At 42.4% G+C, this 132986-nt stretch overlaps 4 protein-coding genes and 1 long non-coding RNA gene across 8 annotated transcripts; 1 reads left to right on the forward strand and 4 right to left on the reverse strand.

Moving 5' to 3' along the window:
• Nucleotides 1-1386: 1386 nt before the first annotated feature.
• Nucleotides 1387-36334, reverse strand: LOC129705393 (beta,beta-carotene 15,15'-dioxygenase-like). Its single transcript, XM_055648946.1, has 11 exons — nt 36076-36334; nt 31974-32102; nt 29357-29486; nt 26011-26158; nt 25088-25235; nt 21672-21886; nt 16208-16474; nt 12772-12877; nt 9743-9837; nt 6369-6480; nt 1387-3056 (listed from the first exon to the last, which is right to left on the reverse strand). The coding sequence occupies exons 1-11, from the start codon at nt 36137-36139 to the stop codon at nt 2887-2889; spliced, it is 1584 nt and encodes a 527-aa protein (XP_055504921.1). The 5' UTR covers nt 36140-36334; the 3' UTR covers nt 1387-2886.
• Nucleotides 36335-40996: 4662 nt separating this feature from the next.
• chmp1a (charged multivesicular body protein 1A) lies at nt 40997-61598 on the reverse strand. Its single transcript, XM_055648948.1, has 7 exons — nt 61456-61598; nt 55823-55842; nt 49998-50075; nt 49399-49545; nt 47068-47196; nt 46658-46851; nt 40997-43316 (listed from the first exon to the last, which is right to left on the reverse strand). The coding sequence occupies exons 1-7, from the start codon at nt 61460-61462 to the stop codon at nt 43295-43297; spliced, it is 597 nt and encodes a 198-aa protein (XP_055504923.1). The 5' UTR covers nt 61463-61598; the 3' UTR covers nt 40997-43294.
• A 3529-nt stretch (nt 61599-65127) lies between these two features.
• Nucleotides 65128-71485, reverse strand: LOC129705396 (uncharacterized). Its single transcript, XR_008724901.1, has 3 exons — nt 71414-71485; nt 68392-68455; nt 65128-66925 (listed from the first exon to the last, which is right to left on the reverse strand). It is a non-coding gene; the product is annotated as an uncharacterized LOC129705396 (long non-coding RNA).
• Nucleotides 71486-78596: 7111 nt separating this feature from the next.
• cdk10 (cyclin-dependent kinase 10) lies at nt 78597-96302 on the forward strand. The gene is made up of 13 exons (XM_055648947.1): nt 78597-78763; nt 79931-80003; nt 81230-81301; nt 82599-82701; nt 84110-84191; nt 84415-84482; nt 86568-86620; nt 87087-87156; nt 88212-88271; nt 88364-88487; nt 90411-90550; nt 94015-94067; nt 95854-96302. The coding sequence occupies exons 1-13, from the start codon at nt 78605-78607 to the stop codon at nt 95946-95948; spliced, it is 1152 nt and encodes a 383-aa protein (XP_055504922.1). The 5' UTR covers nt 78597-78604; the 3' UTR covers nt 95949-96302.
• Nucleotides 96303-99293: 2991 nt separating this feature from the next.
• spata2l (spermatogenesis associated 2-like) lies at nt 99294-106113 on the reverse strand. Of its 4 annotated transcripts, none has more exons than XM_055648953.1 (3): nt 105578-106113; nt 101982-102288; nt 99294-100832 (listed from the first exon to the last, which is right to left on the reverse strand). In XM_055648953.1, the coding sequence occupies exons 2-3, from the start codon at nt 102285-102287 to the stop codon at nt 99792-99794; spliced, it is 1347 nt and encodes a 448-aa protein (XP_055504928.1). In that variant the 5' UTR covers nt 102288; nt 105578-106113; the 3' UTR covers nt 99294-99791. The 4 variants fall into 4 exon arrangements, with proteins under 4 accessions (XP_055504928.1, XP_055504925.1, XP_055504927.1 ...); XM_055648950.1 differs by having other exon boundaries at nt 101982-102300; nt 105578-106111; XM_055648952.1 differs by lacking the exon at nt 105578-106113 and adding an exon at nt 105455-105571 and having other exon boundaries at nt 101982-102300.
• Nucleotides 106114-132986: the final 26873 nt, after the last annotated feature.

Raw genomic sequence — 132986 nt, forward strand, 5'->3', positions numbered from 1 at the left:
GAGGGATGTGGGCCAGACGCAGGCAGGTGCAACTTGTGTAGATGGGGCACATTGGTCAGCAAGTTGGGCTGAAGGCCCTGTTTGTACACTGTATGACTATTACTCTATGACAGTAAGCACAGAGACCCGGGTTCAATCCTGACTATGGGTGCTGTCTGTATGGAGTTTGTACTTTCTCCCTGTGACCACGTGGGTTTTCTCTGGATGCTCTGGTTTCCTCCCACACGCAAGAGACGTACAGGTTTGTGAGAGTGAGAGTGCTAGGATGGATCTATGTATGGGGTGATCGCTGGTCGGCACGGACTGGGTGGGCCGAAGGGCCTGCTTGCACACTGTGTCTTTAAAATCAACGGTCTAAAGGATGGATCTATAGGATATCCTCGAGCTGCTCTGTCCTTTGGTGCCCGACACCCAGCCACACCATCTATCCTAGAGTGTTGAAGTTCCATCAGAGCATTGAAATGAATAGTTTCTACACTCTTGAGGAGATGCTGATCAGACGTTAGAGGGAAAAGGGAATGATTGGATAAGTTGATTGATTTGGAAAGGCTGGAATGGGACTGAGTGAAGTATAAATGCTAGCATGGATTGTTTGGGCTGAATAGCCTGCTTCCAGGCTGTGTATCCCACATAATCAACAAAAAGTGACTGCACTTTTCAAGCACCGCATTGAATACAAAGGATTTGGGAATTCCTGTAAAGAACCTGAAGGTCACCTTATAAATGCTCCAAAAACACATTTATTTTCTTCTTATTGACAAAACACATGGGAATAAATATGTTTGAAATCAAAATAAAAGAAGAACAGCGTTAATTCAGACTGAAGGAGGGTTCCGACCAGAAACAAGATCTATCTGTATCTTCCAGAGATGGTACCCGACCCGTTAAGTTACTCCAGCACTTTGTGTTCTATGAGGAATTCCAGCATCTGCAGTTTATTGTGTCAGCATTGATTCTAGGTCAGCAATGGAAATGTTAATGATAAAGGTGACAGCATGGATTACACAACTTGAAGTAGTATGAAAGCTAACCCAAATTTGTTTCATTGGATTAGTACGTTTGGTGTTCTTTGTTTTCTTACGATGATTGGTGCCATCAATTCTCTTCAGCTGCAGGAAGTTATTCAAAATTGAACTTCAGTATGGCACAATTGTTTAAGGGAGCAGAATTGAAGGATAGAGTTGCACTAAACTTGAGCTATTGGTCTTACACTTGCATGAGAAGACATTTGATTCCCCACCGGTGTAATGCAGAGTATGGGCAGGATTAATACGACACTCCAGCTTTGTAAATAAATGATATTTTATTGCTCATTTGGTGCAGATATCTTTAAAATTCCTCAAATTTCAAAACATACACGTTCTTTATAGAAAATAAAACGTGGCAAGTGATTTCTGATTTAATAACCCAGAAGCAGCAAGAACATATCATTGCAATGGATTATTGATCCACTTAACCTATCATTTTACAATTGCTCAGTGATAATGAATAATAAAGTGTCAATTACTTTGATAAAATCTGGTCTGCTGTTATGTATGATTGGTTGACACTGGTTGACAGTGACCGACTCAGACAGCAACATGACAATACAAGAAGATTATTGATGTTACTCTCCCTTAGTTTACTTACCAGAGGAAATTCTTCCATCAGATTGAAATAGCAGGACCCTGTACACTTTCCCAATGCTTGTCCTATCACAGACCGTTTACACACTTCACCCAACATTTGGGCAACAATATATATTAATCTAGAACATAGCCATCTTCGTATTGTCATTCCAAATGCAACTTTAACAACACATGCCATGCATTTAAGCGCTGAGTTAGAATTCCATTCCAGTTGACTTTTTGCACACGCTACAAGCTATGACTTTGATCCATGTTGGTTTCTCAGGAGCCACTCTTTCAGAGGTTCACAACCTTCTGTGAAACAACACTGAGCATTGAGCAGCTCTGTTATACATGAGGCTATTGAGGAACTTGATCATAAATCTAGTTGTGAACCTGATCATCAGTTTGGCAATTAGATTTCAATGTGACTGGGAAATATAACGATTCAATGATATAATTAAAATAATAAATATTTAATTGGTCTACTTAGCTATCCATTTTACATTCCATTTATGTCCTTTTACACATTTCATGGCTTCAAAACCTTTCTTTATTTCCATACCCTGTGATGCTATTTTCCCTGACACTGTCTTCCCTTAAATAGTAACAATATGTATATTGTTGTAGTTTCACCTTCTTGTTTAAACATACGCAGGTTGGTTCAATTCCATAACTATGTACAACCTCAATTATTTTGAAAGCATTGATTATACTTATATAATGTATAATGGAAATATCTTCAAAAATTGACATTTTTCTGTTGATCACAATTGAAAATGTCAGTGATTAGACATTTTAGCTCAAACACAAACCATCAAAGCCTTTGCTAAATTATCTTACAGTAGACTTTCATGTTGACTACTTATCTTATAGCAAAAAAAAATCATTTAGAAAGTAGGGCAATGCTTTAATATCTGTAACCTTAAATCATGTCTTAGTACATATAAATCCATTTAAAATATACTAATTAACTTCCAGTCAACCGTAATTCTATTTTATGTCCCTGATCACTGAATGCTCACATTGGCGTTCTCCTTATTTGTACATTTATTGCATCTTGGTTGCGAAATGACTTGATTGACTGAAAACATTTCTCACAACAGTTTCACCCAACAGGATTGAATCTGAATTGCCATTAATTTTTTGTTACTCACAGGAAGTTTGCCAACGCAAGACACAAGAGTTTTCTGCCCTTTTTTTTCTGTCCAACAATTTGCTAGTGTGGTAGTTCAATAGAGTGGCCATCCAATTGTTCTCCTTCACAGGCAGCACACTTTTAAATGTTTGCGCTTAGCTCCGTCTCGGGAATAAATATACCATGAAGATCCAGATGCATATCAGCGCTAACAGAAGCTCGGCCCACTTCTTTGAACGTTTTAGCATCAAGCACAAGTAAAAATGAAGATTTCTTGGCATCAGTAGACACAATGCAAGATAACAGGATACCTGAAAACATATACAGAGGAAAACTTAAACCTAAGGTATACTTAATGATTTTTTTTAAATGTACAGTATTTACTTTGATTTAGGTGGTGCCAGCAAGTGGCTGCCTCGCCAACAGTCTGTCTGTCCTTCTTTTTTTGTTATTTTAAGTACGTGTTAAAGAGGATGGTTTAGTGTTCCTTGGTTTGTTTTATTTGGGGGGGTTGGGGGGACTTGGGGAAACTTTTCAATCTCTTACCTCGACGGAGATGCGATTTTCTTTCCGTATCGTATCTCCGTCCCCACTGCAGCCTAACATCGTGGAGTGGCGCGGCCATTCCTAGAGACCGATCTGACTTTTTGGTTAGTGATGAATGAATGACTGAATGAATAACTTCATTGTCACCGTGAAATTCTTTGCTTGCAAGCCTTAACATAACAATTTATTTGTATACTGTATACAATACACAATCTACACTGTTATACAATCTATACTGTATATGGACTCCACCTTCCTTAGGTCATCTGTTGCCGACCCTGTTTTGTTCTGGCCTTCTCTGTCTTTCAGTCCGACCCGAGTCGTCACCTATTTCTTTTCTCCAGAGATGCTACCTGACCCTGCTGAGTTATTCCAGCATTTTGTGTCTATCTATACTGTATTAATGGGATCCTGAAGTGCATGCAGACCACAAAGTAACCTACTACTTAATCTGTTGCTTAAAATTAGCTCTAAAGTTGGATTCATACTGCATTTATTTTGAAACTGCAGTAAATCACTGCATATTCTACGCAACCGGTTGCATCCTGGCTTGGTTCGGCAATTTGAGCGCCCTGGAGAGGAAAAGACTACAAAAAGTAGTAAACACTGCCCAGTCCTTCATCGGCTCTGACCTTCCTTCCATCGAGGGTTTATCGCAGTCGCTGCCTCAAAAAGGCTGGCAGTATCATCAAAGACCCACACCATCCTGGCCACACACTCATCTCCCTGCTATCTTCAGGTAGAAGGTACAGGAGCCTCGGAAATGTTTTGCTGTTGCCATTTACACCTCCTTTTTATTAGCTTCATGGAACTATTAATATCAGAGTACCATTATATAGCAGGAATCTACACACTTCGTGAAAGCCCATAAAACTTTGACCTCGATCTGTATAATCCATTCTTCTACTTTATACATAGAGCATTGCACAATTCTCCAGTTAATGCATTCTTTATTCCTAGTCCACCCACCACTGTATCTGTTTCAATGATAGGAGATTAGGAACTGTGGCTGGTGGAAGAGATAAAGGCACCCGTGAGTACGTCACTAAAACATAGTAAACAGGTACAAAATGTAACCAAAGGTCAGTGGAATGTTGACAAAAACCCACAGGTTAGGAGTTCCCAATTGAGGAAGTGACAGTTCAGTTGCACAGAGACATGATCGAACCTCATCTGGAACATTGTGTTCAAGTTTGAGCATGAAAGGTCACAAGAAACATGCATTGGATGTGTTACATCCCAGATTCACCAGAAAGATACCATGGGGTAAAAGCTTAAATCAAGAGGTCAGATTGCATAAATTAGCCTTGCATTCTTTGAGGCTAAGATCGATGGCTTGAATTAATCAGGCAACTAAAATAATGGAGAAATGCCTGTGCTACAGTATCCAGAACAAATGGGGTACTTTCTTAGATCTTTCAGAAGTCAAATTGGTAAGGACTCAATCATCAAAGATGGAAAGCATCTCTCTCGAAAAATCGTGCATGTTTGGATCAGAAAAATGACAATTAGGGACACGTTTATCAGACCCAAGTTTGCCTCTCTCAAACTGCATTTGATGTTTACCATACTATGGACATTTTCTTCCTTTAGGATCCTTTACATTGAGATCATCAATTAATCCTGTCTCATTAAACAAAGCTAGATTTTAAAAGTTTACTCCATTTTTGATTTCTGATGTATTGCTCTAAGAGATGGTCCCAAAAGCTTTCCATGAATTTGCCCTCAGACAACTTGATTTGTCCAATCCATCTGGGAATTAAAATCCACCATGAAACTGCATACTTCCCCAGCAAATCTTCATTATTTCATAAAATATATTGTCCTACTATAACGAGTTCTACATACAGTAATACTCCCACCTGATACTTCTTACCCTTACCATTTCTTATTTCCAACCAAAGTGATTCTACATCTTCAGCTTCCAATTTTAAAACATTTTTCAATTTCAAGGAGCTGACAGGAACAGCTGAAGAAGGGTCTCGGCCTGAAACGTCACCCATTCCTTCTATCCAGAGATGATTCCTGTCCCGCTGAGTTAAGGCCCTATCCCACTTTCACGAGTTACTCACAAATTCTCCCGAGTTTTCCCCTCGATTCGAACTCGGGGAATGTCGGGTAATGTCAGTAGCGAGCTCGTAAGAACCCGTAGGTGTCCGTAGATGTTAGCTAAGACCACCTTGGAGATCACTGAAGTATTTTCAGGTGAGGGTCCCGCTGAAGAGTGTTTTTGGTTGTGTGGCTGGCTCCAACAAGCAATCAGCTGAAGCTTTTGTTTGTCAGGGAAAGCCTGCTGGGGTTGTGGCTCAAAAAATACCTTTAGAACCAACTTTGGAAGTGTTATTGTTCAAGAAGGAACTGCAGATGCTGCAAGTTTCTCCAGCAATTTTGTGTACCTTGGAAGTGTTATTGCTTGGACATCCAAGTGCCAGGGAATGTTGGCTTGCTAAAACATTACATATTCCTTTGTGAATGGTACACTCAGTCTCCTATCACAGCCTATGTGAATTGCTCAGCAGGTTACTCACTATTTGAGGTGCTAGATGCTCTTGTGTGGAGCAGAATTGTGCCATTCTGCCATTCAATCATGGCTCATCTATCTTTCCCTGTCAAACCCATCCTCCTGCCTTCTCCCCATAAACCCCGACAACCGTACTATTCAAGAATCTGTCAATCTCCGCAATAAAAATATCCATTCACTTTGCCTCCACAGCCTTCTGTGGTAATGAATCCCACAGATTCACCACGCTCTGACTAAAGAAATTCCTCCTCATCTCCTTTCTAAAGGTACGTCCTTTTAGGCCGCTGGTCCTAGACTCTCCCACTAGTGGAAACATCCTCTCCTCATCCACTCTATTCTGGCTTTTCACTATTCGGTAAGTTTCAATGAGATCCTCCCTCATCCTTCTAAATTCCAGCAAGTACAGGCCCAGTGCCGTCAAACACTCATCGTATGTTAATCCATTTTCCCATTTCATTTCCTTTCTGGAGGATGATACAGAAACTAATCTTTTATTTACTTCTACAACCAGAGCTTTGTACGCTGCTCGCATCGGTTTTAGCCAAGAAATCCTCACCATCATCCTCATCTTTGGCATCCGGAGCTTTGACAAACACTGGCTCAGCGGGCCAGCAATGTTCTTCCTCCCACTCCAGGCAACTCCTGGTCAGAATGTCACATTTAATTATCTGGAAGAATAAAGGATTTTTAGACATAATTACAACAGCATGCAGTGGAACTACGTCAAGCGAGTCAGTTTCCATTAATTGCATTTAAATGCTGAAAATAAATAAACTTCGGAATAGGAAAGGAAATCCAGGCTCCCACCACCATCTGGCACAGAGCTACTGTCCTGCACCGACTCACGCACTTTGTATTTCCTCCCAGACAGAGTGGGGCAGTGCAGATTAACGGTTAGCTCCCAAAGATATAACAAACACACTAGAAATGCAATTGCACAAGGGGACGATTGTTCCTTGCCGAGGGAGGGAAACAAAGGAGGAATCAGGGGGGGGGGGGGGGGGGGGGGGGGTGGGGGGGAAGGGGACAAAGGAGGACCCGGCTTGGGGGGGGGGGGGAGGGAACACTGTGAGGGGGGGTGGAGTGGGGAAAGGGGGAGAGAACAAGAGGGGATCTGGCGTTGATACTGTGTATACTTTGTCAGCCCCCACACGTGGCGACTTTTGCTTACCTTGGGTACGTACGCAAGCAAAGAATTTCACTGTGACTTGACAAGTGATAATATAGCATCAATCCACTAATTAATTAATTAGTTGATTTGTTCGATGTGAGCATCTAAAGGCAAGTTCTTAATACAAATTTAAAAGCTTGTGTCAGACGAGGTTACAGACTAAGTGTTTGTACAAATGTGGGTTTAAGCCTAGGTTAAGTTTAAAGATACAGCATGGAAACAGGCCCTTCCGCCCAGCCACTGGCACAGGTTCCATGTTTTTCAACTTCCTCATCTGCTCCCTAAACATGAGAGGCAATTTACAGAGGGGGGGCCAACAAAACTACAAACCCGCACATCTTTGGGATGTGGGAGGAAATCGGAGGACCTGGAGATGACCTACACCATCACAGGGAGGACGTGCAAACTCCGCACGGACAGCACCGGAGGTCGGTCTAGTTTAGAGATGGCAGCATGGAAAGAGGGTCCTCATTCCATCGAGTCCACGCTGACGAGTGATCACCTGTGCACTGGCTCTACCCTACACACTAAGGATAATTTACAGAAGTCCATTAATCGACATACCCACACATCTTTGGTGAAGTGGGAGTAAACTGGAGCTTCCCCAAGTAACCCGTGGAGTCACAGGGAGAATGTGCAAACTTCACACAGACAGGGCTGAACCAGGGTCACTGCACTGTGAGACAGCAGCTTCAACAGCTGCGTCACGGGGCCACCAACAGGTGAAGAGACTTGACTGGTAAAAGAGCCATGGAGTGCAGGTGGTCTGGCTGGTTGGGTGGACTGGACAAGATGCGAGTGACTATTTTAACCAACATATGTCACTCTCATTGCCACTGATCTATGACTCGTTCTGCGCAGGAAGAAGCTTGCCGTTCCCTGCGGAGCTTAGAGATGTATTCATTCTACCCGTTTCCTTGAGTTTTAACTTGCGTCCAATCTCTGTCGCGCAAGTATGTAAATTCGGGACAAAGCGCCCGGAGGAACTCAACGGGCCAGGCAGCATCTGCGGAGGGAAATGGACAGACTTCACGTTGGTTCAAAACTCTTCCTCGGGCAATGTGTCTCCATGTAAGGGGAGTTGTATAGGAAAGAACTGTAGATGCTGGTTTAAATCAAAGATAAGACACAAAATGTTGGAGTAACTCAGCGCAAATCCTCACTGAGTTACTACTGTGTCTGTCTCTATGTAAAGTCAGGCCTTGTAGTTGTGCATTGTTCAGCGCACAGAATAGATGCAGAAGACTGCATTGGAGCTTGTGATTCTGGTGCTGCTTTGTGAACTAGGTGGAATAGAAATTATTTTACTCAAGTCAGAATCAGAATCCATTCCCCACTTATTACAGCAGCCAGTAAAGATGAAAGGCCGTACCATCTGGCTGCAAAATTACAATACTAGGAAATTATACTTTAATGTGCCAACATTCAGATATTGTGGATGCTTAAGTACTTTTGTATGTGTGCCTGCGGTAAAACACATGCCTACCAAAGGTCGTGCCAGAAATACAACATAGATTTGTTTCGCACTGCAAGGCCAACTTGCACCAACATTCATTCTGGATGGAAGGTAAACCTGTGCAAATACATACAGTTTCTGTGAAGGCAAATGGTACTGCCAAATAAATCAAATGGACCTCCCTTTTCCACCTTTCCTGCTCATATGACTTAAGGGCCTGTCCCACCAGCATGCGACGAGCGCGACCTAACGTGGTCTCTTGAGCCGTATGGCCTCACGGGGCCGGTCCCACTTCAATCGCCGGAGCCGTATGGAGTTGCGCGGGGCTGGTCCTGACATCGCGCGGGGCTCTGAAAAACTGACACTGTCCAAAAGTTCAGTGCGGCAACGGCCTGTCGGCCCGCAGCCGCATTGAGGCCGTACGCAGTATCTTGACGGCGTATGCCTAGCGCGTGGCGTTGCGTGATGACGTCACCGCCCGGCGTGCCGTTGCGTGATGACGTACTGCCAAATAAATAACCGCCCGACGCCGTGAGACGTCCAAATTCAGTCGGCTCGCCTCCTGCCCAGCTGATTGGTGAGCATGATGTCGGGACCAGCTCCGCACAACTCCAGACGGCTCCGCGGTTGGAAGTGGGACCGGCCCCGCGAGGTCGTACGCCTCAAGCCACCACGTTTGGTCACGCTAGACGCATGCAATCGCATGCTGTTGGGACAGGCCCGTTATGAACTTTCTCCCCCCTTCTCTAATCAGTCTGAACAAGGGTCCTGATGGAAATATCACCTGATCATTCCTTCCACAGATGCTGCCTGACCTGCTGAGTTCCACCAGCAGTTTGTGTTTCACTCGAGATTCCATCATCTGCAGTCTCTCGAGTCTCAAAATCAAATGCATGTGTAGGTCCTCTAAGGTCTTGCTGAAACAAGCCAGTCTATGATGCAGACCTTGCATGGTTGCAAGGGCTTTCAATGATACTTTATTCTTACATGTGCCTAGGTACAGTGACATTCTTTGTTTTTGCATACAATCCAGTAAATTCCTACGGCAGACCACACCCAGGCAGTACAGAAAGAGTCACCACGTTTCTTGGGCCAACAAAGTTACAAAAGTTTAATCGAGTGGTCTATCTCGACTGCAGAGGTACAGGAATTGAGGAGTAAAATCACCACCCGTTTGAAAGATGCAAATGATTCGATTCAGTTCATAAAAAGCAATGACCACTCAATGCTGAAGAATCCCACGGCATGGAACACTATCCCCAGTGTTACATTTTATTTGTATCGTATATATTTATAATTTTACCTTTGTTGGGATTGGTTGCCACAGAACTTTGGATGCGTAAATGTATCTGTACATCTTGCCATTGTAATCGTAGTTTATCCGAGGAAGCTCTATTCCTGGACAAAAATAATAGGTGGTGCAATTAATTTGCATTACTGTGCATCTACTGCAATTCTAAAGGATTTATCTTACCAAATAAGTATAAATCTTCAATTTACACCTGAAATGTTAAGACTTTATTTTCTGTTTAACACAGTCATTCATATTTCTTCTGGATCAATACAGTTGGAAAACTGATAACTGATTCATGCCTTCAATGCAGCAGCACAATTTTAAACATGTTAACTACCTACCCATTTTCCATGCCCCTGCCTTTCCCATTCATAGTTTACCTAAGATTGGGAATGCTCTTAGGCCTGAACAGGGAACAAACTTCCATTGTGTTCCCTTTATCATGTATCTGTACACTTGGAATGGCTCGATTGTAATCAAATATAGCCTTTCCGCCGACTGGTTACCACGCAACAAAAGCTTTTCACTGTACCTCGATATGCACGTGACAATAAACTAAACTCAATTTAATTTGACTCAACATTGGCTTCACAATCTAGGACTTCATTCTTTGGGATGCAGAAAGCTTCTACACATCTTACACGCATCTAGATTAAAAATGTCTTATAAAAGGGGTGTAAAAGAACCAAGGATCAAAAACCAGAGGACAGGTTTACAGTGAGAGGTGCAAAATTTACTAGGTACTTGAGGGGCAAACTTTTTACTCAGAGGGTGGTGGTAAATGGAACGAGGTGCCAGAGGAGGTAGTTGAGGCATCTGAATGACACTTGGACAGGTATATGGATAGGAAATGTTTTGAGAAAATATTGTCGAAATTCAGGGAAATGGTACTAGCTTAGAAAGGGCCTTAGTTGCACGGATGAGTTGGGCCAAATGGCCTATTTCCATGCTGCATGATTCCATGATTCTCTCTGCATAGAATCTCAAACTTCCAAGTTCTTGAAAGGCAGCAAATAACTACCAAGTTCTAATCCCTACCGCGATCTTAAGAGCATGCCATGAACCCTACTTTACTAACTAATCTATTTATTGGAGGTGATGGCTAAAATGTGGGCATCACAGTGGTACATCTAATCAAGCTGCTCCATCATAGCTGCAGCAACCCAGGTTCAATCTACATCATTGGCTGTCTTTGTGGAGTTTGCACATTCTCCGTGGATCTTGCTGGCTTCCTCCAGCAACCATGACCATCTCCCACTTCTAAAAACATGCAGGTTGGTAGATGAGCTGTCCACTGTAAAAAAACCCTTGTGTGTAGGTGAGCAGTATTAGAAGAGAATGCAGCAAGGATAAAATGGGCTAGGGTAGATCAGATTAGATTAGAGCGTACAGCGCGGAAACAGGCCCTGCGGCCCACCGAGTCCGCACCGACCAGCGATCCCCGCACACTAACACTATCCTACACAAACTTGGAACTATTTACATTTATACCAAGCAAATTAACTTACAAACCTGTACGTCTTTGGTGTGTGGGAGGAAACCAAAGATCTCAGAGAAAACCCACGCAGTCATGGGGAGAACGCACAAACTCCACACAGACAGCAGCACACAAGGTTGAGATCGAACCCGGGTCTCCGGTGTTGTAAGCGCTGTAAGGCAGCCACTCCACCGCTGCCCCACCGTCCCGCCCACAGAATTAGAGTAATGGATATAATTGTATAGGGACATTTGATAATGGCAGAGAGTCAATGGGCCGAAGGGCCTGCTTCCCAACTTGTTTCTCTATGACGGTAGATGGAAATAATAGCCATGATGCTGGAAGGGCTAGTTATCCCTCACTGATTTATGCTAATGGGACCATCAGAGCAAAAGAAACGTGTCCCCAAATGCCAGGTTAGATAACTCACTGAATGCTTCTCCCAGAGATTCATTCATTGAAATTTGACCGCAATCTCCCACTGTGCTTGGTGAGTGTGTAGTATTTCTCCTGCCAGCCTCTTAATCTGGACTCTAATCAGCAGGCCAAGAAGCTTATGAGTTCCCGCCTAATTATCCCTTATTTGTTGTTGTTTCCTTTTCTATGACTTCCATTGATGTTTAATTCTGATACCAAGGTTTCATTATAACGTGACGTTAATCTGTTGACTATTAAAAGAGAAATAAACGAGTATTAATACAAAAATAAAACATGCCGACCCACTGAATATTTCCCACATCATGTCTTTTTAGATTGCTCTTAATTATAACGTCCTTACCATTTTGAGCTCTTAAAATGTGTTAGTTGCCACAAAACCTGGGCTACTTTCAACGTGCCTGCAGTCGTTAACTGTACAACTCCTCCCCCTTCTATTGCGGGGTAGACTGACCCTCGTCCCCCTCCCCAATCTTTGCACATCCCCAATCCTTTCCACTCGCCGCTTTAATTTAATTTCTTGTATTTGTTGTTTTATGACTGTTGGCAGATCAATTTCCCACTTGGGATCAATAAAGGGAGAGTTGCTGCCTCACAGCACTTGCAGCGCCAGAGACCCGGGTTCGATCCCGACTATGGAGGCTGCTGAATGGAGTTTGTACATTCTCCCCATGACATGCGTGGATTTTCTCAGAGATCTTCGGTTTCTTCCCACACTCCAAAGAATTACAGGTTTGTAGGTTAATTGGCGGGTTTGTACACTTGGTATAAGTGTAAATTGTCCCTAGTGTCACTGGATGGATTTGAGAGAGAGTTAGATAGAACTCTAGGGGCTAGTGGAGTCAAGGGATATGGGGAGAAGGCAGGCACGGGTTATTGATAGGGGACAATCAGCCATGATCACAATGAATGGCGGTGCTGGCTCAAAGGGCCGAATGGCCTCCTCCTGCACCTATTTTCTATGTTTTTATGTGTGTGGGCTTGTGTTAATGTGTGGGGATCGCTGGTCGGTGTGGACTCGAGGGGCCTGTTTCCGCGCTATGTCTCGAAACTAAAATAAATATTATTTCACTTTATTCAGCATAAATGGCCTTCCTGTCAACGCCGCAACATAAGTACTTGTTACCTTCAAATAACACTTCAGGTGTGCAGTACACATATCCGTCTTGCTGCTTTAGTGCCCGTGCCGTAGTTCCATGGAGTCTGACAATGTTTGTGTCCAAGTCTATGTTCTAAGAAAGCAACAATTAATTAATGTACGCCTTCCATTTTATATCTCCTTAAACCCCGAATCTGTCGAGAAGCAGCATATTCCCATGGTGCTATTGCACACAGTAGACTACATCTGCAAGCTTCCAACGGGATTACTTAAAGTTGGCAGATGATCAATTTCCCCATTTGGATTTCAATCTCCTCCCTATTATGACAAGATGCCCAGGCCAGTCTTGCAACACTACATTGGCCCAAGCTGGGACTGACCAACCCCAGTGGAGATCAATTTGAAACCTTCTCTATTTGAAAAACCCTACAGAGCAGTGAAAGCACTTTTGAAATTTGTTGCAGCTGGCTATTTTACAACAGTTTGTATAACTGAGGTCATTTTTTTTCATTATGCTACATGACAGTATCAATAAATTGCCATACAAGGTGAACTTCCGGGCACCTCAATGTGACTTCGACATTTGTGTTTTACATAAGATGTATTCGCAAAATAAAGATTAACTATTAACAATATCAATGGAGTTCTAATTTCCGTTTTCTGCCAACACTCAAATGAAACTCTGCAAAAATTTCACACAGAATTTAACATCTCTGCTAAAGTCCCTAATTGTGCAATAATCAGACAAGTTCACAAATTATAGTAGAATTAGGCCATTCGGCCCATCAAGTCTACTATGCCATTCAATCATGACTGCCTCTTAATCGCATTTTCCTGCCTTCTCCCCATAACACTTGACACCCGTTCTAATCAAGAATTTGTCTATCTCAGTCTTAAAAATATTCACTGACTTGGCCTCCACAGCACTCTTGTGGCAATAGGTTCCGCAGATTAACTACCCTCTCACTGTCCCACTTAAGCGACTTTTTCGGCAACTGCCGGCACCCGTCATAGGTCGCCGAAAATGTTCAATGTTAAAAATTCAGCGGCGACCAGAAAGACGTTACGACTCTTTCGGTGACTAGGAGACCTCTCATGACCATGCAGGTGACTCCCTGCCGACATGAGTTTTCAGAACCAAGGATAACCCACCGGTAATGTTAAACACCCGCCAAACTTCACAGCTGTGTATCTCTGGCTTATTAAAAGTTGTCTGGTTTCTAAAAAGTGGCTCCACCCCTTCTCCCCCCCCCCCCTCTTTTAAAGGGCTTACCGTACGTACACTGTGCTAGCCGTCTTAACCTTCCTGTTCAGCACGGTGCGTGTGTGCGTCACTTTGGCTTTGTACCGTGTGAATTTCAGACAACGCTCCCCCCGCTTTCCTGGCACCCGCCTTTGGGATGTGTGCGTGCGTGCGTGTGTGTGTGTGCGCGTGCATGCGTGCGTGCGTGTGTGTCTGTGTGCGTGTTTCACTCTGACAGTTGCCGTTCCAGTTCCCGGATTTTCAGGCGAGTGCCGCGAACTTGACAATCGCCGGCAATCCGCTGAAAAATTGCCTAAGTGGGCCTGGCCCTTTAAGAAGTTCTTCCTCTGCTGTGGTTGCCAACTGTCCTGTATTAGCCGGGCAAAATTGGTTTGTCCTGCATTTGACTGCCACTACTCGTGTGGAGGGGACTATCGGGTCGGAGTGCAGCATCCGGCCCCGCCTCACCCATCCCGACATAGTTCAGCCCATGGAATGCAGCAGCAGCGACTCGCCCGTGGCCGCATTGGTCGGCAGCCCGGCCAGCTGTCCGACCTTCGGACATTCGCTTACCGCCGACACCACCACCCCTCCTTCTCATGGCCGATCATCGGTTCATGAGCTGAATGGGGTGCCGGATTTTGTGCGCAACATCGCGCGGACCAAAACTCCACAGCTGACCCGCCGGCTGGGCTTTGTGTGAAGTCCAGCACCCGGGCCAACTCATCATTCACCCAGCCACGGCCGAGTCGGTCAACAAATTGCCGCGGGGAATTTGACCTTTTGTCCCTTATTTGGGCGTGAGAAAGTTGGCAACCCTATCCTCACCTCCTTTCTAAAAGAGCGCCCTTTAATTCAGGGGCTATGACCTCTGGTCCTAGATTCTCCCACCAGTGGAAACATCAACAGGCAAGAAATCATAATTTCAAAAAATATCTCCTGCAACTTACAGCTTATTCATATTTACTGCTGGCAAAGACCAACGCATCTGTGATAGAGCCTCTCCCACAGTATTTTGATTTCATCCAAATTCAGGGAATTGTTTATTAAGCATCCTGGCAAAAACAAGCTCTACCCCTTCAGTATGTAATCGTCAAGTTCTATTGTTCTCAAAGGATTTATTTCAGAAAATAATCACTTAAGACTGCTGTAAGCACTGGAATTGTGTAACATTGGAATTATGTGCAGATACTGAGAATTGTTATTCGTTTTTCTTAGCGCATCATTAACGAGGTCAGTATTTACATTTTACTAGACTTTAGAGATACAGCGCGGAAACAGGCCCTTTGGCCCACGCCGAACAGCAATCACCCCGTACACTAGCACTATCCTAAACACAAATTTACAATTTACAGAAGCCAAACCTGTCCACCTTTGGAATGTGGAAGAAAACCGGAGCACGCAGAGAAAACCCATGCAGGTCACAGGGAGAACGTACAAACTGTGTACAGGCAGCTCCCATAGTCAGGGTCTTCTTCTTGTGTCTGGCATGCACAGCCTAAAGTTGCGGGACAACTTGTTCTATTTGATCTTATTTGATTGTGCGTGCCAGGCTGATTGCATTCGTCGAAACAGGGCAGACCACGTGAAGGTTGCAATCTCCCATCCCCATAGTCAGGGTGGAACCGGGGTGTGTGGCGCTGTAAGGCAGCAACTCTGCCGCTGTGCCACCATGCCACCCCGTATTGCTCATCCCTAACTGCCCCTTGAGAAAAATTAGTACGCCATTTCAGAAGGCATTTTAACAGTCAAGACATATTTGGATGGGTCAGAGTCATTGTGTTATACGGTGTGGAAACAGGCTTTTCAGTCCAACTTGCCCACACTGACCAACATGTCATATCTACACTAGTCCCACCCGCCTGCATTTGGCCCATATCCCTCTAAACCTATCCTATCCATGTTGCTGTCCAAATGGTTTTTAAACATTGTGATAACACCTGCCACCGCTACTGTACCTTGTCCGGCAACTTGTTCCATATACCTACCACCCCTCAGGTTCCTGTTAAATATTTTTTCCCTCACCTTAAACCTATGTCCTCTGGTTCTTGATCCCCAACTCTGGGTAAAAAACACTGTATCTCGTAAAAGACATGGTCCTGGACTCTCCCACTGGTGGAAACATCCTCTCCACATCCACCCTATCCAGGCCTCTCACTATTCGACAATATACATTGTTAACAGTCACAACCTATTGCAGAAATGTAGTTGAACGCTTACCTCATCGACGTCCAAGGGAATTACAAATCTTTTGCAATATGGAAGAGTGAAGATTTTGCCTTTCATTTCAAATTCATTATCAACCAACTTCATATTTGCCAAGTAGAACATTTCATACAAGCTGTTGTCTTCATATGCGATGATGTCAAAAATTAAATGGTTGTTCTCTTCATATGCATTGACATGATGATAAACCACTAGTGCATCTGTGTAGAACTTTGTGGGTAGAGCCTTCTTCGTTCTTTTGTCTATGATATGAATATAGGTCTGAAAATCATAAATGGGAATTAATTTAAGTACAAAGTACTGTTCCACATTTCATTCAAAAAGATCCCGATCTGGACTTTTTACGTAAAACTAGAGTTATAAATCTATTGCAGTATAATGGTATGTTTGTCAGAAGAATGGATGGGGACTAAAGCGAGTCCAAATAGCCAAATTCCCTTATCATGTACCTGTATACAATGAATGGCCTGATTGGAATCATGTGTTGTCTTTCCGCTAACTGGTTAGCACACAACACTGTACCTCGGTACTTGACAATAAACTAAACTAAACAAATCTAATCTGTCTGTGATGGATGGTAAAGACCAACAAACTATGATTCTTTTATGGATGACTATTATGCTGGTCCTGGTATGCCTCTGCCTAATGTTTGCCCGGCAAATGGCTAACACGGAATATGGCCGGTGAAACTCTTTGCATCAGCCAATCGAGAGGTCCAACATGAAACACAGTTTGGAGACCCAGTCTACTGTTTTATTGTTAATCACCTCTCCTAGAAAGGAGGCATCACAGGAATGTGCAGCTGCTTTTGTAGCACCTTCCACAAAGGTGGAATAAAAAGACTCGCTCTGAGCCTGGGAGATTAGGCAGTGACCTTGGAGGGTCCAGTGGCTTACACTTACACTGGGAGGCAGCCAACAATGCTTCCCTACCCCCTGAAGGAAAAGGGGCTGGTGAAATACTCTGGGCAATCAGGAGTAATTCAAATAAGGGTGTCCATTTTAAGAAGTACATATTTGTTGTACATCTATTGTTTACATTCACAAATGTACCATAAGTTCCAATTTTACATTTATGCCAATGTGGTTGGTTAGCACTCAATCATCTAGGTCAAAGGTTATGGGTTTAAGTCCTACCCTAGATATTGAACAGTAATGAGAGAATGCTACAGTTAGAGATAGCATCTTCCTATTGCGAAGATAAATCAAGACAAAAGAAGATGTTGACCCACCTGCTCTCTTAAGTGGAATTGAAAGACACCATAACAAAATATGAAAAAAAAACCCACCTGATTTCTTCCTGACATTCTGGTCAATATTTATTCCTTGGTCACAAAATAAATCATGTCTTATACTATTGTGGTTTATTGTTGTTGGCTAGACAGGCGAGTTGCTGTGATTCTATGTTAAAAAAACAGTGTCTACAATGAAGAGGAATATCAGGTCTTGTAATTTGCCACGTCCTTACTTGGTGAAAGATGCTACATGCAATTGAATCTTTTATCTTTGGCCACATTACATCCATTGAGGAATTTCCGATTTTGATACATGCCCCACAGCTGAAATATTGAGAGAGATTTAAGGGGAGCATGAAGTAGATTCAAGTCAATGTAAAATTATACGGCTTCACTGCTCGACTGAGCGAGAGGGCTCACCTCTGTTAATGGTGAACCTCATGTCAATATTCAAAATGCAAACACAAGAATTCCAAATGTGTCCACATTTTAAAGGGACGATGTCAGGAATATGTGAATATGTTACATAAACTGATTTATGAAAAACAGGGCTTATGGCACATCCAAAAAATCATGATGAATTTAGTGGCATAGAATGAGAGAGATCCAGCATAGATGCAGATTGTTCTGACCGCTGGCAATGCGCTGACTATTCATTTATATGAATCCTTTACTAACCCATTTTACTCTCCCCACTTTCCCATCAACTCCACCCAGAATCTACCTCTCACCTACAGACCGGGGGAAAATAATCTACCCATTCTGCATATATTTTTTGAGATGTGGGGAAGAACAGGAGCATCTGGAGGAGACACATGAAGGGGGAACATGGAAGTTACACACAACACGCAGATCAAGATTGAACCCAGATCACTAGAAGTGTGAGGTAGCAGCTCTACTAGCTGCAACACTGTGCCACCTTGCCTCCATAAGTAATTGTTTTCACGCAAAGCACTTGATGAAATGCTCGAGGAACAACATGCAGCAGCTTCAGGGCTGGGCACACAAGTGCCTGCCAGACAATGACCACTCCCGACGAACGACGGTAAAACCTGCTCCCTTCAACATTCAATGTCATTGCCATCACCCGATTCATCCACCCTCAACATACTAGGCTCACCCCTGGTCAGAAATCCAACTGAACCAGCTGCGTAAAAAGAGCAGCAATAAGAGCAGATCATGAGGTGAACCATCTGAACATAGTACAGTACAGCCCACAATGTGGCCAAACATGATACTAAGTTAAACTCATCTCTGCTGCCTGCATATGATCCTTCATTTTATCCTTGTAATATCATTGCTGAGGTGAGGTCTTGTCAAACACATTTCATTGTACCATTGACCCCGTGTTAACCTACATGTGACAAATAAAACTGAACTGATATCGCTCCATTTCCTGCATATCCACATGCCTATCTAAAAGCCTATTAAATGTCACTACCCTGTATTATATTTGCCTCCGCCACCACATTCCAGAGATGCATCACATTCTGTGTAAAAATCTTGCCCCGCACATCTCCTTTAAACCGCCCCTCTCACCTTCAAGCTTTACACCCTAGTCTTTGACATTTTCACCCTGGGAAAAATGGTTCTGACTGGCTGCCCTATCGACGCCTTTCATAATTTTATATCTGCATGAGAGATTCACCTCCTGCCATCCTAAACATTTCCCACCAGCTACATGTCACGAGTCTGATGGAATAATTCAACACCTTCACCACAGCTTTCGTGTTATCATCCATAAGATGAATTGCAATAATTCCAAGACTGATTCTACTGGTGTTTTGAAGGATAAGGGCAGCTATCATAGGGAACGCCACCATCTGCATATTCCCTTCCAAGGCACGCCCAGGGTTTACAAATATTTTACTTTTGCTTCATCTTTGCTGGACTAAATGCTAAAATTCCACTCCACACCCTTCCAGATCCAAAACAGGAGTACTATCAGCAATAGGTTAGTACTGTGTAGAAAGGAACTGCAGATGATGGTTTACACCGAAGATAGACACAAAATGCTGGAGTAACTCAGCAGGACAGGCAGAATCTCTGGGGAGAAGGAAAGGGTGACATTTCGCATCGACACCCTTCTTCAGACTGAAGCATTCACTCTAGCACTTTGTGCCTATATTAGGTTAGTATTTTTCCCTTAGAACTAGGTGTAGTTTTAATCAAACTCTGGAAATATGAGCACAGGAATATGAACCGACTCAAATGCAGTTCTGCGGCATTATCAGTAATAGCATGCGTTGGGGCTACTGTTTAAACACAAATTACAGCAGTGTTTAGTCCCCCCATTTCAGGGCACCATAATGTTTGAGACGCAGCAATGTCATGTAAATGAAAGGAGTCATGTTTAGTATTTTGTTCATTTTCTTTGCATGCAATGACTGCTTGAAGTCTGCAATTCATGGACATCACCAGTTGCTGGGTGTCTTCTCAGGTGATGCTCTGCCAGGCCTGTATTGCAGCCATCTTTAGCTTATGCATATTTTGGGTACTAGTCCCCTTCAGTTTTCTCTTCAGCATATAAAAGGCACACTCAATTGGGTTCAGATCGGGTGATTGACTTGGCCACGCAAGAATTGACCATTTTTTTCACTTTGAAAAACTCCTTTGTTGCATTAGCAGTATGTTTGGGATCATCGTCTTGCTGTAGAATGAACTGCCGACCAATGAGTTTTGAGGCATTTGTTTGAGCTTGAACAGATAGGATGTGTGTATACACTTCACAATTCATTATGCTACTACCTTCAGCAGTTGTATCATCAATGAAGATAAGTGAGCTAGTACTTTCAGCAGCCGTACATGCCCAGGCCATAACATTCCCACCACCATGTTTCACAGATGAGGTGGTATGCTTGGGATCTTGGGCAGTTCCTTCTCTCCTCCATCCTTTGCTCATGCCATCACTCTGATGTAAGTTAATCTTCATCTCATCTGTCCACAAGACCTTTTTCCAGAACTGTGGTTGCTCTTTAAGTACTTCTTGGCAAACTGTAACCTGGCCATCCTATTTTTGCAGCTAACCAGTGGTTTGCATCCTGCAGTGTAGCCTCTGTATTTCTGTTCACAAAGTCTTCTGCGGACACTGGTCATTGACAAATCCACACCCGACTCCTGAAGAGTGTTTCTGATCTGTTGGACAAGTGTTTGGGGATTTTTCTTTATTATAGAGGGAATTCTCCTGTCATCAGCTATGGAGGTCTTCCTTGGCCTACCAGGCCCTTTGCAATTAGTAAGCTCACCAGTGCTCTCTTTCTTCTTAATGATGTTCAAACAGTTGATTTTGGTAAGCCTAAGGTTTGGCTGATGTCTCTAACAGTTTTATTCTTGTTTCTCAGTCTCATAATGGCTTCTTTGACTTTCATTGGCACAATTGGTGCCCTGAAATGGTGAAACCAAAATGTATAAAAATGGCCTTTAATAAAATGGCCTTTAATAAAACCTGACAATGTGTACTTTAACCACATACGATTTTTTAATTGCAAATCACAAATTGTGGTGTACAGTGGCAAATAAATAAATGATGGGTCTTTGTCCCAAACTTTATGGAGGGCACTGTAATCGGAGGACAATGCCAGCTTCTCTCACCTACAGTTCTTCCCCACCCTACGTTCAGTCTGAAGAAAGGTTTCAACTTGAAACGTCACCTATCCTTTTTCTCCAGAGATGCTGCCTGACCCGCTGAATTACTCCAGCACTTTGTGTCTATCGTTAGTATAAACCAGCATCTGCAATTCCTTCATATTACATGCAAGCGTTTAGTATTTACATTTAATTGGCCTCTAACTCAAGAGATTATTAACTAAACTATAATGGTGGGCCAGAAGTCACATACTGTAAAGCCCAGACCGGATAGAATAGGCACAATTTTTATCCAGGTGGATACAGGTGAACCAGTTATTGAATTTTATGGTGATGGAGTACTTTGTCGCCTTGAAGGGAATGAAAGGTGAAGGGGAACTGGCACTGGAGAGGGAATGAGGGCTGGGGTAGATCAGCCAGGGATATAATGAATAGTGGGACTAGCTCAGGAGGCCAACAGACCTATTCCTGCACCACTTATTAATGATTTTGATTGCAGTTTTATTTAGTTACTTAAATTTAAATTCTCCAGTTGCCAAGTGAGATTCAGTCACTTGCTTCTGGATCAAAGCTCCAGGTCACTGGATGCCAAATCAGCAACTTAGCCACAAGGTCAATGGAAAACAAACAACAACCTACCTTCTCCTTTGGATGCCAGCCCAAGCAGCTGGACCAGTTTGCTCCTTTGAAGTAAGCTGTTGCCATTTTGAGTATATCCAGTTTAAATGGCTGTTCTAAGAGAATGATATAGTTCTCGGACATTCCAAAACTGTGGTAGTAACTGGGACTGAGGAGTGAGCGACAAGGAATGGAGCAAAATATTTCACAATTCTTAAAGCACGCATTCTTGTCACCTGTACGATTCAAAAGAGACGAAACACTGGTCACAAAACAGCAGAAATTTTTAATTTTAAAAACTTACTGTATTTTGAAATTATGCAAAATAATATTAAGAATGTTGCATAATTAAATAACATGGAACATTGAATAATATGTAGAATATTGAAAATAGAATCGTACTCCCTTCCCCATTCCCCTCCCTCCATTCAGTCTGAAGAAGTGCCCCCGACCCAAAACATCACCTCTGAGTTACTCCAGCAGTTTGTGTCTATCCTTGGTATAAACCAGCATCTGCAGTTCTTTGCTTCCACGTACAATACGTGGCAGGAACTGACTCTTCAGACAACTGCGCTGAGCTTCATGCCAGGTTAAACTAACCTTTTCTGCTTGCGATTCATATCACTCAATTCCCTGCTTATCCATGTGTCTATCTAAAAGCTCCTTAAATGCCACCATAATATCTGCCCCAACCACCGTCCCTGGCAGCATGTTCCAGACACTCATTGCTCTCTGTGTAGAAAAAAAACCAAAGATCAAATCATTTCTTGATAATGGTGGTTTTAATTCTCTTCTTCAGGTGCCATTTTGTTGAAGAAGGGTTTCGACCCAAAACGTCACCCACTCCTTTTCTTCAGAGATGTTGCCTGATCTGTTGAGTATTACTCCAGCTTTATGTGTCCATCTGCCATTATGTTGAAGTTGTGCAAATGTTATGATGGCTGCTCAAGTGCTTATTGGGTTTGGTTAGTGAGTCACGGTGGCGCAGTGATATAGTTGCTGCCTTACAGCGAATGCAGCGCCGGAGACCCGGCTTCGATCCCGATTACGGGAGCTGTCTGTACGGAGTTTGTAAGTTCACCCCCGTGACCTGTGTGAGTTTTCTCCGAGATCTTCCTTTTCTTCCCACATTCCAATGATGTACAGGTTTGTAGATTAATTGGCTTGGTAAATGTATGAAAAATGTCCTTAGTGGGTGTAGGATAGTGTTAATGTGCAGGGAATGCTGGTTGGCGTGGACCCGGTAGGCCGAAGGGCCTGTTTCCGTGCTGTATCTCTAAACTAAACTAAACTAAACTAAACTACGGAAACCTGAACGTTTCTAGGCTAGATTTGTTGGCACGTCCTTATATGACTGTTCACATCTGGGGCAAACTTAAATATAGTTGAATGGATTTCCTTGGTTGGGGGGTTGTGCACAATAATCCACAAAGCCTCATGTCCAACAGTCAAAATCACCATCAGGTCCCACAGAGACATAGACCAGAAAGAAGAGGGAATTATATAAGGGGTTGGGTTTTGTACAAAGTTTCTGCTTCAACATTGTGTGTGGTCAGCTGATAATAGAAAAAGCAACAAAAATGACAAAACAACATCAGAAAATCTAATGGCTAAAGAACTTTAAAATATAATTTTTTTTTTTTTGTTGATCCCTTGCTGAAGTAACTGTATGGCACCAATACTAACACACGGTACCAGTCTTACTGTTCGAGATACTATTATTTCCTGCCTCTGATGAAGATTTTTAATTGGCCTCGAAGCAGAACTCACCCCACCACACACTACCTGTAACCAATATGCTCACACTGGTGCCACAAATAATACCATCAGCTCACAGGCAGTGGTCCCATCATTCCCTTGGACACAGTTCATTGCAGTGCATATATAAATGTAGATAGCATTCTTTAATTATCAGTCTCTAATTCAACATGGTGTGAAGACAACCTCTCCCTCAATGTCAGCAAGATGAAGCAGCTGGTTAGGGACTAAAGCAAGCATGGTGGAGCACATGTCCCAATCAGCAACAACGATCCCAAAGTGGAAACAGTTGAAAACTTCAAATTCCTAGATGTAAATATTATAGGAACAATCTGCTGTGGATTAGCCACACTTAAGTGACAGACAAAAATGCACACCAACACTTCTACTTCTTAATGAGACAGAGGAAATTTGGCTTGTCTCCAATGACTCATGCAAACTTCTACAGATACAACTTAAAAAGCATACTGTCGGATGTCTGAAGAAGGGTCTCAACACGAAACGTCACCTATTCTTGTCTAACCCGTTGAATTACTCCAGTTTTTTGTGCCTATCTTTGGATGGCATCACATCTCAGTGTGGGGAAACAGCTCTGCCCAAGATGGCAAGAAATTGCAGAGAGTTGTGGGTGTAGCCCAGTCCATCACACAGACCAGACTCCCCACTATTGACTTCATACTACCTAGGGAAAGCTGTCAACATAATCAAGGACATTTCCCACCTGGTCATTCGTTCTTCTTCCTGCTTCTGTCGAGCAGAGAATACAGATGCCTGAGAGCGTATCCCGCCAGATTCAGGAACAGTCTCTTCCCCCGTTATCAGACTTCTGAATGGTCCATCCATAAGTCAACGTACTGTCCCAACACTCAAACCTATTTCATTGGAAATTTTCTCTGCAACTATTACCCTACATTGCTGAGTAACTATATTCTGTACTATTGAACTTGAACTTGCATGTGGCTTCATGTGGAGTATTATCGAATTTAACTAGAAAGCATACAAACAAAACCTTATCACTGTACCTTTGCACATGTGACAATACTAAATACTAAAGTGTTGAATTTTGAGAAAGCCCGATCAACAAATGAATTACAAGGAGCGAAAATAAGCTGGAATGATTTCAAGTCTGAGCTCCAGCTTGCCCTGTTACAGCACAGTGGAATCCATCAAACCTGTTTCCGTAGCTCTAAGTTGTAATGAAAGGTGTTGTAGAAGGAATGTGCAGCACGAGGCAAATAAAGTAATGAAATGTCCCTGAGCCATGATATCAATCGACCTCAACAATTCAGGCATGAATTCTTCAAGGAATAATTCACCTTTTCAAAAACCAAGGTAATTATAGAAAAACGCTTAAAAAGAAACATTAGTCACACTGAACCATGCCTTCAATCAAAAACTGAAAAGGACCTTTTTGACTTCTGGGGATCATAAATTGGGCCGGCTGTGCTACCCAGCTGTCTATGTGAACAGAAAATGCTGGAAATACCCAACAAGTCAGGCCGCATATGTGGAAAGAGAAAGAGAGTTAACATTTCAAGTCGAGGACCGTTCAATCCATTGTCATAAAAAAAGATCCAGGGATCTTCAACCTGAAACAATAACTCTGCAGATGCTGCTAAGTTTTTCCAATATTTTCTGTATTTGTTTCTTATTTCCACTAAGTTTATATTTTCATTTACCTGGCTTTACATTTGCTACTTTCACAATCAAGTACTTTGTTTTGCCTTTCTCCACAATGGAAGTGCCAATGTTGTAGGTGTTTCTATTTTCATCATAATGTGGGTGGGCTGTGGCCAGGTTGAGAGGGACATAGTCCGCTTGGTCAACCTATGTAAACATGCAAAAGAGAAATAAGTTACCCTTTGCCTTTGACATCCAATATCATTTATTCCTTTATAATTTTTCACTTAGAATAACTGATCAACAAAAATGCAACTGATCTGTGTTGGAACGAACAAATACATTAGAAACTATTTCATGTACAAAATCATGCTGCAACTGGGCATTGTGCAATGAAGCCCATTTTCCTTCTTAAGCTGTCCAGTGATTCTAAAATGGTCATTTGTGCTTGGCTTAGGCATAATTCCAAAGGTTCTTTTAATTTTCCACCACCCCTGTGTGTTAGTTAAGATGTTCTTAGCATTGTAAAGTCGATAGCATAAAACCTCGATACTTATCATTCCAGAGAATGAGATAAGCAAAGATATGATTCTTATTAATCAGCAAAGCATGGATCTTTACACATTCAAATGGAATTGATACTAATCAAGGAGTACGCTGCTAAAGGCCTTGACTTCTGCCCTTTCAGGCAAGGTCATATAGAGTCAGTAGGCCAATAAACATTAAACTTTAACACACATCCATTCCTAGCCATTGTTGAAAACCTGGGAAAGTAATTTGTTCGGTGAAGTTTACACCAAACAGTGAACATTGTAACTCCACTTCTGAAACTTAACGCCATGCCAACTTGCACAACACTCATAAAGTACCTTGGCACTTTCGTTTAATGCATATATAGAGGTCACTTCAAACTTTGGGATGCAAAGTTCAAGTTCAACAATTGTAATGAAATGTCATGTAGTTCACAAGCCAAATGCTTCACCTTTTCCAATGTCTCCAGTGTTCTTGGATCTATTCTTCTGATGTAGTTGACTTCTGATGATGCATAGTAATTCTCACCATATTTGACTATGTTAATCAAACAATTATCAGTGAAATCAGGAATAACGTGCGTAAGATAGGAAAATGCTCTGAAAATAATAACAAACAGGAGCACTTTTTTATTTTTATTCATTTATTTTTCTATTTTAAGTCAGACTGCAATGAAACAATTTATTCAACCATACGAATAAATTGGTTTTGAAAAAAAGTGGAGATGAAGAGGGATACATTATTCATTCTAATCATCATCCATTTAGTGTAGAGATACAGCGTGGAAACAGGCCCTTCAGTCCACCGCTCCAACCATTGATCACCCCATACACTAGTTCTATCCTATGCGCTTGGGACAATTTCCAGAAGCCAATTAACCTACCAACCTGCACATCTTTGGAATGTGGGAAGAAACCGGAGCTCCCGGAGAAAACCCATGCGGTTAACCTACCAACCTGCACATCTTTGGAATGTGGGAAGAAACCGGAGCTCCCGGAGAAAACCCATGCGGTCACAGGGAGAACGTACTAATTCCATACAAACAGCACTGTAGTCAGGGTTGAACCAGGGTCTCTGGCGCTGCAACACAGTAACTCTACCATTGCTGCACTATGCCGACCTGTTAGTTTGTTGTAATTAGTGATGATATTAGGAAAAGGGGAGTTGCAATGAGACCTGCGTGTCCTTGTACATCAGTCACTGAAAGTAAGCATGCATGTATAGCAAGCAGTGAAGAACGCAAATGGTATGTTGGCCTTCATAGATAGATATAATTTAGATATAATTTATTGCCACACAACCAGGGTCGGTGGAAATTTGGGTTGGCAGCAGCAGTACAATAATAAAGAACACACAACCACAATAAAACTGTAACACAAACATCCACCACAGCAATCATCACTGTGGTGGAAGGCACAAAATTTGGCCAGTCCTCCTCCATTTCTCCCCCGTGGACAGGACCAGAGTCTAGAGAGAGGATTTGAGCATAGGAGCAAGGAGGTCCTACTGCAGTTGCACTGGGCCCCAGTGAAACTATACCTGGAGTATTGTGTGTAGTTTTGGTCTCCTAATTTGAAGAAGGACATCCTTGCTATTGAGTGGTGCAGCATTGGTTCACCAGGTCAATTCCCAGGATGGCGGGACTGACGTATAATGAAAGAATGGATCGACTGGGCTTATATTCACTGGAATTTAGAAGGATGAGAGGACACATTATAGAAACATATAAAATTCTTAAGGGATTGGACAGGCGAGATGCAGGAAATGTTCCAGATGTTGGGGGAGTCCAGAACCAGAGGTCACAGTTTAAGAATATTAAGTAGACCATTTAGGACTGAGATGAAGAAAAACGTGTAGTGGCCATTTGGCCTGTTTTGCATGTCATTGTGGATGGCATGTTCCTTTAAATTTTAGACTGCCCGTTATAATGTGGGTGGGATTTATGACGTGTCTTTGGGCGTGTTTATGCAGCTTAACTGCTTGCGTGGTAGTTTAGTTGGTTAGATTCGTTTTGGAGTGAAGAGGGAGAAGGTTAATCCTTCGACCATGTCAAGCCACATGTCAAGATCATGTGAAGCATGGAGACACGAGGAGTTTCCTAGTATCTGAAGTAATGAGCTGGAGTTCGAAGAAGATTGCCGGACGGAACAAGTCGGAAAACCTTGGATGTATCTTACTGTTTTATATCTACAATAAAGAAAATATTCATTAAAAGACTGTGTGCTGAAGCTTTATGAAAGGAGAAGCTCTGAAGGTCTCTGAGGCAGCTTGCATGCGTACCGAAGATATTCCCCTTATCCCCTCTCACCCAATTAGTGGCTAGGGAGTTAATTTCCTGAAAGATTTGAAAAATCTGCCGCTACAATGTTTTCACCCAGAGAATTGTGAATCTGTGGAATTCTCAGGCACAGAAGGTAGTGGAGGCCAATTCACTGGATGTTATTAAGAGAGAGTTAGATTATAGCTCTTAGGGCTAACAGAATCAAGGGATATGGGGAGAAAGCAGGAACGGGTATTGATTTTGTATGATCAGCCATTATCATATTGAATGGCAGTACAGGCTCGAAGGGCCGAATGGCCTACTCCTGCACCTATTTTCTATGTTTCCTATACTTTCGGCAGCTATAATGATAATTTTCAAGTGTATTTTAGCTGAGTTTAGATCTTTTTTTTTTAATATTCACACATTTCGATGAGTGAATAAATATTCAGCTGATGCAACAAATTTGTTTAAAATGAATGAGAAGAGAAAACTAGTGAACAGCTGATCAGAAGGTTTAATGTCTGTTGTAGGCAATATAGAGGAAATATGAATGGGATAAAGTTAGAAAATCAAAGGGCTGGCAAGAGCAGCCAGCTTAGAATTTTGATGGCAAGCCAGTGTGATTTAACATTAGTGAGGGTACTTTTAAGAAACAATTGATTGCAAAGGTCTCTGCAATTCAGCAGACGATTACCTTAAGATGATCCAAAGAATGATTCAAGGGCCTGTCCCACTTTCACGACCTAATTCATGACCTCTGCCGAGTTTGCCCTTGACTCATACTCGCAGCATGGTCGTAGGAGGTCGTAGGTAGGTCGTAGCAGGTCGTGATGCTAGTCGTAGGTACTCGTGACATCAAGTAGGTCGGGGCGTTTTTTCTGGCATGATGTAAAATGTCCACAAGTAAAAATGGTCATGAATTAGATGGTGAAAGTAGGACAGGCCCGTCAGGTGAATGGCTCAAGGGAAGCTATGAGAGTATGAACAGACAGACTACAGTTGAAAAACAAAATTAGGTTTAACGGATATCACTCGATCTACAGAAAGTTAACATCACAACTTTTGCTCTTGCTTTAAATCATTTATTATAATCTGGATAAATTTAGCTTAATGTTTGGAAAACAAGGAGGATAAGTCTTATCTCTCGTTCATTTTACCCCTCAGCAAACAGTTAAACAAAAACGCTTACATTCTGATGATTCTGAGCTACACAGCTTAGAACATTAGAGACCGGAAAAATAATTTAAAATCAACACCAAGGAAGCAAAAGGTTGGGGGGAAATGCTTTGATGGAGGGCAGCCATCTACCATCGAAGATTTCATTCTGTTGGCTTGCAAGAGAGAATGGAAGAAATGTTTGAAGCAGATAAAGTCACAAGGCTACATGGAGAGATGGGTCAATGGGATTGATTTTCATTCCAGTCATGGTTCTTTTGAGCTGCAGATCTCTATTTAGGTGGTATCAATGGAATTGAACATCCAAGCATCAACATTTCATTACTTTTCTTACTTGGAAATTTACAACATTTCTTACTTGGAAAAAATATTCTTGCATGGGTCTGGATAGGCCATTGTGCCAAACTCCGACACGACAATCCTATTGGCTTCTATATTCTTCTTGTAAGTATCACTTTGGAGATATTTGCTTCTGTAGAGCACCTCACCTGGATTTAAGAATATAAAAGCTAGTAACCATTGTGGTTTGTAGAAAAGATGATTCAATTCTCCAATCTTGGCTTGGACATTTAGTTTACAACATAACACTTTTGAGCCTGTGACCTGCTTCACTTGTACGGCTTCATCGAGCTACAAGTTGTTCTACATCCAATGTTGCCTTATGTAGGACGGAACTGTAGATGCTGGTTTCCACTGAAGGTAGACACAAATGCTGGAGTAACTCAGCGGGTCAGGCAGCATCACTGGAGAGAAGGAATGGGGGATGTTTCTGATTGAGACCCTTCTTCAGACTGAGAGTCAGGGGAGAGGGAAACTAGAGGTATCTCCTATATATCAGCGAGAATAAGTGCAGACAGAGATTGTTTTGCTAAACACCTACCCTCAATCTGCCTTCGCCATTTCCCGGTGACCAAACATTTTTGCTTTGCTTGGGCAGCTTACAACCTGTGGTATGAATATTATTTTTTATATTATATATATTATTCAAGTAACCCTTGCATTCCCTCTCTCCCTCCCCCTCCCCAGTTGTTCTGTTAGTTCCACTGTTCGTATCCCTTTGTTATCACCTCTTCCACAGCTAACAATGGACCATTGTGGGCTCCACCTTTCCTTGATCATCTATGCTGGCTCCGATTTGTTCTGTACCATTTCATACCTCCAGTTTCCCTCTTCTCCGACTGCCTGAAGAAGGGTCTCGACCCAAGACTTCACCTATTCTTTTCCTCCAGAGACATCACCTGATCTGCTGAGTTACTGCAGCACTTTGTGTGTATCTCCAATGTTACAATGTTCAACGTATTTGGACTGACTCTTACTCATCTCAATACAAGGTTGAATGCTGACAAACATATAAATAATGTGGAAAATGTCCTTTTGCTTGTACCCTCCTTGCACCAATTCTGTTTGTTCCTCCATTCTCCCTTTAGAGGAAGTAATTGACTTTCATTTTCTTGGAGTTTTAGAGTTGGTGTCAATTTGAAAATAGTGCTCTCACATATTGGGTTACTGAAGAATAAATTCAATTTATATGTATATCGATCAGCCATGATCACAATGAATGGTGGTGCTGGCTCGAAGGGCTGAATGGCCTCCTCCTGCACCTATTTTTTATATGCATAGAAAACTTGCTTTAAGGCTATTGGACACATTTGCTCCTTGCAAAGGTCACCTTTTCAATTTTTAAATTATTGCCAATTTTGCAGTCCTTCCATCCTCACATTAACTTTAGTTTAGTTTAGTGATACAGCGTGGAAACAGGCCCTTCGGCCCACCGTGACCACGCCAACCAGCCATCCCCGCACATTAACACTATCCTACACACACTAGGGACAATTTATACATACACCAAACAAATTAACCTACATACTTGTACGTTTTTGGAGTGTGGGAGGAAACCGAAGATCTCGGAGAAATCCCACGCGGTCACGGGGAGAAGTACAAACTCCGTACAGACAGCGCCCGTAGTCAGGATAGAACCCGGATCTTCAGCGTTGCAAGCGCTATAAGGCAGCAACTCTACCGCTGCTCTACCGTGGCCACCCTCTTAATCCAAGGTTAAAATCCACTGCTTCTTCCTGATGAGGGGGGTGAGACTCATTTGATGGCGTTACCAGGGAACTGGTACAGGCACGATGGGCCAAGAAGCATCCAACTATATTTCTCTATTGACTGTGGCACATCAATTGGCAAAAGGAACAAAGGTGGACACAGTGGAACAAGGGAATCTAACTCAAGGGCCATTATCACTTATGATCACTCTTCTGCATTTCTCTTCATAGGACAGATCACATTTCCTCTCATAGAGTCATAGAGTGACGGTGTGGAAACAGGCCCTTCAACCTACCAAGTCTGCACCGACCAGCGATCCCCACCTGCCTGTGTTTGGTCCATATCCCTCCAAATGTCCTACCCATGTACCTGTCTGTTTCTTAAACATTGGGATAACCCCAACCTCAACTACCTCCTCTGACAGCTTGTTTCATGCACCCACCATCCTTTGTGAAAAAGTTACCCCTCAGATTCCCATTAAATTGTTTCCCCTTCACGTTAAACCTATATCCTCTGGTCCTCCCATGTGCTGCTTGCCACCAAAGCAAACTATAAGTATCAGAAGATAGACACAAAAAGCTGGAGTAACTCAGCAGCATCTCTGGAGAGAAGGAATGGGTGACGTTTCGGGTCGAGACCCTTCCTCAGACAGATCAGAACATGCATTCAAAACATGAAGCTCAGACAACGTTCCTTTAACTACTGTGACAGTTCCCATTACTATAACAATTCATATTGCACAACCATTTTGCGTTGTGCCACATTTGTACTTCATGGGCAAACATCGACAATCCTTTAATTGGATCTCTGCAGAAGTTATAGTTTTTGCATACAGTTCATTACCTTGATTAGCACTTTACTAAACACATGGATAGAGAAGAAAATCTATAAAGGCCCTGCTATATATTAATTCTATTTTAACATACCATTTTGAAAGGTGAAACTATGCAGCAATGATAACCCATCAAACCAATGGTTGTAGATAGTTTCTCCAACTTTATGCATGCCTGGTCCATTTCGGATTAGTATCCCGTGCAGCCATTTTGGAATTTCACCTATTTATTGTTAAAATAAAATTAGTTAAGTGGTATCTTATTTTAGATTTATCAGTCATACTTTTAAGAAGAATCATAGGAAGTAAATGCAATGCACCTTGACTAACAGGGCATGTAAATTGAGACAAATGAAGAATTTAGTGACAAAACCACAACATTTATTCACAATGAGCATTCTCCGTTTATTCTTTTTAAAATGCACCCAAGTGACTCAGGATATGGAAATCACAGCCATGCCTCCCAAGAAAAGCAAGGCGGTTACTCTTGAAAATGCACTGAATGGAGGATTTCTCTGAGGAAATGACCACGGTTTTACTGACAGAAGCTGCTGGCACTTCTGTTTTCTTGATACTTCATTAACTGTTACAGTTAGCATGCAATAAGAAGCTATTTACTGCACCTCGGTACACATGACAATAATCGAAACTGAACTGAAATTGAGCTGAACTATTTGACTTTTTATATTGCTTTCCAAAATAGGCAGACATTTCTCTTAATATCTCCCATCGACGACTGCACGTGCTTTATTTCACACACTGCAGTTCTCATTTTGATTCCCTTTCAAAGAATGAAACGTTCCCATTTTTGGCTGATCTTTTGAAAACTAGAAAGTCACTGCCCCTCATCTTCCTTCTCTGGGTGGTTTCCAGTGCATGCAGCTCAGCCATTACAGTGCTTAGCCTTTAGCGCACCATGGTCCGGTGCAGTGAGATGACATTGGTACATCCAATCCAAAGACAACATTATGCAATTAGTCTTCAGACTCTGTCAATTGGCTCCACACTGTAACACAGTCGTTCCTCTAAACACCCAGCTCAATCTGAGCCAGTAGCAGGCCACTAAACAGCTCTATAAGCCACACATCCTCTTCCAAGATCTGTGCAGTCTCTTCCACTGGCCACTGATTTCCACTCTTATAGACATGGATTTACTGAAACATCCAGCATTGAGATTCTCATTTTCCACCTCTCCAGATGATTCTAACAATGGTCAGGGTACCGCAAGGTGGCAGTTTTAGCAAAGCCATTTCAACCAAGTGGAAATGGAATGCTACAGCTGTGAATCATACAGATGCTGTACATCACAACCACTGAGTTCTGGTGGCAAAGGGAATGATTGCTTAGGATGGTGGATGATTGTTTGCAAAAATACAATGTCCAGTTTCTAGAGAATTATCGTAGCTGCACTCACGAGAGACAGTACATGATCATGCTGCTGATTTCTGCCTTGGAGTTGCCAAAAGAGCTGTGAAGTGTTTAGTTTAGTTTAGTTTATTGTCACGTGTACCGAGATACAGTGAAAAGCTTTTGTTGCGTGCTATCCAGTCAACAGAAAGACAATATGTGATTACAATCGAGCCATAAATGCGGCTATGGCAGCATCTCTGGAGAATATGGATAGGTGACGTCTCAGGTCGGGACTCTTCTTCAGACCCAAAATGTCACCGATCAATATTCTCCATAGATGTTGCTGAACTCACTGAGTTACTCCAGCACTTTGTCCCTTTTTTTTTTTTAAACCAACGACTGCAGATCCTTGTTTCTACATTCTGCTCCTGTAGCTGATATATTTATCTGGCTGGTCCACTATCTGTTCAATGGCATATTGATGATAGGGATTTGACAATGTGAGTGCCATTGAATATCCAGACAAGGGTCTTGATTCCTTCTTGGAGAAATGGCCATTGTGGCGTGATAGTAATGCCCCTGTCCCACTTAGGAAACCTGAACGGAAACCTCTGGAGACTTTGCACCCCACCCAAGGTTTCCGTGTGGTTCCCGGAGGTTCCCGGAGGTTTTTGTCAGACTCCCTACCTGCTTCCACTACCGGCAACCTCCGGCAACCACCTGCAACCTCCGGGAACCGTACGGAAACCTTGGGTGGGGCACAAAGTCTCCAGAGGTTCCCGTTCAGGTTTCCTAAGTGGGACAGGGGCATTACATGTTACTTATGTCTCAATGGTGTCCAGTCGTGTTGCATGAGGGCATGATTTCCTCATTTGTAAAGACTTATGAATGAAAATGAAAAATGACAGAAAGATGATCATAGATGAAGCAGCTGAACATGGCTGGGGCTGGATCATGATCCTGCTGAACTACTGAAGTGATGTTGTGGGCTTTAGATGATTGTCCACAGCCATGTTTCTTTGGACAAGGTGCAATTCTAACCACTGGATTGCTTTCCCCTTGATTAGTTTAGTTTATTGTTCTTATTGTCACACATACTGCAATACAGTGAAACGTTTGTTTTACCTGCTATCCCTTCAACTAATACTATACATGGAGACAACCATGGACAAGTAAAAGAGTCAAACAGACAGAGGTAGGCCCTCTTCTGCAGCAGAATGCAAAGAATGGCCACATTCTAGCACCATCTTACAAGTCTCAAGTCTCTGAAGAGTTTGACCTTGATCTAAGGAGATATGCAATTTCTTCTTTTCTCAATTTAAGGCCCAGTGCCTTGGCAGCACTGGGTTGATGATATATGAGGGGGGGGTCCGGCCCAATGCGATGCTATCAATCCCGATCACTGCCCTCAACTTTATCTTGCACTAAACGTTATTCCCTCTATCATGTATTTATACACTGCGGATGTCTCGATTGTAATCATGTACTGTCTTTCCGTAGACTGATTAGCACGCAACAAAGGCTTTTCACTGTACCTCGGTACACGTGACAATAAACTAAACTCAAAACTCAACAATCACACTTTCTCTCAGGAACATCTCCATCACCAACATCACTGCCACACGGCCATCATGACCAACATCTGCAGAGAAAATTAGCCTAGTTTTCCTTGCAATTGGCTATTGTCTTTCTGCTTCACAATCATCATTAAATCAGCGATGCCCAAGTCCCCCTCGACATTGTGACAAAGAACTGTAGATGCTGGTTTAAACCAAAGATTGACACAAAAAGCTGGAGTAAAGAGTCTGACCCGCTGAGTTACTCCAGCTTTTTGTGTCTATTCTCCTCTGCATTGTTGTCCAGGAAAGTATGCAACTTCTATCTAAACATAAGGTAGACACAATATGCTGAGTAACTCAGCGGGTGAGGCAAGCATCTCTGGAGAGAAGGAATGGGTGACGTTTCGTCAGGGGAGGGGGCCGGACAAAGCTAGAATGTAGTCGGAGACAGTGAGACTAGTGGGAGAACTGGGAATGGGAAGGGATGGAGAGAGAAAAAGCAAGGGCCAACTAAACATCCTCTGTTGATAACAATTAACACTTAAAAGTGCCAAATGCATGGATACACCGAACGTCACAGCACATGGTAAATAAATGGCATATGAATATCCAAATAGGTTCTTTCAATTCAAATTCCACAAATGCCTTCATTTCCAAGCAACATTATTATTCGGTAAAACTTATGAAAATAACTGGCATGAGTTATAAATGCAATGCAATGATAAGAATGTGTGGTGCCGTCGAGGTAAATTTGGAGGTCAGAATTCACTATGCTGTGAATCTAATATTTGTGTTTAAAGTAAACTGAGAAAACATTGCAAGTTCAATAGATTTTATGGAGGCGACGTGTACGTGTTTTGCTTTCGATTTTATACAACCATTGAATGGATACGAACTTTAAAACATATATATATATATATTTTTTTTTTCAGAGATAAATCATACCATCGCCGGAGGGAGAAGAATTCGCTACACCTGCCCAAGAAGATTAATTCCTATGTAGATTCGAGCAAGTGCTGGCCGCTAGTTTATAGTTTCTGGTTTTGGGAGGAGAATAATTACAGGACGTAGCACAGACTTAAGGTGACGGGGAATATTTTGACATATTGTGGCTTTCAAGTCAAACTCAATAGTTAAGGATTTTCGCACAGTCCCTGCATTTTTTTAGCGGTATGACTGTAAAGTGCCTCTGCCAGTATACTTCAAATAACATATATGCCACACACAAACGTTTAAACTGCGCCATAGAACAGTTCTGTCTATTCTGGAATCAACTGTATTCCTCACCTTGAATTTCTGCTTTGATTGCTTCTGGTGTTTCCCGTTTATTTTCACCAAACAGCGACTGCATGATGTCGACAAAACACAAGGCAGTCGCTGCACTCAATGTCAGGACTGCCCCAGACCTTTGGCTTTTTATACCTCAGCTGTGCGCCACCAAGCTGTAGTCGTTGATACACTCAACCCTGGAGTCAGGCCAGCCCACATCACAATGGCAGTTTTGCTTTTCATCTTTCCCTCTGCAACTTCAACGTCGAACGCTCAGATCCTTTCCTTTGCCGTTCGTTTAAACCATCAGTTTTAAAGTTGCTTGTCCTATGGGAGTGTTTGGATAGATGTTTCTTTCACTATATGTCTTTCTGGTCAGATGCCATCAACATTTTAGCAGGATATTTCAGAACCTGATAACTTTTCAAATACAGTTACGACTTATAATATTCTTATTTTGATCCCGTTATTTAACTAAAGATTCCTTTATAATCAAGGCGAATCAGATTGTAAAAATTCTTAGAAACAAAGAACTGCAGGTGCTGGTTAATACACAGATGGACACAAAGTGCTGGAGTACAGCAGGCCAGGCAGCTTCTCTGGAGAAGGGTCTCGACCTGAAATGTCACCTGTCCATGTTCTCCAGAGATGCTGCCCGACCTGCTCTGTCAAAACATTTGTTCTGAAAAGGCCATCTCCAATATGAATCCAGCAAAAAATAAATTATTGATTAAAAGTCCTGACATAATTTGTCCATTTCCCTCCACAGATGGCCTGTCCCACTTGGGCAACTTTTTAGGCGACTACAGGAGACTATGCGGTGGCCACATGGTCGCAGGTGGTCTCCAGGGTGTTGCCTGTATGGTCCCGACTCTTCTCCTCAGTCGCCCAAAGAGTCGTAGCGTTTTTCTGGTCGCCGAAAAATTTTCAAACATGGTGAACATTTTTCTGCGACAGTGGCGACCTTGGGTTTGACGCCAAATGAGCGTAGCTTGACGTAGGTCCTGTCATAGGTTGTCGGCAGCTTAATCTAGGCAGTCGCCAGGATGTAGAAGGGTATGGCCAGGATGTCGTCGGTTGTCGACAGGTGACGTAGGTTGTCGCCGATGCTGACTTCCGTGAATTTCAATGTCATATTCGCCAGCAGTCGCCCAAAAAATCACCTAAGTGGGACTGGCACAATAGTCCGGTCGCAGGTTTTTCAGCGACCTGCTACGACTATGACAGTCACTGGCAGTCAGCGAAAAAAAAAATCGCCTAGTGGGACAGGCCCATATCCTTTATCCATAACTATTTTAAAGCTAATAGAACTGTGGTCGCTGATCCCAAAGGCACGCACAATGGCACTTCAGTCACTTACCCGTCCTAATTTCCCCAAGAGTAGATCAATCATTGCCTTTTCCCTTGTGGGGGCCTGCGGAAACATTCCTGAACACATTTGACGAGTTCCACCGTCTAAGCCCTTGGCACTATAACTGTCCCAGACCATTTGCAGAAAGTTACAATCCCCTGGTATCTTTATTAGTCTTACAAAATGAGTCCTGCAAAATTGTAGCATATTTATTGTTCTAATTCCTGTTGAGTATTTGGGGACCCATAGTACATTCCCAAATAAGGCGATCATCCCCATTTTATCTCTCGGCTCCACCTATATAGCCTCATTGGATGAACCATCAGTAATGTCATCCCGGACAACTGCCGCGACATTCCCCTTAATCAAAAAAGCAACACCCCCTCCTCTTTTACTCCCATCGCTATCTTTCCTGTAGCATTTGTATCCTGGACCATTAAGCCATCAGTCCTATCCCTCTTAGTAATGGTTACAACGTCCCAGTTGCACGTACCTATCCATGCCCCAAGTTCATCCACCTTGCAGCCAAGCCTCTCGTACTAATACAAGTCCAATTCAATCCATCAGCCCTTCTTCACTCCCTGCTCTGCTCCTGTCTTTCCTGTCCACTGAACTTACTTTCATCACCTCCCATACCAACTTCCAGCCTCTCACCTACATTGGATCCCACCTCCCTGCCAAACTAATTGAAAACTACCCAAGTAGCACTGGCAAACCTGCTGCCAGGAGATTAATAGATTTCAGGATATTAAAAGAATCTAGAGATTCATAAATAGGGCAGAAAATTGTCATTTGTAGTAGATCAGCTGTGGTATGTTTGAATGCTGGTGCAAGCTTGAAGCCAAAAGGTCTACACCGAGACTGTTTATTTTGAGGAATGAATCGTCTCAATATGATTGTATAAATATTCATTCCAGTATTCTGTCAACATTTACTCTGCTTGACAAAAAATAAATAAAATAAAAATAAAATACATTTCCAAAGATAATTTTGCCAGATTGACAGCACATTGGTGCAGCAGGTAGAGCTGCTGCCTCACAGCACCAGAGATCCGGGTTCCACCCTGATGTTGGGTGCTTTGTGTAGAGTTGAAACTCGGTGACCTTATGGGTTTCCTCACACATCCCAAAGATGTGTGTGTCTGTGGGTTAATTGGCCTCTGTAAGGTATATGGACACACTGATCTGTTCTGTATTTATTTATGCCTACAATATTCTGTTGTGCTAAAGCAAAGCAAGAATTTCATTGTTGCTATCTGGGACACATGACAATAAACTCTCTTGAATCTTGATGTGTAAGGAAAGGATCAGAGTGGCCACTGGTGACCAATGGTCGACGTGGACACAGTGGGCCAAAGTGCCTGTTTCCATGCTGTATTTCCAAAATAAATGTCTGAAACATCTCAACTATTCCAAGTTGTAGCATTAAAAAATTAAAAGTACATTTAAAAAACAATTTTATGCAAGCCATTTTTGTATTTAACAAAGGCATGTTTTGAGAAAGTAGCTTGCAAGCAAGATTCGGGGTGACAATTATTTGATTCAAAAATCACTAATCACAACATCATTAGGTCGACATCCATTCAGGCTACTATTGAATCAAATTGTTATTGTTAAGTATTGGTTAAGTACACCCTTTGCACAGTGTTTGGATATAAATTATAATATCACACTATCTGCAAACTGATCAACAGTAAAATTACACCAGTCTAAACTATGATCTTTGATATAGTTGGCATTAAGCCAAGTTAAGTTATCTTTGTGGATGGAATCAAGATGTTCCAATTACAAGTGCAAAAACATGATCTTTACTTGATAAGCAATGTCTGATAAACCAAAGGACACACGAACCAAATTACATGCGATTAATAATCACCTAGAAGCACAATTTCATTGAAAGATTAAAACAATAGAATGCAAAATTAAAAACATTAATGTTAAACTAGTGCATTTTTCAATTTACAAGGTGCAAGAACTGTTTGTGATTTTTAGAATGCCACAGAATCCCATGTTCAATATAAAGTGGTTCCCACATCTGTTTATTTTCTAATAGCTGAATTCTGAACATGTTGACACAGTAAAGGCAGGCTGGAACAATGTGACGATGCTTATGGCTAAAAAGTTTGTTAAGTCTAAAATAGTCTTTCAGCCAATATAAATAAATAATTACCCCCTAGCCAGAAATCACTCCAATGCCTCTCGTTCCTCAAAAGGTCAATGAAATTTGGCATTTCTCCATTGATTCTTCCTATTTTTTAAAGACCTACCATTGAAAGCATTCTAACAGGATGCATCACAGCTTGATTCGGCAACCGCCCTGCCCAAGACAGCAAGAAATAGCAAAGATATAAACACAAGCACATTGTGCATGGCCAGCCTCCCCACCATACTCTATGCTGCCTCTGGAAAGCAGACAACAGAATCAAGAACCGGTCATACCTTAGCCATTCCTTCTTCTCCCCTCTGGCAGAAGATACAAAAGTTTGAAAGCACAAACCATCAGTTTCAAGAACAGCTGTTTCCCCACCGACAAATTCTTGAATGGACCTCATAAGCTAAGGATCTATTCTGATCTACCAATCCATCCCACTGCAGCCCCTGTACTTATTTATTTAGTTTCCCTGTGGCTGTAACACTACATTACACTGCACCCTTTCCTCTCTCTTTTAGCATGAGTTATCGTACTAATGTTTGGTTTAATTGTACTCAAGTATTGTATAATTTAGTTTGATAGCATGCAAAACGTATTTCACTCAATCTCAGTATGTGACAATAAAAATCAAAACCAATTAAAAAATGTAAACTGTTCTTAAGAAAATAGCAGTCCAGCCAAGTTGAGACTTCCATTCGATAGCAGAGATCAGCTATGTAATTCATGTGGCCTGATAACCTTTTACAGAATAATGAAAGGCATGGAGTGGATATGGGAGTCTAAGACAAGAGGTCATAGCCTCAGAATTAAAGGGTGCTCTTTAGGAAAGGAGGTGAGGAGGAACTTCTTTCGCCAGAGCAGGCACGGAAATTGCTATCAAAACATACAGCGGGCAATGTCTTGGTGGCCTCGATGCAGCAGTTTGATTTTAAGCCGCGCCAAGCGCTGAAAGGCCCCACGAATGGGCCGATTCAGCCCTTAGAAAGCGGCTGATAAAATCCGGATTACAAAACATGGGGGGGGATTGTCCCCCACCTCTCAAAGAGGGGGGTGGGGGGACACATGTCCCCCACCCGCCCCCAGGATTTCCGCTCCTCGAGTCAGAGGGTTGTTAATCTGTGGAACTTACTGCTGCAGAGGGCTGTGGAGGTCATGTCAGTGGATATTTAAGGCAGAGATAGACAAATTCTTCACTAAAGTGCTATGGGGATAAAGCAGGAAAGTTGGATTAGGAGGCAGAGATCAGCCATGATTGAATGGCAGAGTAGACACAATGGGCCAAATGGCCTAATTCTACTCCTGTAACTTGTGAACTTTTGTCAATGCAATTACAAGGGTTTGCATGCTCAATGACCAGTTAAATCTGATGCACATGCGCCCTCTTGTGGCAGATGCTGTTAATATTCATTCTTCCCACACTGATTAAAAACTAGGCAATAGAATTTCAATTCTTTATTTCAAAATATAAACATTAGAAGCAAAATTTCAAATGTCACCTTCCACATTAATCAAAATAATCCATCACAAAAAAGATAAGAGCCTTAACCAACCAATATATTACACTCAACCATTCTATACACCAACAGAATACATTTATTTTAAATGAGTATTAATTCAAATGAAACCAACACTTCAAATGTTTGGAAGTGTCTAAAGCACAAACAAATGCATTTTACCATTTTGATAATTAAAAGTACAAGAGTGAACCACAGGAGAAATATTTTTAAAGCACTTCCCATATTTAGGCCTTTCAGATGCACATGCTGTTGAGGAAGAAATAAGCTTCATGGTGCAGGCACAATTTCATACTGTTCTAGTTTACATCCTTAATCATACAGGCATTACTGGGACTGGATTGCAACAAATTAATTCAAAGGCAATATTACATTTCCGTTAAAATGACAGGAAAATCAAAGCGTGACTAAAACAGTTTGGCCATTCAAAGGTGATGCTTTTCAAAAAGTTAGCTGATAAGGCAGTCGATTTCCTTATTATTTTTAACAATTTTATTATAATTAATTAAAAAATGCAGCTCAGCAAAACTACAACTGGTTTTGGATGAGATTTGTGACTAAATCTTAATTTCTGAACATGTACAACATGCTGCATTCGTAAAATTTGTCCTAAATATGTAGACCATTGATTTTCAACATTGAAACTGATTTGGTGGTATTGAAATGTGATTAGATTCTAAATAAACAGACACTGGGCACATCTGAATGAATTTAAGGGCACCTTTTAAATAGTATAGATTAGCAAATTCACTGCTGCACAATGGTTATCGAATCCCAAGGCATTTCTCACAAGATTTTGCACAGAGGGGAGAGGCATTTTAATGGCACAATATAAGAGTACGCAAGAGAGGATAACTTGCATATTTCCAATACGACATTAAGTTTTCCATAATATTTAAATCTGTGAAGGATAATTTCCAAAAGCTTTACAAAAATTCACTATATAGCTATTCTTGGACACCTGAAGAAAGGCATTGTGATTTTTAACATCACTTTTTTTTAAAAACCCTTATCCATTTGAATAATTTAGTCGCTTCAAGACTAAAATGCACATATTCAGATTACAATTTATACGTCTCTGCAAGTCATTTACACCGAACACAATGTTATTTTCCTCCAGAGATTTCAGCTACTTCAGAAAAACATTCTAGATGACCTGCAATCAGTATGCATGACTAATATTAAGAAAATTAACGCAGGAAACATTAAGCAAAAACAGAGCAGGTATTAAGAGAAAAAAAAAAGTGCCTGGTCTGCCGAGTTCTTCCAGCAATGTTTTTGGCTCAAGATTCCAGTATCTGCAATCTCTTGTATTAAGTGGCACTTAAATAAAATCAAAATTTTGCTCAAAGTGATAACTGCTAGCGTTAGTTTTCTTGATTGTTAACTGGCCAATTGCTGTTACTAGATAATAAATGCCTTTAAATAATATTAGAGATTGCAAGAGCAACTGTAAAACTATCAGCAGTCTCAAGTTTTATGGACGTATAAAACACATCAGTCAAAACCATGCCTTTCCAGAAAAGCCCAAAGCCCCATTTACTACAATATAGAACAGACAAGTAGAATCCATCACCTCTTGTTTGGAGCCTCATGCACAGAAGATGCCATCATATTTTACTGGAGAGTGACAGTTAACAGCAAGGCTACACATATCCTGCAGGACATATTCACTGATATATTTTGAGCAGATTTACATCCTTGGATATTTAATGTTTTCTTTTGTTTGCAAAATTCCACAAATCAATAATCTGCAGAATTAAGTTCGTCCAGCATTTCAGAAAAAATATGGTCACTGGTTCTGAGCATTTTGAAAATGTGGTCTTAGCAATATTCAAGTCGAGCTGGTCTCAGAGATGAGACTACAAGTGATTATGGTATATTCCCTGCGGATCCGAAGCACACCTGAATTATTTACATATGTACATCATATAGATGTAGACGCATGGGGTTGTGCCTGCTCAAAAAAATCATTTTATTAATGGCAATGTTAACTTTGATGTCCCTATCTCTTTTAAAAACGCACACTTTAATGAACAAATTATTTTCAAGTCAGATCAGGCTCTCTCCAGGTTTAAATGTGAAAGTAGCCTATCCATCTAGTTAATGACACAGTTTTGGGGCATTATACACGCTGCACAGTTTAGTGTCATTGGCACCGTGTGAAAAAGGTACTGGAGGATTACACACTGTCTTTTAGGATTACATGGCAATCCTGTCTTCAATTCCTCAAAGCAGCCAATCTGAAAAAGAATGAAAAAACACAGAACAGTAAATATTAAAATCATTTATTTACATAGCTGTTCAGGTTTTTATAAAGAAAGCCAAAAAATACAGCTAACTACAAATAAAAATCTTCCACAAACCCATTTTTAACAGTGAAGGTAGGTGTGGTGCAGTAATCATTTCAGCGAACATTTTAACAGTACAGTATAAGAAAGATATGGAGGCTTTGGAGATGGTGCAGAAGAGGTTCACCAGGGTGTCACCTGGATCAGATTATTAATGATATGGACATAACGTAATAACAAGGAACTGCAGATGCTGGTTTCTACCAAAGAAAAAGTGCTGGAGTAACTCAGCAGGTCAGGCCGGAGATGCTGCCTGACCCACTGAGTTACTCCAGCACTGTGGAGTAACGACAAGTTTGGATTTTTTCCCCTGGAACATTGGAGGCCGAGGGGCAATCTGATAAAAAATGTACAAAATTATGCAGGGCGGAGATAGACCTTTTTTTCTCCCCAGACTGGATCTGTCTAATATCTGAGGGCAAAACTTTAGGATAAGAGGGAGAAAGTTTAAAGGAGATTTTATCGAGGAGTTTGTTTTTAATTCAGAGTGGTAGGCACCTGGTGGAGGAGAGGGGAGGGTGGGGAAGAGAGGTTGGTGGCAAAAGCAGATATGATAGTAACATTCAAAGAGGCATTTTTAACAAGCACTTGAGTTGGCAGGCAAGGAAGAGATACAAACAAGGTACTGATCAATGTGATGGACCCACTGAGTGGATTGTAATTTAATTGACCTGCCTTGCTTCTATTTTCTTTAAAGCCAGTGAGCAAAATGCATTGGTCTCATATTTAAAGCTAAACAAGCCATCATTCTACTTTTAAGATGGTAGAATTACCTACTTTGCTGAATAACAGGTCTATGATTTTGTCACTGAATTTTCTCAGTCAGTGGAAAAAGCTTCTCAATGATATGAATTATTTTCAAGCATGAAATGCATTGAGATAGAGTGGAGGGTGGGCCAACTAATTCAATTACTTCTCAACAACAGCTTTTAACTCATTCCTCGGGTCAACACGTCAAAGCTGCATTTTATTTCCAAACTCACATAAATGTGCTTACAATTTGAAGAATAAGCCAATGCAACTAAAACTGATTACCTATGCACATGGCTAAATGCTAGCACAGGCATAGTAATAAACAATAACATTCTGTTAGCATTCCTAAGAGAGCCAAATGCAAAAGACTATACTTCAGTTCTAGGGGGATTTGGAGATATCATATCTGGAGGTTTGTATACAGTTTTGGTCTTCTTACCAAAGGAAGGATGTTACTGTGTGGGAAACAGATCAGAAAAGGTTCACTGCACTAATACCTGGAATATGTTAGTTACAATAAAGGAAAAGTTGCAGAGGCTGGAAATATATCTGCTGGTGTTTCAAACTGTGAAGAAATTTGATTGAAACTTATAAAATTCTAAGGGGTGTTGACAGGGTGGATGCGAAAAGGATGATGACTTGTGGGAGAACCCAAGAAAACATGTCACTTTTCATAACTGGGGGGGGGGGGGGGTCATTCATTTGAGCCGACAAGGCATTTCTTTTCTTGAGAGGGTTTTTAAAGATAAAGTGCATCATTTGTGATTCCAAATTATATTTCCTTAATTGAGGAGCTAATCATGCCCATAAGCTAATCGAGGAATCACATGAATTCTATTTATTTTTAAAAGACCGATAAGAATGCAAGAAACTTGTACTTCAGATAGTGACAAGAAGTGGACATGGTAATCAATTCTGGGGATGTGCACTATTTACAATAAGAATGTGGTCATTTGAGTGGAATACCAGACGACAATAAATGTAAAGTGTGACAGCAGCCCGACGAGAGCAAGAACAGTGGGCGTGGAATAGAGATGATCCACAGCAGACCAAAGCAAGGATAAGGCAGAACAGAAACTTCATCAACTAAGATTACTTTCCTCTCACATTGCCATTGGGTGTATGCTGGCTCCAAACACAGAAATTCCACCACTCATCATCCCCACACTTATTTTCATGCACCCCAGCAACTTACTTTCTCGCAGATGCCCATCAACTTTTGCCACTTAACTATACAAAAATGTAGCTTACAATATCCACCAGTATGTCTTTGGGATATGGGAGAAATCCACAGTCATAGTCATATGTGTGTTAACACCATACAGACTACCACCAAGGTGGTCACTGCAGCTACAAGGCAGCAGCATAAACTGCTTAGCATCATACAGCATGGAAACAGGCCCTTTGGCCCAACTCAGATCTGAGCTAACCTGCTTTAGCAGATTGTCTAAATCTTTTCTTTCCATGTTCTATTCATGTTCGTCCAAATGTCTTTTGAACAGTGTTACTGCACCTGCCCCTACAGCTTCCACTGGTAGCTCGTTCCATGTACCATCACCCTCTGCGTGACAAGATTGTCCTCGGGTCAAGATCGGGTTTAAATCTTTTCCCTCTCAACTCAAATCAAATTAATTTTAGACTCCCCTCAGAAAAGGATTGTGACCATCCATCTCTATATGGTCATCCCTCAACCTCCTATGCTCCAGGGCGGGCAGGGATGTCAAACTACCGACCCGTGAAGGGGTCCAATCCAGCCCGCGGGATGATTTTGGGAAAAAAAAACAGGCAACGAAAGCTGTGGGAGCACGTGCTCGTGCATGTGCGTTCAGGCATGCACAACTGATCCGGCCCGCATGGAGTCACATTTTACCGATTCCGGCCCGTGACCTAAAATGAGTTTGACACCCCTGCTCTAGGGGGGGGGAAAAATTCCAGCCTCTCCTTAAAACTCAAGCCCTCTGGTCCTGGTAATATGTTCAAAGCCCTGACCAATGAAGGCAACCATACCAAATGCCTTCTTCACAAAAGTCTCATCTCTCCACTTTCAGGGAACTAAATACCTGCAACCCTGGGACTCAGTGCTACAACACTTACAATACCACATAGAGCTTCACCATTATACAATCACCACCTTTAATAAAATGATCTAGAGAGGAATATGGGGGAACAAAAAGGAATTGTCATCCCCTCAGTGGCTAGAAGATGGAACTTTAGCAATCGGTGTTGCAGTAAATGAAAAATCTTGTTATGCAGTGTTCTAATGACAAGGAATACCACAATATTTATTAAATGAATAAGGCAAATGCCAGCTGCAACATGCTTATTTGATATAATATACCAGTGCCAAGAAAACAAGCTCAGTTTTGCAGATAGTTTCAGTTGAATGACTTCTGCTGCAGCCAGAACAATAAGATTGTTGGCAAGATATATCAGTATTGCAGTACAATTATTTCAGATATTAAGTGCCCTCGCACACCCACCTTCTGGAAAGAAGGTCCTCCTTATCATGTTCCCGTACCGAGGACTCGCCAAGGGATGCCGCGCCTGCTGGAAGTTGGTTAAGTTGATCCATGACCTCCAAACCGTTCTCCTCGGCAATCTGGAAAATGAGGCTGTCAACCTGTTCCTGAGGGGTGGTTAATGTCATTGCGGAGCTCATAGAGTCGTCCATCACCTAAAAAAATTTAAAGGTCTCAGTGAATTTGTAATAACAAATAAATAACATTAACATAATCTTGAAAGAAGGTTTCAAGGTTCATAATCAGAGAAACAAGGAAAATAAATATTCTAAGGAACAATATCATTCATGAAACATATAATTCATGTCCATAAGATCTACACAGATTTTGCTCCAGTCTTCAGCTCTGTAAAAATGTTTTGTAGTACTTACTGAAGTGTGTACATCTAAATTTTGGACTTGTTGTTCAAATTTGTCCATCACAGCAGAGATTTTTTGTAAATCCATTGATTTCAGAGCCTTATCCAGTCCTTGTGTAACACGTGCCATGCTCTTTGTAACCTAGATACAGGAAAAATATTTTAATATTGGTCAGCCACAAAAATGAATATTGCTGGTCAAGAGACAAGTGCGAAGTTAAACAGAAACTCTTCCTGCTCTCTTGGAGTACACAATCAAGCTCCAAACATAATGATTCAGCAATAAGTAAATAATTGTCGCTGAATTAGAATTAGTAGGGCTTGAGTGTTTCCACTTTAACAGATACAAGCAAAAATATGAGCCTGGAAGACCTACTGGTAAACTTGATTTTTTTTCTCCACTGACAAAAGTTCACTCCAAGTATGCAGAACCCGCTTTACTCTTGGAATGCTGCATCAGATAGAATCGGATCTATCCCCAAATGTCCATGGGCGATGAGTACCAGATTGCAACCAACCTCTGGATTAAAAATCAATCTTCCTCGAATACCGCTAAATACCCTTTATCCCTTGCACCAAAACTATGCCCTCTCACCATTGACCTCTCTGCTAAGGAGAAAGCTTTCTCACTATCCAACTTATGCCCTTCACAAGTTTGTATACCTCAGGTAGGTCACCTCTTCACCTTCCCTACTCTAAAGAAAATGTACATATCCTAATCAGACAATAATAAACTTAAATCTATTGTGTAGTTTGCAGAGCTTTATCACAGCAATCCACTCTTTTGTTGTTATCTCAATTTCGCAGTTCTTAGGTAATGCAAAGTTGACATATGCAGGTGCTAACTATTTTTTAATACATTGACCGATTTTGCAGAATATCAAAAGTATCGAAAATAAATAAGTTCACGTAATAAGAACATACGGATCGGAAATTACTTTCTGCGCTATGGAGAAATCAAACATTATGGGGATTAAATAGAGAAAGTTAAATCCAGTTAAGACTAAAAACAGATTGGCCAAAGTTGTATTGAATAGCAGAACAGGCTCAAGGGACAGCATGGCCTCTACTGTTTTATATGCATTTATACCCCAAATTAAATCTAAACTAGTTTCTTGTTACATAGATCTACAAAACCAAGCCTGACAGTGACAATGAATGCAGTGCCATCATTTTGTTCCAGTTTCATCATATTTTCTCCATATATCCAGTGGTTCCTTTCTACCATATGTGCCTTCACTTCACTAAAAACTTACAAGAGGTAAAACCAAGGAGAATTGTTCATTGGGTAGGAAGCGCCATTCATTTATTTCCAAGCATCACAAGCAAATCACATTGTACTAAGGAACACCCCTAAAAACAATTTAAAGTTGGTATAATAGCATTGAAGTACACAATGCAGGTGCGGCAACTGCTTTAAGCGTCCCTTCCAAACCAAACCACCCTCTGCCCAGGTAGATAAAAATGCTGGAGAAACTCAGCGGGTGAGGCAGCATCTATGGAGCGAAGGAAATAGGTGACGTTTGGGGTCGAGACCATTCTTCAGACCTTCTGAGTTTCTCCAGCATTATTGTCTACCTTCGATTTTACAGCATCTGCAGTTTCTTCTTAAACACACCCTCTCCCCAGGTACTTTCCTCTGCAACCGTAGGAGATGCAACGCCTGTCCCTTTATCTCCCCTCTCGACACCATCCAAGGAGTCCGACAGTCTTTTCAGGTGAGGCAGAGGTTCACTTGCACCTCCTTCAACCTCATCTACTGTATCCGCTGTTCCACGTATCAACTTATGTACATCGGTGAGACCAAGCGCAGGCTCAGTGATCGTTTCACTGAACACCTCCACTCAGTCCCCCTTAACCTACATGATCTTCTGCTTGCTCAGCACTTTAACTCCCCCTCCCATTCTGACCTTTCTGTCCTGGGCCTCCTCCATTGTCAGAGCAAATTGGAGGAACAGCACCTCATATTTCGCTTGGGGAGCTGACACCCCAGGAGTATGAACATTGACTTCTCTAACTTCAAAGCCCTTGCTTTCCCTCTCTCCATCCCCTCCTCCTTCCCAGTTCTCCCACCAGTCTTACTGTGTCCGACTACATTCTAACTCTGTCCTGCCCACTCCCCTGACATCGACCCGAAACGTCACCCATTCCTTCGCTCCAGAGATGCTGCCTGTCCCGCTGAGCTACTCCAGCATTTTGTGTCTACCTTTGCTGTAAGTGCTCTGTCCCAAGTGTACAATTTGTATATTTCTAACTAGTGCACGTGTCGTAATATCAAAGTGATTATGTGGAGGAAGGTAATGCATTCCATTAGAAAGCCAGGTCTCAGGCAACGATTCCATACCCCTTTCATTGTAACTGCTGTCTGTACTTTCGATGCCACTGCATCAATTCGGGAAGCTGTCCGTAGCCAGTTCAGACCTTCATTCTTCTTTCTGATTGCATTTTCTGCATAGATCTTTGCTCCTTCAATGTTTTTTTGTTGAAGAGCCTTGGAAAAAGCAGGAAGGAGGTTAGCTGTCCAATATTTCATTGGAAATACATGTTAAATGGGTAGACTTATTAATGTACATCATATTATAAACCTAATATAAATGACTAAATAATAAAGGGGCAAGAACAAAAATGCATAGGTCAACTTTAGCTATCATTCCAGAGCCTATCACCCTCATATTGTTAAATGCCATGTAACTGCCGTTAATCCTTAAATCATATATTGAAAATTATTTGAATATTTCCAATATTAACTTATTATGTTTACCAATTCTATCTTGCCCCTAAACAAGTACAGAACTGAATCAACAAAAGATGAAACAAATGGCGGCAAATATTATCCAGGTTAAGATTATCCCATTTGTTGCATACAAACAATTATCTCTTAAGAACATACTTAGTTTTATTTGGGGAACTTCAATGAAACAAATATATTAAACGAGTGCACACCTTTTTCACTTTTGCTTGTTCAGATTTTGAGTCCTTTTCAGCCTTTTTTGCCAATCGCTCCAGTTGCTTTGACGTAAACTGTAAAGGATGTTAAGAAATTCAAGCTACACCCTGCAATGCACAGCAAACATTAATTTCAAACTCTAGTCCTTTTCCTGCGAAGCGTGGCACCATAGATGTCGGTAGCAGATGCTAGGATTTGAAATTTCGTGACCCAGCTAAATGAGTGAATTAGCTATTAATGGTGTATATATAGTTGATTATGTAGATGCAGCATTTGTGGTAGTGTATTGGAAGGATTGGGGTGGCACAGTGACGCAGAGGTAGAGGTGCTGCCTTGCATTGCCAGTGACCAGAGTTCAATCCTGATTACAAGTGCTGTCTGCATGGAGTTTGTACATTTTCCCTGTGACCGCGTGGGTTTTTTCCGGATGCTCCGGTTTCCTCCCACACTCCAAAGATGTACTGGCTTGTAGGTTAATTGGCTTTCGGGGAAAAATTGTAAATTGTCCCTAATGTGTAGGATGGTGCTAGTGTGCCGAGTGATCACTGGTCACTGATGTGCCTGTGTCATTCTTTCTCTCTAAAGTCTTAAAAAGTCTAAAGTCTGCAGGATAAACATAAAAAATGAGAAGCCCCTTCTTAGTTTTGCTCCTATGCACATGAACCTTACAGTCACAAAAAAAATGTTAATTAGTGTTTAGGATCGGATTATTCAACTAAACCAGTCATTGCTTTTGGAAACTGAAATATTTTTTTGTGTACCATGTGGTACGTTTTCTCACAAAGCCAGCAAGTATTCTATTAGGAATTATTAATTGTTAATTTTGCTTCTCATTATGGTAATTGGAAGTTAATTTCAAAACTGATGAAAAATTTACAACTTGCTTTCAGACACCAAAGGCCTGCCAGTGGATCAAGCCAATGGATTGCTGGCACTTGAGATGACAGATTGGACAGCTGTTAATCATTTCACTGCAGAGTTTGGCACCTCCAACAGACTCAGTACAATTTCAGTATTGCCTTGTTAACCTAAATTTTACATGTAGTGTTTGCAAAATTTTAATCTAAAATCTTCCAATGCATAGACCACAACAATCAGATATGTAGCATTAGATATCGGACAGCACAGCAGATCAGGTTTACAACAAAAAAAAGGTTTGAACTGATAAGGCACAAAATGCTGGAGTAACTCAGTGAATCACTAAGTTACTCTGGCATTCTGTGTCTATCTTTAGTTATAAACCAGCATCTGTAGATAATTTATTTCATTTTAGCTTGAACTGATACAGCCACAACATATAACGACACACATTGTGTTTTTTCTAAGACTTTTAATTCTCTTCTCAGTGCATCCTTGGGCCAATTGATTCACCGTTACCCCAATTTTCAATGATACAGATACATTTTTAGTTCCTAAATCTTGCATGATCAACCAACATCAAGACAAAGCAGCAATATCTTGGAAACACGATCAGCAGGCTGCATAACAGCTTAACACAGATGTACACCAAGTCTAGTCATATAAAAACTGGAGGTACACAAAAAAGCTGGAGAAACTCAGCGGGTGCAGCAGCATCTATGGAGCGAAGGAAATAGGCAACGTTTCGGGCCGAAACCCTTCTTCAGACTGATTGGGGGGTGGGGGCGGGGGGAAACAAGAAAGTAAAAAGGAGGAGGAGCCCGAAGGCTGGGGGATGGGTGGAGACAGCAGAGGGACTGAGGAAGGGGAGGAGACAGCAAGGACTAACAAAAATGGGAGAATTCGATGTTCATGCCCCCAGGATGTAGACTCCCCAAGCGGAATATGAGGTGCTGTTCCTCCAATTTCCGGTGTTGCTCGCTGTGGCCATGGAGGAGACCCAGGACAAAGAGGTCGGAAACGGAGTGGGAGTTGAAGTGCTGAGCCACCGGGAGGTCAGCTTGGTTATTGCGGACCGAGTAGATAGATAGATAGATAGATAGATAGATATGCACAGAGTGGCACGGGTGGGGGACTGTTAGGTGAAATTTGACAAATGTAAAAATATTGTACTGGAAGAATTTGTATAGTCTCTGAAAATGTCAGATTAATTTTGTTTGTTTGAATGGTTCAGGAATTGTATATATTTATCAATTGAATAAAGTCTATTTTGAAATAAAAAATGTTTTAAAATTGCGGACCGAGCGGAGGTTTTCGGCGAAACCATCGCCCAACCTCCGCTTGGTCTCACCGATATAGATCTGCTGACATCTAGAGCAGTGGATGCAATAGATGAGGTTGGAGGAGATGCAGGTAAACTTCTGTCGTACCTGGAATGACTGCTTGGGTCCTTGAACGGAGTCGAGGGGGGAGGTAAAGGGACCAGTGTTGCATCTCTTGCGGTTGCAAGGGAAAGTGCCCGGGGTGGGGGTGGTACGAGAGGGAAGGGAAGAATTGACAAGGGAGTTATGGAGGGAGCGGTCTTTGCGGAAGGCAGATATGGGGGGAGATGCGAAGATGTGGCGAGTGGTGGGGTCACGTTGGAGGTGGCGAAACTGACGGAGGATTACCTGTTGTATGTGACGGCTGGTGGGGTGAAAGGTGAGGACTAGGGGGACTCTGCCCTTGTTGCGAGTGGGGAGGATGGGGAGAGAGAGCAGTGTTGCAGGGTATGGAAGAGACCCTGGTGCGAGCCTCATCTATGGTGGAGGAGGGGAACCCCCGTTCCCTGAATAATGAGGACATTTCAGATATCCTTGTGTGGAACCCTCATCCGTGGAGCAGATGCGGCGTAGACGGAGGAATTGGGAGTAGGGGATGGAGTCCTTACAGGAAGCACGGTGGAAAGAAGTGTTGTCCAGATAGCCATGGGAGTCAGTGGGTTTATAGTGGATGTCGGTCAGAAGTCTATCACCTGCAATGGAGATAGTGAGGTCAAGGAATGGTAGGGAAGTGTCGGAAATGGTCCAGGTGTATTTGAGTGCCGGATGGAAGTTAGTGGTGAAGTGGATGAAGTCAGTCAGTTGTGTGCGGGTGCAGGAGGTGGCACCAAAGCAGTCGTCGATGTAGCGGAGGTAGAGGTCGGGGATGGGGCCCTGGTATGTATTGAACAAGGATTGCTCGACGTAACCGACAAATAGGCAGGCATAGCTGGGGCCCATGCGTGTGCCCATAGCTACGCCTTGTATTTGGAGGAAATGGAAGGAGTCGAACGTGAAGTTATTGAGGGTAAGGACCAGATCCGCTAGGCGGAGGAGAGTGTCAGTGGCTGGGTATAGGTTGCTTCTCTGGTCGAGGAAGAACCGGAGGGCTTTGAGACCATCCTGGTGGGGGATGGAGGTGAGAGTGGACGTCCATGGTGAAGATGAGGGGGTGAGGGCCTAGAGAATGGAATGCGCGGAGACGACGGAGAGTGTCTGAGGTGTCTTGAACATAGGTAGGGAGGGAATTAACCAAGGGGGATAGGATGGAGTCAAGGTATTTGGAAATGAGTTTGGTGGGGCACGAACAGGCAGAGACAATGGGTCTTCCGGGACAGTCAGACTTGTGGATTTTGGGGAGAAGGTAAAATCGGGCCGTGCGGGGCTGGGGAACGATGAGGTTGGAGGCTCGGTCGGGTAGGGCATTGGAGTTGATGAAGTCGGTGATGGTGCTGGAGATGGTGGCCTGGTGCTCGTCAGTGGGGCCATGGTCCAGGGGTAAGTAGGAGGTGTCCCAGAGTTGGCGTGTGGCCTCAGCTTTGTAGAGATCGGTGCGCCAGACTACCACGGCACCTCCCTTGTCAGCGGGTTTGATAACCCAATCTGGGTTGTTGTGGAGCGAGTCGATGGCAGAACGTTCATGGGGGGGAGAGATTGGAGTGAGACAGGGGAGTGGAGAAGTTGAGGCGGTTGATGTCGCGACGGCAGTTTTTGATGAAGAGTTCTAAAGCCGGAAATTGGCCACGAGGGAGGTTCCACGAGGAGGGGGTGCGTTGGAGACGGGAAAAGGGGTCATCAGTGGGGGGCGAGGACTCCTTCCCATGGAAGTGCGCTGTGAGGCGGAGGCGACGGTAGAAGGGCTAAAACATATAAAAACTGGGATGTATTGCTGAGGCTTTATAAGGCACTGGTCAAAATGCATTTGGAGTATTGAGAGCAATTCTAGGTCCCATATCCAAGGAAGGATGTGGACTTGAGCCCAGAGGAGGTTTATGAGAATTATCCCAGGAATGATTAGGTTAACATATGATTGCCGTTTGATGGCGCTGGGTTTGTACTCGCTCAAGTTAAGGATGATGAGGGTGACCTAATTGTCACAATGAATAAGGAAAAGCCTGGAGAGAGTGGATGTGGAGAGGATGTTTCCACCAGTGGGAGAGTCTAGGTCCAGAGACCATGGCCTCAGAATAAAAGGACAATACTTTAGAAAGGAATTTATTTTGTCAGTGTGGTGAATCTGTGGAATTCATTACAACAGATGGCTGTGGAGGCCAATGGATATTTTCAAGGTGGGGATTGAAAGATTCTTGATCAGTAAGGGTGTCAGAGGTTATAGGGAGAAGGCAGGAAAAAGGGATGAGAGGGAAAGATAGGTTAGCCATGATTGAATGGCGGAGTAGACTTGATGGGTCGAATGGCCTAATTCTGCTCTTTTAAATTATGAACTATTATTTCACAAGACAGCATTAGATTTTAATGCAACAAAAAAATGATAGCACCATAAACTAAAAAGGTTTATGCAAACTAAAACGGATCTCGACTAAAATTGACTAAAATCCCAGAATAGTATGAACCCTGTCATACTAATGTAGTAATTGCTCAATCCAGCCAAATGTATGATATGTACACAGATCTGAAGTGAAGCTTTAGCCTACTAACTTGAAACAAACAACTAATGTGTTGCTATCCGAGTCAAAGAAGAATTGAAGATAATTGTCATTACTCTTGAAAACAGACTAAGAGCCATATCAAAAGTTGGGAAAATAAGCAGCAGTGTCAAATTATTTAAGGGCAGAGTAGGGCTAATTTGTGCTACATACAAAGAAAACAGTGCATTGGACATCAGGGATGGAAAATAGATTTTGGTGCAGTCCAATCAGCAGAGGTGAGGTGTGGTGAGAAGGTGAAAGAATTTGTAAACAAAAACGAAGCTGAATTAAATGGTTACAGGTACTGGAGAAGGCTAATTGGACTGCAGTATATTTATATAATAATGGAAGATAGGCAATCTGTTAGTAGAGAAATAGCACAAAATGAAGGGTGAAGATGACCAACCCGTGTTATTAATATGCTTGCAGTAACCAAACTTAAGCCTGAAAATAAGATACATTCGTTGGCAATTATGAGTAATCCTAAAGTCATGTGAGTGAGAGCAAGATACGTTTTAAGCCAGCACTAGTGCGGCCACGGTGGCACAGCAGTAGAGTTGCTGTCTTACAGTGAATGGAGCGCCGGAGACCCGGGTTCAATCCCGACTATGGGTGCTGCACGGCGTTTGTATGTGCTCCCTGTGACCTGTGTCGGTTTTCTCCAAGATCTTTGGTTTCCTCCCACACTCCAAAGACGTACATGTTTGTAGGTTAATAGGCTTGGTAAATGTTAAAAATTGGCCCTTGTGGGTGTAGGATAGTGTTAATACGCAGGAATCGCTGGTCGGCGGGACCCGGTGGGCCGAAGGGCCCGTTTCCGCGCTGAATCTCAAAACTAAACTAAACTACAGCACGGAAAGGGGGAAGAATGGAAAGCACCAAAATATGCAATAGGGTAACAGGAAGTAAAGGTTAAACAATTGCAGAAAGTATGACAATGTAAGATAAAAGATGGAGTTAAATAGATCAAGAAGCAAATATTAAAGTGGGGAAAAATTGATATTTAGTACTTACCCGTAACTGAAACAAAGTATCTGCAATAAAAAGAATGATCACAAGTTATTGACACTTACAATTTTTAGGATTTTAGATTGTCTATTCACATTTCTATCATGAGATGCTTTAAAAGTATAAAACAAATACATTTGTTATTTTCATTACCTTCCTTGAATTCAAGATTGTAAAACCCAGCCCTCTCAACAGCTAACTAGAACGAGGCTGCTTCAAGACAAGTTATACCAACTATAAATCTTTGTTGTTGAGAAAATACAGGGTTAATAAGGTCTTTGTAACAAGCAGCAAATTTTCTTGCAATGAAAAATTCATAAAAGGTGCAATTGTGGGTATATATTGCGTGAAGCTTCCAATTACATATTTGGTAAGTGTCTGACAAGTTCTTGATTACTTTCATTACGCCACACAAAAATAGCGCACTCAAGAAAACCAATCCATGTTGCTCAACTTATGGTGCACATGAGCCTTTCTTCCCTTTCACTGAAGTCATTATGCAGCCTCTCAAAACGCATCTACAGTATTCACTTCAATCACTCCCTGTGGAAACCAGCTCAATAGAAGTTCATTTTCAATTTAAATTGAATTTTTTGGTGGCTGTTCCCGTCGATAGGTTCCAGTTGTGCTCCAACCCACAAGCCGAAACATTCAAAAGTTTATTAGGTCACCTAATTTTTCTTCAAGGTGAAAAGACCAAAGTTTTTCATCATTTCTTGAAAGGTTTTTCTTCATGTCTCCTCACATCCTTTTAAATCATCTCTGCCCACTCTCCATTGATTGCATTTCCTGCTAATAAAATGGCAACCAGAATTTCACAATGTTCCCAGTTTGAGCATAATTTCTCAATTTTTGTTACCAGAAAAAGGCTAATTTCTCAAGTTAACCAAAAATATGCAAAGCAACAGCAGCACAAGTTAATTTCAGGATGCTGGCTAATGAAGTAAACCTGCTCAACTTAAAAGCAAATCTGTGGAACTGCTGCGCCTTGCACAGTGCAGTAAAAAGGCAATTTAAAATTTGGAGTAATATTTTATATCTTATAACTATTATTAACCTTTATTTGCCTGGTTAGTCTAGTGTGTAGGATAGAACTAGTATACAGGTGATCGCTGGTCTGCATAGACTCTCGGTGGACTGAAGGGCCTGTTTTAGGTCAAGTATGATCGCACTTGCATGGTGCGCTGACAACAACCTGTCGGCATAGGTGCACGTGTTTCTAGCTTCAGGTTCCTGGGAGTCAACATCTCCGATGACCTCTCTTGAACCCACAATACCTCTACTCTGATCAAGAAGGCTCATCAGCGTCTCTTCTTCCTGAGGAGACTGAAGAAGGTCGTCTCCTCAGTGTGAACTTTCTACCACTGCACCATCGAGAGCATCCTACTGAAGGGCCCGACCGGAAGGCATTGCAGAGGGTGTTTTTCATGCTGCATCCATCTGAACTAAAGCAAGCGTGTAAAAGGGCGAAATTGCAACAAGGACTGCTCTCCCCCATTCACTGTTTACCCTCCTACCATCCGGGATGCCCACTGGGTCTCCTCGTTGCCGAACCAGAGGTCGTTTCTTTCCGGCGGCTGTCACTCCCAACTACCTCGGGGCGTCATTTGTGTATTTTTTTTATCAGATTCACTTTCAAACACTCCCTTTCGTGGAAACACTGACAATTTTTAGAATCTGAATCTGAATCTGAGGTAAAGCCGAAATTGCAACACCTTTTTTCAGAACGGATGCCCACTGGGTTCCTCGAAACATTTTTTGTCACAGAGAGTGGTGAGTCTGTGGAATTCTCTGACTCAGAAGGAAATGGAGGCAGGTTCTCTGGATGGTTTCAAGAGAGAGCTAGATATGGCTCTTAAAAATAGCAGAGTCAGGGGATATGGGGAGAAGGCAGGAACGGGTTACTGATTGGGGATGATCAACCATGATCACATTGAATGGTGGTGCTGGCTCGAATTGCCTACTCCTGCACCTATTGTCTATTGACTGATCATACAAAATCAGTACCCCGTGCTGGCTTATTCCCCATGTTACTCGATTGCCCTAGTCCTAAGAGCTAAATTTAACGCTCTTGAAAACATCGAGTGAATTGGCCTCCACTGCCTTCTGTGGCAGAGAATTCCACAGATTCACAACTCTCTGGGTGAAAACGTTTTTCCTCACCTCAGTCCTAAATGGCCTACCCCTTATTCTTAAACTGTTACTCCTGGTTCTGGACTACCCCAACATCGGAAACATTTTTCCTGCATCTACCTTGTCCAATCCTCTAAGAATTTGATATGTTTCTATAAGATACCTCTCATCCTTCTAAATTCCAGCAAATACAAGCCAAGTCGTCCCATTCTTTCATTATATGTCAGTCCCGCCATCCTGGGAATAAACCTGGTGAACCCACTCTGCACCCCCTCAATAGCAATAATGTTCTTCTCAAATTAGGAGACCAAAATTGCACACAATACTCCAGGTGCAGTCACACCAGGGCCCTGTACAACTGCAGTAGGACCTCCTTGCTCCTAAAACTCAAATCCTCTCGCAATGAAGGCTTTCTTCACTGTCTGCTGTACCTGAATGCTTACTTTCAGTGACTGATGTACAAGCACACCCAATACTCATTGCACCTCCCCTTCTCCTAATCTGATAAAATTCAAATTTGGTGGCAAGAACTTCCTGTTCTTGCCACCAAAGTGGATAACTTCACATTTATCCACATTATACTGCACCTGCCATGCATCTGCCCACTCACCCACTTATCCAGGTCACCCTGCAGCCTCATAGCATTCTCCTCTCAGCTCACACTGCCACCCAGCTTTGTGTCATCCGCAAACTTATAGATGTTACATATAATTCTCTCGTCTAAATTGTTCATATATATTGTAAACAACTGGGGTCCCAGCTCCAAGCCTCACGGCACCCCACTAGTCCCTGCCTGCAATTCTGAAAATGACCAGTTAGTTCCTACTATTTGCTTCCTGTCTGCCAACCTGTCAATACCCCTAATACCATGTGCTTTAATTTTGCACACTAACTGCTTGTATGGAACCTTGTCAAAGGCTTTATGAAAGTCCAGATACACCACATTCACTGGTTCTCCCTTATCAATTCTACTTGTTACACCCTCAAAAAATTTCTAAAGATTAGTCAAGCATGATTTCCCCTTCCTAACTAAATCCATGTTAACTTTGACCGACCCAGTCACTGCTTTCCAAATGCGCTGCTACACATCTTTAATAATCGACTCCAGCATTTCCCCCACTACCGATGCAAGGCGAACTGGTCTATAATTCCCCGTTTTCTCTCTCCCTCCTTTCTTAAAAAGTTACATTGGCTACCCTCCAGTCCACAGGAACTGATCCAGAGTCAAGAGAACATTGAAAAATGATCACCAATGCATCCACGATTCTGATGCATCTACCTTCTTGAGTACTCTGGGATGCAAACCATCAGACCCTGGGGATTTATTCCAACCATCAGTCCCAACATTTTACCGAACACCATTTTCTAACTATAGTGGATTCCCTTCAGTTCCTCCCTCCCACTAGATGCTCGGACCCCTAGTATTTCCGGGAGATTATTTGTGTCCTTGTTTCCCAATATAAATTCACCTGTCTCGACTGTAAGGGAACTACATTCGTCTTCACTAATCTTTTCCTTTTTACAAACTTAAAGAAACTTTTAGTCAGTTTTTAAGTTCCCCGCAAGCTTTCTTTCATGCTCTTTCCCCCCCCCCCCCCCCCCCCCCCTTAACCCCCCCTGTCCTTCTCTCTGTTGAGTTCTAAATTTCTCCCAGTCCTCTGGTTTGCCACTTCTTTTGGCCAATTTATATGCCTTTTACTTGGGTTTAACACTATCCTTGACTTCCCTCATCAGCCACGCTTGAGCTGCCTTCCCAGTTTTATTTTTTTGTCAGAAAGGGATGAACAATTTCTGGAGTTCATTCATGCGGTCGTTAAATCTTCACCATTGGATCTCCACTGTCAACCCTTTAAGTATACTTCACCATTCTATCCTAGCCAAGTCTCGTCATACCTTCAAAGTCTCCTTTATTCAAGTTCAGGAATCTAGTCTCTGAATTAACCATCTTAATGCAGAATTCCACCATATTATGGTCACTGTTGCCCAAGGGGCCTTGTTGGACAATAAGATCGCTAACTAATCCGTCCTCATTACACAATACCCAGTCTCGGATGGCCTGCCCTCCAGTCGGTTCCTCTGCATCGGTTTAAAAACACATCCTGTATACATTCCAGAAAATCTTCCTCCTCAGCACTGTTACCAATTTGGTTGGCCCAATATGTATGTAGATTAAATTCACCCATGATAAGCACTGTACCTTTGCTACACGCAAACCCAATTTCCTGCTTGATGCTATCTCCAACCTCCCTACTGTTGTTTGGTGGTCTGTACACCACTCTGACAAGCATTTTCTGCCCTTGGCTATTTCGCAGTTCTACCTATACCAATTCTACAGCATCCATGCTAATGTCTCTCCTTGCTATTGTATTAATCTCCTCTTTAACCAGCAATGCCACCAACCTCCTCTTCCTTTCTGTCTATCCTTCCCGAATATCGAATACCCCTGCATGTCACCCTGGAACCACGTCTCCCCAATTCCAACTATATCATATTCCTTAACTTCTAACTGCACATTCAATTCATCCACCTTATTTCAAATGCTCCTTGCATTAAGGTACAAAGCTTTCAGGTTAGTTTTTCTAATCTCCCTTCTACCTTTTGCTTCTGTCCTTTTATGGCCCTTGGTCTCCTTGCATTGGGTCCCTTCCCCTATCCTATCAGTTTAAACGTTGTTGACTTCCCCCACCCCCATCCCACCATTTTATTTTACAATTTAGGATCAGTGATCCGGGCCCCGACACAAAACGTCACCTATCCATATTCTCCAGAGATGCTGTTTGACCGGCTGAGTTACTCCTGCACATCATGTCCTTTTGTGTAAAGCAGCATCACCATTGTTTTTCCTTTCTAAACTTTACAAATATAGGAGGCGATTATTACCTTCTGCTTCTTGAATCCTGAAGCACTTACAGCCATCTCCCCTCGCTTCTAGCTGTGACTGAGATGGAAACACTTCCTTATTCTTCCTCTTACCCTTGAGGGGGTACTCCAAGCGTCAGCTGGACTCCTGACCTTGTACATCCCTACATCCCCTGCATCCCAGCACTGGCGGAACACCATCAACAGACTAAGCGGACCCTGGGTGAGGGCCGAGGCTCCGGCTTGTCCCTGGGGTGAAGGGGGAGACCCAGCGGTCGGTCGGTCCACCCATCTGCACAGTCAGCCAGCCTGCCGCGTTAAGGAGGCCTGCTGTACAAGTGATGCTGTCTGACCGGCTGAGTTACTCCAGCATTTTACGTCATGCTAGGTGATTATTATCTTCTGCTTCCTGAAGCGCTTGCAGCCACCTCCCTTGGCCTCTCTTCTAACTGGGACGGATAAGGAAACACCTCCCTACTCCTCTGACTCCTGTCCGCCCCTGAATCCCAGCACCGGGCCTAGTCCGCGGGCCGGGGCTCCAGCGGTTCCTGGGTGAAGGAGGAGACACAGCGGTGTGTCTGTCTGTCCGACCACCACCAACCCGCCCGCGTTAATGAGTGAGTGAGTGAGTGAGGGCTCGGCCGTACCGTCCATGGTGGCGGGGCTGCTGTACCAGTGACCCAGTGTTGTCGTCGTCGCCTCCTCTGTCCGTCCGTCCCTGCGACGAGCGGCCGCTTCCAGCCCTGGCGAGTCCCCTGACGTCACCCCCACACGCCCCGCCCACTGACTGTGACGTCACACAGGGGGGAAGAACCAAAGATCATCGAGCTTTGGGCAGAACGCCCTCGTCACGTGACAAGTGTATATATGTGTGTGTGTGTGTGTGTGTGTGTGTGCTCGGCCGACGTCACCGCACCGATGCTACGACAGTGGTGCTAGTGACGTCAGGCTCAGTCCCCTGACTGGGACGCCACAGAGGGGGAAAAGAACCCCGCCCCTCGTCATGTGACGGGGTGTGTGTGGGTGTGTGCTCGGCCGACGTCACCACAGGCGCGACAAAGGGTGCAACAGTTGGCAACAGTGGCCACAGAGGCTGACTGGGCATCTCACCTTAGTCCATGGGTATCTCACGCAGCAGCTTGAAAAAGAGCATGGGTAAAGTAAAACAAAAAAACTACACGCATTTAGTTCCAAATACTTTTTTAATTTATTGCATATTTCCCCTTTTTAAGTGCACACCTGCCTGTATCCAATTATACATTCCATAAAACACTTTTACAACTTTTTCCACACAATCAACCGGGAAACTCACTGTTACAGAGAATTTATTGCGTTGAGAATTTAGAGTTATGGAATGTAGAATCAGGCGATTCTGGTCACCGCGTCCACACTGGGAACCCATCCATGTTAATCCTGCAGTCCAACATTTTGTCCACAGCCTTCCATGCCCAGGTGATTCGGGTACTCGTCTGAATACATTTCAAAGGCAGTCAATGACTACTTTCACTGCTCTCTCAAGCAATATTCCCTGCTGCTTGGGTGAAAAGTGATGCATTCAATTTTCTTACCCATTATCCTAAATCTATGCCTTCTGATTTAATCCTTCTCTACTATGGGGAAGTTACCTTCGGTCTACCCTATCAATATTCCTCATAATTTTCCATACCTAAAAATCTTGTCCCGTCATAAATACCCCCATTCCCGGGGAAATAAGACCTATCCTCTCCTATCTATCTTTTCCTATCATGTATTGTATTTCTGCTGACTGGTTAGCACACAACAAAAAGTTTTTCACTGTACCTCGGTACACGTGACAATAAATTAAACTATCCTCGTAACTGCTCCATCCTGGGCAACATGCTGGTGATTGACATCTGAACCCTCTCTAGCAGCATCATATCTTTGTGTTAGTGCAGGAGAGGATGCTGAGGATTTGTTCCCCACTTTTCTCAGTAGAGATGCCCATGAATATATGTACATACACCCAAAGATGTACAACAGTTTGCAAACATTTATATTAGGCCATTGGTTTAAAAAATTATCTGTTACCTAAAATACAATTTTGTAATCTGAATGAGCCAAAAACCCATTTGCATAGTTTTCCTTTTTTTCCCTTTTCTTTTACACTATCATCTAAGAAGGTACTGAAAATATTCAGCAGCTCAGGAGGTGTCCATGAACAAACAGAGATTGTAGCCTAGGTTTTGGAATCATAGACATAGAAAATAGGTGCAAGAGTAGGCCATTCGGCCCTTCAAGCCTGCACCGTCATTCAATTTGATCATGGCTGATCATCCAACTCAGTATCCTGTACCTGCCTTCTCTCCATACCCCCTGATCCCTTTAGCCACAAGGTCCACATCTAACTCCCTCTTAAATATAGCCAATGAACTGGCCTCAACTACCTTCTGTGGCAGATAATTCCAGAGATTCACCACTCTCTGTGTGAAAAATGTTTTCCTCATCTTGGTCCTAAAAGATTTCCCCCTTATCCTTAAACTGTGACCCCTTGTTCTGGACTTCCCCAACATCGGGAACAATCTTCCTGCATCTAGCCTGTCCAACCCCTTAAGAATTTAAGGCATCTAGCCTGTCCAACCCCTTAAGAAGTTTCTATAAGATCCCCCCTCAATCTTCTAAATTCTAGCGAGTACAAGCCGAGTATATCCAGTCTTTCTTCATATGAAAGTCCTGACATCCCAGGAATCAGTCTGGTGAACCTTCTCTGTACTCCCTTCCCTCTATGGCAAGAATGTCTTTCCTCAGATTAGGAGACCTAAACTGTACGCAATACTCCAGGTGTGGTCTCACCAAGACTCTGTACAACTGCAGTAGAACCTCCCTGCTCCTATACTCAAAACCTTTTGCTATGAATGCTAACATACGATTCGCTTTCTTCACTGCCTGCTGCACCTGCATGCTTTTAATGACTGGTGTACCATGACACCCAGGAATCAGTGTTGAAGCTATGGTAATTCTTACTGGCCTCAAAGAAAGCCTTCCGCAAATATCGTATCATCTGTAGAGTAGATTTCTGCTCAGCTGATGTAATTAGTTGTCGAGCATCAATTCAACCATAATTCTGACAACTGAAGCTTGATGTGTCATAAGTTTAATTAAGAACATTTATATTGTGTTCAGAATGGCTTATTGCAACAATATTCCTAAGATCTAACAATAGAATAGGCCTTATTAGACAGTAATAAACCAGATTTAGTTAAGTCTAGCAGTGAATGAACAAAAGTAAATAATAATCTATGCCTACACAAGGCTGGTAGAACAGAGTGATGCATAGCAGATGAAGTTTAATTTAGATGTGTGAAGTCGCAATGTTAGGAACAGCCCCATATAGAAACATAAGAAATAGTAGCAGGAATAGGGCACTCAGTATCTACTCCTCTAATGTACTTCAGTGCCACTTTCCACTGCCTACCTGGATTTCATTAATAGCAAACAATCCACAGTCTCTACATTTAATATAATCAACAACTGGAGTCCACAGCTGGAGAATTTCAAATATTCTGTCCTCTAAATGAAGACATTTATTCCCTCATGAGTAGCAAAATCTTTTCATTGATATATGACCTGTCTCTGGGAATCCTATCCATAGAAATATCAATTCCATAAGATTTTGTACATTTCTCTGAGACCATCTCTTATTCTTCTGAATTCAAGAGTGTAGACACAATTGGTTTAATCTCTCTTCATATGATAGACCAATCCTACGAGAATCACTGCTTCACTCCCTGTCACATGCAGATGAATGAAGTGTTTTTAGATTCTTGATTTTGCCTATATAATTGGTTTAAATATGTGATAGTAATATCAATGTTTTAAATGTCAGGAACATCCATTTTTTGACAGATTTCCCATCCAGCTAAAATGGGTGTGGATGAGCCAAAAGGCAATTTTTCTTTCCCTTTTCTTTTACACTTATTCTGTTCCCCTTTCCCCATATCATTTATTTTATGCCATGGCTGTCCTAATCAGCATAGAGGACCTTGTCGCTAAAGATCTAGTCAAGTGCCAAGACTATTTGATTACCATATGTACTGACAACAGAACAATGAAATCCTTAACAACAGCAGCTTAACAGACATATAAAATACAATCACATGGATAATAAACAATGTGTGTAGAAAGGAACTGCAGATGCTGGTTTAATACAAAGACAGACACAAAGTGCTGGAGTAACTCAGCGGGTCAGGCAGCATCTCTGGTGGAAAAGGATGGGTACCTGTCTGGGGAAGGGTCTCGACCTGAAACATCACCCATCCTTTTTCTCCAGAGATGCTGCCTGACCCACTGAGTTACTCCAGCGCTTTGTGTCTATTTTTGGAGTATAAACAAAACTGGCTTCTCTCAGCAAATTGAATTGAATTGAATAATTGAATACATTTTTTGAAGAAATGTTATTAGCCAAGTATGTATACATACAAGGAATTTGCCTTGGTGCTTTGCTCGCAAGTAACAACATGATATACAGTAAACAATTAAAAATAAAACATTGCAATTTAAACATGTGAAGAATGAAATAAAATACCAGAGCAAAAAGGAGGCTACAGACTTTTGGTTATTGAGCAGCGCTACTGCTCGTGGAAAAAAGCTGTTTTTATGTCTGACTGGCGGTTTTGACAGCAGAGTCGCCTTCCAGAGGGAAGTGCTTCAAAGAGTTTGTGGCCAGGTTGAGAGGGGTCAGAGATGATCTTACCCGTTCTATTCCTGACCCTTGCAATGTACAGTTCGTCGATGGGGGGAAGGTTGAGGCCAACAACCTTCTCGGCTGATCGAATGATGCGCTGCAGCCTCCGGATGTCATGCTTGGTGGCTGAGCCAAACCAGACCATGATGGAGAAGGTGAGGACAGACTCTACGATGGAGGTATAAAACTGGACCATCATTGCCTGTGGCGGATTGTGTTTTCTCAGCTGCCGCAGGAAGTACATCCTCTGTTAGGACCTTTTTGACAGTGGAGTCGATGGTAGCCTCCCATTTAAGGTCCCTGGAGATGATGGTTCCAAGGAACTTAAATTATTCCATAGATGTGACTGTGGTGTTGTTGATGGCGAGTTGGGGGAGCTCTTAAGAGCATTGAGCTCCAGGTTGTTGCGATGGTACCAGGACGCCAGCTGTGTCACTTCCTGTCTTTAGGCAGATTCATCCCCCATCCTGGATCAGTCCAATTAGGGTTGCGTCATCCGCAAACTTGAGAAGAATGACAGAGGAGTCTGTGGAGGTGCAGTCGTTGGTGTAGAGTGAGTAAAGGAGAGGGGAGAGTACGCAGCCTTGCGGTGCTCCTATGCTGAGGGTCAGCGGGTCCGAGATGTGCTTTCACAGTCTCACATGCTGCTTCCTGTCTGTCAGGAAGTTGATGATCCACTGGCAGAGGGGTTCAGGCACAGTCAACTGGGAGAATTTGGAGTGTAGTAGCTCTGGCACAATGGTGTTGAATGCAGAGCTGAAAAATCCTTGCATAGGTCCCCTGGTGGTCTAGGTGCTGGAGGATGAAGTACAGGCCTAGGTTGACTGCGTCATCCACTCATGCACACAAGGCAAACTTGATAACTCTTTGGAGAAAGCTGTCGTGCTTGTGCAGCAGCATGTCAGTGAGAAGACGTTCTGAGCCAATATACAGGACACACTTCCAAAGGGTAGGCAGGAAGAGGGTAAGACCTGGATCACGTAAATCATTTATAATAGCAGGACAGGTTGAGAACAAAGCTAATAAAGTGCACAAACTTGGCTTTGATAATACAAGCAGAGGTTAAATCTGGGGTTATCTTGAACTTTAGAACTGCACTGGGGCAGCACTTTAGAAATAATGTGAAAGCCTATGAGAGGTGCAAAAGATTTACCAGAATGATCCCAAGGATGTGGTTGTTTGGTTATTTTGGTGGACAGGCAAATACAGGGTTCTTATTCCAAGATGAAATTAAGAAACTGTAGAGTAGATAAAGTCTGAAGAAGAATTCCATCACCTTTTCATTTTCTCATTGAAGGATGATAAATCCTCTGGGCCTGATGGTCTGCATCCCAGGGTCCTCAGGGAGGTGGCTCTAGAAATAGTGGATGCATTGGTGATCATTTTCCAATGTTCAATAGATTCAGGATCAGTTCCTGTGGATTGGAGGATAGCTAATGTTATCCCACTTTTCAAGAAAGGAGAGAAAACGGGGAATTACGGACCAGTTAGCCTGACTTCGGTGGTGGGAAAGATGCTGGAGTCAATTATTAAAGAGATAATAATGGGGCATTTAGATAGCAGTAAACGGATTAGTCCAAGTCATCATGGATTTATGAAAGGGAAATCATGGCTGACTAATCTTCTGGAATTTTTTGAGGATGTGACAAGCAAAATGGGTGAAGGGGTGCCAGTGGATGTAGTGTATCTAGACTTTCAGAAAGCCTTTGATAAGGTCCCGCACGGGAGACTGGTGACTAAAATTAGAGCACATGGTATTGGGGGTAGGGTGTTGACGTGGATAGAAAATTGGTTTGCAGACCAGAAGCAAAGAGTAGGAGTGAACGGGTCCTTTTCAGAATGGCAGGCAGTGGCGAGTGGAGTGCCGCAAGGCTCGGTTGGGGCCGCAACTGTTTACCATATATATTAATGATTTGGAAGAGGGAATTAGGAGCAACACTAGCAAGTTTGCGGATGACACAAAGCTGGGTGGCAGTGTGAACTGTGAAGAGGATGTTAGGAGGTTGCAGGGTGACGTGGACGTATAATATAGATAAATGTGAGGTTATCCATTTTGGCGGCAAAAACAAGGGGGCAGATTATTATCTCATTGGGGTTAGGTTAGGTAAGGGGGAGGTGCAGCGAGACCTGGGCATCCTTGTACACCGGTCACTGAAAGTTGGCTTACAGGTACAGCAGGCAGTGAAGAAAGCTAATGGAATGTTGGCCTTCATAACAAGAGGATTTCAGTATAGGAGTAAAGAGGTTCTTCTGCAGTTGTATAGTGCTCTGGTGAGACCACATCTGGAGTATTGTGTACAGTTTTTGTCTCCTAATTTGAGGAAGGACATCCTTGTGATTGAGACAGTGCAGCGTAGGTTCACGAGATTGATCCCTGGGATGGTGGGATTGTCATATGAGAAAAGATTGAAAAGATTAGGCTTGTATTCACTGGAGTTTAGAAGTATGAGAGGGCATCTCATAGAAACATATAAAATTATAAAAGGACTGGACCAGCTAGATGCAGGAACATTTTTCCCAATGTGGGGCGAGTCCAGAATCAGGGACCACAGTCTTAGAATAAAGGGGAGGTCATTTAAGACTGAGGTGAGAAAAAACTTTTTCACCCAGAGAGTTGTGAATTGATGGAATTCCCTGTCACAGAGGGCAGTGGAGGCCAAGTCACTGGGTGGATTTAAGATAGAGTTAGATCGAGCTCTAGGGACTAGTGGAGTCAAGGGATATGGGGAGAAGGCAGGCACGGGTTATTGATAGGGGACAATCAGCCATGATCACAATGAATGGTGCTGCTAGCTTGAAGAGCCGAATGGCCTCCTCCTGCACCTATTTTCTATGTTTCCAGAGATGGTACCTGAATTACTGAGTTACCCGAGTTAACTACCTGAGTTATTCCAGCATGTTGTGTCCATCTATCTTAGAGTAGATAAAGATGATTTTAGCTATTCCTGGAAAGATTGAGAAGCACATCAGGCAAATTTAATGGTATGTACAAAAAAATCAAAGATGAGAAGGGTAAACCCATTTATGCGAGAAGCACAGAAACAGGTCATTTGGCCCAATTAAACCATGCTTCAGTCTAGGCTCCTTGTCTTTTATTACCTGAATCACCTTTTATTCTATTCTGTCTAACATGCATGTAAGCCCTCCCCTTAAAGACATTTATTCTATTTGCTTCAATAAATATGTAAGGCAGTGTTCCACTCTCGTGCCATTCTTTGAGTGAATACGTTTCTTCTGAATTCCTAATTGCATTTCTTCATGACTATTTGATATCCATTGCCGCTTGTTATGCTCTTTCTCACTTAATTCATTTCTAATCCTTCCTTTTATATATAGTCTGGTATTTTTGGTATTATTTTTGTATAAATTTCCCTTACAACGTTTCCAATTATTCAATGTCATTTTTATAAAATGGCAACCAGAATGATATATTATCCACGTTCTCCAGAGAAGCTGCCTGACCCGCTGAGTTACTCCAGCAATTTGTGTCCATCTTTGGTATGAACCAGCATCTGCAGATCCTTATTATTACAGAACGATATACTGTTCTCTGATTACCTCTGAAGTTCAATGCAGGGACCCGAAACATCTCCCATTCCTTCTCTGCAGCCTGTCCCGCTGAGTTACTCCAGCATTTTGTGTCTGTCATTCCTCTCTTTGTACTGATTCTGCTTTCTGACTTAATTCACTAGTCATATCAAAGTGCTTTGGAAAACCTAGTTAATTTACAGCAGCGGCACTTTCCATTCTGATCTGTCTGTTACTTTCTCGAAATATTCTCATATCATGGTTTTCTTTGCAATATAGAAGAAGGCACTTATTCTGCTAGAATCTGTCTGTTCTCAGATCAATCACATTCCCCCACTTCTTTCCCTATACCCTGCTCTCTCTCACATACTATTAATTGACTCCCGCCCTCCTCCACCACTGATTCTTCCACCTCCCACCTACACCAGCTATAATTTGCAGTAGCCCATTAACTAACCAAGCAACACACCCATGGGATATGGGAGATTGATGAACGTGGGTAAAACAGGCACATTCATAAGGAGAATAACATTGGACAGAGAATTGGACCTGAGTCACTGGAGCTATGAGGCAGCAGCACTACCTGCTGTGTTACTGCAAAAACCTTCAATAGCTCCATCATACAAGATATTCCAGTTTGGAATTCAAGAGTCAAGAGTGTTTTATTGTCATATGTCCCAAAACGGAACTATGACATTTTTACTTGCAGCAGCACAACAGGTATGTAAATAGTGCACTCAATAGATGCCATATGTTTTCTATAAATAAAGTTCAATAAATCAAGATAAATGACATAGGTTTAAGGTGAGGGGGGAATGATTTAATAGGAACATATGGAGCAACTTTTATCACACAAAGGATGGTAGGTACTATATATGGAATAAGCTGCCCGAAAAAGTAATTCAGTTAGTTAAAAAACATTTGGATGGGTACAAGGATAGGAAAGGTTATGAGGGATATGGGACAAACACAGGCAAGTGGGACTAGTGTAGATGGGGCATGTTGGTCAGCATAGACAAGTTAGGCCAAAGGGCCAGTTTGCACTGTATGAATCTAAAAAAAAGCAATATAGCACAAAAACATAAACAAGCCCAAAGTCCTTAGTGCAATCAAGGAAATTCGGAGTTTAGTTGGGGATCGTAGTGTTCAATAGCCTCATGGTCACGTCAGATTCCTCATGTTGAGGGATCTGCTGAAAGGTTGCACTACACCACTGAAATGGTGCTTTCCCAACATTGTCATATTGATCAAAGCAACCAAGCTACAATTAGTTGTAACACAACTATTCTTGGTAAATGATCTATAACAATTGTCAATACCATTAGGCATTTATTTTTGTGCATTGGAAGGCTATTGAAGACATATTGCCCTTTATTTTAATTTCAGATATCTAGATCCAGAACCAGACTTAATTTTGCGAACCGTCCGATTTAGATCTTCATCCAAGCAGTTTTACCAAAGATGCGAGAAAGTGCTTTATAATGTTAAGTTGCCATAGGTTGGAATTCTTCTCTGGCTGTTTTCCTCTTTACAAAACTCATTAGATATCATGCATGATTTAAAGAAAGCATGCATCCTAATGAAACAGGAGGTGGAATATCTACCTTCAAAACTTATCTTGACAAAAATGTATTTCTTCTGATCCAGATACTTTTTTTGTGGGGTGAGCTTGTGCTGCCTCCATTCCAAAATCAGCCAGAGATATACATTTTAAATTGGTAAAAATTATAGACTTGAACTACCTCGTGTATATAAATGAAGGTGTTTAAAATGAAGGGTGAATATAGTAGGATAGTGTAGGAAGGAACTGCAGATGCTGGTATAAACTGAAGATAGACACAAAAAGCTGGAGTAACTCTGGGGGTCAGACAGCATCTCTGGAGAAAAGAAATAGGTGATGTTTCGGGTCGAAATAGTCTGAAGAAGGGTCTCGACCCGAACGTCACCTATTCCTTTTATCCAGAGATGCTGTCTGTCCTGCTGAGTTACTCCAGCTTTTTGTGTGAATAGTAGAATAGTGGTGACTGGTTTATTTTAGTGAGGTTTACTTAGAGTTCGGTAGCACCATCTAAACATTAAAGCCAAAACGCCCTGGGGCTTTTCGGTATTTGACATCTGCATCCCCGTACCTAGTAAACCTACCCCCACCAAAACAAAAGTGAAAATTATAAGGCAGGTTGATCATTTTGTAAAGTTATATAAATCTAAGACAGGCAAATACAATTAGAATTCAAATGAACCATAATTGAAGTACCCGGTGGAACTGCTCAAGGAAATTCCTTAATATTTTTGTAGTACATGGATCCAGGTTATATCTTTTTAAATCTATTTAGGTTTTTCATCTTCAAGCAAGAGTGAGAAACAACAACAAATACCTCCTGAAATTGTAGTTACATCTGCATCAGATACGTCTTGGGAAAAAAGCATCACAGATACAGAGAGTCCATCTGGAAGAAGGGGCAGCAAAGACTCGACATCAGGGGTTAATGAGAAAACAGATCAAGGCTGAGTTTTGTACAAAGAAATTGAAGTTACAAATTTTAACTTATCCTACTAACTTGAAAATGCAGTTCCTTATAAAGAGATACAAAAGCAGCAATACCTCAATTTTGTAGTTGTTTTAATGAAAAATCTAATCTCTTCAATTATTATTCATACAACTGACAGTACTGCATGGATACTGAAGCTTTATAAATGGAACTGTTCAAACTTTGGAGCATATTCTAACTTTGTATCTATTCAAAAACTTGCAAGATATGTGCTTTAGTATTGTAAATGAGAAACAATAAGTAAACTGCAGATGCTGGAATAGAGAATGCTGAATGTACTGGATCAGTCGGTCAGGCTGCATTTGTGGGGAGAAAAATAAAGTTGATGTTTCAGTTAAACACGAGCATTTCCAGCATTTTCTGTTTCACTTTACCACACTAACTGCAGACTTAAGTTTGAGTTTCATATTCTCATTTTCTAGCGCATACATTTCCAGTAATATGAATAGATACTTAATTGGAATGAAATCTCAAGACATTTTTTAATTATTAAGTATTATAATATGATTGACATTCCAATAAAATGTGTTATTTCTGCACTTCCAACCCAGGATTTACAAATGTGTTAATAATGACCCTAAAGTGCATTTAATACGTTTTGAGGTCCACTCACACCTCATGCAAGCTAAAGCAAAATACAATTTATATTATTCAAAAATCACATACAAAACACAAACTATAACATACGAAGGAATGTGAATCCATGTGTGAATGCGCCATAACAAAAGTCATGAGGAAGTTAAAAACAATATATGTTATATTGTAGTGAGGTTGATTATCTATGCATTGTATCGTATTGATCAGAATTAAATCATTGGTGACATTAGTTTCCAAAATAGTAAAGGATGATAATGTGTTTGATTAGCTTCCTTCTGTATGTTGCTGATGCCAAAACAGTTTCACAACTATCTGTGTTTTGCAATTAAAATCACATTTTATCCATACTATTTACTATGTAAGTTTGTTTCAGTAGAGAGACTTCCTTTGTCCATGTCAATGTAGGCAAACAGTTGATCCAAATCAGTAAAACTTATTTGTCAGGTCAGATATATTCACACTTAAATTATTAAGTTAACTGTAAATATATCAACATTAGATTCCTGACTCATTTTTACCAGTAATAAAATGTGTGCAAGATCTTTTTTCTTGCAGTAATTTTCCTGCATCCAAATAAATTACATTCATGGCCTGTTAGCAATAAACACACAAACTACTATAAATCTCTTGTCGTGAAGACACAAATTTTAGCCAGCATCTGTGGAAAAGCTGACTTATTCTTGCGTTTTGAGATATCAGGTCCAACAAACCTTTCTATTTAATTATAATTGATCGAAGAGTTTTCTTGTCACCATTTCCCCGTGCCACCCTCGTATCAGCCTCTCCATCCACACCCAGCACAGTGGAGGAGCCAGTAGAACCGCTGCCTCAAAGCACCAGAGACCCAGGTTCTATATTGACCATGGATGCTGTCGGTTTTCCGTGCGACTCCATGGATTTCTTCTGGGTGCTTCGGTTTCCTCCGTCATCCCAAAGATGTGCAGGTTAGTATAATTGACCTCTGTAAATTGCCTCTATTGTTTAGAGAGTGGATGAGACAGTGGGATAACGAAACTTGTGTAAAACGGTGATTGATGTGTGGACTTGGTGGGCTGAAGGGCCTGTTTCCATGCTGTATCTCTAAACTAAACTGTATATTGCCCCTGGTGTGATGGGAATGGAAGAGAAAGTGGGATCACATAGAACTAGTATTAATGGGTAATCAATGGTTGGCACAGACTGAAGAACTGTTTATATGCTGTATCTTTCAATCACCACCATCTTGCTTATTTGGTATAAACATAGATTAATTACATTAAGCAACAATCATTTTGATGGTGATGCATCCATTTTAACTCATTTTCAGTTCCAACCATAACCACAATTTCTTTGCTCATTTCAGTAAGCGTACATTGTTCCTCATAAGCCAAACTTGTAATTTGTATGTTTCAAAATCAAGGTTCAGCTTTGAAATAATCTATAATCAGATGCCATCTTATTTTTTTTTTAACCTGAAATTAAGATTTGACAGAATTGTGGTGAGGGTCATGAACCAATCAACTCAGGTTTTATGGATAAACAATAACAATCAAAGAAAGCTTATGTCCTTGGTTCTTGGCTAGGTTTTAGGAGTTTACCATGCTCTTAAACACGCTGAAAGGTAGCCTATCTTATTGTGTAAAAATCTAACTTTATAAAATATAATAGGTCCATCATTGGCACAGCCTCCCAGACATTGAAAGCATCTACATAGGGTGCGGCCTCGAGAAGGCAGCATCCATCACTCTCCTGGCCATGTTCTCTTCTCACTGCTACCATTGGGAAGACAGCACAGAGGTCTGAAGTCCCACACCACCAGCTTCAACACCATCTACATTCCTACAAGATTTTCATTGTTACGGTTTCTCGTCTGTGCTTGTGCATATGACAAGCTCAACTTGGCAATATTTCCCAATTTCCCAGTAGTCATGAATTACTTAAAATGACAAATTAGAAAAAAAAGATTTCAGATTTGAGCTGGTGAGTACAGAGCATAAACTAGAAAGGAACACAAAACCTATCAGTAAAAGTTGGCAAAGAAGGCACTCATTAAAATGAATGTTGGCTTCTTCGGGGATAATACAATTATGAGAAGTGAGGAAACAGCAGAGGATGCTGTGGCCAGACATCTTTTTTTTCTGCCTTCATGGTAGAATACAGGAATTCCAATAATATTGGAAAATGAGCGACAGAACTTATCACAGGAGAAATAAACAATAAACAAGAGAGAGACAGGTTCTGGAAATTATAGGCCAGTTAGCTTAATGAGTGGGAGGTCATGTCTCACAAATCTGATTGAGTTTTTTGAAGATGTGACCAAAAAGATCAATGAGGGGAGAGCTGTAGATGTTGCATACGTGGATTTTATTAAGGTTCTGTATGGTAGGCTGCATGGGATCCAAGGAGAGATAGCTGAATGAATAGCAAATTGGCTTAATGGAAGGAAGCACTGGGTGATGGTGGAAGGTTGCTTCTCGGACTGGAGGCCTGTAACCACTAGTTACAGGCCTCCAGTCCGAGAAGCAACCTTCCACCATCACCCTATTTGTCATCTACATCAATGATTTGGGTGAGAACATACTGGGCAAGATTAGCAAGTTTGCTGATAATACAAGTGAGTGAAGATGGTTGTCAAAGATTGCAGCAGGATCTGGATCGATTGGCCAGGTGAGCTAAGGAATGGTTGATGGAATTTAATACAGAGAAGTGTGAAGTGTTGCATTTTGGGACGTCTAACAAGGGCAGGACCTACATAGTGAATGGTAGGCCGCTGGGGAATTTTGTAGAACAGAGGGATCTAGGAGTGCAGGTGCATGGTTCCTTGAAGGTCGAGTCGCAGGTAGATATGGTGGTCAAAAAGGCTTTTGGCACTTTGGCCTTCATCAGTCAGAGTATTGAGTATAGAAGTTGGGAGGTCATGTTGCAGTTGTATAAGACGTTGGTGAGACTGCATTTAGAGTATTGTGTTCAGTTCTGGGCACCATGTTATCGGAAAGATATTGTCAAGCTTGAAAGGGTTCCGAGAAGATTTACGAGGAGGTTGCCAGGACTAGAGGGTCTGAGCTTTCGGGAGAGGTTGAGTAGGCTGGGTCTCTATTCCTTGGAGTGCAGGAGGATGAGGGGTGATCTTTTGGAGGTGTACAAAATCATGAGAGGAATAAATCAGGTAGATGCACAGAATCTCTTGCCCAGAGTAGGGGAATCGAGGACCAAAGGACATAGGTTCAAGGTGAAGGGGAAAAGATTTAATAGGAATCTGAGGGGTAACTTTTTCACAAAGGGTGGTGGGTGTATGGAACAAGTTGGCAGAGGAGGTGGTTGAGTCTGGGACTATCCCAATGCTTAAACAGTTAGACAGGTACATGGATAGGACATGTTTGGAGGGATATGGACCCAACGCTGCCAGGTGGGACTAGTGTCGCTGGTACATGTTCGCCAGTGTAGGCCGAAGGGCCTTTTTCCACTGTATCACTCTATAACTCTTGGTAACAAGGATGTAAAAGGCAGCTGCCATGCACTTGAATTGCAAAAAGGCATTGTGTGGTTTTAAGCAAAGTAGGTCATTGTTTAAGTCAGAACTCTCTTGAGTTGACATAGATGTGGATGCCATCTGAGCGTGAATAGAGGAGGGACTAACCAGTAGAAAGACAGGCACGATAAATAGGTCAGTTTCAGGCTGGCATTTATGTTCATTTCCCTCCACAGAGGCTCACTGACCTGCTGGGTTTGTCCAGTAGTTTATTTTGTTGGCAGGTTTTAATGTCAGGTACCATGGGGCACCTCAGTGGTCAATCCCCTTATAACACATGATCTGCATTATTGACTTAGATGAAGGGACCCAAGTGTACCACAGTTAAACATTGATCATATATAGACAGGTGGGAATTAAAATTGTGAAAACAGATATCCAAAGACATAAAATATAATCAGAAAATGCTGGAGATAGTTAGGTCTAACAACATACACAGAGAGAAACCGAACGTTTTGCCTGATCGACATTCAAGTGCAGCCAATAATCCCGAAGGCAAATGGAATGATGAGAGAATAGAACATTTGGACCCGAAACGTCGCCCATTCCTTCTCTCCAGAGATGCTGCCACACCCGATGAGTTACTCCAGCAGTTTAATCTATCTTCAATTTAAACCAGCACCTGCAGTTCTTTCTTACACGTAGAATCGAGGTATGTGGAGATGAGCAGAGAGGGACAGGAGCACGTAGAAACAATGGGTCTGCTAGTGCAGTTCTGCTTGTAGATTTTCGGGAGAAGGTGGAAGCTGGCAGGGCGGAGCTGGGGAACGATGAGGTTGGAGGCTGTGGAAGGCAAATCTTCCTTTTCCATCACTCTTCCATGTTCTCCAAAGATACTGCCTGGCCCACTGAGTTACTCTAGCACTCTTTTTGTTTGTAAACTAGCACTTGCAGTTCCTTGTTTCCATATTCAATGTAACATGAAACAGTATGTTCAGCTTGCAGTAACAAAAATAAACATAACATTCTTTGGAGAAAATAACCTGCTGTAACAAAAATAAACTTAAAGCTAAAAAAAAATGTTATTTTGTAAACATATTTTGGGAAAAATAACGTTGTTCTTGTGTGTGTGAAACACTATGGCCCCTAGCCCCTTTTCCTTGTCACAGAATTGTATTTCTACCACATTTTTATTTAAGGTGGACGGTAGACAAAAATGCTGGAGAAACTCAGCGGGTGAGGCAGCATCTCTGCAACAAAGGAATAGGTGACGTTTGGGTTGAGACCCTTTTTCAGACTGATGTGGGGGTGGGGGGGGAGATGAAAGGAAGAGGCGGAGACAGTGGGCTGTGGGAGAGCTGGGAAGGGGAGGGAGAAAGCAAGGACTACCTGAAATTGGAGAAGTCAATGTTCATACCACTGGGGTGTAAACTACCCAAGCAAAATATGAGGTGCTGCTCCTCCAATTTGCGGTGGGACTCATTCTGGCCATGGAGGAGGCCCAGGACAGAAAGGTCCGATTCGGAATGGGAGGGGGAGTTGAAGTGCTGGGCCACCGGGAGATCAGGTTGGTTGATGCAAACTACGCGGTGGTGTTGGGCAAAGCGATTGCCAAGCCTGCGCTTGGTCTCACCGATGAGAAGCAGTTGACATCTAGAGCAGCGGATGCAATAGATGAGGTTGGAGGAGGTGCAGGTGAACCTCTGCCTCACCTGGATGGGGTCCTTGGATGGAGTCGAGGGGGGAAGTAAAGTGACAAGTGTAGCATTTCCTGTGGTTGCAAGTGAAAGTACCAGGGGAGGGGGTGGTTTGGGTGGGAAGGGATGAATTGACCAGGGAGTTAGGGAGGGAGTGGTCTCTCCGGAAAACAGACAGGGGAGGAGATGGGAAGATGTGGCCAGTGGTAGGATCCCGTTGGAGGTGGCGAAAATGTCGGAAGATTACCTGGTGTACGTGACGGCTGGTAGGGTGGAAGGTGAGGACAAGGGGGACTGTCCTTGTTACGAGTGGGGGGGATGGGGAGTGAGAGTGGAGCCACGGGATATAGAGGAGACCCTGGTGAGAGCCTCATCTACAGTCGAAGAGGGGAACCCCCGTTCCCTAAAGAATGAGGACATCTCCGATGCTCTGGTTTGGAACAACTCATCCTGGTTGCAGATGTGGCGCAGACAGAGAAATTGGGAGTAGGGGATGGAGTCCTTACAGGAAGCAGGGTGGGAAGAAATGTAGTCCAGATAGCCAGGGGAGTCAATGGGATTGTATGACACGATAGGCCTGGATAGTATGACTGGGGAGAGGATGTTTTCACCAGTGGGAGAGTCTAGGACCAGAGGCCATAGCCTCTGAATAAAAGGACACATCTTTAGAAAGGAGACGAGGAGGAATTTTTTTAGTCAGACGGTGGTTAAGCTGTGGAATTCTTTGCCACAGACGGTTGTGGCAGACAAGTCAATTGATATTTTAAATGCGGAGATAGATAGATTCTTGATTAGTACGGGTGTCAGGGGTTATGGGGAAAAGGCAGGAGAATGGGATTAACAGGAAGAGATAGATCAGCTATGATTGAATGTTGGAGTAGACTTGATGGGCCAAATGGCCTGATTCTGCTCCTAGAACTTATGAACACAAGTCCATCACACAGACCTCCCTCTCCAGAACCGAATCCAGCTAAACTTAATGCATAGACAGGAAGGAACTGAGGATGCTGGTTTACATCCTCACTAATCAATCGAATTTTCATTTTATGACAACATAAAAAAGTTGTTCTAATCACCTATATTAGAAATATGATTGAATAGATTATTAAAATACATCTGTTTTTAAGAGTAGACAGCTAGATTCAACGCGCTGCTGGGATTCACATTTAAATATTGAAGATAGACACAAATGTGCTGGAGTAACTCAGCGTTACAGCAGATACTGTACAACATACAGTAACGTTACAGGACGTGTCCCTGTCCTCGGGTTGCGCCATGGTTGGCCATCAGTGTGCAAACCCCGGGATGGCCGCCGCTCGGCCCGCACCGTCTCGCCTCTCCTCTACCATGGGCGACGCGGCCGAAGAGCCGGATCCGATCAGGCTGAAGGCCTTGAAGTACGAGGGCTGCTTCACCGTTCCGCCGGAGGACAAGGTGGTGCTAGCGGGCGGGGAGGCGCTTTATGCTGCGTTTGTCGAGCGCCGGTCTCAGCCCGGACCGCCGTCTCCGTCACGTGGTGTCGTGGGTCACGTGACGGCCGGTCACTGTCAGTCATCACAGCCCAGGATGAAACCCCCAGCTCTGCAAATGCACACACACACATCCTGCAATGATGATAGTGGTTGTGAACAACACACAAGTGCTGCAATGGTAGTGCTTATGCATTACTATAACCCACTGGATTACTACAAAGATCCACCTGGGTAACATTGCAAGCCAAGGACCATGCTTCTGAACTGTTATTTACACATTTTTCACAGAAAACACTCTTCTAATTGTCCTGACCTGATTTGGCCAAAGTTTGACTTCAGGTGTTGTGAAGTCCACATTGGATGTTGTTCATATTTTCTTCAGTAATCACAAATCTGCAGCATGAACGTTTAATTTTCTAATTTCAGGTTCATTCCCCCTCTCCTTCTGATCCATCGCCAGTCCTCCCAGTTTTTTTTTGCTTTCCCCGTACCTTATCTCCACTGATTTTCAGTCCTTCCCAATTCTGTACATTAATTACTTATACAGTAGATCATATCCTCCACCTCATTCCATCTGTCATTTGCTTCTCCTCCAATTGCAAAATAGGTCTGAGGAAGGGTCTCAATCCATCTCACTGACCACCCTCCCCAGAATCAAATCCAGCTACATTTCATGCTGAAGATAGACACAAAATGCTGGGGTAACTCAGCAGGACAGGCAGCATCTATGGAGAGAAAGAATGGGGGACGTATAAGGTCAACATCGTTCAGACTTAGAGTCAGGGGAGAGGGAAACGAGCTATGGAAGGACACAAAGTGCATGTAAGGTGTGAAAAACGATTGAGGAAATGTACATATCATTGTCTGCTTTGATCCGTCGTTTTCACACTTTACATGCTCTTTGTACCCTTCCTTGGAGTGTTTTAGTATGAAAATAAGTGAAGCATGTTGAAGGAGGTATGTTCTCTAGGTGAGAGGAGGGTTGTGGAGTGTCACTGGCTCCTGGAGGATTGGATAGCCTATGAGATGATATTGAGATGAATAGCTTATGCTTCATGCAATTACATTTCCGCAATGTTTTTAATTGTTTCCCAAAATAAAATAATATATTTGTGTTTTAACTTTGCAGCTGGGAAGAAGCAGAAGCGTGAAAGAATTTGTGAAGTTGAATCGTATTGGTGAAGGAACCTATGGCATTGTGTGTGAGTCCATCTTGTTAAACTTTCATTTCCTCAAAACAGGGTGATTTTGATGTACTGTCAATAACTCAACTTTGATAAAGATTCTTGAAATACTATTTTCAACCAATTCTTAAATGTTTGAAGTGTGAAATGCACCTGATAGTGTTGTTCATATTTTTGTCGGTAGTCACAACGTTTAATTTTCTAATTTCAGGTACAATGCCACCCCCACCCCCCACCTGATCCACCTCCAGTCCTCCCTTTTTGTCCCCTTTCCCCACACTTCTTTAACCCTCCACCAATTTTCAGTCCTTCCCAACTCTGTACACTAATGACCTATACAGTGGAATTATCCTCCATCCTCATCATTGAAAACATCAACGTGCACGGTGCCTTACAATGTTATGTACGACAGTGATCGCAACTTCTACTGAAGTGTGGATGACTGTTGGCTCGCTAGAGGCTCATCCGCCCTTTGATAGGTCTTGTTTTTGGTCCTGCTGGGGGTCCACAGCCCCCTCCTCACCTGGCAAACCAGGTGAGGGAGATGGTTTGCCTGAATATGCCGACTATCTGACTATGGAGCAGGTAGCACGGGATTACATGGTGCACGTGGCAGGGGGAACTCCCCCCGACCTGATCCTCCATTCTAAAATTGTTAAAAAATTGCATTTTTGATAACCTTCCTTGATTCCATCATGCATCCCTCAATTTTTTCTTCTCTAGGTCCACCTCCATGGCAATGTATCACCGTCAACATTATGTCATTCTCAAGTGGTTTCTGCTCCATCATCAGTATATGCTTTTGTTCGTAGCATCATTTTTTTTATGTTGAAACAAGAAATTCTTCTTAACTTAGTGGATGATTTCACATACCTGTTGTCACCTAGATCTACCGGGCCACTTTTTTCTATTAATCCCACGTCCTTTGCCACCATCTCCAGCATTTGAGCTGGATTCGGCAAAATTAGCAAAAAGCAAAGCTATCTTCTTTGTTTTTTAGAAATGATTGTTCACCTTTGGTTTGAGCTCCTTATCAGTGGCACAGCTGATATAACTCCTTTCCCAGGTTCGTTCCTGACCTCAGGTGCCCTCTGTGTGGAGCTTGTACATTCTTCCTGTGACCTCGTGGATTTCCATGACTGCGAGCATAAAGATTTTTTTTTTTAATGATCTGACTTCTTAATCTTTATTATGAATTAGCTGCAAGGTGATGACTTCTACTTTATTGTTTTTTGTTGCCTTAGACCGAGCACATGATACGAAAACTGATGAAATTGTTGCTCTTAAGAAGGTTCGGATGGATAAAGAGAGGGACGGTAAGTTAGAAATACCAAAGAGGATACTAAATGATTTGTTTAACGTTGCGGTTAGCATAATTCATTTATTTTAAATGTTAGACCAACAATGTTTAAAAATCAATTGTGCTATAAGTATATGTTTTGAAATACTTTGAAATACTTTGGATTTATTTGATAAGCCTGTTGACTAGTGAAAAATAAGAAAGATTTGCATTCATATAGCACCTTTCACTAGTTCAGGTTACTTCAAAATTATTTACGCTTACCTATGGTACAGTCACTAACGTAGGCATATCCTACACCTATGGGCTGCCCTCAAGTTCACCAGAACTGACTCTTGTGAACAGATTTTCAAAAATCATATTAATCTCTGACATCTAGGTATCACTGGTAAACCCAGAGTTTATTGCCCACTGCAAAACCAGTGCCAGTTTGACCAGAATGCTCAGGCAGTGGAGCTAATTAATCACAGATATAAAAACATTCTGGAGTGGCTTAGATTTCTATATTTAAATAGCTGGAGTGAGGTAGGGGCCACAGCAACATATACAATATATAAAAATGTTCAATACCCAACAGTTCTGGCTTGTAATACAGGGCAGCAGGTTCTTTTCGATTAGAACAATTTGGAAGGCGTTTTGAGCATGGTTACTTTATGTAAATTTAAAATGATTTTAGTGGTTTTTATTTTAAGTTATGAGATCTATTTAAAAAAACTGCTGCATCATTCGACTAACCTGCTTGCTTAGTGTGCACCAAAGTACAATGGAATTACAATCTTTTATGTGTAAGATGGAACTGCAGATACTGATTTAAACAGAAGATAGACACAAAATGCTGGAGCAACTCAGCGGGACAGGCAGCATCTCTGGAGAGAAAGAATGGGTGACGATTCGGGTCGAGATCCTTCTTCAGACTCCTTTATGTACAATCATCAGATTAATTGTTTAAGAAGGAAGTGCAGATGCTGGAGAATTGAAGGTACACAAAAATGCTGGAGAAACTCAGAGGGTGCAGCAGCCTCTATGGAGCAAAGGAAATAGGCAACGTTTTGGGCCGAAACTCGGCCCGAAACGTTGCCTATTTCCTTCGCTTCAAAGACGCTGCTGCACCCGCTGAGTTTCTCCAGCATTTTTGTGTACCTTCAGATATAATGAACCTGCTTATGCATTTATATAGCAGCTGTTGCAACTTTAGGATGTCCCAAAGTGACGGACAATGTTTGAAATGCTACGTAAGCAGAAATAGAATTTAATTTAATAAAGTACAATCAACTGCACAGGAAAGCTTGTTTGTTTCTTTTGTTCATTTGCAGGAATCCCCATCAGTAGTTTGAGAGAGATTAACCTGCTACTTAAACTGAGGCACCCCAATATTGTAGAACTAAAGGAAGTAGTGGTGGGAAATCATCTGGACAGGTCAGTCATTTGATTTCTAACATAAACATCTTTTCACTTCAAAACAATGAACGTCAGAATATTGAAATATTTGTTTTCTAAAACAAAATGTTAGGATACCTGTGATTTCCTTTTAACAGAAAAAAAGTTTCTCCATTTGATGTACAATCCCTTGACAAAGTGTTTGATAATGTATTAGATATTAATATTATCGTGTTATTGCATTTAATGTGCCTGTAAAGCTGCAACAAGTAGGAATTTCATTGTTCAAGTTCCTATGCATATGACAATTGAACACTCTTGATTCTTGATGAGAACAGGCCATCCCTGTGGTGAGGAATTTGTAGCTTCATCAACAGTATAAAAATATCAGTGGATTTGAGTAAGTTCTCACTTTCCTCTCCACCAAGTTTTAGTTTTTAGAGATACAGCTCGGAAACAGGCCCTTCGGCCCACCGGGTTCGTGCCGACCAGCGATTCCCACATGTTAACACTGTCCTATCACACTAGGGACAATTTTTACATTTACCAAGCCAATTTATCTACAAACTTGTACGTGTGGGAGGAAACCGAAGATCTCGGAGAAAACCCACGCAGGTCCCAGGGAGAACGTACAAACTCCGAACAGACAGCATCCATAATCGGGATTGAAGCCAGGTCTCCGGCGCTGCAATAACTACTGCTGCGCCACCGTGCCGACCAAGTTATAGCCACGCCTCTTTTTTCAGAGTGAGAAACAACCCCTTGTCTTTGTTTATCATAAAACACATAAAGGGCAGTGGAAGAATTGTTATTTTACTCAATCTTCTAATCTGGAGTAACACTTTGGATGAGCATTAACCACGTCTTAATAATTACTGGCTGCTAGTGACAAGATGTATCAGAGTACTGCACCATTGTCTCATAGTTTCATTCATTGAGAACTTTGTTGTCATAATCAAAGTTTGTATTTAAACAAAAGCAACAAAGTTTATTTTGAAAGGATAGGGACACTTAGGTTTTTGCAACAAAAGTTTCATTATTTGGTCTTTCAGTGTTACTTTTTAATCTTCCCTCTAATTACCTTTATGGCCCCATTAAGAAAAGGGGATATTCATCTGGTAAATGTTCAAAAAGACTGATATTTTTCTATTATTTTTTTATTGCCAGTAAATGTTATGCTTAATTTTTATTCTACCATCAAATACTTAATTCTTGATTTGTGCCAATATGATTCAAGCCCAGTGAGATCAAAAACAGCATAAAGTTGGTGTTAATAAGGTCTTTATTTACGTGAATGCTAAATATCATTCCATCTACAGAGCAATTTTACACCCTCAGCTTCACAATCAGTGTGACTGTTAATCTGTGATGCCACACTGAAGTGGTGCACAAGGATTAGTTGGAGAAAAAGAAAATATCACTGCATTCTTAATGTTATTTCCTACAGTATTTTTCTAGTAATGGGATACTGTGAACAGGACCTTGCCAGTCTTCTAGAAAACATGCAGTCACCATTCTCAGAAGCTCAGGTAACACAAAACTGTTTGAGAGTTTAGATTTTTTTCCACAGGAGCTGCTTGACAAATTCAAAGTGCATCTTGAATCTTCATTAACAAATAAAAGTGATAAATATCTGCTTTTGTATTTTTATATTAATAGTAATGTTATATTATCAGTATTTTGCACCACATTCTAGTCACAATTCCTATCGTCTTTTAAAATGCCATATTAATTGTTTCTATTTCTCTTAAGGTGAAATGTATCATCTTGCAGTTATTAAAGGGATTACAATATCTACACGAAAACTTCATTATTCATAGGTGGGTGAATTGCAAAGTTAAATGTTTTTAATTTTTTTCAACACATGTTGCTGAAAGGTGAGCAACAAAACTGCATTTGCTGGAATAAAGAAATAAAAATGTTGTAAGGTGAATGGACACTTAATAACTTAAGTTGGTGAATATAAAGAGCATTTTAATATTGAATAGAAGAACCAAGTGTTGCAATGTGCCATGAAAATGATACGTCAAGAAAATAAATAAACATTGCTGTACTGAAACTGCTGAGAAATAATACACCAATCATAATGAACAGATTTTGCTATAGCCTCAACTGCTCAGAACTAGAATACAACATGACAAAATATTGAAGGTACACAAAAAAGCTGGAGAAACTCAGCGGGTGCAGCAGCATCTATGGAGCGAAGGAAATAGGCAAAGTTTCGGGCCGAAACCCTTCTTAAGACTGATCGGGGATGGGGGGGGCGGGGACAAGAAAGGAAAAAGGAGGAGGAGCCCGAAGGCTGGGGGATGGGGGGAGACAGCAGGGGGACTGAGGAAGGGGAGGAGACAGCAAGGACTAACAAAATTGGGAGAATTCGATGTTCATGCCCCCAGGATGCAGACTCCCTAAGCGGAATATGAGGTGCTGTTCCTCCAATTTTCGGTGTTGCTCGCTGTGGCCATGGAGGAGACCCAGGACAGAGAGGTCGGAGACGGAGTGGGAGGGGGAGTTGAAGTGCAGAGCCACCGGGAGGTCAGCTTGGTTATTGTGGACCGAGCGGAGGAGTTCGGCGAAACGATCGCCCAACCTCCGCTTGGTCTCACCGATATAGATCAGCTGACATCTAGAGCAGCGGACGCAATAGATGAGGTTGGAGAAGATGCAGGTAAACCTCTGTCGCACCTGGACCGACTGCTTGGGTCCTTGAACGGAGTCGAGGGGGGAGGTAAAGGGACAAGTGTTGCATCTCTTGCGGTTGCAAGGGAAAGTGCCCGGGGAGGGGGTGGTACGAGAGGGAAGGGTAGAATTGACAAGGGAGTTATGGAGGGAGCGGTCTGACAAAGTATTGAACGTGATCCGAAACTAAATGGTGATTAACCATTTTATCTGATGACCTAAACTTTTAGAACATGAACATTCTAACTGAATGATCTTGATACAAAAAGAACCGCACATGTTAGAAGTTTGAAACATCAAAATTAAAATGCCCGAAACATTCAACATGTCTGTCAAGAGAGGGTCAGTAAACATTTCAGGTCAATAAGTTAGTGGAGCAGAATGAGTCCATTTGGCCCATCAAATCTATTCGGTCATGGGTGATCTATCTTTCCTTCTCAACCTTATTTCCTGACTTCTCAACCTTTGCCACCCATACTCCTCAAGAATCTGTTAATCTCCGCCTTAAAAATATCCATTCACCTGGCCTCCACAGCAGTTTGTGGCAATAAATTGTACAGATTCACCACTCTCTAATGAAATAAATTCCTCCTTATCTCCTTTCTGAAGGTACATCCTTTTATTCTGAGGCTATGCTCTCTGGTCTTAGCCTCTCCCATTAGTGGAAACATCCACTCCTCTCCGCATCCACTCTATGTGTATCAATTCATCAACCTAAGAAGGTGTGACATCAGTGATTTAAGATTATTACATTTCAAAAAGTTGTAAACACTGCCCAGGCCATCACCGGCTCTGACCTCTCCACCATCGAAGGGATCCATCGTAGTCAAAAAGGCAGCCAACATCATCAAAGATCCACACAATCCTGGCCACACACTCATCTCACCACTGCCATCGGGAAGAAGGTACAGGAGCCTGAGAACTGTAACGTCCAGGTTCAGGAACAGCTTCATCCCTGCAGCCACCAGGCTATTAAACACTCCAACCTCATAAGCTATGAACTATTATTATTATTGTTATTGCAGTTATTGGGTTTTTTTCTGAGTTTTTGTTATTTATTATTATTATTACATGTTCTGTTATGCCGCAGCAAGTAAGAATTTCATTGTTCTATCTGGGACATATGACAATAAAACACTCTTGACAAAGACTGGCTAACAAACTGCATAGTTTTGTTTTTACCCGCTGAAGCATTAATTAGTAATAAGAGCCTTCCATTTCTTCAGAGACCTTAAGGTATCTAATTTGCTGATGACTGATAAAGGATGCGTGAAGATAGGTGAGATGGATACACTTCTTTTATCTTAATCTTATTGCTGTCTTAATTTTTGACTTGCAATATTTTTGAATCTGCTATAATTACAGACTAATATAGTTGCCTCAACTATATTTTTTAGTTTAAAAATCGAATCTTCAAATTAATATGCTTATGTTCCATGAGTTGTTCAGAAGAAGCTTTTAAAAACAATAGCATTGGCTATTAATATTCTTTTTAAGTTGTATTGTTTATTTGCCACTTTGGTTTTCTGTTAGCGCACATTTATCTCATTGTTTTCTATGAAATGTGTTGTGCACATACTGGTTGCTACATTATGACTAACTGCTGAGCTGTATTGCTTCAGGGAGTGCTGAATACCTGTGACTTGCTTAATAAATATTAATTCTAACTCGCTTAACGAATGCTGATAGTCCATTACATAGATGTTTATTAAAAAATCTTTGTAATACACTTCTCATCATTGCAGCGGACTTTGGGCTGGCACGTGCATATGGAGTGCCTCTAAAACCCATGACTCCGAAAGTAGTAACATTGTGGTAAGTTGGCAGCGAAAAGTTAGTGCAAGTTTTCTGATAACTACAATATGATTTCACACAGATCAGATTCCCCACCATTGACTCCATCTATATTTCACGTTATCTCGGGAAAGTAGCCCTCCATTTGTTTATTTGCCTCTGTACTCCACATATAGGTTTCCTTGCAACATTATCAATCACATCACTACCACCTGCATTTCCTGATGCATTTATTATCAACGGCATCTGTGTGGCTCTAGTTATTCATTGCTATATACTAAATACTAAAATTGTCTTGGTGGAAAAAATGGGGAAAGAATTGAATAATTCTAATTTGCTCCAGCTGGTAAGCAGCATTTTTCTTTCCCAAAGCATCTCGTATACGCGGAACAATTGCAGTATTATATGTAGAATGGTTTGCAATTATCTGAAGCACCATTATTCCCATTGTAAGAAATTTACAAATAGGCATACAAGAGCTGAACAATCTTTGTTTATAATTTCCCTTAAAACTCTGAATGATTAGACGCTTCATGAATTTCCTGCACACAATACCTTTGATGTTCCGACCTATGTCAATTGACCTACATAATCTATTATCTAACAAATTTGTCGATCATGTTGGATATTGACTCTCAGGCTCAATGCAAAACCCAATCTTATTGTTTCATTGTAAATATTGATTAAATGTCAGAGGCTAACTTTAATGAAACACATTGCTTCCCAATTTCCAGATGAAAAAATGATTTCTAAAAGCCCCTGTAGTATTCTTGTTCCCTGTTGAGACATTATAGCTAACCTAGTTTACAATAATCTGAATTCATCATATTTTTGTGATCGAGTGAATTAGTGATTTTTTTTATTCTTGTTGACTATATAAATTGGGCTACTAAAAACCCAGACCCAATGTAACTTTTAAAGCTAAGTTGTCACTTGGTTATGGATCACAATATATCCTTGCAATGTGCAGTCATATTTTATTAGCTATTTTGACTTGTGAAGCATAAAAAATCGAGTTGATTTATAAGTCTATGCGGGCTTTGAATTCCTGATTGGATCTTGTGTTCTATTTTTAGGTACAGAGCACCTGAATTACTGCTGGGGACAAAAACTCAGACTACAGCTATTGATATGTGGTTGGTCTCTTATGTACATTGCTTTCTCAATAACTTTTTTTGTCGTTCAACCTTGTTTTAGCTTTTCACACCATCTGTTTTATTATTCACAGGGCGGTCGGGTGTATCCTTGCAGAACTGCTGGCACACAAACCGTTGCTTCCTGGAAGCTCGGAAATCCATCAGATTGACCTGATTGTTCAATTATTAGGGACCCCAAATGAGAATATATGGCCAGTAAGTCATGGTGGATCTGATCAGAGGTCTGAAACCTTGAACAATTTCATTTTTTTTTAAAGTGTGAACAAAAATGAACTAGTTGAGAAAATAAAGGGGCTGTCCCACTGCGGCGACCTAATCCGCGAGTTCAGAAGAGTTTGCCCTCGACTCGTACTCGCAGCGTGGTCGACACAAGGTACTAGGAGGTCTTTATAGCTCTCCTTCATGCTTGAGAGTAGTCCCTGCATACTCGAGGCCTCAGCTAGATCGCGGCGTATTTTTCAACATGCTGAAAAATGCCAGTGAATAAAAAAATGTCACCATGGAAAAAATCGATATTTTTTTTTACTGGTAGGTTTAGTTGAAGTAGGTTGTAGTAGGTCGGTATGTTATTCGTAGGTTATTGAGGGGAGTCGAAGCTAGTCTTCTACATAGTCGATGTAGGTCTTCAACATGACACTTTTTCAAACTCTCCTAAACTTGTCAATTAGGTCGCCACAGTGGGACAGCCCCTTAAGTGTATGTTTATTTTGTTTTGCATTATTCTTTCCAGTCTAAAGTTAATGTTCTTGTGATCTGTGGTGTTTATCAATTCCTATACAAAATCATACACAAACCACCAATTCTAAATGCTTTTCCAAAATGTGACCGTTTTTTTTAACTGATTTTTCGTGATGAAGCAAACCAAAGCATGCAATTTTAAAGAGCACGTCCTTGTATTCCAGTATAGATAGACTAAAAAAAAGTCCTTTGTCGATGTTCAAAAAATAAGCATTTGAGCATCAAGGTATAACATGACAGTTACAATGTAAGTTTCTGTAATTTGATTGGAGTGAACTGGAAGCACCCTTAGTTTCATTTAGAGATACAGCATCGAAACAGCCACTTAAATTCCTATTAAAACGTTTCCCCTTCACTTTAAACCCATGTCCTCTGATCCTCGATTCATCTACTCTGGGCAAGAGACTGTGCATCTACCTGATCTATTCCTCTCATGATCTTATACACCTCTATAAGATCACCCCTCATCCTCTGGGCTCCAAGTAATAGAGTCCCAGCCTACTCAACCTTTCCCGATAGCTCACATCCTCTAGTCCTGGCAACATTCTCGTAAATCATCTCTGTACCCCTTTCCAGATTGACAACATCTTTCGGATAACATGGTGCCCAGAACTGAACACAATACTCTAAGTGCAGCCTCGCCAATGTCTTACACAACTGCAACATGACCTCCTAACTTCTATACTCAACCAGCGGAAATCCGCATGGTCACAATGAGAAAGTGCAAACACCACACAAGCAGATAACAGAATTTAACCCGGGTCTCTGGTGCTGTGAGGCTGCAGCACTGTGGTTTATTTAAGAGCTTTCTCATTTAGTTTAGAGATACAGCGCGGAAACAGGCCCTTCGGCTCGCCAGGTCTGCGCTGACAAGCGATCCCCGCATATTAACACTATCATACACACACTAGGGACAATTTTTTTAACGTTTCCCAAGCCAATTAACCTACAAACCTGTACGTCTTTGGAGTGTGGGAGGAAACCAGAGATTTCAGAGAAAACCCACGCAGGTCACAGGGAGGACGTGCAAACTCCGTACAGACGACACCCGTAGTCGGGATTGAACTCGGTTCTCCAGTTCTACATGCGCTGTAAGGCAGCAACTCTATCGCTGCGCCACCGTGACCGCCTAATTATTTAACCATGAATTGGAGCCTATTTATTCTTTACATTGATGTTATTATTTGCATTCATTTTGTTTGCCTAATAGTAAGTTTTGAATGAAGAAAAGAACCATCTACTTGGTCACAGTTAATGTCATTAAACGGCTGAAGATTATCTGTTGCTTCGAAAAGTGGTATGGCACAGTTTTTATTACATTGCATCTGATTCCACTATTTTATCTAACACCTACTTACCTGTGCTCATGTTGCGATCTAGGGTTTTTCCAAGCTACCATTAGTGGGGCAGTACACACTGAGGAAACAGCCTTACAATAATCTGAAGCACAAGTTTCCATGGCTGTCAGAAGCAGGGCTCCGACTACTCAACTTTCTCTTCATGTATGACCCAAAAAAAAGGTATTGTAACATCCTGTAACGTATTTAATCAGATATAGGTTTTCCTTCAGTGGCTAAGTTAGTGATTGCATATGTCACTCTGAAACTTTGTTCACAACAAAATTAGGTTGAACTTTAAAAGGTAGTGTAGTTCATTCTTTAGGGAACGGGGGTTCCCCTCTTAGACTATGGATGAGGCTCTCACCTCTATATCCCATAGCTCCGCTCTCACTCCCCATCGCCCCACTCGTAACAAGGACAGAGTCCTCCTTGTCTTCACCTTCCACCCTACCAGCCGTCACATACAACAGCTAATCCTCCAACATTTTCGCCACCTCCAATGGGATCCCACCAGTGGCCACATCTTCCCATCTCCTCCCCTTTCGGCTTTCCACAGAGACCGCTCCCTCCGTAACTCCTTGGTCAATTCGTCCCTTCCCACCCAAACCACCCCCTCCCGTGGTACTTTCCCTACACTTGTCGCTTTACCTTCCACCCTCGATGCCATCCAAGGACCCAAGCAGTTTTTCCAGGTGCGGCAGGGGTTCACCTGCATCTCCTCCAACCTCATCTATTGCTCTAGGTGTCAACTACTCTACATCGGAGAGACCAAGAGTAGGCTTGGTGATCGCTTCCAACCTCTCCGCATAGTTCGCACTAACTGACCTGATCTCCCGGTGGCTCAGCGCTTCCCCTCCCATTCCGATCCGACCTTTCTGACTTTGCACTCCTCCATGGCCAGAGTGAGTCCCACAGGAAATTGGAGGAGCAGCACCTCATATTTCGCTTTGGGTAGGTTACACCCCAGCGGTATGAACATTGACTTCTCCAATTTCTGGTAGTCCTTGCTTTCTCCCTCCTTCCCCTCCCTTTCCCAGCTCTCCCACAGCCTACTGTCTCCACCTCTTCCTTTCTTCTCCCCCCCCCCCCCCAACATCAGTCTAAAGAAGAGCCTTGACCGAAACATCACCTATTCCTTTGCTCCATAGATGCTGCCTCACCCACTGAGTTTCTCCAGCATTTTTGTCCACTTTTGCAGTTCAATGGGTGATATCTTTTAATAGTACATTTTTCTGTCCAATACATTTTCTATCCACATACGCACACACAAAGAAAAGTCCAGATTTTCAGCTTTGATATTTTAAATTTTCAGCTTATGTGATGAAACATTGAATCAGGCTGCAATAATTAACATGGCACAAGTGAAGTCATAATATTGCTCTTGGCATTTTTTTGGTAATTGTAATATTAGCTCTTTTTAAACAAATTAAAAAATGAAATTTATTTTAAAATTTGCTCTTCTCATTTTGTTTCTATTTCCTGATCTTTTTTCTTGTAACTACATATTTTCTATGTAATATTATACGCATGTTTAAGTGTTTGCTCAATGTGACATTTTCCTACTGATTCCTGGAAAGCCAACGTTTATCAAATAGCCAACTGCAAAAGGCTGACCTTTCAAGGCAGTTTTTTTCTCCCCAAGGCCAATCAGAGCAAAGACATTTGAAAATTCAGTAAGCTGCTAAATTGGTATCCAGAGAAAGTCAAACTATACCTGGATCGCCGGTGCTATCTTTGAATTGGAACTCATTGCCACACAGGGCTGTGGAGGCCACCAATGGATATTTTTATGACAGAAATAGATATATTCTTGATTAGAACGGGTGTCGAAGGTTATGGGGAGAAGGCAAGAAAATGGGATTTGGAGGCAGAGATCAGCCATGACTGAATGGCAGAGTAGACTCGATGGGCCGAATGATCTCATTCTACTCCTAGAACTTGTGAACTTATGTGTTTATTCTTAGATGTTCTACAAGTGCTCGGTTTCTGAGGGATACTGATCTTTAGATGTGCTTCAGTCTTCTTGAATTCACAATATGTGTACCTAACATGATTAATTCTTCCCCATGCCTTCATTTTCCTATATGTACATTGTCACGTCAACTCTTGTTTGTGTCACAGCGTGGAAACAGGCCCTTTGCCCACAACTTGCCCACGTTGACCTAGTTTCATTTGCTTATGTTTGGCCCATATCCCTCCAAACCTATCCTATCCATGTACTGTATAAATGCTTCTTAAACGTGCGATAGTACCTGCCTTAGCTACCTCCACTGGCATTTTGTTCCATATACCCACCACCCACCATCCTATTAAATCTTTCCCCCTGCATCTTAAACCTATGTCCTCTGGTTCTCCATTCCCCTTCTCAGGGCAAGAGACTCAATGCGTCTACCTGATCTATTCCTCTGTAGGATCATCCCTCATGCTCCTGTGCTCCAAGGAATGAAGTCCTAGAATGCTCATGCTCTCCCTATAGCTCAGCCCCTCCAGTCCTCCATCCCCGTAAATGTTCTCTGAACCCTTTCCAGCTTGTTAACATATTTCCTATAACATGGTGCCCGAAATCCCCCAAATGTGGCCTCACCAATGTCTTATATAACTGCCACATGGCCTTGCAACTTCTATACTCAAAACTCTGACTGATGAAGGCCAATGTGCCAAAATCCTTTTTGACCACCCCATCTACCAGTGACACTACTTTCAATAAACAATGTACCTGCGGTCCTAGATCCCTCTGCTCTACAACACTCCCCAGAGCCCGACCATTCACTATGTTGGTCCTGCCCATGTTCGACTTCCTAAAATGCAACACCTCGCATTTCTCTGCATTAAATTCCATCAACCACTCCTCAGCCCACCTGTACAATTGATCAAGAGCCTGATGCAACTTTTGTCGACCATTTTCACTATCTATAATACCGCCCACTTCTGTGTTTGTGTCCACTTTTTCTTTTCTGAAATAGGCAACTTGTGAAAGTTCATCACACCGTATGTACTTAGGTTATCTGGGGCAGAAAACATTACTTTACAGAGGGCATAGTTCTGTGAGGGGTAAGATAGACAAGAGGGGATCTGAGGAGAGGCAAGAGGGTTAGAGGAGAACTGAGGAAGATTTAGAGGGATCCGAGGAAGATTTTATTTCATCCTGAGGATGATTGGAATTTGGTACACCCAGCCTAGTTGGGAACAGGTGGGGGAAAGCACTCTCATAATGATTAAAAAGGATCTGGATGAGCATTTGAATAGCCAAGGCATGGAAGACAATTGCTGATAAGTGGGAATATGTGGCTGGGTACTTGATGGTCAGCATGGATGCTGTGGATGGAAGGATCTAAGTGTCAAGGAGTTCTGGCAGGCAAGTTGAGTTGTGCCATCTGATAACAACATGATGATTGGATGACAGTGCAGTCCTGCTCCTGATCCTCTTGCTATGTTCTCATGTTTCTGTGCTCTTTTATCTGAAGAATTTAAAACGTTTTGTGATTTTTTTTGTCTCTTAACATGAGTAATTGTGAAGCTGCTAATTTTACATAAAGCTTCCACTGTTCTAATATATCTCAACTAATGTATTGTGCAGTGTACTTAACAACAGCGGGATTCGATGATTATGATGCAAATAAACTGATGGATGTTCTATGTTTAAGGGCGACAGCGGAAGACAGTCTGGAGAGTTCCTATTTTAAAGAAAAGCCATTGCGTAAGTTCAGAAATATTTCATAATTAGTGATTTATTTTTCTTACAGAAGTTCTGATCTATTTCAGACTGAACCAATTTTTGAACAAATTAGCACTGTTACATGATGGAACATTAATTTTACCAAGTATATTTTAATAAAAAATAGTTATTGATTTAGTGTAAATTTGCATCTCATATGTGCATAAATTAAAGTGTCAAATTATTTACATATTAAGTATGCTTATCTTTGTACCTTGTTGCATTTGGAACCGAGAAGTCGCGAGTTCTGCACAATGTAAGAGTAAAGCACAATTCCTGTAATTAACATGTCAGTCTACCTCACATCTGTACTTCCTCAGTTGTCATCTTTTTTGGTGTATAAATGACCTGCTGTGCCGACTTAACTTTGGAGATGATCACAGCCTTTGACTGAGACACTTCTCCCCTTGTGCAAGTAAAACTCACTGCAGATGGTTAATCTTATAGTTTCTTGAGTCTTCTTAAAGGGTTTCTCATTAATAATCATGCTGCCTATATTCTCATCAATGATTCAGATGAGAATATAGGCAGCATGATTATTAATTTTGCAGGTAGTGCCAAATTGCTGATGTAGTGGACAGTGAGGAAGATTGACTACGTTATAAGACATGGATCAGCTGAGAATGTTGGCTAAGGACTGGGAGGACCTGGACAGAACCTTGGGAGGGTTGTCGAACAGGGAAACCTAGATGTGCAAGTACACAATTCTATGAAAGTGGCAACACAGGTGGACAGGGTGTTGAAGGTTGCGTATGGTATGCTTGCTTTCATCGCATAGGCATTATGTCGTATTACAATTATACAAGACATTGGTTAGGCTGTACTTAGGCTATAGATAGAATTGATGCAGAAAAGATTTACAGGGATGTAATTATAAGATTGGATAAACTGGGTCCTGTGCAAGGATGCTGAGAGGTGACCTGACAGGGGTACATATCATTATGAGAGGCATAAATAAGATAGCCAAAGCCTGCTCCCCATAGTAAGGGTGTTGAAAACTAAATGCATAGATTTTGGGTCAGAGGCAGGAGGGTTAAAAGGAATCTGAGGGATATTTCTGTCTTTAGAAAGAGATGTTGGTTTCTGGACTGGATATAGCAAATACTCGAGGGCATAACTTTATGGGGAGAGGGGGGTAAGTAACTGGAACACGCTGCTGCGGGTGGTGGTGGAGGCCAATACAATAGTGGCATTTAAGAAAGTTTTGGATGAACATAGATATGCAAGCAATGGAGAGATATAGACTATGTATAGGTTAATACAGGTACGTCTTGGCATCATATTAAATTTTAGTTTAGTTTAGCGACACAGCACGGAAATAGGCCCTTTGGCCCACCAAGTCCACACCGACCAGCGATTCCCGCACATTAACATTATCCGACACACACTAGGGACAATTTACACACACACCAAGCCAATTAAGCTACATACCTGTACATCTTTGGAGAGTGGAAGGAAACCGAAGATCTTGGGGAACGTACAAACTCCGTACAGACAGCACCCGTAGTCGGGATCGAAGCCGGGTCTCCAGCGCTGCAAGTGCTGTAAGGCAGCAACTCTACCGCTGCGCCACCATGGCCGCCTATTCAGTACAGGCATTGTGGGCTGAAGGGCCTGTTCCTGTACCGTACTGTTTTATGGTCTATAGTTCTTCTTACAAATACTATTATTTTATTGAATAGTATAAAGGAAATAAAACATCAATGTTAACTTAAAAATTGAAAAGCAATGCAATTTCTAAACAAACATCTTTTCTGTTTCTTTGAAGCCTGTGAATCAGAACTGATGCCGACATTCCCCCATCATCGTAACAAACGAGCTGCGGCCAGTGTGGAAAACCAACCAAAACATCCAAAGGTGTGACACATTGATTTGATGCACAAATCCACCTTGAATATGGAACTCCCTCACACTCATGTTAGCCGTCTTTTACGTTTGTTGCATTAGATATCCATGCAGAAGTTAGACGGGACTGTAGAACATATCCTAGGACTGTAACAACACTGCAGGGCCATTTTAAGATTAAGTATATGGTTCACTCCTGTGGAAATATGTCAAACATCTGTTTCAAAATTTTCACTAAGCACTCTTTTTTCTTACACTTATTGTTTTCAAAAGCATTCAAAGAAATAGTCATAATTTTGAATGTTAAATGTCAGTTGAAGATGACTCTAAAATAGCCTAGAATTTTCAAAAATAAATGATTTCCACAATGTATGTTATGTATTTATTTGCATACATTTTGGATTAAAAAGGTTGCGTTCCATTATTTCCTCTGCCAAAATGAAAGAATTTGGCTGGTTATTTTGTTACCCGTGATATTTCAGTGGAAAAGCATTTTGTTGATAGTGATCACAACTCCATAAGTTGTGATCATAACTTGCCAAAGCCTGCTAAGTTCAGTCTGAATAAGTGTCCCGACCCAAATTATCACCTATCCTTTTCTGCTGAGATGCTGCCTGACCCACTGAGTTACTCCAGCATTTTGTGTCTATCTTTGGTATAAACCAGCATCTGAAGTTCTTTTTTTTATTACATTTTATTCCATAAGTTTTAAAATTGTTTTGAAAAGGGATAAGTCTGGACCTTGCAGGAAGGTTCTAAATTGGAGTAATGCAAATAACAACATTATTAGGCTGGGGCTTGCAACAGTATGCTGGGAGAAGTTGTTATTGAGTAAGTCTACATCTGACATGTGGGAGTCATTTAAAGGCCAGTTAATCGTAGTTTAGGACTGGCAAGTTCTAGTAAAAACTAATAAAAAGGAGAGAAAGATGTCAAAGTAAGGGAACCTTGGATGATCAAAGAGGTTGTAAATTTTGGTTAAAAAGGAAGTGCATGCAATGAAGTCAGACAGGGCCTTTGAGGAATAAAATGCAAAAGAGGAAACTAAGCGAGTGATTAGAAGGGTCAAAAGGGACCATGCTTTTGGCAAATCTGAATAAAAAAAATTCCCAAGGCTTTTTATACTTACATAAACAAACGTGTGACCAGGGAAAAGATAGGATCACTCAAGGATAGGGGAGGGAATTTGTTACTTGGAGTCAGAGGATGTAGGCACGATGCTAAACAAATAAATCTCCGGGGTGTGAGGAATCCATTTCAGGTTATCGAGAGGCAAAAAAAGGAGATTGTGGGAGCCATGACTAAGACTTTTGCACACATGTAGCCACAAGCAAGGTTCTGGAAGACTGGAGTATAGTTAATGTTGTCCCTTTGTTTAATGGGAGAGAATTAGAGGCCAGTGAGCCTCATGTCAGTGGTAGAGCTAATGGTGAGGATTCTTTGGAATAGGATTTACTCTCATTTAGATGAGAATAGGTTAATTGGAGACCATATTAACTAGATCGAGTTTTTTGAGGTGGTGACAAAGGTGATCGAAGAGGGGAGGGTGGTGGATGTTGTCGACATGGTTTTCAGTCAGGCATTTGAGAAAGTGTCCCACGATAGGCTGATCCAGAAAATTAAGGTGGTTGGGATTATCAGTGACTTTGTTGTATGAATTCTAAACTGGCTTACTGATAGAAGATATATACAGGTATGTGACCAGTGAACTTCAGCAGGTATCTGTGTTGGGACCTGTTGTTTGGTATATATGATTTGGACATAAACATAGATGGGCTGGTTAGTAAGTTTGCAGATTCACCAAGATTACTGAGATCCTGGACTGTCAGAGTATACAGCAGGAAAAAGATCAACTACAGAAATGGGTGGAGAAGTGGCAGATAAATTTAATCTGAGCACTTTGGGAGGTTGAATGCAAGGGGAAGATATACAATTAATGGCAAGATCCTGAAGAGCATTGATGTACAGAGGGATCTTGAGGTCCAAGTTCATAGCTCCCTGACAGTGGCAAGTAGGTGGAGTGGTAAGCTTGCCTTCATTAGTCAGGATATTGCTTCCTTGCATAGGAAATTAATGCACTGTTGCAACAGTTAATTAATACAATTGTTACATTGCCTCTTATTGCAAGAGGATTTAAGCACAAGAGTAAAGACTTAATACTGCAATATCCATATCCAGTCCGGTTTGCTTACCTGAAAGAAAGGATATACTAATAATAGAGGGAATGCAATGAAAGTTCATCATACTGGTTCCCAGGATTATCACAGAAAGTAGAAGAATGAATGGTGACATAATCGAATCAAAATGTCTAAAGGGCTTGACAACATAGGTGCAAGATGATGATTCCTTGGCTGGGGTGAGAGCCTTTCTAGACAGATGAGAAGAATTTGCTTCCTGCAGTGTGCTGTTAATCTTTAGAATTATCTATTTCCTGTAGAGGGGAAGTTACCGAATACACTCAAGTATGATTATGGGGTGGGAGATTGCAACCTTCACGTGGTCCACCCTGTTTCGACTAATGCAATCAACCCGGCGCGCACAAACAAATAGATCAAATAGAACAAGTTGACCTACAACTTTAGGCTGTACACGCCATACACAAGAAGAAGCATGATTATAATGTATAAAGAGAAACAAGCGGTTTTAGGAACAGAAAATGACAGGCAGAGAGAAAAGATCAGCTTTGATTTCAACCAAACGGCAGAATGCTTCTGAATGTTCTTTCCAAAAGGAAAGCAGTCTTACTTCTTAATATCACATTTACTCTCAAAATGTATGAATGTTGATACTAGTAAGCATGAGTTTCAGGAACAGATGAACTGTGGCAACTCAGAAGACATTCGATGATAGTACACAGAAATGTCAGATCCTTGGGCATAACTGCGTAAACACACCAGGAATGCCGATGGAGCCAGTCTGAATGGAAGTGAGTTAGATGCTACTGTCAGACATGCCTTTCTCACCGTGGGGGGTGGGGGGGGGAGAGATGGGGGAGTGCTGAGAACTAAGGGGGACCTGGGGCGAAGGAGGAACCAACATTACTTTAAGAGTACTTTTTGTAACTTTGTCGACACCTTTGTGGTAACTCTTGTGTACATTGTATGCAAAACCAAAGAATTTCCTCTGTACCTAGTTACATGTGATAATGAAGTATCATCACCATTGCAATGATCAGGTACCAAGTTATGCAATCCGGACTTTTATCTAAAAGCAATATTTTTTTAGGCCAACAGTGTCCTTTCTTGGAAGCTCAACTCAGCACAAAATATGTCCTTACACTAGCATTGCTTGTGTACGTAACTATTGCACTCACACACACCCATCTGTTTACATTTGTGAAATTTTAAATAACCAGAATTGACCTTAGAGCAGAAAAAGTCTGTAGGTTTATTAACTTTCTTCACCGAACTTACCCAAAGAGCTGACATTACAACATGTATAATTTTACTGTGCACATCACAATGTCAAGCACATTCAGATTCAAACAACTTAATACAAAATGGCAGATTTTCTCCAGTATAGTACATTTGATCAGACACAATTCTTATAAGAAAAATCAGGGTATACAAACAAAATGATTTCACAGCGATAACTTTACAAATAGATCAATGATTTTAAATCCACCATAAAATTACTATCAAAAACAAAGCACAGAAGGAACTTAGCAGCACCTGTGGAGGGAATGGACAGGCAACATTTCAGGTCAGGAGTCTAAAGAAGGGTCCCGACTGGATGCACTACTGGACTTGCTGAATTCCTCCAGCGTTTTGTTTTTGCTCGATTATTTGGTCTCTATTTTATGTCTCCATGTAAAATTACTTTGTAAGCTATTCAGCTTTCACCGTAACCCAGTGATTCATATCAAAAATCAGGGTACAATTTCTCAAGCATTATGTCACATTTTTTACATTTCAACATCCATTTGAAACCACAGAGTTTACACAGAAATATGCCACATCCAGGACACGTCTGCTTTGGTGGACTTCTACAGAGCATACATGCAGGATCCCTTTTTAATACGTCTGCATATGACCATGGAACAGCATCACATGCAGCTTCAGCCTGTTGGGGGTGAACAGTGTTTAGAGCGTCAAGATATTTGATGGTATGACCTGCACAATTTTTAAAATTGTCACATGAATGAGTATGGGCTGTACAACATGTTTCACAGCAGTAGTGAATGGATTCTCCTTCAACAAGGCAGGTGTGCATTTTGTAGCCTTTCGGGTCTAAAATATTTCCAACTATACTACGGCTACTAACAGAATTATGCTCAGGCTTGTCATTCGCTAGTTCTTGAGATTCCTCAAATTCGCCGTCCTTAATATTTCCAGAATAAATGCAATCAGTATCAGGGATTCCAACCATGTGCCAGCTGCAAGTATCATCCTTATCCTGGTCACGGCTAGAAGACCTGAGCATTCTTGTTGACGATGAATGGGCTGCACTTCCATTGTATTCCCTCTCGAGAGGAGGTCTTGTCAGATTATTTGCACTCAAATTAGGTATTAAATCAACATCGATATTTTCTCCGCTGGAAACGGATATGCGTGTTTTTTTTAATTGATTTTCTCTCTGGGTGGCAGCAGCAGAATAGGTCAGGTTTAGTTTCTCCACACAGGCGTCAACACTGATCATTAACATTCTTTGATAAAACAATTCTCTGACTGAAACCTTGTAAAAGTGATCAAGGTTTCCAACTATTTCCGACAAGATTTCACATTCAATTCTTGCAACGAATAAGTTAAACGCCAGACTAATCAACTGCAAACAATCTGGAAGGTCCTTCATTTCAAGTTCAAGGTTATCCTTTTGCACATAGCCCATTTTCTTAAAAATTCTTCCAAGGTCTTCATGGCAGATTGCAGGTTTTATGTGGTACAGATAGGCTCCTGAACAAGTCTTAAGACAAAAAAAGATTTTGGGAAAGAGGATGGGTATAGATATGACTGAAACATATAACAATTACAGCACGGAAAACAGGCCATCTCGGCCCTTCAAGTCCGTGCCGAACACTTATTTTCCCCTAGTCCCATCTACCTGCACTCAGCCCATAACCCTCCATTCCTTTCCCGTCCATATACCTATCCAACTTATTTTTAAATGATAAAATCGAACCTGCCTCCACCACTTCCACTGGAAGCTCATTCCACACAGCTACCACTCTGAGTAAATAGGTGCCCCCTCATGTTACCCCTAAACTTCTGTCCCTTAATTCTCAAGTCATGTCCTCTTGTTTGAATCTTCCCTACTATCAATGGGAAAAGCTTATTCATGTCAACTCTGTCTATCCCTCTCAACATTTTAAAGACCTCTATCAAGTCCCCCCTTAACCTTCTGCACTCCAAAGAACTTTCCACCACTTGCCCATATAGATACAAATTGGTCAATAATTAGTTTAGTGTGGAGATACAGGGCATAAACAGGGCCTTCAGCCCACCGAGTCCACGACAACCAGCAATCCCCATACATTAGCACTATCCTTTAAGCGATTGAGTCCTTGAAAAGCGCTACACAAATAAAATGTATTATTATTATTATTACCCTACACACTCAGGACAATTTTACAATCTTTGCCATAGCCAATTAACCTACAAACCTGAATGTCTTTGGAGCGTGGGAGGAAACCGGATCATCCCGGGAAAACCCACGTGATCAAAGGGAGAATGTACAAACTCCCTACAGACAGCACCCATAATCGGAATCGAACCCAGGTCTCTGGTGCTATAAGACAGCAATTCTACAATTGCACCACAGCGCCACCCTAATTAAAAGTACCTCCATTTTAAACTTACACATAAAGGTACAGTTTAAGAAGGAACTGTAGATGCTGGAAAATCGAAGGTAGACAAAAATGCTGGAGAAACTCAGCGGGTGAGGCAGCATCTATGGGGCGAAGGATGTAGGCAACATTTCGGGTCGAAACCCTTCTTTAGAAGGCATAGCATGCAATTAAGGCATAATGCAAATAGGAATGTCTGTTGAACATAGCATTTCAATGTGTTTGCAGGACAACTTAACTGGCAAAGTATAATTTAATAACAGACTTACTTTTATTGTTTTGAACTCTTTTCGCCATGGGAATAGAATCAGGTTAACAGCGGCCAATTCCAATAATTCAAAAGCCCCAATCAGCTTCTTCAAGATATTTGGGTAATTCCCTGACCTGCGCAGGGATTTGCCAATAATGTCATGCACGTCAACCGATAGTTTGGCCAAATCTGCACCCCTTGTTATTAACCAATGTTTGATTTCTTCTTTTAACTTTTTATCATGGCAAATCCCATTGTGCACCAAAGCTGAATCTTCATAAAATTTCTTGTATTGGTCAAACGCATATTGTAGTTCAGTGGTCATTCTGAAAGAAAATCTAACACCATTTATTTGTTAGAATATATTTCAAATGCAACAATTTTGCACATGTTTGCGTTAGGGATTAAAAAAAATACATGGTCAAAGTAGGACGTTTGCAAGGATAGGTGGTTTACTCTCCCACTCACAATTGAAGATAGTAATCATTTGGATCCATTGTTTAATACAAACATTCATGAACAATTTAAGTCTTATTTTTATTGTTTTCCTTAAACCACACCTGACCAATTTATATTTTGATGTAAATTAACATTTGACAATTCATATCTAGTAGATGACCATTTTGTTTGTGTAATTCCGTTACAAAACCCTCAGTAGCTATTCCACTCAGCATTTGAAAGTGTATGCAGTTAAATACTAAAACTACCGTAGTACCATGGGGGAGGAAGGAGGGTAGGGGTGGTGTCAGTTATTGCAGATTGTCCACTCTAGCCAAGTAAGGCATTATCATTGTATGCAATTGAAACAAAGAACTGTAGATGATGGTTAATGCATGAAAGGACACAAATAAAGTGGATGAAGTAGTTCGCTCTCTGGAGAACATGGATTGGTATAGAGACATTTATTCACACTGATTCAGTCTGCTGAGTTACGACAGCATTTTGTGTTGTTTCACCTTAAACCTAGGTGCCGATGCACCTGCTGTCAGTGCACCAGTGGGCCCTTCTTCACCAGCTGCCGCACCGTCTGGTTGACGTTGTAGCCCCCATGGGGACAGGGCTTCCTTCAGGCCACCACCACTGCCAGGATGCGCTCGGTCACCGTGCAGCTCCCTACCCTCTCACCACCTACTGCTTCTTAGAGAAGCTGGGGATGTTTTTGGAATGGAGGAGATTGTGGAGCAAATTAATTGAGGTGTATTAAACTCAGGGGTTTTGAGTAAAGATTAATTTTCCCTTGGATTAAAAAATCTGGGAACATAAGATATAAAATAATCGGTATGAGATTACCAATTCCTTCTCTCCAGAGATATTGCCTGTCCTGCTGAGTTACTCCAGCAATTTGTATCTATCTTTGGTTTAGACCAGCATAAAATAAAACCTACACTTATCTTGGCATCTGTTCGGCATAGACATTGAGAGCACCTAAAGCCTGTGTGTGAAAGCCTCACTCCCATGGGAGGAATGGGAGGGGGGGGGGGGGGGGGGGGGGGGGGGGGGGGGGGGGGGGGGAGAGAGGGAGGGATATTAATACATTCATTAAATAATTCAATAGTAATTTTTTTTTAAATATCTTATATTTAGATGAAAATGACACCCTGCTGTAAAGCGATCAGTAGAACTGCCTTTTTTAAATTAATTTTAAAAATCACTAAATTAAGGAACTGGTAATTATCACAGCATGCAAGAATGTTAAATGCACTTGTATCTCTTATTCCAAGCATTAACAGGCAATAGAGCTTCATCTGTCATTTTACCAAAGGGCCCCAAGGGCTGGACTAGTTTCACAGCCGAAGCAACAGTGGGTGTTGCAGGACCAGTAGAATTGACCAGTGATTTGATGACACCACTGCTGAGAAACTGATTCAGGGTATAATTCTGGCATAAACTAAATCTAAATTTAACATTTTGCAAAATAAATAAAAGTTGCTTTAAACTGGCACTTTTTCCACAACTGTCAAAACAAAGAACTGCAAATGATGGTTTACAAAAAAGACACAAAGTTCTGGTGAAACTTGAAAGTCAGGCAGCATCCACGGAGAACATGAACAGGTGACGTTTCAGGTCAGGACTCTTCTCGAGACTCCAGAATTCAGTCTGAAATATGGTTTCAACTTGAAACATCACCTATCTGCGTTGTCCATGACCTACCTGACCTGCTGAGTTACTCCAGAACTTTGTGACTTTATCACAATTGCTGTTCATAGATAAAAGGTGATGAAGATGCCAGTCCAACTAAAGTAATTAACATTCCTGTTTAAGGCCTTCAACAGTGTGTACCATGGCACTCCTGAACAATGGAGACAAGTTCAATAGCCAAAAGGCAGAGTGAAGGAACTGAGGCTGGAGCAACTGAATTACCAAGTCACCTCACTGAAACACATTGCAAAGATGTTTGTTTTTCTTTTGTGTGAAGGAAGGAACTGTAGATGCTGGTTTATACCAAAGATAGACGCCAAGTGCTGGAGCAACTCACCGGGTCAAGTAGTATCTTCTGGAGAAGGGGAACAGGTGACGTTTCAGGTCAGAACCCTTCTTCAATTCCAACCCAAAATATCATCCGTTCTTTTTCTCCAGAGATGTTACCTGACCGGTTGAGTTACTCCAGCATTTGTGTCTATCTTTGATTTTGCATTATCCTACTCAAAATTCTCATTGCTAAAACATAGACTGTGGAATTGGCTTAAAATTGCTTGACAAGGTGTAATGGTATAGGGCTTACAGGTCAATTGACACAATTTCTCTCTGCATGTCCCTATAAACTGGCACGGTCATTCTGAAGTCACCTGGGGCTACAGAGAGCATAGGTGGGAGACCTTGGTTACCCAGGTCATGGCACGGGTCAATTCCCAGAAACGAGTCCAGTCTCCAACACAACACTGGAGAAAGCAGTTCATCCCTGTTTTGTGGTGGGATTCACAAGGCTTACTCATAACGGGGCAGCATTCTATGTTAGTTTACAACCCAGCATTCTGTGTCTATCATCGGTGTAAACCAGCATCTGCAGCTCTTTCCTACATATAAATGTTAGTTGTTACAATAGTTTTGAATGAGGTGGGGGAGGAGGTGGTGGGGCAGGAAAAGCATCGCGATAAAGTAATTCTCGAACGCCAGATGTATTTGACCCGAGGTGGAGTAGATTTGGAGAGCAACTGGACACTCGGGGATCAACCTACCGCTCCAACAAGAACAGGCCAAGCTGTTTCCTGTACAGATTATGTCCGCGGTTTCACAGCCGATGTCAGTTTCACCGCAGTTCCAGGCAGGGTCGATATCAGATACACCTGAACCAAGGTAATGGGACGGAACTGAAAGCGAAAGTACTGACTTTCTTTCCCCCAATGCAAAGCGAGAGAAGACAGCCCCACTTCCCGAGTTTCAGTTCGCTATTAGATGTTGTGCATTTAAGCAACCAAGAATAATACATAACTCAAAGTACTGTAGTAACTCAGCCCCTTCCCCCAGAAGAAGGGCCCCGACTCGGAACCTCACCTATCCACATTCTCCAGTGATGCTGCCTGACCCGCTGAGTTACTCCAGCACTTTGTGTGTGTGTGTTTTTTCTCTGTAAACCAGTATGTACAGTTCCTCGTTTCAACAATAACCCACACATACCTTTTCCAAACACGAGGCCGGACATCCGCCGCTGGACTATTCTCTGAACTCGGCTGCGAATCACCACCGTGGGAAACTAGCCTGGGGGGAGAACTCAGCGAGCAGAGTTTGTCAGAGAGGCGGCTGTCTACAGCGACATCGGTCTATCTGCCTCTACCCGGCAAGCATGTGATGAAACCCAACCTCGCCCCCAACACAGCACACCACTGGTGCAGGGCAATGATTGACAATCTGATTCTGAGCGTAGGAAGGAGGTGCAGATGGTGTTTTATAAACATAGAAAATAGATGCAAGAGTAGGCCATTCGGCCCTTCGAGCCAGCACCGTTTAGATTCATTTACTAATTAAAAATCTACCTCTGGTTTGAATATATTCAAGGATTCAGCCTCCACAGTTTTTTTGGGGCCTGGATTCATAAGGGATTAAAATACTTTGAGAAGAAACTCTTCCTCATCTCCGCTTTAAATGAACTTCGGACCCTCCATCCTGTGCAGGTTTTTTCCGAGTGCACAAAAATGCTGGAGAAACTCAGCGGGTGCAGCAGCATCTATGGAGCGAAGGAAATAGGCAACGTTTCGGCCGAAACCCTTCTTCAGACCAAAGATCTCTATAATCTTTGCTTCAGACTGATGGGGGCGGGGAGAAGAAAAGAAAAAGGAGGAGGAGGAGCCCGAGGGCTGAGGGAGAGATAGGAAGCAAAGATCTTTGATAGGAAGGGGAGGAGACAGCAAGGGCTAACAAACTTGGGAGAATTTCTTTCTCAGTGCCCGGTTGGAGAATTGTTGTGTATGCTGGTAGATAGCCAGTCGGTACCGATAGTTCTCCGGGTGCTCCTGTTTCCTTCCACACTCCAAAGACGTGCAGGTTTGTACGTTGATTGGCTTCGGTAAAATTGCAAATTGTCCCTAATGTGTAGGATAGTATTAGTGTACGAGGTGATCGCTGGTCGGCGCGGACTCAGTGGTCCAAAGGGCATGTTTCCGCGCCGAATCTCTGAAATCTAAAGTGTAAAGTAAAGATGTCCGAGATTGTTTACTGCTCAGAAGGTTTAGCTGCACAGAATCTCTTGGCTAGAGTAGGGGAATCAAGGACCAGAGGACATAGGTTCAAGAAGGGGAAAAGATTTAATAGGAATCTGAGGGGTAACTTTTTCACACAAAGGGTGGTGGGTGTATGGAACAAACTGCCTGAGGAGGAGGTTGAGGCTGGGACTATCCCATCGTTTATGAGACGGTTAGACAGGTACATGGATAGGGCAGATTTGGAGAGATATGGACCAAGCGCAGGCAAGTGGGACTAGTGTACCTGGGACATTGTTGGCTGGAGTGGACAAGTTGGGCCGAAGGGCCTGTTTCCACACTGTATCACTCTGTGACTCTCTATGACTCTAAGGTATGGTCTCACTTCTGCATTGCAGTAAGACTTCCGTACTCTTATCCTCCAACGCCCATGTAAGCATGCTCTTTTCTTTACCAATTATATGTTGCAATGGAACATTTGCTCTCTGTGATTCATGTATAAGGACACCAACTATTTAGTGCTGCAGCATCTTGCAGTCTTACGAGACTTAAATAAAAATAATCTACTTTTCAAAATGAATAACTCCACATTTTCCCCAAATTGTACTCCAATTATTTGCCAATTATTTTTCTACACAGTTAACCTGTCAATATCTCCCCGTAAAATGGTTGTATCGTCCCCATGGCTAGCCTTGCCTTACTTTTCTTTCATCTACAAATTCAGTCATTTCCTCCTTCGGAACCATTAATATCAATTGCAAAATAACTGTGGTCCTGACACTGATCTTTGCTGCTTCCCATCCATTTCAGTTTGTCCCTTTTCCTTACTTGTTTTTTTTGCTAATTGTACTATCCTCCATCAATGTTTCAATTACCTCCAATACGACGAATGAGGGCAAATCTGTCTTTTGTGTTTCATGTTGTTAAACACCTTAGGATAATCTATACATGACATCTATTGGTCCCACTCTATTCTCTCTGTTTATCACCAACTCTAAAACCTCTCATAAGTTTATCAGAGGTCACTTCCCCTTTGTAATAGATAGGATGGGGATCTTTACCTTGGTTCAGAGAGTCTAGATCCCAGATAACTGAGACTGAGTTGAGAAGGGATTTCTTCATCCAGAGGTGGTACATCTTAGGAATTCTCTACCTCAGAGGTTGTGTTTGCTCAGTCACTAAGTTCAATCTGTGGAATTCACTGCCACAGAAGGCAGTGGAGGCCAATTCACTGGATGTGTTCAAGAGAGAGTTAGATTTGGCTCTTAGGGCTAAGGGAATCAAGGGATATGGGGAAAAAGCCAGAACGGGGTACTGATTTTCGATGATCAGCCATGATCATATTGAATGGCGGTGCTGGCTCGAAGGGCTGAATGGCCTACTCCTGTACCTATTTTCTATGTTTCTATTCATACAAACATTGGCAGATTTTCCAGACTTTGGAAGAATAGATGGATGTGTGAGGATGGGGCAGAAGATCCGCTAGATTGATTCAGTCTCTCCAACGTGGGCTAAAGAAGGTGGATTACCCAGAAATCCAATCCGTTTACCAGCAATAAATGTGATAGGTGGAGGCGGTAGATTGCCTTTGAAATATCTCAGTTGCAGTATACAATGTGCTGTCATTACTATGTCACATCTTTAATGTGATTTGTCTAGGGGTGAATTTCTAGGCAGTACATAGAGTTGAACTCCATTCATCTGACACATGGACATTGGTGGTGCTGGCCAGGCAGATTTTAGGCAAAGTGGATGTTCATCCAATTATTATTCCACATGCTATGAATTCACTTTTATTTTAGATATAGACAATAGACAATAGGTGCAGGAGTAGGCCATTCGGCACTGCCATTCAATGTGATCATGGCTGATCATCCACAATCAGTACCCCGTTCCTGCCTTCCCCCCATATCCCTTTACTCCGCCATCTTTAAGAGCTCTATCTAGCTCTCTCTTGAAAGTATCCAGAGAACCGGCCTCCACCACCCTCTGAGGCAGAGAATTCCACAGACTCACCACTCTCTGTGTGAAAAAGTGTTTACTCATCCGTTCTAAATGGCTTACCCCTTATTCTTAAACTGTGGCCCCTGGTTCTGGACTCCCCCATCATCGGGGACGTTTCCTGCCTCTAGCGTCCAAACCCTTAATAATCTTATGTTTCAATGAGATTGCCTCTCATCCTTCTAAATTCCAGAGTATACAAGCCCAGCCGCTCCATTCTCTCAGCATATGACAGTCCCGCCATCCCGAGAATTAACCTTGTGATCCTACGCTGCACTCCCTCAATAGCAAGAATGTCCTTCCTCAAATTAGGGGACAAAAACTGCACACAATACTCCAGGTGTGGTCTCACTAGGGGCCAGTACAGCTGCAGAAGGACCTCTATGCTCCTATACTTAACTCCTCTTGTTATGAAGGCCAACCAACATGCCATTCACTTTCTTCACTGCCTGCTGTACCTGCATGCGTACTTTCATTGACTGATGAACAAGGGCCCCCTGATCCCATTGTACTTCCCCTTTTCCCAATTTGACATCATTTAGTTAATAATCTGCCTTCCGGTTTTTGCAACCAAAGTGGATAACCTCACATTTATCCACATTAAACTGCATCTGCCATGCATCTGCCCACTCACCCAACCTGTCCAAGTCACCCTGCATTCTCATAGCATCCTCCTCACAGTTCACACTGCCACCCAGCTTTGTGTCATCTGCAAATTTGGTAATGTTACTTGTTATCCCTTCATCTAAATCATTAATATATATTGTAAATAGCTGTGGTCCCAGCACCGAGCCCTGCGGTACCCCACAAGTCACTGCCTGCCATTCTGAAAGGGACCCGTTAATCCTTACTCTTTGCTTCCTGTCTGCCAAACAATTTTCTATCCATGTCAACACTCTACCCCCAATACCATGTGCCCTAATTTTGCCCACTAATCTCCTTTGTGGGACCTTATCAAAAGCTTTCTGAAAGTCAAGGTACACTACATCGACTGGTTCTCCCTTGTCCATTTTCCTATTACATCCTCAAAAAATTCCAGAAGATTGGTCAAGCATGATTTCCCCTTCGTAAATTCATGCTGATCCTGTTACTGCTATCCAAATGTGCCGCAATTTCATATTTTATGATTGACTCCAGCATCTTCCCCCACCACCGATGTCAGGCTAACTGGTCTATAATTCCCTATTTTATCTCTCCTGCCTTTCTTAAAAAGTGGGATAATATTAGCTACCCTCCAATCCACAGGAACTGATCCTGAATCTATAAAACATTGGAAAATGATCACCAATGCGTCCACGATCTCTAGAGCCACTTCCCAAAAAATGCATCCCAGGGTACTTAAGCCACTTCCTTAAGTACTCTTTGATGCAGACCATCAGGCCCTAAGGATTCATCAGCATTCAGTCCCATCAGTCTACCCAGCACCATTTCCTGCCTAATTAGGAGTTATTTCAGTTCCTTCCGTCACCCCAGATCCTCTGGCCACTAGTACATCAGGAAAATTGTCTGTGTCCTCCTAAGTGAAGACGGATCCAAAGTACCTGTTCAACTCATCTGCCATTTCCTTGTTCCCCATAATAAATTCACCCTTTTCAGTCTTCAAGGTTCCAACTGTGGTCTTAACTATTTTTTTCCTCTTCAGATTCCTATCACACTTTAATACATATTTTCCATTAAATCACTGCGTTCGTCATCAGGTGGCGCCGCGCGCGGCAGCCTCGCCAGTAGTCTGTTTGTCATTTCACCCTTTTAGTTATTTTTAGTCTGTTTAAAAATATGTTATCGGAGGTTTCTTAGTCTTTTTTATGTGGGGATGGTGGGGGGGGGGAAGGGGGAAACTGTTTCTCAGTCACTTCCTTGTCGAGGATACGCCTTTTCTCCAAGTCGCATCTTCGACCCCCCCTCGCGGCCTGCCATCTGGATTGCCGTGGTCTTTCCTGCCAGAGACCGGCCAGAGCTTCAGCAGCGGTGCAGCACTGAATTACCATCGGGGTTAGGCCTTACCGGGGATCGCCGTGTTGATGCTCCGGAGCATTGGGACTGCTGTTTAGCACCGTGGAGCTGTGGTTTGCGGAGCTTCCAGCCGCGGGCGGCGCTGACATTAACATCATGGAGTCCTGGAATCTTTGCCGAGGGTCGCCAGCATTGAAGCTCGGCCTGTGGACTTCGAGAGCCGCGGTCTCTGGTAGGAAGTGGCCGATTCGGATACTCCAAGCCACTGAGAGTGTTCGTCCGTTCCAACGCTGGAGTTCCGATCATCCTGGCGAGAGGGCCTGAACGTTGGGCCGCCCGTAGCGGCGACTGCGGAGGGCTCAAAGGCCCTGACCACGGGTGAACGAAGAGGAAGTTGACTGAACTTTCTTGCCTTCCCTCACAGTGGGAAACGTTGATTCAGCTGTGTGGGGGATGTTCATGTTAAATTCTATCGTGTGTTGGATTCTTTTTATTCAAATGGCTTTATGGTAATTCAAATCTCACTGCACCAATTGGTGCATGTGACAATAAATGTAACTTGAACTTGAACTTAAAGGGAGCAAGTGCCGGAGTCAGGGTCCCAGTGTGTTGAGAGGAGGCACTGCAGATGCTGGTTTAAACAGACAACAGACACAAAAAACTGGAGTAACTCAGTGGGTCAGGCAGCATCGCTGGAGAAAAGGAATAGGTGATGTTTCGGGTTGAGACCCTTCTTAAGACTGAGAATCAGGGGAAAGGGAAATTAAAGATATGGACTGTGCTTAGGAGAAATAAATGGAAGAGATGTCAAAAGCACTGATAATCAAGGAAATGTGGAGCACACCACGGGCCATTGGGTGTACATGAATGTGGGGTCCAGGGTCCCAGTGAGTTTAAAGAGGTATCATGTTGCCATCTTGTGTAAAGGTTGAAAGCCACAAGAGTACTGAGGTGTTAACGGGAATGTGGGAACAATAGCTCAAGGGGTGGAAATAAGGGTTCTAGTGTAGAGGTCCACGCGTTGTATGAACTCTCAGTTTTTAATATTTTAACTGATACAGCTCCTGGATGTGTGCAGTGTGGACGGCATCAGTGGGCCTTGGAGCCCCATCTTTGGTGGTAGTAGCACCACTTGTCCTTGCGGGCGCCGCTCGTGGCCGACATCACTGCCGCTCCTTCTGTAGAGGCAGGGATCGCCCGTATGACCAGCCGAGGCACAGCCGCCACCCGACTGATGGTGGCTCCACCCTACTGTTTGGCCTGCCACAGCACGTGCGCACGGGCTGCCAGCCGTCGGGGGGCGGTGAAATCGCAGGCATCTGCTCGAGGAAGACCTGTTCGAAAAGGACGCAGGTCGTGCCCATCCATCAGGGCGAGCGTTTCGTTCATGAGCACGGATGGTTTGCAGTCACCTGGGCCATCCATGTGCAAGAGTTTTGCCGCCCTGTCATGGCGGCTGAGACCGAGGTTTCCTTGAGGAATGTTTTGATGCCTTCGTGCTTGTCGTCGGCTGGTGGCTGATGAACGTAATGGATCAGGCGCCCGGCGGTGTCCTGGTCCAGCGCACCCACCACGTAGTAGTACTTGGTGACATCGGCAGTTATCTGGCGGATGTGGAATTGGGCTTCTGCTTGTTCAAACCACACCTGGGGTCCAGAAGGTGGGCAGTTTGAGTGAAACTGCATTCTGCTGATCTGCATTGACTTCTCCAGGCATGATGAAATCTAAAACATGCCGTTTTGGATCGTCTGGGGTCACCACTGTCGAAGTCCACGCGTTGGAGGACTTAAGAGCAAGACTGCTTTATCAAAGGGAGCTGAGGGAATGCTCTGTGTTCTGTTTCACAGAGACATGGCTCACCACCAGTTCCCCAGACTCAGCGGTCCAGCCTGAAGGGTTCTCCATCCACTGTATGGACCATACACTGGCATCTGGGAAAGGGAGAGGAGGGGGCGTCTGCCTCATGGTCAACTCTGCCTGGTGCTCAGACGTGGCAGTCCTGTCCAACTCCTGCTCTCCACACCTCGAACATCTGGCGGTGAAGTGCCGTCCCTTCTACCTTCCGAGGGAATTCTCCTCCATTATCCTGACCGCGGTCTACATCCCACCCCAGGCAGACGTCCGTCTGGCACTGGAGGAGTTGCACACCGTGGTCAACAAACACCAGTCGTCTTACCCCGAGGCATTTACCACCATTGCTGGGGACTTCAAGAAGGCAAACCTAAAGAAATCACTCCCTAACTTCCACCAACATGTTTCCTGCTGCACCAGAGGACCAAACACCCTCGACCACTGCTACACCACCATCAAGAATGCCTACCGCTCTATCCCTCGCCCTCACTTCGTTAAATCCGACCATACCGCGGTGCTGCTTCTTCCTGTCCACAGGCAGCAATTAAAGAGCGCACCCCCAGAGGTGAGGACAGTACAGAGCTGGTCGGGGGGGAGGGAACAGAGGAACAACTACAGGACTGTTTGGAGTCTGTAGACTGGGCATTGTTCAAGGACTCGGCAATGGACTTGAACAAATACACACAGTCATTACAGATTTAATTAAGAAATGTGTGGAGGACTGCATCCCCACCAAAACCTTCCCAGTGTTTCCCAATAAGAAACCTAGGATGAACTTTGAGATCAGCATTCTTCTGAAGACCAGACACTGGGCATTCATGTCTGATGAAACAGTGGTCTACAAGAAGTCCAGATACGACCTTGGTAAGGCCATCATAAAGGCCAAAAGGGACTTCTGCTCCAAGCTGGAGGATGAGACAGATGTTCGGCAGCTGTGGCGGGGCCTGAATGCAATCACCTCCTACAAGGCGAAATCAGGAGGCAGATCGAATGTCGGCGAAACATCACTCCCTGATGAGCTCAATGCGTTTTACGCACGCTTTGATAGGGAGAATAGTAATGTGCCTTCCCGAGCCCCCATACGCTGTGATGGTATTTCAGTCTCAGTCACGTCAGGAAATCCTTCAGAGGGGTGAACCCTTGGAAAGCGTCTGGACCTGATGGTGTACCCGGCCATATTCTAAAAACCTGTGCGGACCAACTGGCTGGAGTTTTTACGGACATTTTCAACCTCTCACTTCTAAGGTCTGAGGTTCCCACCTGCTTCAAAAGGGCATCAATTATACCAGTGCCCAAGAAGAGCAAAGTAACGTGCCTCAATGACTATCGACCTGTGTCACTAACGCCTGTGATAAGTGCTTTGAGAGATTGATCATGGAGCAAATCAATTCCTACCTCGACAAAAACCTGGAACCACTGCAGTTCGCTTATCGCCACAACAGATCAACGGTGGATGCGATCTCGCTGGCCCTCCACTCCGCTCTGGACCACTTGGACAACAAAAACTCATATGTCAGGCTGTTAATCATTGATTACAGCTCGGCATTTAATACTATCATCCCCTCCAAGCTGGTTACCAAACTCGCAGAACTGGGTCTCTACTCATCCCTCTGCAATTGGATCCTCGACTTCCTCATTCACAGACCACAGTCTGTTCGTATTGGTGGAAATGTGTCAGATCGATAACAATCAGCATGGGAGCACCTCAAGGCTGTGTGCTCAGCCCCCCTGCTGTATTCACTCTATACTCATGACTGCGTAGCCGATCATAGTGCGAACTCCATCATCAAGTTCGCTGACGACACCACTGTTGTGGGATGTATCACAGATGGGGTTGAGTCAGAGTATTGAAGAGAGATCGAGCAACTGTCCATATGGTGCTAGCACAATAACCTGGCCCTCAACACCAGCAAAACCAAGGAACTGATTGTAGACTTTGGAAGGAGTAGGATGGGGACCCACAGCCCTGTTTATATCAACCGGTCGATGTTTGAAGGGGTCAAGAGCTTCAAATTCCTGGGCGTGCACATCTCTGAAGATCTTTCCTGGTTCGAGAACACTGATGCAATTATCAAAAAAGCACATCAGCGCCTCTACGTCCTGAGAAGATTTCAGAGAGTCGGTTTGTCAAGGAGGACTCTCTCTAACTTCTACAGGTGCACAGTAGAGAACATGCTGACCGGTTGCATCGTGGCTTGGTTCGGCAACTTGTGCGCCCTGGCGAGGAAAAGACTACAAAAAGTAATAAACACTGCCCAGTCCATCATCGGCTCTGACCTTCCTTCCATCGAGGGGATCTATCGCAGTTGCTGCCTCAAAAAGTCTGGCAGTATCATCAAAGACCCACACCATCCTGGCCACACACTGATCTCCCTGCTACCTTCAGACGTAGCCTGAAGACTGCAACAACCAGGTTCAGGAATAGCTACTTCCCCACAACCATCAGGCTATTAAACCTGGCTCGGACAAAACTCTGAACATTAATAACCCATTATCTGTTATTTGCACTTTATCAGTTTATTTATTCATGTGTGTATATATGTATATAATGGTATATGGACACACTGATCTGTTTTGTAGTTAATGCCTACTATGTTCTGTTGTGCTGAAGCAAAGCAAGAATTTCATTGTCCAATACAGGGACACATGACAATAAACTCACTTGAACTTGAATTTGTACGAACTCTCAGTTTTTAATATTTTAACTTACACAGCATGGTCCTTTGCGCGTGCAAAACCAACGGCCCTGCCCAGGTCGGCATTGATCAGGTCCACGCGAGTGTTCGAGCTCGACAAACAACGGTTCGAGACCAAAGTAGCTCGACACGCCACACTAGTATGTTATAAGGGTCATGGAAACTCATGCCCCAGTGTATAAAAGAGAACAGAGGAACCGGTGCCAGTGTGTTACAGAGAGCATGGGCACCAAGGACCCACACCAGAGTTTACAGGGAGCACAAGTACAAGGTTTCTGATTTATTAAAAGGATCAGCACACGGTGAGCCGGATAGAGAAGCATCAGGAGGACCAAATAATTGAATCGCAGATTGTTGGAGTTTTATTATACATCCTCCAAAACACTTCACAAAATACACACCAGAGGGCACTCTCTGAATATTTTTCATCACTCAAATGTTTGGAAATGGCTGTTCTGAAAGCTCCAGCTAAACTTAAATGACAAATGACTGCAATACATAGAAATTGTAAATACAAAAATGTGAAAATTTAAAAAATGTTTACATCTATTTATTTCAACTCTGGATATAGAAGTTGAAATCAGAATCAGTATTTACTGGGTGATGTTTTTTCAGAGCCGACCCGAAACATCACCCATTCCTTCTCTCCAGAGATGCTGTCAGGCCTGCTGAATTACTCCAGCATTTTGTGTCTATCTTCTGTGTAAACCAGCAACTGCAGTTCCTTCCTAAACATAGTCAGTATTTATTGCCTCCAAATACCCTTGTGCAAAGGTTCAAAGTTGCAAGAGCATTCTTTCAAGAGAGCTCCCAACTGAATTAAACAATAACATTTATTCATATTTATATAAACATATTAAATAGTTATTAATGTGAAGGAAATGATTGGGGGCCCAATTTTAAGCTAACTTCTTGAGTGGAAAATTTCTCACTCACATTAGTTTTGTTAATGTTCAGCACATGTTCATTTTGTTATTCCTACAAGGTTAAAATAACTGCAACCTTTCTGCAATTGGCAATATCATTGCATGCCCCAATACTTGATTTGGAAGGTTCCACTATATCATTTCATACCATTCATCTCATTGTTTGTCCTGATGCCAGATAATATTTAACATAGGGCAAAATATTTTTCCATTAACAGTCTGAAGAAGTGTCTTGGCCTGAAACATCACCTATTCTTTTTCTCCAGAGATGCTGTCTGACCTGCTGAATTACTCCAACTTTTTGTGTCCATCTTTGGTTTAAACCAGCACTTGCAGTTCCTTCCTTCACATTTCATCTACTCCATTGCGAAATCTCCTCAAGGAATGCTTACTTTGAAGAAGTTCTCCTCCTCTCTCCAACGCGAGTTCTGCAAAACCCTATCTCACTGCTCCCCCTCTGTGATTCCTCCTGTGATTCCTCTCCGACTCTATGACCACGTTTTAACCCAGTCTCGCTACCACCAGTCTGAAGAAGGGTCTCGACCCGAAACGTCACCTGTTCCTTTTCTCCAGAGATGCTGTCTGTCCCGCTGAGTTACTCCAGCATTACGTTTCTATCTTCGGTTTAAACCAGCATCTGCAGTTCCTTCCTACACAGTAATTGGTGCAGAGGTAAGGAATTTTAATCTAATGTTTGGGTTGAACTCAAAGGAACCGGGTTTTATCTTATCAAGGGAATCGAGATTTCAACTTTTCATAATTGGTTTGCTATTATGAAATAAAAAGATAATTATACTTAATAAAGATCATTCAACCCAGCCTAATTCATCCATCCAGTGACATCTTTACATTTCCCAATGTAAGACGTAATTCCTCACAAGGATCGTGCTTTCTCTGAAGGACAATGTTCCCAGCTCAGTTTAAGAATTATATGTTTACATTTTGAACACTAATTTCTAATTCTGACCTACTAATTAACTTGAAATATCATTCCTGGTTAGCTGTTCCAACAGCATTTGTAGTCTTAAAGGGCCTGTCCCACTGTACGAGGTAATTCAAGAGTTCTCCCAAGTTTTCCCCTGATTTGAAATCGGAGAATGTCCGTAGCGGGTCCGTAGGAGTTCATGGACGTCTCGTAGCGGCTCGTATTGCTAACGGTAGGTACTCGGGAAATCCGGTAAACTCGTGACATTTTTTTGCTGTAACTCAATCGCGGTAATCTCACTGCCAATTTCAAAGCGATTAAAACTAACTAGAGAATCCTGAGATGGGATTTTGTGAATATTCTCACAGGATTATTGTCACTAGGTTAGTTTGTTGATTGGTGTTACTCTGTTGGAAGTAATGAGATTAGAAATTACACTATAATACGTGCCCCGCTTTCAATTTGTTTGCCCCATGCTAGCAGGAGAATAGGAGAGAGACAGATTAGCCACATGCATTTGGCGTCCGGTTTTTCTACCACAATGTGTGAGAAAGACAAGGGATAAGTGACAAAATATCATGATTATATTTCCTCCGGAAAGAAAGATTACATTAGTATTCTCCTAATCTGCTATCCACATTTTATTTTGCAGGCATCACAGTACAAGAATCATTCAAATGTCAGTTTGAAATAAAAATGCCAAAGGTTTCTTCCCACATTCCAAAGACGCCCAGGTTTGTAGGTTAATTGGCTTCGATAAGTTGTATAATTGTCCCTAGTATGTAGGGTAGTTTTAGTATGATCGCTGGTCGGTGTGGACCCAGTAGGCCGAAGGACCTGTTTCCGCACTGTATCTTTAAAGTCTAAAGTCAAGCCCTCTCTGCATCTATTTTCTGGTAACATGCTTTTAACCGCAAGCACTTGACGATTGTATAAAAGTTGTAGAAGCATTAATTACACATGAAACATAATACTTTTACTGATAAGCTTTCTTCTGGTCCAGCCAAGAAAGCCTGCAGCATACTGTAGGTGATTTAATGAATTCTACATGACACGTATAGAAAGCAGCTTAGTGGCATGGATAGTTATAAACACAGAAGCTATTGAGACCAAAGGTTCAAGCTTGTGATCTTCTTATCGAGTCCACATCACAAGATAAGAAATTATTCAGCCAGAGTTGAACACACATCTCGGCATCTGCATACATGGCATCTTGCGCTTCTTGGTGGTGCATGGTGGCGGAAAGATTGGTGGAAACAGGGTCGTGACGTGAACGCTCTTTTCTTGACCCCCAAGCTTGTGATGGATCCCATTAATAGTCATTAACGTGACTTTTCAAGGTGAATGTTTAGAATGGACGAGCATTTGAAATTGCATGAGTGAGGAGAGTATTGGCGGAAGGGGTTAAATTGAGAACAATTTCACTAACATGAACATTTAAAAAAAATTATAAAAGTAATTACAAAAACAAAAATCAATTAGTCCAAGTACATCGCAGCTATATTGCAATTTTTACTTTGGCAGTGAGATTTTTCAAAGGCTCGGAATATCTAACAAGTGAAAGTGGACAATCACAGCAGTGATGCACATCAATGGGTGGAGACATTTATAGCACTGTCTGCCAGCTGATGGACCTGCTGTAAGACTTATACAGAGACTTCTGGACCCTGGGATCAGATCTGGGATCAAGGCCTGAGAATGGGCAACATCCTAACCTTCCTCCTATCCATCCGATCCACTTCCAGTATTCTTGGTTCAGCTTTAACTTCACCCCAACCCACCCTCCCCAGCATCTGGCATTCAAGGGATGCACAGATTCCTCCCACTATTTTTCCCTTTCATTATATAATATAGCTGGCAATGTTCTTTGATAATATTTCCTCCCATTTCCTATTGTACAAAACATTTTAGTGCAGTTAATTAGTATGTAAAATATGCAAATTTTGATCACAAATTATTCATTAAAATGGATAAATCTGCATAAAAGTCTCCCTTGAGTCAAACAAGTTGGGAGGAGTTAAATACAACTACTTTGACCTCCATGGAAGGCAAAAACCAAAATGAAATTCTCTACAATTTATAATTGACTTTCCTGTCGGTGCTGGATTTAAATACTGCAGGGAATGAAATATTATTAACCTTACTGATATAGGCAGTAAGGATTGTTCTGATTTAACAAGCGTCTCATTTTAATCAATTATAAACACTGAGCTGAGCAGATGCCAAATTAACATTGGTAAATTTCTCAATGGTCTATCAAACAAAATAAATAGTTTATCGACACAAAAAGCTGGAGTAACTCAGCGGGACTGGCAGCATTTCTGGAGAGAAGGAATGGGTGACGTTTCGGGACCAGACCCTTCTTCAGTCTGAAGACGTCACTCCAGCTGAGTTACTCCAGCTTTTGTGTCTATTTTCAGGTTGAACCAGCATCTGCAGTTCCTTCGTACACAAAGCAAATAGTTTAATTTGATTCAGATAGTGGTATTCTGATAGTGAATCATGGATTCCATACGAGTGAATTCTCATGACCTGAACTGCTACAATGTGAGGGGGGTCCTGCATTTTAGAAACATTTGACCACTTCTATGTTCAGATCACTTTTCACTATTCCCTTACTCACAAGAAAGGGTAGACTCTCTTTCAAATAATATTGGTAACCTGCCAATGGATTGACAACCAGATAAATAATGCACAAAGAAAAAAAAAGCAGATAGAGTTATACAGCACAGAAACAGGCCTTGTCATGCCAACCAAGCTGCTAAATATAGGCTTGTTCCATTTGCCTGCATTTTGTTTATGTACCTTTAAACCATCCTACCCATATACCCGTCCAAGTGTCTTTTAAATGTTATTATTGCACCTGCCTCAACTATCTCCTCAGGCAGTTTATTCCATATACCCACTACCCTCTAGGTGAAAAGGTTGCCCCTCAAGTTCCTATTAAATCTCAGCTTAAGGCTGGTTTTTGATTGTCCTACCTACCTAGGTAAAATACTTTGCATTCATCCTATCAATTCCCATCATAATGTTATGCACCTCTATAAGATCACCCCTTAGCCTCCTGGGTTCCAAAGATTAAAGTCCTCGCTTGCCCAAATTCTCCCTATAACCCAGGCCCTGGCAACTTCCTCGTAAATCTTCTCTGCATTCTTTCCAGCTTCTAGATATCCTTCCTAACGTAAGGTGACCAAAACTGAACACAATACTTCCAAATAAGGCCTCACCCATCCAACATCGATACTCAATACCCTGAGTGCTGAAGGCCAATGTACAAAAAGCCTTCTTGACCATCCGATCTACCTGTGATGCCACCTTCAGGGAACTGTGCACCTGTATCGTAGATTCCTCTGCTCTAATCTCGAGCAAAGCATCAAGTGCTGGAAGAACTCAGCGGGTCAAGCAGCATCTAGGGAGGGAATGGGCAGGAAAGATTTCATGTTAGGAACATTCCACAAACTCATTGGAGCAGGGAGAGAAAGCTGGAAAAGAGATGGGAGAAAACCTGGCAGGTGATAGGTGGGTACAGGTGAGGGAGGTTTGAGTGGTGGATGGGTGGAGTAAGGTGAAAAGGGGACAAAATGGTGTCAGTCAAGGAGAGACAAGGAGTGAAATGTGAAGCTGGAGGGAGGAAGTTGGCTGGAAGGGACAGGGGAAAGGAAAGAGAGTGAAAAGCTTCATTTGGAGGCAGATGCTCTGCGAGTGTCCTCCATTATTGCTCCTCCTTCCACGGTTCATTCCTCAACGTGGCAGTGTATCGGGCATGGAGTGGACAGCCCCTATTGCAATCCATGGAAGCATTTAGATTAGCACTGAAATCAGGATGAACATAATTAAACTAAACCATTGAATAAGAAATAAATTGATAGCTGCAATCTTGTTGATTTTTTTGTTTGTTTGTCTGTTCACAAGGAGATGAGGCCAGGTGATTAAAAGTATAATAAAAGCATCAATTCGACTTTCCCACAACTTAAACAAAGTTGGCAAATTCACCACATGTCTCTACTTTAACTTTTGTGATGTAACTATTTTTCAAAGAAAATGATGTTTACTTACCTTTATCACTTGATCTAGTGCTTACAGCCATTCCAGAGGCAAGTTTAAAATGGTGCTGTCAATTAGTTTGTAATTGTGAAAACCAAAATAATTTTCATCATTTCACTTGTCCTGACAGGCAATGGATTAATGTTGGGGGGTTTTTCCCAAACAGATGTAAATATCATGCTGGGAGCTGTACATGATGCTGTTGATCCATCAACGAGTGAGAAATCTCCACGGCAATTAACCTCCAACGAGGCGTTCTTTTAAATCCTATTTGAGACACTATTCATTCCTTCTTAAAGATGTCTGGCACTTGACCAACTCCCAATCCCTGGCAAACGTACGGCTTCAATCTTGTAACGTTTTCATTTTAAAACAAGTTAAATCTGAAGTATTCATTCACCTTTAACATTCAGACATGGTTTTAGCCTGTAGTAATAATGTGTGGATGGTGGATTCAGTGGCATCATGTATTCATGCCATCTGGGCAAATGGTCACAGCCCATTAGTGGAGTGATTTGTTACCACTCACCACATTATAATTGTGCCAATTAAACACAATTAATGTATGTTAATCAAGTCAGCGAGAGATAGTGTTCCCCTCGGTCTCCAAAGCCGTGTCTCTGGAACCATGGAGAATATAATTATGTCATTACGAATGATGATACAACCACTTACACTAATTGGACAAATACATCTTTGCCTTAGGTTAATTTAAAAGAGGCATCTTCCACAATTCCAACACCTACCAATTTAAAATACTCTGAACAAATGATCAAAAGGGTCAAAAAGCACATGAGTATATCAATATGTTGACAGCTTGAAGGGAAGCCTAAAGTTCCTGAACTTTTTGCTGATTAGCTTTCATTTTGAAATGTCATTCTGAATTTGAAGACGATTTTGCCACATCTAAATAACGTCGACATTGATCTAATTATAATGGATAGCATTCCACTATTCAGAAAAAATATTCAGTGATCCTTGGTCTTTACAATGTCAAATTAAATCTGCAAATCCTTCGTCAAGTATCAATTAATGTCTCAATTCCATCAAGCAATAAATATTCAGATATAAAATATTCCCAAGTCACACTAATTTGTTTTACATGTTAAGGACTCCCCTGTTAAAGACTGGCATTGCGCCAAATTCTGTGTAAAAGGAAATCTATCCTCTGAAGAATCAGATCAGTCTAAAGAAGGTTTTCGACCCGAAACGTTGCCTATTTGCGTCGCTCCATAGATGCTGCCTCACTGGCTGAGTTTCTCCAGCATTTTTGTCTGCCTTCGATATTCCATCATCTGCAGTTCCTTCTTAAACAATCTATCCTCATTTGTCTCTATCTTTTGTATCTCCATCATTAAACAGCACTGGTGGCAAGGGTGACACAGTGGCACAGCTTGTAGAGCTGCTGCCTCATAGCATCACAGACCCGGGTTCAATCCTAAGCTTGGGTGCTATCTCTATACAATTTTCACATTTACTGGATACTCCAGTTTCCCCCTCATATCCCAGAGACGTGGAGGTTGGCAGGTTTATTAGGCTGTTGGCAATTGCCCCCAGTGTGGTAGAATCTGCGGAAAATTGATGACAATATTGAATTGAAGTTGGATTAGATTTGTGTAGTATTAGCGTAAATGGATAGTTGATCGTCAGTGTGGACTCGATGGGCCAAAGGGCCTGTTTCCATGCTGTTTCTCTTTTGTTTACTCAGATGATAATCTTAGTAGTAATTTTTGATTCCACAGCCCTATGTGTCATACGTTCTATATTTCATAACATGAAGTGGCCAAAGGTAACAGTGACAATTCAATCGTTTTAATTGTTTGGACAGCGTCCATGTACAATAAACAATTTATAATAAACCTGGCAGGAAATATGAAAAAAGAAAAGTGCATTGCACTTATACATACAACTTGATTGGTGGTATTTTATCTGTATTGCAGGTATATCACTTTAAACCAGACAGTGATTAAACAGAGTACATTATAGATGCTGATTAACTAGTGATAGTTGAAACCCAAAGACTCTTTGGAGGGTTTATAAATACAACATTAATATCTGAGACAATGCAGGTAACATTAAAGGCTAATAAATAGTGTCGTTCATGATTACAAAGGGGTGCAGCTTGTGCCACAGCCAAATAAAACTGAGGCCAGATTTTCAGTTTAGAGATATAATGTGGAAACGGGTACTTTGGCTCACCAAGTCTGCACCAACCTGTACACTAGTTCTGTCTTACACAATAGGGACAATTTACAGAAGCCAATTACCCTCAAAGCTGCTCGTCTTTGCAATGTGGGAGGAAACCAGAGCACCTGGAGAAAACCCACGTGGTCACAGGGAGAACGTGCAAATTCTGCACAAACAGCACCTGAGGTAAAGATTCAACCCGGGTCTCTGGAGCTGTAAGGTAGCAACTCTACCGCTGTGCCATTACGCCGCTCCTGTACCATCACACTTATGAAACAGAAGCAAAAGTAAATAATTTGGGCCTTGTGTCTGCTGTCTTTTGGTAAGTTCATGATTAATCTTTTAACTCCACACCACTTCCTGTACTAAATAAATATTGCTTAATTGCCGTGACATCTAAATATCACTGCACTGTGAGTTGCCATGGAATGTATTCATTTGAAAGGTGTGCAGTATGGACTTATCAGAACACTATCCAAGTTCCAAAGGTTATGGGGTAATGCCAATTAGATATAACCTTCCAATAACAGAAATAACCTTCCATCATCTAGAGTCAAGAGTGTTCAATTGTTGATGGGATGGCAGGACTTTCATATCAAGAAAGACTGGATAGACTTGACTTGTACTCGCTAGAATTTAGAAGATTGAGGGGGGATCTTATAGAAACTTACAAAATTCTTAAGGGGTTGGACAGGCTAGATGCAAGAAGATTGTTCCTGATGTTGGGAAAGTCCAGAACAAGGGGTCACAGTTTAAGGATAAGGGGAAAGTCTTTTAGAACCGAGATGAGAAAAACATTTTTCACACAGAGAGTGGTGAATCTGTGAAATTCTCTGCCACAGAAGGTAGTTGAGGCCAGTTCATTGGCTATATTTAAGGGGGTTGGATATGGCCCTTGTGGCTAAAGGGATCAGGGGGTATGGAGAGAAGGCAGGTACAGGATACTGAGAAGGGCCAAATGGCCTACACCTGCACCTATTTTCTATGTTTCTATGTTTCTATGTTATATGTACCAGCAAGGGAATAGTGAAATTCTTGCTTGTCGCAGTTTTACAGGCACATGAATGTAAAACCATGTTGATTAATATACAATCAATAATACAAAAAATTAATAATCAGTAATATAATTTGGTGGTAATTACTGGTAACCTGACCAAAATAGAGCAAAGCTCAGGCCTATAGTGCAACCAAAACAAATTCCACTCTAAATCAGTAGGAAGGAAGTGCAGATGCTGGTTTAAACCGAAGATAGACACAGAATGCTGTAGTAACTCAGCGGGACAGGCAGCATCTCTGGAGAGAAGAAATTTTTGGTCAAGATACTTCTTCAGACTGATCTAAGTGTTGCTTCGGAAGTGGTTAATGTTGTACCGTGTTCAAGAGCTGAATGATAGCTGGGGAGAAACTGTTCTTGAACCTGGAGGTCACGGTTTTCAGGCTCCCATACTTTCTTCCCAAAGGTAGCAGCGAGATTTTGAGTGTGGCCAAGTTGGTATTTGATGATATTAGCTGCCTTTTTAGGCCTTCTGTAGGTCCCTTGGTCTGTGGCGTGTCCACAACATTCTGCAGTCTCCTTCATTCTTTGGTGTTCAAGTTACTAAACCAGGCCATGATGCAACCAGTCAGGAGACACTCCACCATTCATCTGTAATAATTGGATAGAATATTCAGCAACGCACCAAATCTCCTCAAACTTCTAAGGAGATAACCGCATTGATGAGTTCTTTGTGATTGCATCAAAGTGCTGGGCCCAGGACTTGGCTTCAGAAATATGCATACGCAGGAACTTGAAGTTGTTAACTCTTTCCACCACCATTCTGTTGATGAAGTTAGATTCATGGATACTAGGCTTTCCCCTGCTGATGTCAACAGTTAACTACATAGTCTTGTTAACATTGAGAACATGATTATCACATTGGCACCTTCGTCCTCCTATAGCCTGACTAATCGTTACCTATTATTCATCCAACAACGGTGGTATTTAAAGATGTTGTCAGAGCTGCGTCTAGCTACACATTCAAGGGGATAGAGAGAGTCGAGCAAGGGTGGGAAGAAATGGTGATGCTGGTTTAAACTGGATAGACACAAAAAGTTAGAGTAATTCAGTGGGTCAGACAGAATCTCTGGAGAAAAGGAATAGGTGACGTTTTGGATCGAGACCGTTCTTCAGGCTGAGAGTCAGGGGAAAGGGAAACGAGAGATATAGACAGCGATATAGTGAGATAGAGAACAAATGAATGAAAGATATGCAAAAAAAGGAACGGGCCATACTGTAGTTATCGTTACTTTTTTGCTTATCTTTCAACCAAACAGGCACAAATTCACCCAGCTAATGTAACACATTGACATTCTGTGTAACCTCGTTGAGCCACTAAGGTGGCTACCCTGATGGTTGGATTTGCAGGTAAGTAATTTGTTTAAAGAGCAGAGTGAATGAAGGGACAAGATTATATTATGTAATTAGCTGGCTGTGATAAATAATCCAGAACAGCTGAAAGTTGATATTATACGATACGATATGATAGAACTTTATTTATTGCAGGCGGAAAATTGATCATAAAATACAATAACAAAACCCAAAATACACAAAATCACTTGGTGATTACAAGGGGATAAAACTATGTATAATATAAAGCCCTCCAATTTGACCTGGCATTAGTTTAGTCTCCAATGCACAGTTACCTGCCAGAAATGAAATGGTTAAACACAGGGAGGATCCTTTGATATTTTCTTGGTGGAATTATGTTGTCGGCAGATAGTTGCAATGTCACAGATTGGGAATACTCACTCTTCAGAGATCAGATTTGTGGAATCTGGAGAGAGAGTATCTCTGAGACAGATGTGAGGCAGAGGTGTCTGTGCAAGAGTGCATGAACGTTGCTGTTTGCCCTTGAATCACCATGATAATTCCCACCGAAGGAGAACAGTTTCAAACCGAAATGTCACTCCGGAGATGCTGCCTGTCCCGCTGAGTTACTCCAGCATTTTATGTCTATCTATGATCATTCCCATTCCTGGAACTTCATTAATCAGCACACTCAGGACTGGGATTATTCCAATTAACACTCAATTCATTTGATAACACATGTTCTAGCACATCTGGTAACTTTAAAGAGAGCAGAGTAAAGTCAGCATGGGTGAGTTTTGAGAGCATGGGAAACAGATCGGGGTAAGTTTTATGGTGACTGTGAGTGTGGGAACAAGGTCCTGTCAGTGCTTAAAGGCATGGGCGGAAATCCCGGGAGGGGGATAGGGGACACACGTCCCCTCCGTGTTTTGAGAGGTGGGGGACAATACCCCCCTTGTTTAGTAATCCGGATTTTGAAATTTGGTGAAAAAAAATCTATTAAAAATCTCCGGTTTCCGCGAGACAGTGGGGGTGAGACTGATGATCGAGGGCGCCAATTAGACGAGAGAGACGTCGGTCAGCAGGCAGTGGGGGGGTGGGGGCACGACTTGATGGTTCAGCGCGATGATTGGACGAGGGAGGTGCCGGCCTTCCATTGGCCCGAGTCGCGGGGTCGAAGATGACCTGGAGCGGGGCCTTACATCACCGCACGGCGCGGCTTCAACGGCTGCGGGACTTTGCTAGCGCCCGCCGGGGGCTCCAACAACAAGACCCGGAGCGTGACCTTGCATCGCCCGGCGTGGCTTTAATAGCCGCGGGACAATTGCCATCGCCCGCCGGGGGCTTTGACTCTGACATCGGGAGGGGAATGGGGAGTGCAGGGGAGAGATAAGTTTTTTTGCCTTCCATCACAGCGAGGAGGAGATGCGCTGTGATGGATGTCTGTGTAAATTGTGTTGTGTCTTGGGTCTTTTTTTTCATGTGTGTATGACTGCAGAAACAACATTTCATTTGAGCCTCTATGAGGTTCAAGTGACAAATAAATTGTATTGTATATTGTGTATTGTGTAGGAGGTCGTAGGTAGGTCGTAGGTAGGTCGTAGGTAGGTTGTAGCAGGTCATGATGCTAGTCATAGGTACTCGTGGCATCAAGTAGGTTGGGGCATTTTTTCAACATGCTGAAAAATGTCCACGAGTAAAAAAGGTCGTGAAAGGTCGCGAATTAGCTCTAGGGGCAAGTGGAATCAAGGGATATGGGGAGAAGGCAGGCACGGGTTATTGATTGGGGACGATCAGCCATGATCACAATGTATGGCGGTGCTGGCTCGAAGGGCCGAATAGCCTCCTCCTGCACCTTTTTCTATGTTTATATGTTTCTATGAAAGTGGGACAGGCCCTTAACTCCAGATTTTAGTGTCTATGCCAAGACGCACACTCATTAAATGTGCTTTCTTCATTAGCTGCGAAGAAACCAGCCTCTATTTAGACACAAGGAACTACAGATGTTGAAATTTTGAGAGAAAAAATCCGGAAGTGCTGAAGTAACTCAATGGATCAGACGCTGGAGAACATGAGTGGGTGACGTTTCTGCTTGGGACCCCTTTTCAGTCTGATTAAAGGGGTCTGAGAAAGCTGGAAGAAAGGTAGCACCAGTCAATGCCAGGCAAGTGATAGGTGGATACAGGTGAGGGGGCTGATTGGAAAATGCATGGACAAAGACCTGAGATGAAAAGGAGCCAAAAGATTGTGAGACAAAGAGAGAAGAGGCATGAATTGTGAGGCCAGAGGAAGGACTAGGTGGAAGGGGTGGGGCATGAACATTGAATTCACCAATTTTATGTAAGTAACCAATAACGCCCCCCACCCCCCTCCCCTCCATTTTTCTTTCTCACCCCTTCTTCCCTGAGCCCCACCTGCATGTGCACCAATTTATCCCACTATCACTCCGCCCTTTACACCTCAGTCCTGTTTCCTTCCACCTGGATCCCTTTCTCAGGCCTCAGTCTGAAGAGAGGTCTTGTCCCAAAACTTCACCCATTCCTTCTCTCCAGAGATGCTGCCTGTCCGGCTGTGTTACTCCAGCATTTTATCTCTATCTCACAATTTTACGCCTCTTCGCTCTTTCTTTTTCTTTTCGTGTCCACCTTGTAACAAATGTTGGCCTCGCTGTCATCGTCTGTCCTGTGGAATCAGTGGAAGCCATCACTTGCCGCAATAGCAGAAGCGTCCAGCCCCGCGACGTAGACACTTCTGCTATGGGGCCTCTTCTCTACTGATCTTACACCCTTTAGTCTCCACTTCCTCTCTGGCCTTTGACGCCACATATGCCAATCAAGCCACCTCACCTATATCCACCTTTCACTTTATTCCCACCTCACCTCTCTTCCGGCTTTCTCCCCACTTTTATAATCGGACTGAAGAAGGGTCCAAACATGAAACGTCACCGATCCATGTTCTCCACAGATGCTGCCTGACCTGCTGAGTTACTCCAGCACTTTGTGTTCTTTGCTCCAGCCTGTATTTACATGTTAGAACAGTCACAAGATCCAAACTCTCACTAGGATACCTGGCTCATGAGAATCACCACTTCCGTTTTTTTTGGCACCTTCAGCCAGTAGCTCCTCAAGGTGTGATTTTCACCATGGATTTTATTTTGTTATTAATTTATGAGTCGAGGGAGTCATCGGCACAGTCAACCTGTTGCCCATCCCTAATAGTTCTTGGAAACATGGTGGTGAGTCACCTTCTTAAACCAGTGCAATCCTGCAGAATGTACTCCCATGGCACTGTTGGGAGTGGTGGTCCAAGATTTAGACCTTGACATATTTTACAACATTGAACTGGAATGTGCTGCCAGGGGAAGTATATAGAAGCCATATAGAAAGGTAGTTAAATTAGCAGGGCTTAGAGGGATATGTGATTAAGGCAGGCAAGTGGGATTGGTATAGGCATAATAGTTAGCATATATATGATGGGCCAAAGGACATGTTCCTCGGCTGTACAACTAGGATTTTATTTCTATGCAGTGTTGAGCATATTTTGGAAGAAAACTTGGGCATTTGTATTCCCCCAACGTTAGATGGTATTAGCTATAAGGAGAAGCTGGATGCATTATTTTCTCTGGAGCATCAGTGGTTGAGGGGAGACCTGGTGGAAGTATATTAAATTATGAGAGGCATAGATAGAATAGACAGTCAAAACCTTTTTTCCCAGGGTGGTAGCGTCAAAGAATAAAGGGCATAGTTTTAATGTGAGAGTGGGCAAAATTTAAAAGAAGTATGCAGCAAGGTTTTTTTTTTATACAGAGTGGTGGATACCTGGAACTGTTTGCCTGGGTTGGTGGTGGAGGCAGATACGATAGTGGCATTTAATAATAATAATATATTTTATTGTCATTGCACAAAAGCGCAACGAGATTTGGTATGCAGCTTCCATCCGATGTCGTAACATAAATAACTAATAAAATTTAGATTTAGATACCCCAAGAACATGGATTGTAAAAAGAACAATAAAATAGTCAAAACAGTTCAAACAGGCTAAAGTGCAGATGTGTCTGTGTGACGTGACCATCCGAGGGAGACAGTCCAGGGGGGATGGGGGGCACTCAGCAGGGCCGGTTCAGAGCCGCTATAGCTCTGGGAATGAAGCTGTTACTGAGTCTGGAGGTTCGGGCGTAGAAGGCCTTGTAACGTCTGCCGGAGGGAAGTAGTTTGATCAGTCCATTAAAAGGGTGTGAGGAGTCTTTATGGATGCTGACAGCCTTCCTGAGGCACCGTGTGTGGTAGATGCATGTGAAAACATGTGTAAGCATGTTGCCATGCAGGGAATGGAAGTATATGGATCACATGCAGACAGAGGAGATTAGTTTAACCTGGCATTATATTTGGCACAGACATTGGCCATGTCTATGTTCGAAGGACATGTTCGAGTGCAATACTGTTCTATGTTTTGCTCATTCCATTTGGGAGGGTGTAGGGTGGTATTTCCAAAACGTTTTCAAGTGATTTTCAAAGATTTCAGGTAGCATTAACATATTAAAAATCTTATACCAGTTTTCAAACTCTCCCAGAACTTTCACTTTCCCCGCTCCGAACCCACAGCCCTCGAGGTGCTCTGTGTTCCACCAACTCTGGCTCCAGATTCAATCGCTCCATCACCAGCAGTCGCCTTGTACAATAGTCACATGAACAGGTGCAAACTCTCAAAGATAACACCAGCGGCCAAACTCTGGAAATGCCCTGCTGAATCAGTCCTCATCTTTGCTTTCCTCCAAGTTGCTCCTTGAAACTTAGCTCATTGACCATTAAATGGGATTTGTTCAGAAGTCGTCCTTCAGAAATATGGAGACAAGGAACTGCAAATGCTGGAGTCTTTTGCAGAACACAAAGTGCTGGAGTAAGTCAGCGGGTTTGGCAGCATCTCTGGAGAGCATGGATAGGTGACGTTTCTGGTCGAGACTCTTCTTCAGACTTCAAGAGGGCTGAGGAGTGTTAGTAGAGGTTACTGTAAATTAGAGAAATACTAATGTTCATACTGCTGTGTAGAAAGCTACCCAAGCGAAATATGAAGCGCTGTTCCTCCCATTTGCTGTGGCTTCACTCTGGCAATGGAGGAGGCCTAGGACAGTGAAACTTATCCTATCCACACATTTGTGCCTTTCCTTCTTCAGGCTCAGCTGTTTTCTTTCTTCGCCTACTACAAAAAGCTGTGAACACTGCCCAGCCCATGACAGGTTCTGACCTCCCCACCATCGAAGGGATTTACAAGACTCACTGCCTCAAAAAGGCAGCCAGCATCATCAGAGACCCACACCACCCTGGCCACACACTCATTTCACTCTTGCCACCGGGAAGAAGATGCTATCAGGCAACTGAATCATTCTACCACAACCAGAGAGCAGTCCTGGACTGCTATCTACATCATTGGTGACCCTTGGACTATTCTTGATCGGACCTTTCTGGCTTTAACTTGCAATAAATATTATTCTCTTATCATATATCTGAACGGCTTGATTGTAATCATGTATTGTTGTTCCACTGTCTGGTTAACATGCAACAAAAGCTTTCCACTGTATCCCGTCACACATGATAAGGAGTAGGAGCAGGGAGGTTCTTCTGCAGTTGTACAGGGTCTTGGTGAGACCACAACTGGAGTATTGCGTACAGTTTTGGTCTCCTAATCTGAGGAAAGACATTCTTGCCATAGAGGGAGTACAGAGAAGGTTCACCAGACTGATTCCTGGGATGTCAGGACTTTCATATGAAGAAAGACTGGATAGACTCGGTTTGTACTCGCTAGAATTTAGAAGATTGAGGGGGGATCTTATAGAAACTTAAAAAATTCTTAAGGGGTTGGACAGGCTAGATGCAGGAAGATTGTTCCCGATGTTGGGGAAGTCCAGAACAAGGGGTCACAGTTTAAGGATAAGGGGGAAATCCTTTAGGACCGAGATGAGGAAAACATTTTTCACACAGAGAGTGGTGAATCTCTGGAATTCTCTGCCACAGAAGGTAGTTGAGGCCAGTTCATTGGCTATATTTAAGAGGGAGTTAGATGTGGCCCTTGTGGCTAAAGGGATCAAGGGGTATGGTGAGAAGGCAGGTACAGGATACTGAGTTGGATGATCAGCCATGATCATATTGAATGGCGGTGCAGGCTCGAAGAGCCGAATGGCCTACACCTGCACCTATTTTATATGTTTCTATGTTTCTATAATAAACTCAACTGAACTGACCAGCGGGTCGAGCATCATGAATAAGAAGCTGAAAAATATAACGTCCAGGCTCAGGAACAGCTTCTTCACTACAGCCATCAGGCTGTTAAACACTGCAACCTCCAAATCAGCTCCGAACTACATAGACGTGGGGGCATTGGTTTTGTCTCCTGCAGTATTAGTGTATGTTTCTTAGTATTTATGCGTATGTAAACTTAGTGAACTTTTTTTTTCTCGTTTTATTATATTGTTTGTCATATACATCAATGATCTGGATGATGGTGTGGTAAATTGGATTAGTAAGTATGCAGATGATACTAAGATAGGTGATGTTGTGGATAATGAAGTAGATTTTCAAAGTCTACAGAGAGATTTAGGCCATTTGGAAGAGTGGGCTGAAAGATGGCAGATGGAGTTTAATGCTGATAAGTGTGAGGTGCTACATCTTGGCAGGACAAATCAAAAAAGACCTACATGGTAAATGGTAGCGAATTGAGGAATGCAGTTGAACAGAGGGATCTAGGAATAACTGTGCATAGTTCCCCGAAGGTGGAATCTCATGCAGATAGGGTGGTAAAGAAAGCTTTTGGGGTGCTGGCCTTTATAAATCAGAGCATTGAGTATAGAAGTTGGGATGTAATGTTAAAATTGTACAAGGCATTGGTGAGGCCAATTCTGGAATATGGTGTACAATTCTGGTCGCCAAATTATAGGAAAGATGTCAACAAAATAGAGGGAGTACAGAGGAGATTTACTAGAATGTTGCCTGGGTTTGCCTAGGCACCTAAGTTACAGAGAAAGGTTGAACAAGTTAGGTCTTTATTCTTTGGAGCGCAGAAGGTTAAGGGGGGACTTGATAGAGGTCTTTAAAATTATGAGAGGAATAGACGGAGTTGAGTGGATAAACTTTTTCCATTGAGAGTAGGGAAGATTCAAACAAGAGGACATGATTTGAGAATTAAGGGACAAATGTTTAGGGGCAACATGAGGGGGAACTTCTTTACTCAGAGAGTGGTAGCTGTGTGGAATGGTCTTCCAGTGGAAGTAGTGGAGGCCGGTTCGTTTTTGTCATCTAAAAATAAATTGGATAGGTATATGGACGGGAAAGGAATGGAGGGTTATGGTCTGAGTGCGGGTGGATGGGACTAGGTGAGAGTAAGTGTTCGGCATGGACTAGAAGGGCCGAGATGGCCTGTTTCCGTGCTGTAATTGTTATATATATATGTGTGTGTGTGTGTGTTTGCAG

This window comes from Leucoraja erinacea, chromosome 17, assembly GCF_028641065.1.
Source record: "Leucoraja erinacea ecotype New England chromosome 17, Leri_hhj_1, whole genome shotgun sequence".
Lineage (NCBI taxonomy): Eukaryota > Metazoa > Chordata > Chondrichthyes > Rajiformes > Rajidae > Leucoraja > Leucoraja erinaceus.

Coding starts and splice junctions, on each gene's coding strand:
- LOC129705393 (XM_055648946.1), bottom strand. CDS start 36,139: ATGCAGTCGCTGTTTGGTGAAAATAAACGGGAAACACCAGAAGCAATC. Junction 21,887..25,087: donor AGTAGCAAATGTAAAGCCAG/GTAAATGAAAAT, acceptor TGAATCGTACAG/GTGACAAGAATGCGTGCTTT. Junction 9,838..12,771: donor ACCTGAAGTGTTATTTGAAG/GTAACAAGTACT, acceptor ATTTTTGTCCAG/GAATAGAGCTTCCTCGGATA.
- chmp1a (XM_055648948.1), bottom strand. Junction 50,076..55,822: donor ATACTTTGTTTCAGTTACGG/GTAAGTACTAAA, acceptor CATCCTTTACAG/TTTACGTCAAAGCAACTGGA. Junction 43,317..46,657: donor GAGGACCTTCTTTCCAGAAG/GTGGGTGTGCGA, acceptor ATTCTTTTTCAG/ATTGGCTGCTTTGAGGAATT.
- cdk10 (XM_055648947.1), top strand. CDS start 78,605: ATGGTTGGCCATCAGTGTGCAAACCCCGGGATGGCCGCCGCTCGGCCC. Junction 87,157..88,211: donor CCGAAAGTAGTAACATTGTG/GTAAGTTGGCAG, acceptor TTCTATTTTTAG/GTACAGAGCACCTGAATTAC. Junction 88,488..90,410: donor CAAATGAGAATATATGGCCA/GTAAGTCATGGT, acceptor GTTGCGATCTAG/GGTTTTTCCAAGCTACCATT.
- spata2l (XM_055648953.1), bottom strand. CDS start 102,287: ATGACCACTGAACTACAATATGCGTTTGACCAATACAAGAAATTTTAT. Junction 100,833..101,981: donor AAGAGTTCAAAACAATAAAA/GTAAGTCTGTTA, acceptor TTTTGTCTTAAG/ACTTGTTCAGGAGCCTATCT.